The sequence below is a fragment of the Histomonas meleagridis genome (assembly GCF_020186115.1).
Source record: "Histomonas meleagridis strain 2922-C6/04-10x chromosome Unknown contig_11, whole genome shotgun sequence".
NCBI lineage: Eukaryota > Parabasalia > Tritrichomonadida > Dientamoebidae > Histomonas > Histomonas meleagridis.
In genome coordinates this window covers 330,580-443,349 of record NW_027150754.1, presented here as the reverse complement: position 1 = coordinate 443,349, position 112,770 = coordinate 330,580, and the positions used below count along the sequence as shown (strand labels likewise).

Here is a 112,770-nt window from a genome sequence, read left to right as displayed (position 1 = left end):
TCATTGAACTTATTGAGAGAACACGACTTAAACAAAGGGTTCTAGATTTATTTATAATTAATCAAGATCATAATATCGTTATTTATCCAAGAATTAAACAAAGAATTGCTACTCTGGTAGAAATATCATCACACTAATAACTAAGCCAACATTTAGAAGGTCATTGAAGATTCAATAGATTTAATGACATAAAATTTTTTCAAAAATTTAAGTAAACCCTAAAAACAAAACGCTACAGCCATAAATATAAATATTTAATTACATAGATTTATAGGTATTCAAGAAATCAAAGAGACGATTTTTGCGCGCATCACTAAGGCTATCTGCAGCCTTGTATACACTCTCTAATTTTGGTTCATGACCAAACACAAATTTGCAAAATTCCCAAAAACAATTTCTTGTTTCTTCATTAATCCAAGTACTTCTACATAACGTCGCAATTATTTCTATTGTTGATTCTACGTTTTCATCGTGCAAGAAAAACATCATATTTGATTTCAAAAGATCCGCAAAAACCTTATGAACCATTTTTCCATCACCATTATATACTGGTAAGTTCACCAACCATAAATGAAGCAAATCATTTTGTTGGTAATTTGGGTATTTAATAAACGAATAGGTTAAAGCAACTACAGCATTATCTGTCACTTTTTCATAAGACTCCTTCTTTGACCTATCGTCATTCAAATATCCCACAATATTTTGAATGACGATCTGAATAACGTTTTGAATTTCGTTCGTGTATTGAATTAATTTTGACAGCGATTTAAACGACTGCTTCATCACATAAATAAAAGAACTTTCGAGATTCTTCACGCAGAATAAAGCAACTTCATTAATGTTTTGTTGGAATACTATTGAAACGTTAGTCCAAAATATCATTAAAGCCGCTTTGTTAAAAACATCATTTTGATTTAATTGGAAAACGACCGAAAGTTTTTCCAACAAATTTAATTGCATGAATTCGTTTTTGAAGTTATTCATTACGAAAGAACAAAACTTCGCTAATTGTATTTCTATTTCGCATTCATCAATATAACTATCAAATATATTTTTAGTTTCTGAAATAATTTTTAAATTTTCTTTTCTTTCCTTCGAATTTTGAATTATATTTAGTGATACGTCAATGCAATTACTTAAGCATTGTATATTACCATTATTTCTTATTAACAAAAGTTTCAAACATTTGATTTCTAATGGTATAACTTTCGGATAATATATTTTTAATACAAAGATATTATCGAAGAAATATTGGAATGGAATTTGGATATTGTTACATACGATTAAACTTTCGATTATATCGAATGAAGACTTAACAATATTATAACTTATTGCTGAATTCTTTAAATGTTCCAAAACAATATTAAATATTACTTCGATTAACTCGCCATTTAATATGTTAATACATTTGGATAACAAATGAAGCGCTTCAGATATATTTAATTCTTTATCACAACTATATATTAAATAATGTTCATTATCGATTTTACCTTTACAAAATTTCTCGTTTGTAACAGATAAATCTAATTCATTTGCATTAATAATTGTTTTCTCTAATTGTTCTTTAGCGAAATTAAAAATTGGCTCTAAATTAATATGACTTAAGATTTCCGGATTTAAATATTTCGATAATTTTAATATACTTTTGAACATTTTAATTTGTTGTTTTTCTGTATAATTAATTAGTTCTGTTTGAAAAAAGATATTAATTCCAATCTCTGATAATTTCATTGCTATTTCCATTTTTAATGTTTTACATATAAATGGTAATGATTTAATTATAGCATAACGAATTTTATAGTTTTGGATTTGCATTGCTTGGAATAAAAACTGTGAAACTTCTTGATAATACATAAGAAAATGTTGTCTACTTGATTTAGCTATTGAAGAAATCAATTTTATTATTGTTTTAGTTAAGTCAATGATATTACCAAATGTAAAACATAATATTAATAATTGTTGTGAATATATTTCTAATACTTCAGAGCCACATAACTTACATATATTAGATAAAGTCTTAAAACCTTCTCTTTTGATTCCGATTTCTGTTTCATTTGTAATCGCATTTAATAAAAATGGAAATATTTGTTGATGTAAACATTCATTAATATATTTCTTTTTATGTATTGATCCAATTGTTTTATATGAATATAAACGACAGATATTAAATGGATCATTTAATGTATTTAATAAAAAATTTATTATAATTTGTATTTGTTCAAGATTTACTTTGTTTATTATCTGCTGATATAATAATAATGCCGTATAACGTTGTTTAGGGTTTTCATTTTGGATTAATGTACTTGAAACTTCAAATAAAAAATTAATTAATTCTTGTGTTTCAAGTTTATCAAGTATTAATATAAGTAAATAAATTGTTTCATTGATAAATTCAGTTAAGTCATTTGTCGTTAATATAGTTAATATACAATTAATAATAACTGTAACATAATTTTCTAATACTTGGTGCTTAGTTTCTATTATGTTTTCAAGTATTACTAAACTTAAAATTTTGGCGCATTCTGCTGATTCATTTGTCATGCAAATTTTTAAAAGTGTGCCAATATATTCAGCAAAACATTCGGAAAAATAATTATATGGGAAAAAGGATATTATTGTTAATAAATTAAACTCGTTTTCTTTAGGTATCGTTTGAATAAATTGACATATACGTAATGAATAGATTTTTAAGTCTTGGATTTCATATGTAATAAATAGCTCACGTAAAAGACGTATCGATGGAATGGTTTGTGGTACAATTTGTTCAAGTGATCGATCAAAAATAATTTTGAAAAAATTTAAAAGTGGATTAATATCAGGAAAGGCATGGATACTAACAAGACTAGATAAAATGTTGATTCCTGATGTGGAAATATTCGGGTTTTCTGATGTTGAAAATTGGATAATGCAATTCAAAATATTTTCATTTAAATTTTTTTGGGCAAAAATAAAATAAATATCTTCATTTAGAGATCTTGAAGTGTTATCTAATTGATCAGAAAGAAGAATATTTTGAATTGAATTAATTAGAAAATTGAACATTTCATTATTTAGTTGAGAATATATTGACTCTTCCCTGATGATTCGATAAAGGAGAGTTGAATTCCGACGAATTATATTTGGTGGTGAATTTAAAATATTTTGGGTGAGATATTGAAGTATTATAAATGGATTTGTGTTTAGGATTTCAGTAAATTTGGCTTCTGCAATTTCTCTTTCCTGTTTATCATTTAACATGCATATAATAATATTTTCCAATGATTCATCCATTATTTCTTGGCGTTTATACGTTGTATCGTTCTCGCAATAAGGAGACCGTTTATAGACGGTGTGCATTGGGATGGGCCAACGGCTAAAAGTGCTACACGTTGGGCCACTTTGTTTTAATGTCTGCTGAAAACACTGCTGTTATTGAAAGTGGTCTTCGTCAAATTAACCTTTCTGGAACAGTTGCGAAAGGATTCAACTGTACCGTCAAGGCAATTCTTAAAGGAAAGGCAAAGCTTGTTTTTCTTGCAGATGATACTGATAATAAAGATTATAAGGCTCTTATCACAGGCCTCGCAAAGAAGAACGAGGTTAAGTTGATCTCTGTCCCAGAAAAAGAACTTCTTGGTAGAGCACTTGGTCTTGCATCAATCCGTCACGATGGAACAGTTCGTCGCCAAATAAAGTGTGGTGCATGCGCTGTTGTCAGGTACGGAAATGTTATTACAAATGATGTTGAAGCTTTCAGAGAAGCTTTTGATCCAATTCCACAAGAACAACAACAAAATTGAAATAAATTATTCCCAGTGATGAATCAACAAAATTTGTTTGATGAACGGGAATTTATTTCAAAGAAGATGGTTGGAATATCAATTTGATATTTTACATTAGATCTTTCTTTGATGTGGATTCTCTATTTATTTGATTGAGTGCTTGATGACATGTGAATATATATTGTGTTTTTTATGGAAATTAAGAATTTTTTTGAAATAGGAATTATTAATTTATCAATTTGAAAATGACCAGAAGTTTAAAATATTTTAATTGGGTTTATGTGGGTTTTCTTCTGCTGTGGAAGTTAATTCTTTGTGAAAAAATTGGAATTTTTGTTTATTTACAACTCTATCTCCTGAATCGAATGAATGAAAAATCATCGGATTTATATTCAAAAACTGAAGTGTTCGGGGAAACCTTTCTGCAACCACTTTATATAATCCATGATTTTATTCTAAACGCTTTCATTGCCACCCAAAATTCTAAAAATATGTTAAACACGCATGCAATAAAACGGAAAGACATTTTTTAAAGAAGTCATCTTAAGGATACAGTATCCTTAATCACAAAAAGTTGTTTTTATATAAAAGTGACTTTTTGACTTTTTCTTAGCACATATTTATAAAAAGTGACTTTTTGGTAAGTACGTTTAAAATTAAAGATTAGAAAATGGTATCATTTTTTTATAACTAAAGGGGGGAACGCAAAGTGTCCAAAACAAAAAATTAATATTTCTCGGCCTTGACAATGCAGGTAAATCTTCCATTTTAAATGTCTTGATTGGTGCAAGTCCATATACAGTTTCACCAACACGTGGCTTTTGTGCAAAAACCATAATGTACAACAACAATGAACTTAATGTTGTGGATATTGGAGGTCAAAAATCCCTTCGAAATCAGTGGTCAAATTATTTAATCGGTGCGTCTGGCTTAATATGGGTAATTGACAGCGCTGATAGAAGAAGAATGTATGAAACAGGACTTGAACTTTCGGCCCTTCTCCAAGATTCCAATTTAAACGGGATTCCTATTTTGATATTTGCAAACAAGCAAGACTTGTCAACTGCTCTCAATGCATCAGAAGTATCTTTTTATTATAACTCCAGATAACTGAGGAACTTGAATTGCATTCAATTAGAACACATAATTGGCATATTCAAGATTGCTCTGCAATTGAGAAAACAGGCCTTGACGAAGGAATGAAATGGATTATCGATGAAATGAAAAAATAACAAAATGTTTATGTCACAGTAAATTTAAGTTTATATTTTCTTATACATATTTTCGTAGTGAGCATTTGTTTATTTGTTTACTACAAACCAATTTAGGGTGCATAAATATGCGAACAAAAAAAGTGTGAAAATAAATTTAAATATTTAAAACTATAAATACCTTTGGTTCGAACATTAATAAACATACACATTATGAAATTAAATTCTATTTTTCTACTGATTTCAATATACAATAACTCATATACAATCAATTAGAATTTCTTCAACAATGAGTAGACACAAAAAAAAAAACAAGAAATTTCATGAGCGATAGTATTTATCAAACATTTTCTTATACGAATGGACGATGATTTGGGATTTGTTGCAAAACATCTTCACCTACATCTGGAATTCCCAACATTTCATTGAGCCTTGGCGTTACAAATCTTTTCATTGGAGAATATTGTGGAATGTAATCAACTTTCTGGAAGAGAGAAAGTTTGGCTTCGATATCAGTTGGAATAATTCGATATACATGGATTGGAGGTCCCCAACTTGATGGCCCGAGGGCATTCCATGCATCCATTTGTAACTCAGTTTTACTTTTTGATTCATCAATAAATTTAACTTGGATTTCATCAGATGAATTTTTTTTGATATTTAAAGAATTCTTTTTAAGCCATTGAACAATTTGTTTGGAACTAAGTTTGCTTTGATGAACTTGAACTCGAATTTGTTTTTGCACACAAAAAATGATAAGTTGAGTGGCAAATGAAGAAATATATTCTGATGTTCGATAACCAACAGAAATTATACTTTCATTAGGAGTCCTGTGAATAATGACAAACCTGTAGTTTTGTTTTTTTGCCTCTAGAAAATCTATAAGATATTCTAAAGTAAATATTTTTGGAAGATAATTTGATTTAAGAAATACAACTGTGTTTCCAGCGAGTTGGGAGGAATCACATATTTGCGGTCCTATAAATTCCTCAAGGGAAAAACTCATGGAAGGATTTGGTATACGTTAACTGACTTCACCCAACCAGAAAAAATAGACAAACTTTGTTTAAATAATTAAACGGTCGAATATTTTGTGTCACTTTTGAATAAATGATAGCTTTTGGAGATTTGAGTTTATTTTTTTAAAATACTTAAATACTTTTTTGTATTTATGACTAATACACAAATTTGATCAATCAGTGTTTTATTTTTCGTGTGAATTATTAATTTTGATAATGAAATCATTTTACCTTAGAAAAAGCATTTATGCATATATTCATTATTCAAGAGAACATCATGTTAACATTGGTCGAAATGGAAATTGTGAATCATTTTATTTCGGCAATTATTTTCGATTTGGAAAAATTCTTTAATCTACTGGAAAAAGAAGTTCACTCAATAAATTTGAGTTCACATAAAAGTTTTTCAAAAAAAAAATTATTTGTTTCGTTTCGTAAACACAGCTTCTAAGTGCTAAAAAGGTTTTAAAATTTGTTTTGAGATAAATTGACAAAGCTTGTTTTTATTCAACACAAATATTCAATAGTTTACAATAAATAGTTGCTGGAGATGGAAGAGAAATCATGTTTCCAAAGTCCTGTTGAAACATGTGAATCAGAAGATCCACTTGAGCTAACAAAGCTCAATAAGTGCATAAATAGTGAAGCTGATATGGCAAAATGGGAATGTTCACCTGCTTATAATAATATTTTAAGTGTTCTCCAACTTTTGAATAATTCTGTGCAATCTAAACCTCGTAGTTCTCCACATCAAAAGCGACCAATCATTGATGCTTTATTAAATTCGTTAGGAAAGGTTAGAGAAATTTTAAATTCAGTTGAACCTCTTAAACAGCCAATGCGTTATGGAAATCGTGCTTTTAGGATATTTTTATCCATCGTTCACGAGAAACGCGCTGAAATTTTAAAGGACGTTACTGATAATTGGGAAGCACATGATTATTTTGTTCAGTCATTTGGAAGTTGGACCAGAATTGATTATGGTACAGGACATGAGTTTAACTTTCTTGCATTCATTACTTCTCTTGCAGTACTCAATTTGATAACACCTGAAGATGGGCCTGCAATTGTCTTTGATGTTTTCTGGGATTATTGGAATTTACATACTGAGATCAAAGCAAAGTATCACCAAGAGCCTGCAGGTTCCCATGGTGCATGGAGTATTGATGATTATGTTTATCTTCCATTCCTTTTTGGATCTTCTCAACTTATTAACAATCCAGATATCACGCCTGCAAATGTTATTGATCCAAACATTGCACATAATAACAGAAATGATTATGCATATTGCAGATGGATCGATTACATCAACCACGAAAAGTTTGGCAGCTTTGCAGAACATTCAAGGATGTTGTACTCGTTGAGAAATCTTCCGCATTTTGTAAAGTTGAATGGGGGAATGATCAAGATGTACCAAGGAGAAATTATGGATCGATTCTTAGTTGTACAACACTTTAGGTTTGGGACACTTCTTAAGTGGGAGTAAAATATTTTTCATTATTTACAGAATAAACTTTTTTCCCATCAACATATCGGTTATTGAAAAAGTCAATTCAAACGTGAACAAACCTTATCAAAATTTCAAAGGGGGATGTGGGGCACCCCAATGAATTGGTGATTCGATCGTTCCTCTTTGAAATTTGTTGGGATTCGACGGTTTGGTCTTCCTTTAATGTCTGGTAAAGCCGAAGCTGCCGCAAAAGCTGTTTCCAATGGACAACAAAAACAAATCAAGAAGACAAGGAACTTCAAGAAGTTCCAAAAACCAAAGCCCTCTGTTCCAGCTAAGAAGCCACAATACGAACATAAGGCTGTTCAACCTGTTTCCTTGAAACGAAATGACTACAAGATCATCAAGGGACCAGTGACATCAGATAAAGCTCCACGAAAACTCGAAGATGAAAACACAATGACATTCTATGTTGATATCCGCGCTAAGAAACCAGAAATCGCCGCTGCAATCAACCGTCTTTACCACGTCAAGCCAGTCAGTGTTAAGACACTAATCACACCAAAGTTCCTCAAGAAGGCATATGTTCGTCTTCCAGAAGAAGTTGAAGCAATGAACCTTGCAAACGAAATGGCATAAATCTAAAACTGCATCTGAAGTTACTTTTTTCTTGAATTTAATTTTTATATAAATAAATTTTTTAAATGCTATTGCACATGAAATTATTGAAACTAATAAAACACAATGAATTCAAGACTGTATTGTTCCTGGCCATGTGAAAATGTGTTGAGTTTAATGTAGTATTAAAAATAAAAAACCTTAATATCTTATTTATCCTTCAATTCCGTTAATTTTTTACATGGATATGGTGTAAAGAAAATCACGTCAATAAATCAAAAAAATTTGTCGACACAATGCAATTTAAAAAAAATATTTTAATTAATTGATTCCTTGCTGATTTCAACCACATTACTCAGGTCTATAGATTGCAGATATATATGTATATACACCAAAAATTATTCCAATCAAATATCTTGCAATCTCGGGAAAAAAATAAAATAATTCTTAGAAAAATGATGATTATTCAATTATAATGCAAGCACTGATTGTAGCACATTAACATATCCTTGAAATAAGGAAGGAGAGCGCATGGTAAAAAATATAATGTTTTCAGTTCGAAAAATACTTTGTCAAATATCAATTTTTTTTTGTCAACCATACACCACCAAAATTTGTAGTTTGCTGGATGTTCTTGTTAGGACGCTCATTCCAAAGCATTAGACCATTAATACATAATACTTAGCTCTAAATTTATAAAAAAAAATATAATAAATCAATGCTTTATTTTGACTTTTTAACGAGTTTAAGCATTCAATATTTAATTAGAAAATTGAGCATAAAAAGTCGTTAATCTTCAAAATCAATTTTTCTTTTTTATTCATTCCCAATCATTAATTAGTCGAAATGATGAATGGTGGGGTCATAGCTTTTTGCGCCAATATATCATGAAACGTTAAATTATTTTAATAGTTTTTTCTTAATAGTTTGAACGATATCAATTTTTTTTTTCTTTTGTTGCTATCATAAGTGCTGTCTTAAATAATTTAAATAATTTCCAAACATTATTTTGAAATCCAAAATTATTAAAATAAATTTTAAATAAAACAAATAAATATCCTTATCATTAATATTGATCTCTTTTTGTTCAAGAAGTAATTTAACTGTTTCTATGTGACCATTTTCAGATGCTCTAATAAGTGCTGTTTGAAATAATTAAAATAATTTCTAAATATTATTTTGAAATCCAAAATTATTAAAATAAATCCCAAATAAAACAAATAAATATCTTTAGCATTAATATCAATTCCTTCTTGCTCAAGAAGTAATTTAACGATTTCTGTATGACCATTTGAAGATGCTTTCATAAGTGCTGTATTAAATAATCTAAATGATTTCGATGTATTGTTTTAAAATATCAAATTATTATGATAAATTTTAAAATTGCCGAACTATTGGGCTTAAAGCTTGTTCTCGAATATTATGCATCAACACCATTAACATATGACCATATCGATATGTTTAAATTGTTTCTAAAAGAAAACTTCGGTGAACTATTGTCATATATAAATGTGGCTGTGTACACAGCGGATGATTTACGAAGGCTAATTTGCCGATTTTTTATTAATAAAAAGAATAACTGCTGAAAATTATGAAAAAATGTTTCTTAACCCTGAGCATGCAGTAGCAGCACGAAAAGGCTCATTGGTTTGTTTGAGGTATTGTATAGAACATTTAAATTTAAACATTGATGATTGTGCTATAAGTGATGGTTTGAATAGGAATTCTATTACATTTCCAGGTTAGGATGCAAAACGCCCTCCATTTTGCGGTTTTTGAACGATAGGAAATTTGAAAGGAAAAAAAAATGGCAATAAAAATATTCGACTTTTGATAAGGAGATCAAAGTCATTTCAAAAAGTGAATAATGGCAAAATATCTTATTGGGGGGGTCTGATACACTTCGAAATCATTTTTCTAATAAAGATATTTTAAATTATGATCAGTTTATTAAGAAATTTCACCAATTATTGCTTTCCAGCATTTTTCAAATGTATTTCCTATATTTCTTCGAAAGCACCATTCATGGATATATGATTCGAGATAATTTTCATCTCTAAATCCATTTTTTATGAGGTATCCTTTTATTAGATCCCATGTACCTTCTATTTTTTGATACCAAGTAAATTCTGAGCTATATCTTTTCGATATTCTTTTTTTGCAATAGATCGAAAAGTTTGAAACCATGTTATTACTGATCGTTCACATACACCTGTAATTTTAGATGTAGTTCTTATATCAAAACCTTCTACCCAACATGCTAGAATGTGAACAAATCCCCTTAATGAAAGTTTTGATTGTGATACCCATGAATCTAATCTGATTGATTTTGAATTTCTGCATTTACTTGAGCAGCATCTATATGCAGCACCATCAGGGTAACTTGGTGAGAAATAAACTTTCATTAACGATTGACATTTCGGACATATTTGAATTTGGTGGATATCAGGAATGATTCCCTGCTCAGAGGCCCATTTGATGAAGCTTTTGTCATTTAATTTTAACACTTTCTTAATGGTTTCGAATTGCAATTGCATCAATAAAAAAATGATCGACTTTTTGACTACTTTACAAACAAAAAATATGGATAAATTTTTATCGATAACCGTTATAATAAATCTTATATATTTTATTTAATAACTTAAATATTATCGTTATGTCAAATATTTTGTCTGTCAAAATATATATATTAATATGTATCAAATGCGAGCACCGAAGGTGCGAGTAGTTTCGATCGTTATCCATTGAAAAACTTCGTTTTTCAATGGATAACGATCGAAACCGGCCGTCAGGATGATGGATGGGGTGCCCTAATGTGGCATTTCTATTTTTCCTCAAATTTCCTATCGTTCAAAAACCGCAAAATGGAGGGCGTTTTGCATCAGAGCCCATTTCCAATATTACATACAGATTTAACAATGACAAAGTACCTTCTGGAAAAAGGTGAACATATTTACGTATGGTATGAAAGCTATGTACCTATATATGCTTATAAAGAAGCACTGAAATTCAGAGATAAAAAATTTGTTAAATTCTTGGTAAAAATATGTGGAAAAACATTCAAACAAAAGGGGTTAAAGATTTTGATGATGAAATCATTTTTATTAAATATTATATATATAATTTTATGAAATTTTCTTTTGTGATAAAACCTTTTTTGTAAAGTAAAATATTAAATCAATGTGCTTTTTTTCTTCAATTAAGCATATAAACAATTTTGTTTTAAATTTATTGTTTCATAAGCAATTTTAGCAATTATATACAATATTTTTCATTGATCTGTATTTAAATGATGTGTCGAATTTTTTGTAGTAATTAAACAAAGTGTAATTTTACTAATAAAAATAGTAAAATAAAATTTTTTTGTTGTTATGCAAAATATTGATATATGTTCCACAAATTTCCAAATATTTGATGAAAAAATAAATACAATTGAAATTAGCTTTTTTTATTTATAGTCATCGTATGTAATTTCAACGACTAGCTTAATTAATTCAGCTGGTTTATCCTTTATAAGCATCAAAGCATCTTCAACCTTTTCAATTTCATGAAAGCGATGAGTTATAAATTTTGTTGAAGTAATTTCTCCATTTCTAAAGCTATTCACAAAAGTTAAAGCACCATGAATGTGCTTATAGCTCATTCCAACGCCCCACTCAAGACGTGGAATCTTAACATTGTTCCCTTTGCCAAGGTAATTAACAGTTCCAATTACTCATCCAATTTTAACCATTTTAGCAGCTTCAGCAAATTGATCACAATTACTACCAGCAATGATAACCTTTACAATCTATTACCATTGGTGAGCTTAAGAACTTGGTCAACAATATTATCATTATTAGAATTAATAATATCAGAAGTGCAACAGTGCATATTGATATTAAAAAAATTGAATTTAAAAAAAAAATTTAAAGATATGAACATTATTTAATTCTGGAACAATAAAATATTCCTGATTGTATAAAGAGATAATTAAATTTTCTCAATAAAAAGATAATTTCATAAATTTTAAAAAAGATTTATGTAATTCCATTTATGTTATAGAAATGATATTGACTGCTGTTATTGTTATAAGAATTTAAAAACAAAAATGATATTTAAAACAAAAACAATATTAGCAAAGAAAAAATAAATAATTTTGTTGCAATACTAATTTCCATAATTGATAAATAGCTCGATCCTCATTAGCAAAAAATACGTCTGTCGAACTCACCATTGGCAAATTATAACAGTGATATTCAACCGAAACAGGGTATATAAAATTTATATCATTGATTTTTTTTCTTCTTAACCCACACAAAACTTATATTAATAATTTTTAAAAAGATTTAAGTAATACTTCCCTTTATTTATGTTTTAGATCTAAAAAATATTATTTATGTTTTAGTATATCTAAAAATATTATGAATGATTATTAAAATAAAATTAAGAATAATAAAGAAATAATACTTGCACCAAAAGCAAGTGTAACAGTTTTTGAAGTAGATCTTAATGGAAATGAATTTGATGTAATATTTGAATTCGTGATTGAATTAGAATATATATTAGAATTTGTATATGTTACAGAAGATGTATTTGCTGTTGTAAACACATTCGATTGTGTAAATGAATTTGATTGTGTAAATGTATTCGATTGTGTAAAAGAGTTTGATTGTGTAAATGTATGTGTTGGCCATGGATTACAATTTTCGATTGTTGTTCCTTTTGATACATTAAATTTACCAAATTTTGTTGAATTATATGAATCCAATGTCATCACACATTTGACAGGACAATTATCAAATGCATTATCACTAACTTTAGGTTCTGAGTGACCATAATAATAAACACAATTTAGAGATCCACATTGATAGAAACAAAGGTTTTTAATTGAAGAAAGTGAATTTGGTAATTTAATTCTTTCAAGCGAAATACAATAAGCAAATGAATGTTCCCAAATTTCGGTCAATTTTTCATTAAAAACAACCTCTGATAAATCATTGCAGAGAAAAAATGCATAATTTTTAATTATAGTTAAATTTTCTCCCAAAATAATGCGTGAAAGCCTATCACAATAAGAAAATGCAAACGGGCCAATAGTAGTTACAGAATTTGATAAATTAATACTTTTTAGTGCTGAACATTGATAAAATGAGTTCCGACTGATTTCAATTAAATTTTCATTAAAAATAACTTTGGATAATTTAGTACAACTATCAAATCCATTCTCTGAAATTGTGGTAACATTTTCACCAAAAGTAACATTTGATAAACTTGTACAATAACAAAATGCTTGCTTGCCAATCACAGTTACTGAGTTACCAATTTTAACAGATGCTAGATTACGCCAAGCTTTAAATGCATCATTTGGTATTGTAGTAATTCCACTTTCTATAATTAAAAATAAAGTTTCTTTTTCATATTTTTTTGCACTTTCAAAATCTCCTTGTGTTTTTAATGTAAGTGTTTTTGTTTTATTATCAAATATTTCAAATGCTTGAATTGTAAAAATATAAAACATGAAAGAAATCATTCTCATTAGTATGAAAATAAAATAACAATGGTCATTACTTGTATATGAAAAAAACGAGACACAAAACTAAATTAAATATTACAAGACATTGTCTAAATATTAGTTTTTGAAGGCCTTATTGCACATATGTGAACGAAAGCCACTTTTACACAACCCAATCGAAAAAAGTTATTATTATTTTATATATAATGTGTCCTATTCTCTAAACGGTCGTCTGAAATTAGATCAAACAAATTTTCTCTTAATCTTATTCTCATAATTCGATATAAGTATTTGACAGAGATTAAGAATAATAGCAAAGGATATTATTAAATCTTTATATAACAAAAACTCTTATATAGAGATTTGACACTTAAAATTAAAAAAAAATATATCTTCCTATAAAATTGGTTTATAAACAAATTTTTTGTGTTTTATATATTATTTATTTCCAATATATATTATTTAAATCAAATGTTTAGCAAAATTAACAATGTAATGGATTTGTAAAAAAGAATTTGTAAAAATAGATCAAAAAAAGTATAATGTTAATATAAATCGTTTGTTTGTAAATATTATTAATGGTTATTCACACACACACACACAGCGCTATGTGAGCTTCGTGCTACGCACTCGCTCCCACTCGCGCTACATAAACTAAAGGATGAACGGCTAAAATCGATTGAATTATCATAAATCGGTTGGTTTTGATTGAAAGTAATTAAATATATTTAAATTCATGATAACATTTATTTTTTAAATGTGTGAGGCATGAATCCGGCTGAGTTGTTGTTAATCCTATGTGGATTTTAGTGTTTTGTTGTTAATCCTATGTGGATTTTAGTGTTTGGAGCTTAATGACAAACTAACTAACTAACTAACCTAACAAAAAAAATTCGAGAAAGCCTTTTCGTAAAAGTCTATATATTTTTGAGGTTGAATTCTAACTTGATGATTTGACGTGAATTTTGCAAGTTTACGGGAGTTAATGACTATAAGCTAACGGAAAAGGCTTATTTCTATGTTGAATGTTGCATTTTATGCTGTTTATTAATGTTGTAGTTCAGGAAACGCTTGTTTGCTCAGAAAAAATAAAGTTAGTTTTATTTTAAATTTAATTTTTTTATTTGTATATAAATGAGTGATAAGTTAGTTTCACTTACTGCAACAACAACTCTTGAAAATTACGTTTACAATTACGGCAAAAGTTTAATGAAATGCTCGGTGAATGATTGTCCGATTGAAGTTTTTAAACCACAATCAAATTATTATAATTCTCTTTTATGGAACATAGAGCATTTCGAAAGCGTCATTAAACACAGTGAAGAGAAATTAAAACTCTTTGATAAAGAAGCAATTGATACTTACGTTAATGAAAATTTTGATGAACAGTACGATACTTTAGACCATAAAATCGAAAAGAAATTAAAACAGTACGAAGCTATTATCGGAAAATATGAATTGGATAAAGATGATTTAGAAGATATTGAAAATTTGAAGAACATGCAGAAGAACCTTCCAGAAATAATTGAAGATAGATTAATAAATAAATATTATCGCGAAAAATCACATTTACAAAGAAATGGAACAAGAACTTCAAGAACAAATTGTCGTTTACGACCGCTTAGTTCATGAACAAAAATTGACATTGGTTGAATGGAAAGAAAAATGTTTACAGAGAGAGCAAGAAGAAGAAAGAAAAAGATTGATTGAGTTTTTGTCGATTCCTCATTCAAATAAAGATGTTATAAGAAATCTTAATGAAATTGTACATGAATGTGTCAATAAGAATTATACGGAATTGTTGGACGAGTATTACGATATGTATAAAAATGCTTTTGATGAAATAAGTCGAAATAAATATGAAAAAACTATAAGAAACGTATTTGATACTAAGTCATCACAAAAAGTAATTAAAGCGTTTACCGAACACAATCAAACTTTGATTAATAGATTACAATTTCTGATCGCAAAAATACAATTTAATGAAACGGAAGAGTATCTAACAATTGAACACTATTTGAAGAAATCATTTGAAAAATTCATTTGCGATCATTTTATGACAATTTATAATTTCATGAAAAACTCCATCGGTTCAATAGCTAAAAGTTCAATAACATTTGAAAATTCAACTGCAATAAAAGTATATGCTCAGTCAATCGTAAGAGATATAAATCAAATTTTAATTAGAGATTTACCGGAAGTATTAGAAAGTAGATTTTCCGATTATATTCAAACGTTAATGGAGAAATTAGGAATTAATACAGAAGAGAAACAAGAAGTAAAAACAAAAGGTCAGAGTATTGAATTAAGTTTCGATTCATTTCTTAATTCAGTTCCTGACGGAGAATTAGAGATTGGTGAACTATGCGATATGTATAATAATTACGGTACTCTCCAACCTAATGGGAAAATTTGAATACCTTCCTCTCAAAAAGTGGAAATGCCTTTCAATTATGCGTGATTTTTTGAATAGCATTGAAAAATTCTTATTCAAAATGTTTTTGTGAGAAAATTTCTCACAAGGAATTCCTTATCAAATTCGATTTCTATGTTCCACATTTTTTGACATTCAAATTTCTGAGAATTTATAAATTGCCATCGTATTTTTTAAATAATTTTAAATTATTCGATATTTTCAATTTTAATATGACAAATATGCACTGACACGCAACATTCTCAGATATAATATATTTATTGAACTCAATATTTATAATAATATATATTAAATTCGTTTCCAAAATTCGGTCATAGGTATACTGGGAAGATATAAGAACTAGTCATTAAAAATACATAATATATGCACATAATTGAGAATATTAATTAATATAAATATGAAATAATATTCATGATAAGTCAAGATAAATTTTTTTTTCATTTTTAAAAGTGACATATATCACTTTTGTATGGTTTATTATCGTCGGTGCGCCGATGGTCAACGATATGACCAATTCATGCATAATAAATGAGCAATAAATAAACATATTTCTTGATCAATTCATTGCAAATAAAGTAAAAATTACCCAAAAATTTCATTAATCATTATTTGAAATAAAAATATATGGGGAGGGGGATGGGGGTAAAAAAAGAATGCTCCTTTTATCTCGACTTCTATTCAATAAAAATTTTTTTTAAATAATATCATATTTAAATATAATATGTGTGCACTAAGATAATATGAACAAAGTTCTTTAACTCCTTTCTGATGATGATAAAAGTTCGTTAGAAATTTTCGTAGTTCCCTAAATCACTTTAAAAAAGTCCGAAAAAATAATGGTCTAATTCGTCCAAAACTTCGTAATTAAATATCTCTTCATCATATATAAAAAAAAATAAAATCGTATATGAAATATCGAAGAATCTAATTAGAAAAAATAATGTATGTATAAGAATTTCAAAGATGATTTGTAAAAAATTCAAAAAAAGTGGATTTATCATGCCTATACAAATAAACTCATAAAATGCACTATAGTAACTTGATTTAGCTAGTTACAAAGATCTTTTCTAAATATTGATTATCTAATCCCAAAAATATATTAGGGTAATATAAGACGACACATTAAATAATTTTGGATATTTTTATGTATGCTGTGTATTAAATAAAATATGTTCGAAAGTAAACCCCATATAAAATAACGGTAGTTAGGTATAATGAAATGGTACATCATTCAAATGAATTTTGAGAAATACATATAAAGATTCATAAGAAGGTTTTTATTTATATAATAATGAATGGGAACCATCTGTTCTATTTAAGATATGAAAGTGATGATTATTACATTTATTAACTAATAAAGAACCTATTCATCGTTCAATGTCAATTCTATATAACAATTTACGCTGATAATGCTATTTGATAAAAAATCCTTTTTATATCATAATATATTCATTAAGGCACATATTTATAATGAACAATATTTCTTTGATAATATATCGCCAGAAATTTAATTTTTTATTAACAAAATAATAAGAAAACAGGAGTTAAAAAATATGATGGTTCATACCGATACACACACAATGCACACTAGTACCACACATATATTAATTATAATATACATTATACATTATTATAAGTTTATAATAGAAAAAAAGCAAATGAACAGGAAAACATATATATTTCATAAGAATATCAAATAACATATGAAAACACATTTGAACACCATAAATAACATAAGAATATGAATATTTACATTCGTAAACATATTGACTATGTAATTTACAATATATTATGAGGCTTGTTTTTATTGTAAGCTTTGCCGAATAATAACCCAATTTTTTTGGGCAAGAAAAATAAATTATATATAAATAAAACTATAATATGCTGATGCATTAAATGTTAATATACATATTCTACATAATCAGATAATATTTTAAAACTTTTTTCTTACTAACCAGAAATTAGGGTATTTAGATCAATTTATATTTACCCCCTATTCATATATCAATAATATATATTTCGATTTTATGAATATATAAATATCTTATTTTATCATAATATAATTGAATTTATATAAAACACCTTAAAGTTAATGTATCGATTTTTGTATAAGAAATTCTCTTAAATGATTATATTTTCTAATAATTTATGACTATTTACTCAAACAAGTGAAATAACTGCAGTTATAATGTGAAATAAAAGGGATATTTTCATCAAGTAGAGTTGCAAACATAAATTGTTATATAAAATTAACATTGAGTTACGGATGAGAACTTTATTAGTTGACAACATAATTTTATAACTTTCATCCTTTAAATATAACATTAGACTTTTATTTGGTATAATATAAATAAAAAACCTCTTTCTAACTTTCAGCAATATTTCTCAAAAATTCATTTGAATGTTGTATCATTTCATTTCTTCTAACAACAGTTAATTTATATGGGATCAGCTTTCGAACATATTCCATATAGTACAAAGCATACTTGAAAACTTTTAAATATATTTTATGTATTGCCTAATATTTAAATAATATGTTTTTTGTACTTACATATGAATATTTTGGGAAGATCTATGTAAATGACTCAATTAAGTTACTGTCGTCCATTTCATTAGTATACTGGAATAAGTATGATAAATCCACTTTTTTTGCATTTTTTACAAATCATTTTTAAATTTCTTATGCATATATAATTTTCTCTAACTAGATTATTTAATACTACATACATGATTTTATATTCTAAATAAATGAGGATAAGATATCTCATTATAAAATTGACATAAATTCAACCATGATTTTTTTCAAACTTTCTCAATGAAATTTTGGTCATCACCAAAATTTCAAACAAATTTTTTTTCATTATCAAATAAAAGTTTAAAAACTTTAATTCTAGTTTATTAATACACACATCTTATATAATAAAATAATATTATTCAAAATATTATTTATTCATTTGATGTAGAGATATGTGAGTCAATTAAAATTGACCCTCATATATTTTTTGATATATATTAAAATCCATTCATTCTATATTATGAAATTATATTATTAATTTTTTTATAAGCTAGATGTCTAGATATCAATAATCATAATTTATTCGATTACAAATATATTTAAACAAATTATTTTTATAAAATTTAATTGGATTTAAATAGAATATATTATATTTGATTTATTGAGCTATTTATGAAATATTATATGAATTAATTGATTTTGCTGATTATAATATTTGATTATTATCGACTTAAATCAATAAATTAATTTTCTTTTTATGTATACGCTTTTATTTATTATTCATATTAATAATAATTCAATATTTTATGCATTATGCGTTTAATATTTATTTGTTATTATGGATTACAATCAGCCTCAACAATTATCTTTCCCGTTTATCGATAATACTCTCTCTTATTTTTGGCTTTTTACGAATGAAGACGCAGCTATTCAATTTGCATTACAGAATGGAGTTATTTATAATCAAATGATGTGTGAAAAATGTAATTTCGATATGCAGATCTACAGAGATTCTTCAAAAGGATTTGGATACAAATGGATATGCCCAAGATGCCACAAATCAAAAAGTATTTTATATGGAAGTATTTTTTACTCGGCAAAAATACCACTTTCTAAGATTTTTTATTTATTATATTGTTGGGTATATAAATATTCATGTAAAGATACTGCAAGAGAAGTAGGAGTGAGCAGAAACACAGTGACTTATTATTTTACTTTATTTAGAAATGCATGTGATGCATATGTTTTATCTTTAGAAGGTCTTGTTGTTGGCGGTCCTGATAAAACTGTTCAAATTGATGAAACTTTAATGTGCCGAAGAAAATATAATGTTGGACGATGTTTAAATCAAGTGTGGATCTTTGGGGGAATTTGTGTGGAAGATAGACAATTCTTTTGTCTTGTTGTACCTGATCGAACAAGAGAAACATTAGAAGAAGAGATTCGTAATCATATATTACCTGAAACAAAAATAATTTCTGATTGCTGGAAAGCGTATGACTTTTCTTGAAGATGACAATGATTACGAGCAAGAAACTGTTAATCATTCATGTAATTTTGTTGATTATGAACCTAAAGCGCAAACTCAAATGATATAAAGACTTTGGAGGGAACTAAAAAAATTAATAAAAGATATGAAGGAATCCCAGAAAATAAAGTCAATGAACATATATCAGAGTTCATGTGGAGATGGAATGTTATTCACAATAAGGATCAAATGTTTAGGGCCGCCGTTCAATTAATTGCAGACACAAAGTTTACAAAAGTAATTGATTGCGATGGAGAAGAAGAAGAGTTGGAATAAGTAAAAATTCATATCTTCGATTGTTATGATCATTTTTTTATTTTTAGAAAATTGAGGAAAGAAATATAAATAATATTTTATTATGTTATTTAAATATCGATTCGTGAAAATTTATGTCACAAATTTCGAAATTTCGAAAATTTAATTTTTGAAAAATATGTATATATTATCTTTATTTGATAACATATCTTGTTATAATGTTTAGATTTGGTTTTGTTTAAATTTTTTGTTACAAATTTCGAAATTTTGAAAATTTAATTTTCGAAAAATATGTATATATTATCTTTATTTGATGACATATTTTATTATATTATTTAAATATTGATTTGTTTAAATTTTTTGTTACAAATTTTCGAAATTTCGAAAATTTAATTTTTGGAAAAAATCGTAATTAATCAATCCTATATTGTGGTAAACCTTAATGTATTATATACACTTTAGTCCTATTAATTTTTTTACATTAATTTGATTTCAAAAAAAATCATATCAATTTTTAAAAATCAAATAAATTCATTAATATAGCTCATTAATAAACTTGACATATGTTAAAAACTTCGATAAAATATTATTATATACATTAAAAATTGGATTTTTTAGGGATAATTAAATTTATAAATTTTTCTAATTTCGGATTTCAATCACATTTCTCATGTTTAGTAATGTATACATATTTCATCACTCGAATTTTGTACAACCAAATATATTGCAATCTTGAAAAAAAAATATAATAATTTTCGGTAAAATGATGTTCATTCAATTATTGAATGATAATTCAATATTCATACAGAAAATTCTGCGTAAAAAGCAGGTAATTCCAAACATTCATTCAAAAAGTGAACATTTTTTTTTTTTTTTTTACCATTACACACATTCAGATATGAGCGATAATATTATTATCTCGTAACTTTTTCATTTTTGTATGAAAAAAATAGTGAAATAATTCATTCTATTTTTAAAAAATGTTAGAATATTTTTTGAAATATAAATCTAATGAAATATATAATTTTTAATGACAAAAATTGATATAATTTTAATTCGATAATAATCTTTGTTCAAATATTACCAAAAACACGGGGATTCAACTTATTCAAAGTCTCATATGTACATGAATGTATATCTTATAATATTTTCAAAGTTACCAAGAAAATAAGTGTATAAAGTTATTGTCATTATGCTAATTGATTTTATGGGAAATATGAATTTATCGATCATTTTTTGATATGATCACAATTAGTTCATTTTTTAATCATAGTTATAATTAATAATCATTAATAAACTGTATATTAATCTTGAAATAGTTCAACATGAAAACATTTTCATTTTAGATCTTAAAAGTCTTATTTGTAATTATAAATCACTTATATATATATATCCATTGAAATATAACATTATTAAAGATTTTTATAGGTGATTTCACGAACCTTGATCCAAAAAATAATTGTAATTTACAATTTATATAATTGTAGCATAAATATAATTTTCCGAAAAAATCATTTTTAAATATTTTATAGTTTCCTCTCTATAATAATGAATGAAATCTACGCTCTCTTATATATTTTATATCAAATTCATTAAGTACAATTACTTTTATTACATTTCAAGTTACTACTATTTCTTATGCATAATATAAAGAATTTTTTTTTAAGTTAGGTATCATAATAATTCATATAATTATATTAAATTTATACATTTTGTTCATTGATAGATCAAGATAACTTAGAATATTTGAAAAAAATTTCATTATTTAAATCATAAGAGAGAGACTAAATTAAGGTAGAGAAGTCATAATTTATTATAATAAACAAATTAATATAATATACATATTTAAAAATCATATATACTCATATTTATTAATTTAATTCATGCTATGTTATATTTGTTAATGGACATGTATATTAAGTGTTTTTCAATGTTATCCTATGTTAACTTTTTTTTTCCCCCTATTACCAAAATTGTTTGTAAAAACTAGTCTTTTGCGATTATGGAATCGTAAATGGAGCTTTATAGATATTTATTAACATGTTAACATTATTATAAATGATTAAAGGAATAAAATACACTAATAAAATTATAATTTTATATACAAATGTTATTAAAAAATCTTGTTTTTTATGAACACAGCCATATAATAAATGTTGAAATACCTAATTCTCTTTATTACAATAGAATAACTTATTTTATAGAATATTATTACATGAAATTATAATTCCAAAATCAGCGATGTCAATTTCTCCAAAATATTTTATCTCATATTGTATTATGTTCATATATGTTAAAACCATGCGATTTTTCGTGTTGTATTTCATTCGAATAATAGTAAGGGATTCTAATTATTCTTTTTATTCACAATAAAGTAAGGACACTTAGTTTGAATAAACTTTATACAGTATTGAATCGAAAATTACTTTAAATGAATTCAAATAATATTGTTATTTCATTTGATTCATTATATCTTGTAGCTTATTCACTCATGATTCTCCATGTTTACTTATGTTAATTCAAATTCATTTGTGTTTGTATATATACCTACTCATGTTCATTAATGAATGCTATAGTTAATTCATGTTTATTTATTATTCTTTATGTTGTTTTTAAAAAAAAATCTTGAGAATTGATTTTAAAAATGAATAAATCTCAATATTAACTGAATATAAATCAAAATTAATGAAACTTTTAATATATCATATAATTTTAAAAAATGTGATAAAGATATTTTTCAACTATTTAATTTTAAGTGAAAATGATTATCTATCATAAAAAAAATTCGAATATTTTAATATTTAACAATAAGCATTAATTATTATAGATATTTTTTGGTTTACAAATCAAAATTATGAATGTGTACTGATTTATCAACAAAGCAATATTTTTTTGGTGGCGACCGTTTAAAGTAAAAATCTATTTGGTGACATTTTATAAATTTCCAGAAATTTATATGTCAAAAAATGTAGAACATAGAAATCAAATTTGAGAAGGAATATTTTCCCACAAAAATATTTTGGAAGGGAATTTTTCAATGCTATTCAAAAAATCACGCATAATTGAAAGGCATTTCCACTTTTTGAGAGGAAGGTATTCAAATTTTCCCATTAGGTTGGAGAGTACCAAGGGCGGAGACCAGAGAAGTAGATAAAGTGCAACAGGGGTGGGGGTTAGGCACTTTTTCTTTTTGTTGTTGACCGTTATTTAGGACGATTAAAAATAAAAATATTTAGAGCCTAGTCTTTTCCTGCGGAGGACGTTAGTTGGTACCTCCAAAGGATTATTACCTAGGCTCTAAATTATTTTTTGTACCAATTGAATACTTCAGTTCACTTTTAATTGAATACTTTACGTTGAAATTCAATTCATTTTGATCGTCTTTTTGGTGACCGTTAAACGATAGGATTTTTATTCCAATTGAATAGGCATTCAATTTAGGTACCTTCAATAACATTTAAGGTTAAATTGCAAAATGAATTAATTTTTTATTTAATTCATTAAAATAGACTTATCCAGTCTGGTACTTAGGAATACATCTTCTTCAGATTTTATTTCGACTTCAGTAAATCTTCTTCGTAAGGCATCCAGATCTACTTTATTTTCTATGCATTCTTCCATTGAGTAATTTGCAGTGATTACTATGAACCATTTACCCGGATTAATCACTGTTCTTGCTCCTTTTATTTCTTGTGTTTGATAGTAACGATCTGCCCAAGTCTTCAGGAATGACATCAATACTTTAATTTTATCAGGGTCTACATCTTCGAATAGTATGCACTTTGTTTCCAAGTCATCATAACCATCAAACCATTTATTTTTGCCACTTCGTACATATCTCATTTGGCTCGAATTGGTTCCTCACCCATCTACTCTTTCCGACTCCAGGTGGTCCCCATATCCACCAGTTCTTTAATTTCAGATTTCCATTCCATGCATTACATTTTTTGATATGATCACTCTTCCAATCCAATAATTTGTTCCTTTGGTGAAACGCCTCTAATGGATATTTATTAGTGAATTCCAACCATGGTATTGTAATTAAATCATCCAACAATTTCTTGGTCCGTTCTAATTTTTGAAATATACTTCTCAGTATCTTGAGTAAATTCTCCTAACTTTAAAATATTTCTTCCTGTTTTTGTGCAATATCTATAATTGTACAATTCTGACCCATTTGCAACTATAAAAATAACAACCTGGGAAAGCTGCACTTAATGTGTTTCTATAATAATTTTTTTCTACATGTAAATATCCCTGAATGTGTTTAGTTCCCGTCGAGGGAGCGAATTCCTCTTCTGCAATTAATCTTTTGATGTCATTGATAATATTATTTCTTAACATTGTATTTAAATCTTCCACTGCATCTTTTACTGATAATAATGTTTGCCAATTATCTGGTGGGTTGTTCCACGTAAAACACCACCTTTTGGCTCGTGGATTTACTTCCATCTGAATGAACTGATTTTATCCGACCAAATATATCCATTGAAATTTTATTTTATAATTTGTATCTCATACATTTCTTAACCGTTGGAATTTTTTCTATTCAATTTTCTTCTTTTTTAGTAAAGTATTCAATTGACATGTTGTAAAATTAAAGTTTTTCATGTAACATGTCATAAGCAAGTTCCTAACTTGACATTATGTGGGAAAAATCATTTTTATTTTTAGATCCATGGAATATGAAGAATCCTTTGATAATTTTGGTTTTAGCGACGACAATTTTGATTTTAATAATGTTTATCCTGAATCCTTACAATCGGAAGACGATGAAAAACCGTATCCAATACCTCCTCCAGTATTTACTCCCCCTGCTCCATGTCTTATGCCAGACAATGAAGGTCAAGTTAAATCCATATATTTCAGTAATGTTGGCCTACTTAAGGGCAATCGTATATTCATAATAAATAAACATACTTTGAATATATATATTTGAGAGAGTGTTATTAACATTAATATTTGAAATTATAAAACTATTCGAATATGTGAAATTTATGATCGAAATATAATATGTAAATGATAATGTATATGTTAATGTAAATGTATTAGCTAATGTTATATTCGAAATTGATACAGTGATGCTTTGATATTGAATAAACGTATTTGATTTAGTGAATGTATTTGATAATGAAAATGCGCTTGATTTATTATATGTATTTGAATTAGTAAATGTATTTGAATTAGAAAAAGTATTCGATAATGAAAATGAATTTGATTTAGTAAAGTTAAAAAAAAAAAAAAAAGTATTTGATAATGAAAATGAATTTGAATTCGAAAATGTATTTGAATTAGTAAATATATTTGATTGAGAAAATGTTTGTGTTGATGGAATGCATTCGTCAATTATTGTTCCTTTGGCAACAGAAAACTGCCAAATGTGTCACCATTATATGTCGAAGGCACCATAACAGATGTAACTGTGACACCATCAAATCCATTTCCAACTGTTGGTGATTCATTACCATTAAAATAAATACATTTAAGTGATGGACAATAAGAAAATGCATAATTTCCAATTGTTTTAACATTTTTCGCCAATAAAAAGTGTTTCTAAATTAGAACATGAATAAAATGCATAACTTTCAATAGTTTCAACATTTTCTTCAAGAATAATCGTTTTGATATTATAACATGTCATAAATGCTCTTTCACATATTGATATAACTGAATTTAGTATTGTATATGAATTTGTTACATTTCCTGGTGGATAAATAATTAATTTTTCAATATTTTTATCATATAAAATTCCATCATTTTCATAATTAGAATAATATAAATTTTCATTGGAAACATAAATAAATTGAAGTTTTTGAACAATATATAAATGGATTTGCTGATATTGATGTGACTGATTTTGGAATTGTAATGTTTTTGATATTAACACAGCTTTGAAATGCATAGTTTCCAATTGTTATTAAATCTTCTCCTAATTCAACAATTTCTAAGTTATTACAGCTTGAAAATGCATTTTTGACCAATTGTATAAACTAATTTACCAATTTCAACTGAAGATAATGAATTCCATTTTGCAAAAAGCTGAACTTGGTATTGTATCAATTCCTTCAATGATTAAATGTTGTGCTGAATTTTGATGATTTTCATAATCATTTGAAAAATCAGTTTCATTATTTAATATTAATGTTTGATTTTCATTAACATATACAAATTGAAATGAATTTTTGATAAATAAAATAAATATTAATGAAATAATTTGTATGTTACATTTTGTTTTGTTGATATTATATTTTTTAAATGAATTATTTGAAAATAACCTCAAGAAAATAAAATTAAAGACAAAAAACATAAATTATTAATGTTGAAATATTGAATAAAAATAAATATTTTAAATATTTTGTGCTTATATTTTGAAGGTTGATTAATTGGATGTTTGATTTGAAATATATTAATAAATACATTTTTTTCATTTGAAACATTTCTTTGTTCTTAAAGAAATTATTTTTATTTAACAAATGAAATGAAAAAAAATTGGAATTAAAAAGTAAACTTTTTTGAAATACAACATCAAGGTTTTTGTTTTTACTAAGCATATTACATGGTATATGTTTCATAATGCGAATATTTTTATAAATTTTGTTGATTTGTGATTTTAGAGTATAAATTTTTTTATCTCTTAAAAAACTTAGACTAACACATACAATTTGAGATAGAATCAAAGTTATATAGATGTACAAAAACATACACTGGATATAACTTGTTTTCTCTTCAACAATGAATTTGATTTCTTAACGGTTATCTATTGTTCGCATCGATGGGTATACCCAAAATTTTAATGACACGATCGTTTTGGCTTTGGTTCAAAACGCTCAAGCTAAAAATTTATAAATTAGGTCGTAAAAAACCAAAGTCAATCATTTTAATATTAAGTATCTACTCTCATATATTAATGAGAGATCTCGTTATTTACACCTTTAATATTAACTAAGCTATAATATCATCTTTCACTTTTTTGAGTTATCGCAAAATTTACAAAATTAGTAAGTTATACTTAAATAAATTATAATAACTCAAAATATTATAGTAAAAATTATCAGAAATTGTTTAGTGGGCATTGTATTTGGTGAAAGCTCATTAAAACTTTTACTTATGAATACATTTTTAATTTAATATCATACAACATTACACATTTCATGATTTTATATATATTACACCATTTTATTTATTATTCTTGTTCCTCCTCTTTTTCCTCGTTTTTTTCCATATTTTCCAATGGTTTCGGATCATCTTTTTCATCAATCAAAGCAATCGCTGGATTTAAAAGCTAATTCTGATATGCTTAATTCGAACCGCTACCATTTTTCATTTTCAATTTTAATTAACTCTTTAAGAGCTTTATCATGATTTGATCTGCTTCTTCAGGCGTGAAGCTGTCGACAGATGCTATCCCATAGACTTCGACAACATTAGCTACACTCTTGACGATCCCCTTAAGGGTAACTTGCTTTCCTCTGAATCTTGATAAAGTTCATCATCATAGTTTGTAACTTCATTAATGACATCAACAACCTTATTTGTGCCGTCAACGACTTTCTTAAACTACCAATTGAACTGGTAGGAAGATATATTGAAAGGAAAGAGATTTGAATTTGTTTAAAATGGTGATAAAATGAATTTTTAAACGGTTCGCTTTAACGTTCTTTTTCTTGGCATAATTATTTTCTAAGAAAATTTCCGGCATAAAAAACCGGAATCGATTCACTTCAGCATAAAACAAAAAATAATTATAAAAACAAAAAATTTATTCTTGATTAATATGCGAGTTAAGAATTTTGTATCTTTTAAGCTGTGCCTCATATTGGTCCTTGAAAGACGCATAAAATCTTTCTGCGTTAATTTTCCTAATTCGAAGCATTTTTTCTTCTGATTTCAGTTCATCGAACTTTTGATTTAAAGTTTCTTCTTCTGTTTCTATTTCATTTTCTTCTTTCATTAACTTACTTGCGTAATTATTAATTTCTCTTTCTAAGTTAATAATTCTTCGATATTCTTTTTGCATGTTTTCTTCCATTAATGGAACTTGTTCTTCGCCAAATATTTGATTTTTTATTTTTTCTATTTGCGCTTTTTTAATTGCGTTTTGATTCTTAATTACTTTATTTGATTTTTGTAGATTTATAATATTTTGATCATTTCTTCCAATTTCATTTATTTTATTCTGTAACAAATTATTATTTTGTTTTAGTTCATTAATTTTGTTTTGTAATGTTAATGTGTCTAATCGATTCTTTGTTTCGAATTTATTCTTTTCTTCTTTAAATTTATTTTCGGTATTTTCAAGTTGCATTTCGATTTCTTCAATTTTGTTCGAATATTCTTCTGTGAGATTTTTATATTCGTTCATTTTATTCTCATAATTTCGCTTGCGTTCAGATTGTATTTGTTCGCGTTTATCTTTCTTCGCTTTAAGTGATTTGGCTCTTTGTTCAAACTCATTCATTTGCTTCTCTAAGTTATCTTTCTTTTGTTTAAGTTCATCATTTAATTGAAAATATTTTTTTTGTTCTTCTTCGGCTTTAAGGATTGTTTCATTAAGTTCGTTTTGTGCATCAATAAATGCTTTGTTCATTTTTTCACCTTCATTAAATTTTGTTTGTATTTCTTCCTTTTTTGCTAATATTTTGCCTTTTTGAAACTCTAAAGAATTCTTTTTCTTGATTGTTTCATTAAGTTGGGTTTTATGTTCAAAAGATGACATTTCTGACTTTACAACTTCTTCTTCTTTAAGTGTTAAATTGTCAACAAGTTGTGAAAGTTTTTTTAATTCTTTGAGTTTATCTTCTAATAAATTAATTTGGTGTTTTTCCTTGTCAGGCGTTATACGCTTTAATTCTGATAGCTCGAATTCGGATTTTTCTACTTGAAATTTCAAATCTATAGAAAACTTTTGGAGAAATTTTGATTTTTCACCTGCTTCTGGTTGATCAATTTGAGCATGAACATACTTGTCAGGGTCTACATAGTAAGGTTCTGTTTCTGTTTGGCCGTTTTGTGCATTTTTGTACTCTTGATAATCCTGATCCAAAAGTTGCTTTGCTCTTTCTAACTTTGCTTTCTCTTCGGATAAGTTTTTCTCTCTTTGCATAAGCCTTTGATAAAAAAGTCCATTCTTATTTGAATAACTTATTTTGGGACTGCTTTGTTTCATCTGCTTTCGAAGAAAAGACGTTAAGGGAATTCTTTTTGCTGTCACTTTTTCAAGCCAAAACATATTTCAAATTATTACAACATATATAAAATTATTAAAATAAATCCAAAATTACTAAAACATATTCCGAATTATTAAAAAATATTTCAAATTATTAAAACATATTCCAAATTATTCAAATGAATATTTTTTGCATTAACATCAATTCCTTTATCTAAAAGTAATTTTACTATTTCTATATTATTATTTCTAACTGCTATATGAAGTGCTGTTTCAAATTATTAAAACATATTTCGAATTATTAAAATGAATATATTTTGCATTATCATCAATTTCTTATTTATCTAAGAGGTAACAATGGGTGCTCATGACCCAAGTCAAATCATTTTAAACAGATGTTATAATTGCGTATTTCCCATCAACACTTCTTGCAGAAACAGTACTGGATTAAGATCTTTCACTTCTTGAAAGATTACAATTTTTATCATATTCTTGGAGTATATTTTTTGTCTACAGATATTTTATCAAAATATCACCATGCCAAAAAACATAAATTTATGAGTCCATATGATCTTAATACATTGGATAAAGTTCTTTCCCTTATATATTCTTTATGTTGTGTTCTTCAAGATCCAAGATAAGTTCATATGGGGGCATTAGGCACAGATTAGTTTGAACACTTTTTCGGACATATTAGAAGACTCTGTTTAAGAAATGATTCTCCAACATCATTTATGAGATCTGTTTTATATTTAGTTTCAAGACATGTAATTTCCAATGAACCGATGAATGGATTTATTAAAAAAAAGATCGGATAGTACTAAAATGGGAAAAAATGAAACATTAAACTGCCAGCACATTGGAAAAAACCTATATGACGCAATAGAAATATTAAAAATACCAAAAATTAAATCAGATAAATTCAAGTTTAAAAATTTAATTCATAAAAAAATTTTCAATTTTTTTCAAATGCTGTAAGAGCTAGCATGTAATAATTCATTAGTAATGAAATTTGATTTGTTTTTAACCATCAGAGAAGCTTTATGTGCTTTGATATTGTTGTTTTAATAATTCAAACACAGTTTGTTAAAAAATATTAAATTAAAAATAATAATTTACTGAAATCTAGTGTTAAAAATATCTTGTTACAGAGCATTGAAATTAACTTTAATATTTGCATATTAGCACATAATATCCAAATAATTTATACAGCCAGTTATAAATAAAATAAAAAACATTATTTCAATGACGATACATGTAAAATATTCAATACCAGTTGTAAAATCTTTTATTTTATTTTTGTTATACAAAGATCGTTGAACGAATTTATTTTAATATATTAAAATGTCCAATATATCTTGTCGGCAAACGTATACGTTTGTTTTCTTTCTTCGTGAAATGTTAAGGTAATTAGTACTGTTAAAAAGTTGGAGGGGAGTCATTTTTTAGTCACTAACTTCCGAGTATTTCCTGGAAGTAACCCAAAATATGTGCGATCTAAAATCCACAATGTTTATCCCAACTTCAAACGTGTTATTCTCTTGCAGCAATGCCCAGTGATATTTCTTTTCTTGGTGGAAAGTAAAAATAAGAAATTGTTTGATATTTGGAAATATGGTTCTTATTGAAATGACAGGGATCAATGAATATGCTTGGGATCTTTCTGAGTTAAGTTTGAGAATAAAAAAAATGTTATTAAAGATATGTTTTAAAAAAGAATATTTATGATCAAGAACTGGCTATATTATTTTCAAATACAATTCATTCACCTGTACACGGCAGCTATTTTGGGTGTTTTTCAATGTATTCTTTCAACGTTTCGTTAATAAGTTGCTCTGCTAAATGTTCCGAAATTTCCTTTAAACTGTGTATTTTGTAAAAATACTTGAAAGAATCATTGAGTGTTTCTTCTACAATTGAATCAGCATACTCTTCAATGGTCAACTCTTTATCTTGAGAGTGAATTTGTTTAATGCAACTTTCGATTACTTCATCAATAAGCTTTTGTGTGAACTCTGAAGTGATGTGACGGGGGTGTTTCGTTTTTTGCTTAGGTTCATTGTTATCATTAGATGGTTTATGAGATGAATAGAATTCTGTATATGACACATTGATAACATCATCAACTACCTCGTCTGCAATTGTTTCAATGTCGTACTCTTTGTTATTTGAACCAGAATTTTTATTTGATTTATTATCTTTTGGAATATTGTTAAACTTTGATGGGTGAGTTGTATGATATTCTTTAATTGCGTCTTTCATTACATTCGTAATTATGGACTCTGCATAATTTAGCATTTGATTTGGCTTTTTTGTTGATTCCATTTCTCTTTAACGGTTTTCAGCTTTTACTAAAAAATGTAAAATTTCAATTGAATTTATTTGCCAAATCACATCTTCCTTCTAGCAAAATAACCACAAATTTAATTTAAGCAACTAATTTGAATGACACAAAATGATACATCCGAGATGATTTAGTTAAATTATTTAACATTAAAAATAGGAATATTTAATACTTATGCAAGAAGAGCAGCTGGCTGTTCTTCGGCTGGTTCTTCTTCTTCCTGTTCTGGTTCTTCTTGTTCTTCTGGTTTTTCTTCTTGTTTCTGTGGTTGACCTTCTTCTTTCATCAATTCGTTGAGCATTGATTCATATTCTTCCTCAGCATATTGTGAATCTGCTGAATTCATCTCATGCGCTAACATTTCGGTAACTTCGTTAATGCGATCTGTAAGTTCCTCATTTTCATCCATAAGTCTCTCAACTTCTTCAATTGGCATAAGCTTATTCATCTGATCAAGAACTTGATTGGTTTGTTTTATATTATTCATAAACTCCATTTGCATAGTTTTAGTTTCCATGTTATCAAGTGATGTTTGAATGTTGTTCAACATTTTTTCAGCATTAAGAATCATTGTTTCTTTTTGTTTCTTGAGACGTAGAACTAATTTAGCTCGTTCCACCTTTTTCTCCTTAAGTAATTGTCTAGCTGTTAATGTCATTTTTTCAGAATCTTCTTCGAGATGATTTTGATATTTTTTAAGCCGATCACGTGTAACCTTTAAATCAAGAACGGCTTTGTCAATTTCATCTTGCTTTACCTGCTGTGGTTGTGATTTTGATTTTGATCGGGAAAGCCACCCTCCCATCTTCCTTTGTTCTTGACTTTTTGATATAAACAATTGAAACCACTTTTTTGCCACCAAAAGAATTATGAACATTACACCATTCAATTACCTATCGATCTCAAAACCGAAATTACTTTTCAAAATCATTCTATCGTTTTTTCTTTTTTTTGTTCAACAAGGCAATTTGATCAAGTTTACACAAAAAAAAATTATGAATATTCATCAAACATAAAGTCCGAAGAAAAAAAACATTTGGAATATTAAGCAAACATCAATTCAAAATACAACAAATATTCACATTTATAAAGTCTATTAACAACACTTACTTTCAGTAGGAGCTTCTTCAGTATCTGATACTTGAAGAGAGCGTCCTGGTCTTCTCCCTCTTGCCTGTGGTTCTGGAATCTTTGATAACATTTCGGCTAATGCATTAAAGAGAATATCAATTCCTTTTCCTGTTTTAGCACTAACCTCGAAGTAAGGTGAATTGATGGATGCAGCAAAAGCTTTTCCTTGTTCTTCTGTTATGCATCTATCTTTCACAACATCAATTTTATTTGCGACAATTATTGTTTTAACATCATCGCCTTGAGAGGCTACAAGCTCCTTTCTCCATTGTATTGTTCTCTCGAAGCTTCTTTTATCAATCACTGAATAAACCAAAAGAGCTGCATTTGATCCTTTGTAATAAATTGGTGCAAGAGAGTGAAATTCTTCTTGTCCAGCTGTATCCCAAAGGTGAATTTTTATCAGCTTATTGTTTATGGATACTGTTTTTTCATAAAATGCAGCAGCAACTGTTGACTTTTGATGTGGATCAAAACTTCCTTCTGCCCACACCTTCCCTATTGATGTTTTCCCAACACGTCCTTCTCCAAGAAAAACAACTTTATATGCCATATTAATATTTTTATAACGAAACAACCGTTCTGATCGGAATTAAACTTTTTGTAAATCAGAAAACCGAAAAATTAATTTCCGAAAGAAAAAATTCTCTATTTACTCCTGTTTAAAATGCAAACAAAATAATTTACGCATGAACAATCGTTAAGTAAAAGGTATATTTAAAACTATTAAATTAATATTTCAAAATCCTTATGAAAATAATGAAAAAAAAAGTCCTTTTAAATTTACTCAATTCTGATAAACATAAAGGAATTAACTGAATCCTTTACAAATAAGAAAGCTCAGCACCATCTGCTTGTTGGATTTGAATGTACTCATTTTTCTTAGCATAAAATTCTTTGATTAAAACAACAATTAAAGCTATTGATATAACCATTATGATTGAAGAAATTGAGAAAAATATAGCAATTTCTACGGATGTCTTTTTGAGTAATTTTTGGATTGCTGCATGACAAGTAATTGTGTATTCACATGTATGGGATGGCTCATATACACTCTCCCAACCACAACATTCAAGTTGATTTTCTATTTCCATTGTTTTCATTTCATAATTTTGTTCATCTTCAAAAATATATTTGAACTCAAGAACAGTGTTTTCTAACTGTGAGTTTGATGATACAATAATATAGAGATAAACGCCAATAAAACATAAAGAGAGAAATAATGCAATGAATTTTGCAATCTTGTATGAGAGGCAAAGACAAACAACCAAGCCAGCAAAAGCGATAACAAACCCAAGACATGAATATCTTATGAAGTTATCAAATTTCATATTAATGCCACCAAGTTTTGAAGCTGAAACATCTTCATATGCTTGGAATAATCCGATTAATGATACTGCCAATGATGCAATTGCTGCAAATGTCGCAATTCCTGTGTTTTTAACAGTCCTTTTTGAAATCATATTGTTTCAAAATGTGACAAATCGTTCCCCGATGAAATGTGATGTGAAACAAGCAATGAATTTTTGACAGTCAATGACGAGTTCGTATTCAATCTTGCATCAAGGAAAATTCAAAACGCATAGAAAAATGAATTCATTTTTGTTAAATTACCTTATTTTTTCCAGTTACTGTTTGCTGATTGTTAGAAATTTATAATAGCATTTGATAATATGTTTTGATATTCTAGGCACGCAAAATCTTGTGACAAGCATAACATAGTTTTTTCATATTTTGGAAAGAGATTTTATTTCTTTTCATTAAAACTTCAATCATAACAAATTATAACTTTCAATCAATCTGTGAATCAAAACATATGAGTCTTAGCATTTTATAATAAATAGTATTTTGAAACAGATAAAATAGAAATATTTTATCTTATTTAGATCACTCGTAAATAAATAAATGTAGCACCAAAGAATACGAGCTCAGTAGTAGTACCCAATTAAATTTTTTCTGCAGTAATTTAGAGTCAATTTTTGAAAAATTTTAGCAATCATTCGAAAATTCAGAAGATGATTTGTTATCATTTTTGTTGTAATGAAAGCAATCTTCAATTGGCAAGTATTTTCAAATTATAAATCACAAATTTTTTTGTCAATTCCATATCTGTAGGGTTAAAGCATAAACTTATACTCAAAGATTTTAAATATATTGTTGTTTCAAAAAAAAAAAATCTTCGTGTGTTAAGTTATTCATCATTTTTTTCCTAATTTGTCACTTTTCATTCAATTACTCGAACTTCAACAAAAACGAAATTTGACAGAATTATTGGAATTATTTCCCCAACTTTTTGAGTATTTGGGACCGGTTTATAAATAAACGTCCTAATGTAAAATCAATTTTTCTGAGGGGTACATTCAATTTTCAATTCAGATTCGGAAATCCGAAAGTTCAAAAAGACCACATGACTTCCTTGCATTTCGACACCTCGACACCCTCATCTGAATTCGAGATCATAAAAGAAATCGGTAAGGGAGGATATGGTATTGTTGTAGAAGTCCTACATAAACCATCAGGAAAAAGATTTGCAGGAAAAATAATTGACCCTCAATTCGTAGAAAACGAAAATGACAAAGCTTTACAGTCAGAAATTTCTGTTCTAAAAGAGACATCGTCAGAGTACACAATTAATTATTATGGAACTATAAAGCTTAATGACAGATTATGTATTTTAATGGATCTTTGCGATCGTGGGTCACTTAGAGATATTATAGATTACAGAAATGAAGTTCTTACAGAAGAGCAAATTGCTTTTGTTATGCATGACCTTCTTATGGCTCTAAAAATATTACACAAAAAACAAATTATTCATAGAGATATCAAAGCTGCAAATATTTTAGTTACATCCAAAGGTGAAATTAAAGTCACAGACTTTGGTGTTTCACGACAATTTGATGCAACTGCCAAAACATTATCCACAATGTCAATCATTGGAACGCCATATTGGATGGCTCCAGAGGTTATTGAAGGCCGAAAGTATAGTTTTCCTGCTGATATTTGGAGTGTTGGTACCACAGCTGTTGAATTAGCTGAAGGTGGTCCACCATATTGTGAATTCCCACCTACGCGTGCAATGGTTGAGATTTCTACACGTGGTTTCCCAGGTTTTCGATACGGTAATGTCCTTTCTAGTGATTTTCAAGATTTTGTATGTCATTGTATGGTTGTAGATCCAAGTAAAAGAGCTACACCCGACCAACTCCTTCAGCATCCCTTTATAAAACAAATCGAGAAACTTGATCGTGAGCAAGTATTTCATGATTTAGTTAAAGATGAAATTGATTTCACAAAGCTCCTTAATAATGAGTACGAGTATGAAGAGGAAGAAGATGAATACTCTGATGAAATCGATCTAGGCCCAAGCGGAGGAAATACAGTCGAAGTTACAAAGCAAAAACCCGATCAAACCGGAAAAGTGACAAAGGTTCACACCAAAACAAAAGAAGTTAAGCGTGGCTACGAGACATTCATCTCTAAGTGTGCACCAGGCGCAGTTGTTGAGGATCTGTACCAAACAAAAGCTGTCGGTGGTGTCGATCTCCCACCTCCACCTGCAAATCAACCGCAAACCCCTCAAGAAGATGCTCCAGTAACTTATTACGCACCAAAGCCAATAAAGCCACCAGCACCAAGTGAGCAGGCGCCAAAACCACCACCACAAACAAATCAAAATAATGATGAACCTAAGTCAACTCCAAAGAACAAAGAAGAGAGTAGTGGTAGCTCGTCACAAGCAAAAGGAAGTTGTTGTACTATAGCTTGAAAGTCGAAATACAAAAATAATCAATTATTAAATATTGACTTTTCTGTATAAACATCAAAACGCTCTTTTTAGCTTGCTGTTTTTGAAAAAAAATTGTCATTTTTCATATTTTCAGGTTGAAAAAAATCAGTGAGACTGCTTCACTTTTTGAATGCAGTTCTATCAAAACCGATCGAAAAGTGCTAATGTTTTGTTGCTTTTGAGGATGATTAAATCAAAAAATTACAAATAAACATCCAATATGAAATCTCTTTCTGAACAATGGCATGGACAAGATTTAGAGGATGGTTTAAATGTTTTTGGAAGTATTAGAAGCAGCGGTCAATTTGCCATCAAATTGGTATTTCGATAGTTATTTGTCGTCTTTTTTGGGATTGGTACGACTCAGAAATACTTTTTGAAACATCAACTTGCCGAACTCTAAATTGCACATAAGATACTAACCAACCTGGAATGGGTTTCTCACCTCTGAAAAAATTCTCGGTTTTTTCAAAAGTTTATTCTCACAAAATATTAAAAGTGTCACTTGACACGATGTTTTGTAAACGTATTTGGGCATACCCAAAAGTGTAAAGTATTGAAGTTTTAATTCAAATTTACAAAAATTGTGAAGAATTGAAATGGCTCATTTTTCCTACGATTGAGAGGGAACAACCGATCATGGAAAAACGGTCTCTTATGAATTTATTAAATATGAATCCAAATGAACATTGCGACTGGGAAACACTTCTATCAATAAATCAAGCAATTTTTGGTTTGAATGAAGAAAATTTCTCGAGATCTTTAGGTTTAATAATCAACAAATTTGATGAAATCCATCCTTTATCTAATGATTTAATGATTATTCAAATGATATTTTATTCCTTTGCGATTAAAAACAATAGTGTAGATTTATTTTTGAATATTATAAAAGAAATAAGAACATTTGAAGAGAGTAATAAAATCAAATCCAATATACTTGATGTGTTTGGGAGATTTCTTAATAAAGAACATACGCATGAATCATCTTATCTACTCGAAGCTATGATTGAACATAATTTTCTTGAACCAAACATTGTAAAAACTCAGAGTCCTTATTTTGTACATTATATGTCTAAAGGTGAATTAGCAATCCATTTAAAGGAACATGCCTTACCAAATTATGAAGAGCTTTCAAAGAATGATTGGGAATTACATAAGAAATTAATTCGAGAAGGACATAATCCAAATGAAATTGCAAAAATAATTCGAAATGATGAAATAGAAAAACTTCAAGAAATATCATCACAAACAAATTTTGATTTTAATAAAACAATTGAACTATCACTTTATGAAAGATGTTCATTTGTTAATGATTATAATGTTACATTAATTGATTACGCAGCATTTTTTGGATCAGTTAAATGTTTTAAATATTTACTTATGAATGGTTCTAAAATAGATAACACAGGTAAATATGCAATTGCAAGTGGAAATGAAGAAATCATTCATTTATGTGAACAAAATCATTCATCATTTGATAAAGCATATGAAACAACAATTATGTTCCACAAAAATGATATCTTTAGATATTTTTATGATAATAAATTAAAAGAAATTAATAATTTAGAAGAATTAGGAAAGCTTTGTATTTTATATCATAATTATGAAATATTTTCATTTTTACTTAAAGAAGGAATGAAAATCAATGAAGATATTATTAATGAAGCAGCAAATATTGGAAATATTTATTTAGTTGAATATTTTCTGAATGATCATTCAATTCCGCATGATATATTGGTAATTTCAGCTGGATCAGGAAATATTGAACTTGTTGAATACGTTTTAAAACAAAAGGAAATTGATATTAATGCTAAAAATATTTAAATTCTTTATTAGGTATTTATTTTAATAATGTAAAATTTCAAAAATATATTTGGAAATTATTTAAATTATTTAAAACAGCACTTATTAAAGCATCTGAGAGAGATAATACCGAAATTGTTAAATTACTTCTTGAACAAGAAGGAATTGATATTAATGCTAAAGATATTTATTTGTTTTATTTAATATTTATTTTAATAATTTGATATTTCAAAATAATATTTGGAAATCATTTAAATTATTTCAAACATCACTTATGAAAGCATCTGAAAATGGTCATACAGAAATAGTTAAATTACTTCTTGAACAAGAAGGAATTGATATTAATGCTAAAAGTATTTATTTGTTTTATTTAATATTTATTTTAATAATTTTGGATTTTTAAATAATATTTGAAAATCATTTAAATTATTTCAAACAGCACTTATATTAGCATCTACAAATGGTCATACAGAAATAGTCAAATTACTTCTTGAACAAGAAGGAATTGATATTAATGCTAAAGATATTTATTTATTTTATTTGAAATTTATTATAATGATTTGATATTTCAAAATAATATTTGGAAATCATTTAAATTATTTCAAACAGCACTTATATTAGCATCTGAATATGGTCATACAGAAATAGTTAAATTACTTCTTGAACAAGAAGGAATTGACATTAATGCTAAAGATATTTATTTGTTTTATATGAAATTTATTTTAATAATTTTATATTTCAAGATAATATTTGGAAATTATTTAAAATATTCAATACAGCACTTATATTAGCATCTAGACATGGTCATACAGAAATAGTTAAATTACTTCTAGAACAAGAAGGAATTGATAATAATGCTAAAGATATTTTTTTGTTTTATTTAATATTTATTTTAATAATTTTATATTTCAAAATAATATTTGAAAATTATTCAAATTATTTTGGACAGCATTTATGGAAGCATCTAGAAATGGTCATACAGAAATAGTTAAATTACTTCTTGAACAAGAAGGAATTGATATTAATAATAAAGATATTTATTTGTATTATTTAGAATTTATTTTAATATTTTAATATTTCAAAATAATATTTGAAAATTATTCAAATTATTTTGGACAGCATTTATGGAAGCATCTAGAAATGGTCATACAGAAATAGTTAAATTACTTCTAGAACAAGAAGGAATTGATATTAATGCTAAAAATATTTAAATTCTTTATTAGGTATTTATTTTAATAATGTAAAATTTCAAAAATATATTTGGAAATTATTTAAATTATTTTATACAGCACTTATTTGGGCATCTACAAATGGTCATACAGAAATAGTTAAATTACTTCTAGAACAAGAAGGAATTGATATTAATACTAAAGATAATTTTTATTTTAATAATTTTTTATTTCAAGATAATATTTGGAAATTATTTAAATTATTTGAAACAGCACTAATGAAAGCATCTGAAAATGGTCATACAGAAATAGTCAAATTACTTCTTGAACAAGAAGGAATTGATATTAATGCTAAAGATATTTATTTATTTTATTTGAAATTTATTATAATGATTTGATATTTCAAAATAATATTTGGAAATCATTTAAATTATTTCAAACAGCACTTATATTAGCATCTGAATATGGTCATACAGAAATAGTTAAATTACTTCTTGAACAAGAAGGAATTGATATTAATGCTAAAGATATTTATTTATTTTATTTGAAATTTATTATAATGATTTGATATTTTAAAAGAATATTCAGTAATTATTTATAATAATTGAAACAGCACTTATGATTGCATCTAAAAATGATTAATGGATCAATTCCAATAATATTCAATCACCCATTGGGAGGTCTGGAAAAATCTTTTGTTCAAATTCGTGAAATAACCAGACATTTGAATAAAAATGCATGTCATATCTAAGGTTAAGTAAAAATTATACAATAATTTATATGTCCACTAGAATGATAAAAATTCATGAGAATTTGATCTGCATTTTATTGAGAAGTTAGAGGTTTTCGATCATTTCAGACACCAAATCTAACTTTTTCAATCAATTATGTTGATAAGGGTAAAAAAAAATCAATAAAAAAATATGAATTTTTCCTTCTGAGATATAATTTGTAAGATATCATTTCATATCCCCAAAACCTTCACTGGTTATGTATAATTTCATATTTTAAACAGTGATTAATCATCTACATTTTCAAATAAATATAATATTTTCATTTTTTGGAATAATTTTTTTAATACTCATACATAATAAGATGATTATGTTATATTGAGTAATGATTTTTTAAGAATATCAAGATTAAAAAATTGAAATTTAAAATTATTTTTTTTGTTGAATATATCTTAGTGCAAATAGCTGATTTCAATCTCCAGTAACGAAAGATGATGTTTTTCGATTTGATTTTAATATCTGATCTTAGTCAGAAACGATCGAATACTTCTTATTATAATGGTAGCTGAACTTTAAATTATCAATAATTTAATAAAAAATAATAATTTGGCAAACGATAAGAATTTCAGAATGACGATAGTTTGTTTCTGTGGAAAACAGTTTCTTGATCATTTAATTTGTCTATCGGCAAGTTAACACAAGACAGTAAATACAAATTTAAGAAAATCACACTTATTAAAAACACAAGAAAGAAAAACTTTATATTGCCGGTTTACACTTATCCCAAATATATTCTATTATATTCTTGTGTCTATTATACTGGTGCATATACACAATCGTATCCTTATCATCTGTTGTTGGGAACAATCCCGACGGCCCCAAACCCTTTCCTGATGGCCAACAGTAATGCATAGATATAAATCTTTCATTACATCCCATGAATTTATATGTTATATTTGTCTGATTTAACTTTGTGTAGATGACATAGTTAAAGTCTCCTTGATCAAAGCCATGCTTCCAACATTGCATCCATTCATCATGTGTAATTAAAAGCTCTGTCATTTGAAGAAATTGTTTTCTTCCGCCAATTAATGAGCCGCTGCATACAATTAAACTGTGTCGAAGTTCGCTACTTAGATTTATATGACAACTCGTAACCCAACGATTATTATAAGGACAGGAAGAAATAGGGCGATCTTCTCTTTGGAAATAAAGAACATTTTCATCTGTTGCAACTGAAAACGGATCACCGAAATAAAATGCATCAAACCCATCGGTATGCATTACTCGTCTGAATCTTTTGCCTTCATTCGAGAGATATTGGTGATACCATTCCCACCTCATTTTTTCAACACTTAATGATACACGATTTGTGGTATTGGGAATTCGAACTAATTCAACACCACAACTAAGTATCTCTGATGGGATTTCGACGTTTTCTGTTATAAAACATACAATAGTAGCACGACAACCCACTGAACGAATTGATCGAATTAAATATCCAACACTAGGTTTGTATAATGTAATAACTGTCATAATAGCATCTTCTGGTGTTGATGTTGGGGCAATAGCTGCTTTGATGTCGCATAAAGGACATTGTGAATTTAGTGTATGTTCATTAAATCCGATATCAAAAAAAACAATTGACTCTGTAAGCATTAAAGACCCAAAGACAAAGATTAGAATCCCAAAAGAAATTACTACTAAAAAAATATTTGCTTTCAACTTGTCTGGGTGAATAAAACTTTTTATTTGTGTTGATTATGATCGTTTATCTCAATTTTTTTTAACACTACGATAGATTATTTTTCAATTGAATTTTTGGTAGATTTACGTTGAGGTTGTCGAAATTTTCTTCAGGCCAAAAAAAGCAACAAAACAAAAGTCTTAAACATTATTTATAATTAATTTGATCTAATTTAAGAATTTTTTACACATTTCGAAGAGTGATTTATTTCCCGCAATTGCAGATTTAACTTGTATTCCACCTTTATAAACAGCCAATAACTCAAAGCATTTCACATTTGCATTTGTTTGGAATAAGTTATTAATCATCACTCTGTAATTAAACCCAATATCATCATGGAAAGGTGGTGGTTTAAACACATTTAATGGCTTCATTACATCATTGCCATCATCTTCAAACCTCAATTCGTAGCAATAATGGAAATCTTTTTCTCCCCACATCATTGTTGTAAAGCCATTTAACATTGCATTCATTGCATATGATGTCATGTCACTTGTGATTTTTTGGAATTCCTTTTTAGCCTCATCCTCATTTTCTATTTTTAAGTGATTCATAAGAGCTTTAAGAGACAAATCATTGGGCATTTCCCATGTGTTGCCTCGAGTTCTATCAACCACAACAAAATGAATGAGGTCATTCAAAAAGTCGCATTCAAAAACTGGTTTTGGAAATTCAATTTTAACGGTCGACAAATCATCAGCAATGATAAACATGAATTCTTGAATCATTTCTTTCATGTCTTGAACGAGACGAACGTTCTGTGTAACAACAAGAATAACAAAGGGAGAATTAGCTGAAATTCGGGCACTTGATATTATACAAGGAATAGGAGTGCCTTCAATTCGAATAAAAGCATTTTTGTGTACAACAGACGTGACCATGTCTGGAGTTTTGATGTAGAGTGGATTAAATCTTTCGTTAGAATCTGGAAGATCTTCATATTCAACTTGTTCATATATTGATAAAAGTAATAATGATTCTGGCCCAAGCTTAAGCGAACCAGGATTAGTTTGACATGATATTATTTCGTGGTTTTTGAACAATATTGTGGAAATTAAATTGATATTAAATTCATGTGAAATAGGTGAAATTTTCTTTATGAAGTTATCAGATAAATACCTCAAATGCGGTTCGGTTCTAATACTATTGATTTGGTATAAATAATCTTTTTGACAAAGATTAAGATAAGCATCAATAAATTGTGCAAAAATTACTTTCTTTTTGATTGAAATATCCTTTCTCATAGCAGCTTCAAATTTGGCTCCAAATAAAAAAAGTATTATTTCTCGGATTGTTTGAAGTTGCATTTTCATAATTTCATGATATTTTTCACTATTTGATTGAATAAAAAATATTAAGCCTCTCCAGTGTTGAAGGATGATGAAAAAATTGTCCGCTTTAAAATACTGAAAATCTTCTTTCATTTCCTCGAGCATAAAAAAGAGTGTTGCTTTAAGAGTTAAATCATCATTTGATCTTCGAGCATCAGATTCAACAGGATAAAAGGTTGTGTCTGTAATAATTCTAACCTTTGTTTCAATCATTGGGAATGAGTTGGAAGATTGTGGGGGCGCCATTCAAACTTAACGGTTTTTCAAAAGTGCGAACGTTTAAATTTGTGCAACATGTTATTAAATAAGGATATTTAATTGAACTTTAATATTTGCCAATTCCAGTGAATACATTGTAAATGTTGGATCAAAAAAATGAACTGTCGCATAAAAAGGATAAATATTCAAACACAATATCATTTCTGACATCTGATTTCAGATTTTCACACGTCACAACAACTCATTTAAGTACAATAACCTATTATAATTTAGGTCAAAAAACAGGCTTTTGTCGTCCACTCATTTATTTAAAAACAAATCAAATAATTATATCTATGCCATAGGTAACTTCACGATAGGTCTACTTAAATGCTTTTGGAAACGCTGTCCCAGTCTAAGTCCGATCATGTTTTTATTCTGTTCTGTATTATTTCTTGGTAATGCTCTTATCTGTGGCGTCCTATGTTTGTCCGGCGGCGTTGTTGGGGAATTCCTTCTTTTTGATACCGAGGTATTTTGGTTTAACATAGGAAGTGCTTCTGAGTTAGATCTTCTCAAATGTATTGGTGATGCTTCTCCTGCTGTTGTTCCTTCTACTTCGGCCTTTTTGATTGAAGGATGTAAGTAAATGAAATAAGCTGTTGTTTCGTCATTAATTTTTCCGTCATTTAACATTTCTTCAAGATCTTTAACATTATATCCCAAAGCTTCAACTTTAATAGCAATGTCAGGTATAGGCTTCATAGGCTTTCTTCTAAACTTTCTTATAGCTTCAATGTTACTAACTTTATAAAACATGATTGGTTGTGGTGTAATATTTAAGTTCATTTGTGGAAGGCCATGAAGCCAATGGTGTGATTGAAGATCAATTAAAGAAGGGCGAGAACTTGGGTTCACTGTAAACATTCGCCGTAACAAATCAACGGCTAAGGGTGAAATCACTCTTGGATACTTTAAGTTAACGGCCTCCTCGACGATAGTTCTGAATTTGTTCGTTTTTGTGGAAAACGGCATGTAACCAGAAAGAAGTGTGAATAAACAAACACCTAATGACCATACATCACACTTCTCGGTGTATTCATTACCTGCCATTACTTCTGGAGCATAATATCCGGGTGTACCAACGAAAGAATGAAGAATAGAATTATAACAAGAACCTGAAAAACCAAAATCTGTAATTAGAACATTATTATTTTCATCTAAAAGAATGTTTTCAAGTTTGATATCACGATGCGCACAAAAATGATAGACATGAAGATAACGAATAGCATCAAATACTTGAATAAAAATTTTGCGTGCTTCTTCATCATTTAGTTGTTTTTTCTTGTTGAGGTAAGATAATAATGTTCCATTGGCTGCATATTGAAGAAAAAATATTATATATGTGTCAAAAAAAGATAAACGATAAAGTGTGCATACATTTGGATGAACAACATTCATGTAAACGCTAATTTCACGTATTACTCCATTAAATTCTTCTGTTTTAAGTTTAGATACATCAACAATTTTTGCTGCTGCCATTAACTTTGTTTGAACATGTTGAGCTAAGTGGACCTTTGATGATGCCCCACTACCAATTTGTTCAAGAATTAAAAATCCATCAATATTTTTTCCCTCCATCCAAACTCAACCAATTCAAAATTTAAAACAAAAGTGACACCAAATAAATTGATACCGATCAATTTTAATAGAAAATCAAATAACAGTAAAGAAAAAGTTCAGTTTTGATATGTTTCAATGAAAACTTTTCATTTAGAAAATAATGAAAGTGTTTATATAATGGCACTTTTTGTTAGCAGCCGTTTGTTCCCAAAAATATAACCGCTGGCCGATAGGAACCTGATCAACCGCCAATTTTAAAAAGTGCTTGCTGTTGGTCAACAATAATTAACAGATGCTAAGCTACCCAAAATTCGAAAAAGCAGTTTGGTTGGGCAAAACAATCGGATTTGTAGTGTGGGCATATATTCCATTCACAATTTATACATTACTTGAATATTTCATTTTAATTCATTCAAGTTATTCCTATAATTTCAGTTTTTCCGCTTATATTATTTCGTACATTACGGCATTGCTTCCATTCTTTTTTTACAAAGAAGCATTATCCGTAGTTCCACGCCCACATTTAATCTTAACATTTCCAGAATGGACCAAACGATTTTTCTTTATAGCCAGTGAATTTGCCTGGATTTTTCTTCACTTGTCGTCAATTCTTCCTACTTTTTCTGTTGTTATCATCACATTTTTCGAAGTTGGAATAATTCTTTCTCATGTCTTATATATCCCAGTTATTCAATCATATGACTTCAATCAAACACGATACCAATATTTACTTCAATGTTATCCCAAATCCATTCTTAAAATCACTGGTATATCATTTTTGCTTTATGTCATCACATTTTTCAACAAATATTCACTTCACATTTTACTTTCATTTACAATGTTCAGTGTTTTTGAGTACTTTTTGATAATATTTTCCATCATAGTTGGCGAGAAAACAAGTTTCTCACTTAATAATGATGCGTCACGACTTTCGGAAGGCCTTAAGTCAAGATCACCGATCTTCCAATACTTAGCGTCGCAAGACTTCGCTGATGTTAGTAAAGATCCTAAAGCCCATCGCCGCGGTTTTATATACCGTGATGATGGTATTATGTTTTCGCAAATTGTAAAAACATTTACGCAAACCATTGATGATATCTGTCGCATTAACACAATTGAACCGAGCAAAGCGAATTCAATTGCGCAAACAGATCGATTAATACCATCGCTCATAAAGTTTTATAATGATGTCATCAAAGATCAAAAGTCATTTGGTAAGTCAAGTTTCCAATTGTTTATCGAGTTTCCATTTATAACACTTCCGAAAATATATCGAAGATATACTTCGTCACGTAACTCATTAATGATGAAGAAGAAATCGGAATATTCTGTTGTGAGTAAAAGTTATGTTGTGATGAACGAAATCGAAGCTTTAACAACTCTAATGTTTAAAGCTGCCGACGAAGATAAAGTCGGAATCATTCAGGTGCACGCTGAAACGATTCTGAAGTCGTTGCTGAAGTTGCATTGCGCATTGGGAAAAAATGCAAATCGACAATGGGTAACACCTCCGTTTGCTCCAATATCGAAAACTGTTTATAATATGAACGCATTCGATTATAAGGAACTGTTGAACTACGTACTGGAAATTACAGATTGGGCACTCAGAGAATTGTTGCTGACAGATCAAATGAATTTCGACTTCTCTTTGGTAGGAGAGGAATATAAAGAAACAATAGATGGAATCAAAAAGATTTACGCAGATATTAATTAATAAAATTTTTTATATAAAATTTATGTATTTTTTGTTCTAAATTTTGTGGTGCAAATGTTTATGTGTAACATTAAGTTTAAAATGCCTTTCATTGCGAGCTTTGCTTGAATGAAGAAGCATTAAAATTTCAATTCATTATTACATGATAGACACGATTTGGTTATGTTGAAGGGAGTACAGAGTATTGAAACCGTATGAATGAGAATTCTCTTGTGTTACAAAACTTTATGTCCAAATGATTTTTATATGCTATGTGGAAATCATGAGTGTTCACATATCATTAGTTTTTATTACTTCTAAAATGAATGCAGTAAACATTACAAAACTTCAATCTGGAAGAAGTTTGTGATGTTTTAAATTGGCTGCCAATAGCTGTTATTGATAACACAGTATTTTGTATCCAAAGAGGCATTTCACTAAGCTTACACACACTTGATGACATTAGACTCTTAGAAGTTCCAGAAGAGGAATTTTTATGTGATTTGTTATAATCATAACCATCTGGATCCAGATGGTAAAATTGAAATATGGGAAGAAATCAACGTTATACATGCGGTGCTTTACTATTGCTACGTAGCATTTTATATATATAAAAACATTGTACAATGATAACAGTTGACGAGAAATTGTTTTGTACTTTCCAAATTTCGGAACCTGTTATTGAATATAATGTTGGTATTATTGATCGACCAGAATTTTATCTGAATTAAAAATGAAAAATTATCATTATACAAGAATAAAAACATATCAGAAACTTAAAAAATAAAGCATTTATTATTATATACAAGAAATAAATTACTTATTTCTGTATTATTACTTATATCTGCATAATTAAGTGCTGACATAAATAATGTGAATAATTTCCAAATATTATTTTGAAATTGCGATTTATTTAAATAAATATTAAATTAAATTAACAAATATTCTTATATTTAACATTAATCCCTTTTTGTTTAAGAAGTAATTTTATTATTTCTGTGTGATGCATGTAAGTTGCCCATGTGAGTGCCGTCATATATAGAGTAGATAATTTCCAAATATTATTTTGAAATATCAAATTATTATAATAAATATTATACAAAACAAATAAAAACCTTTAACATTAACATTAATTTTTTCTTGTTCAAGAAGTATTTTAACTATTTCCATGTGGCCATATCTAGATGCTAATATAAGTGCTGTATTAAATAATTTGAATAATTTCCAAATATTATTTTGAAATTTGATAAAATTATTAAAAAAAATTTTAAATAAAACAAATAAATGTCTTGAGCATTAACATCAATTCCTTCTTGTTCAAGAAGTATTTTTACTATTTCTGTATGACCATTTTCAGATGCTTTCATTAGTGCTGTTTTAAATATTCTAAATAAATTCCATATATTTTAAATAAATTTCAAGTATTATTTTTAAATTTTAAATTGCAAAAATATATTTTAAGTCAAACAATTAAATATATTTGGCATTAATATCAATTCCTTTTTGTTCAAGAAGAATTTTTACTATTTCTGTATGACCATTTAATGATGCATACATGAGTGCTGTTTTAAATAAATTTAATAATTTCCAGATAATATTTTGAAATTTTAAATTATGAAAACAAATATTTTTCACATTTACCTCAAATTCATTATGTTTCAAAATATATGTAACAAGTTCAATGTTACACGATCTTGATGAATAAATTAAAATATTCTTTGGAATATGTTTATTTTTAATGAAATATTTCACAATAAAAGTATTTCCAATTTTTGCAGATTTATTAACAATATCATCATCAATTTTCATTCCATTTTCTAGTAAAAATTTAAAAATTTCAAAATTATTATGTAAAATACATTTTTTCCCTAATTCTTCTAAACTATAAATTTCTTTTAATTTATTCTCATAAAAATATTTAAAGATATTATTTTGATGGAATTGAATTGCTATTTCATATGCACTTTCAAAAGATGAGTGATTCTGTTCGCATAAATGAATGATTTCTTCGTTTCCACTTACAATTGCATATTTTCCTGTATTAGTTGCTTTTGCTCCATTCATTAATAAAAATTTAAAACATTTAACTGAAGAAAAAAATGCTGCATAATCAATTAATGTAACATCTTCTTTGTTAATAAATGAACATCTTTCATAAATTGATGGTTCAATTGTCTGATTAAAATCAAATGTATTTTGTGATGATATTTCTTGAAGCTTTTCTATATCTTCATTTCGAATGATTTTAGCAGTTTCATTTGGATTAACACCTTCTTTAATTAATTGCTTGTGAAGTTCCCAATCATTCTTTGAAAGATCTTCATAATTAACATTTTCGAGACAAAACCAATTTTTAAATTCACTTAATTCTTCTTGGTTTAAATGCACAAAAAATGGAATGTTTGTTGGAATGATTTTTGGTTCAATTAAATTATGTTCAATCATGTAATTAAGAAAATAATATGATTCTTGTGTTTTTTCTTCAAGAAGGTAATGAGAAAATACGTCTATTATTTTTGAAGTGGAATTATAATTTATTTCATTTTTTTCAATTTCTTGTAATAATCTCAAATATATATTCATATCAAGATTTTTATTTTTAATAAAAAATGACGTGTATATCATACTACTTACAAATAAGTTATAAGATATTGGATAATTTTTGCAAAATTTGTTGTTTATAAAATATACTGACTGAAGAAAATTGTTCATATTTAAACCAAAGATTATATTTTTGAATGTGATAAATGTTTCTAATTCGTTTTGAGATTTTTGATTTGCTTCATCAATTTGATCTTCTTTGTTCATCTTGGTTGCATTTATTTAAATTGGCGATTTCAGTTTTTAACATAGAAAAAGTTGATAATGATATTACAAAAAAAATATTTTCTCTTGTATATATTTTATTTTTACAGATAATCGATAAAAAGTGTTTTATGTTATAAGAATTGTTTTCCCTGAAATAAAATAGAAGAAATATAATTTTTTTTACTTTGAGCAAGAAATTACCATATCAGTTCTCGAAAAAAGTTGATACCAATTTTCAGAAATGCGCATTTCGGCCGCGAAAGAGTCTTGGTGCTCGGACCTATGCTAAAGATTATATATAAATTCGATCCAAACTCACCAATTTTAGCTAAAACGTGTACACGCCAGGAGCTGATTGCAAAAGTCATGCTAAGGGTCTTGTTTTGTAATTACACTGATTTGAGTTTTTGCAATCAAAACTGAATAAACATATTGCAATATGCTTTTTATGCAAATGAAAAACATTATTTTTGATCAAAATTATTCTATTAATAGATCATGATTTTACGAATATTATTGCTCATGAAAGTATCTTTCATGGAAAAATAATATTATTTTTATTTTAAAAGTCATAACTTTTATTAAACATGTTTTCATTGTTTATCACAACAAGGTTTATATTTAAACGTTCTCTAAAAAATCAAAGACACTTTTTAACGGAAATAACCGTCATACATTTTGATGGAAATATTTACAAGTTTGGAAATATAAAAAGTTTCAAATTAAAACAATTAAGTAATGGAAATAAATGGTTTATTGACCTTCAAGAGCTTCCTTGCGTTGTTGACGGCGGACCTTATGACGTTGAGCACGAACACCAGATCCCCAAACCTTAACCTTTTGCTTACGAGTATTTTTACGCATACGACGTGTTACCTTGCTCTTTTCAGCAAGACCAGCCTTGATAAGACGATGCTTTGGTTCGATAGTTTTGAGTGCATCAAGATTGTCGTATATGAGGCCAAAACCGGTTGTGCGGCCACCTCCGAACTTTGTTTCGAGTGAGAAAATAACGATGAGATCTTTGTTAGCCTTTAATTGCTTGGCGACCAAATCCTTGATTTCATCACGTGTTGGTGCTCTGTTACCTGGGTGTTTGAGGTCAACAACAAATTGCTTACGATCAAGAAGCTTGTTGACAATGTACTTCCTGATCCTCATTGTAACCTTAGACATTGGGAAAAAGGAGAGCCAAAACCGAAATTTTTCAATTGAACCAAAATTTAATTTATTGCCAAATAAAATTGTGAGAAAATATTACTGACATAAAAATACCAATCAAACTGATCTTATTTTTAATCAAGAATCCATATGCTTTTTGGCAGTTGCGATATTAACCCATATTTAAAACTACAGAATGAAGCACAGTAAATAATCATTACGTTGTAAAAATGATTCCATTTTCAAACTGTTTATCATGCCTAAATTTGTTACTTAAGAAGCTTTATTTCGTTTGAGCTTGCTTTTATATCGAAATACCATTTAAAATCTTAAAGATAGTTGAATTAAGCAAGTTTCCCTCAAAATCTAGTTTGCGTCAACTAGTGAAGATAAGCACCAAATGTTTACTCGTTTTTCTAGGCTTCAAAGGGAATAACATCAATTTACTTTATTTTCAATTTTATTATGTGTTTCATCCTTGTTTGACATTCCCACATGAAATTCAAAAATGGTATCGTACGATAAAACTTTTTGTAAGACAATTCAATTGAAACCGATCGTTTTTTCTTTCTACTTTTGATTATGAGTTTATCGTTGGAGTTTTTTCATTTGATGGAATATTCAATATAACGGTATGTTATTTTCAATTGCAAAATTGGTTTTTTCAACACAATTTTTCAAAGAAAAGGAATGATTTTGTTAACTCCAAAAAAATTGGTTTCAACTATCCATAAGTACGCCGCACTCGAAGTGACTCCTTTTTCTAAGTAATTCACTAATTTGGTATGGCCTCTCGAGGTATTAAGACAGACTCGTCCGCGATTTCATATTCGTGCTCAAAAATTTTATATGATGGCTCTGATGGAATCGAAAAGTATCAACTAGATGACAAAGGAAATCTAATTAAAAAGGATAGTTCCACTCAAGATTCAAAAAATGACACTTCCCAAAGTAAACTTGATGAAATTTTTCTTCCTTCTGATGATGTTTTTGATCCAGCGCCAGTAAATGGAATGGAACTTAAGTCTACTTTTGATTTTCGTGAAAATGATATCTTCAAAGATATTAATTATGAATTATTTGACATCAATTTTGATGACTTTTGCAAAAGTGGTGACATTCGCAGCGAGAATGACCAATTCCTGTATGGCGCATGGTCATTTTAAGTTGGTAGAAAGAGAGGAATTGAAAATTTTTATTAAAAAAATTATTTTTGGGAAAAGAATGTGGAAAACAACTTGAAGTTATCTGAAAATGATTTGTTAAGTTTTATATATATAATAATTTATGAGTTATTTGGATTTGGTTAAAACAATCATTTACAACGATAAATGGCTGATGTTTTACATATGTACATAAGTTAATAAACTGTTTTATATATTTTTGTACTTGACTCAGTCAGTTTAATATAATGAATGAAGCAAGTTTAGTTACAAGAGATTGATTATAAGTCAAAAAAATTAAAATGATATAATTTTTTATACAAGTGCTATGTTCATATAAGTGCGCTTAATCATCTGAAAATAAATTTGAATCATCAGTGGATTCAGAAGAAGAATTTTGAGCATACTTAACGAGGTCTTCAACCCTAGTTTTTTGGTTTTTATTTCTTTGAACACATGATTCTTCAAGAATTGTAGAAAGAGTATATGTTAAATTATGTTCAGCTAAAAAGTTGAATACACAATTCAAAGCTTCTAGTTCGCGTGGGCTAGCATTCTTAAATTTTTTGCGTTCAAGTTTACTTTCTTTGTTTGGATCTTCTCGTAATTCCTCAATAGATATCAACATTCCCAGTTTAATTTTTCGCTCAATAGAACTAAGAGCTCCTTTCTTTTGAAGGCGTTTCGCTATTTTCTTTTTAATTTCGATTGGTGCATCAATTGGCACTTCGACTTGCATTCCCTAAAAAACAAACGTCTTTTTTAAAAATCCTTTCGAAACAGCATTTCTACCTTTAAGGTTAGGTGTAAATCACTATACAGATTCACAACAAAGAACAAAGTATGAATTTTTCAGATAAGATAAAACTTTTTTAAATCGAATTTATAATCAGTGAATATAAAAGTAAAAGCAAAAAAAAAAGAAATGTATTATTATTAGTTCGTTTATTTCTTATTGGAAAAATATGCATGCACGTGTTATGCCTTAGCAAACAAAAAGCAGACGCAATGCAATCCTTGAGGATTCGTGTTATTCAAGCTTTTGAATAAGAGTACGATGATTTTAAATTCATTCGACTCTATCGTCGAGGGATCAACCGTTTTGCCAACAAGATTGAGATATGTTGTATACAAAAAGTTTAAGGAAACCGATTCTCGACGGTTATTGATTCAAAACGGGAGAAATTTTTCATTGAATTTTACAGAGAAGAAAGAAAATTTGAGCTTTTGGTTCATTTTCATGAAACCATCATTTCTCAAAGAGTGTCAAATCTATGAAAATTATTGGAAGATGCTTTCCGAAGATGAGAAAGAAGAATATGTAAGAATTTGCGAGAACTTCAAAAATGAAGAAAAGAAAACGTCAAAAGATAAAAGAATTGTATCATTTCCAAATGAGCTTAGTATACTAGTTCATTTTATTGAACAGTCTGAATTTAACAAAGAAGCAAGATGTGTTTTAGTAGGAATCTGTTTTTGTGGCCCAATATTATGTTTAAATAATCGCCAACTAAAGAATCTCACATGCCGATGTAAGTCATCAATCAATGGAAGTTTCCAAAAACTTGGCTATGTATCAATTTCATGTAAATCTAAATCACGAGATTGTGTAATCACAGCATTGCCATCTCTTAAGTGTTATCCTATCTTATTAAGGCAATGGAGTTCGCGTTATGTATCAAGTAATACATTAATTTGCTTTGTTCCATCGATAACTAATGTTCAAATGCCTGAAATATATGAAGAAGATGTTCATGAAGACAAACGAAAACAAAGAACAAAGAGAGAAACAGTGTTTAATCCAGTTTTATATGCAAATTATGTTAATGCTAATGCAAACGTAGTACCAGAACAATTGGTAAATGCTGATGATATCAAATGGAAAACAGAACAAATTACGAATTATCTATCGCCAATGTATTATTTCGAGTATGGAGACATTAGTGCATTCAATGGTCAGCAAGAAGATGAAAATTGTTGTGAAGATTTGTTCGATTGTTATCCAGGTGATGATACGTTTAAAGAGGAAATTACAATTACTGAGTGGAATCCGATTGTTGACTGAAAGTTTATGATAGAGGATAATGAATCCGATTATACCGACGAAAATAATCGAAAATCAAATTAAAATTTATCAACGATAGAGATTTTGAAAGGAAAATAATCGTTATCCATTAATGAAGAAATTCCAAATGCATTCAGACACTAACTTAAGTTGGAAACGTAATTTGTTACGACAAATGATTTGGGCCAATGAAATTTACATTTTGTAAAAATTTGGAAATATTTTGAAATTTAAATATTTTGTTGAGTTAACTCTTTAAGACAATTTCAAATTTCCAAATACAAAAATACAAACATTAATCGTTTAAAAGAAGTAAATTTTTTAAAAAATTGGTGTGATTTGGAAAATGAACGTTATCCATTAATGAAGAAATTCCAAATGCATTCAGACACTAACTTAAGTTGGAAACGTAATTTGTTACGACAAATGATTTGGGTCAATGAAATTTACATTTTGTAAAAATTTGGAAATATTTTAAATTTAAATATTTTGTTGAGTTAACTCTTTAAGACAATTTCGAATTTCCAAATACAAAAATACAAACATTAGTTGTTGAAAAGAAGTAAATTTTTTTAAAAAATCGATGTGATTTGGAAAACGGTTTTTCATCCGTTATTTGATGTGATTGATGCACACGTTGAGCCCAATTGTCAATGGTCACAAGACAGGTGCATTGACAAAGAAGCTCCCGAACATCAGCCACGCACCGCCGGCGCTTGGCCCATTACAAGAGCCACCGCAAGAAACATTTGATCAAATAATCAAAGAATTGAAATCACATCCTCTCAGCGTATCCATAGAGAGTGTTCTTATCAAATCGTTTTCAGCTCAGTTTTGTTCGTTTTGGCTTTATCTTCCAAAACGAAACGAATTTTATTCCCCGACATATCAAATATTTTCACCATGTGACAAAGGGATTCTTAGCTCCGTATACCGCTCAGCTACGTCACTTTGCGTCACGCCACAAAGCAGTCATCCCGACTTTGATGAGAATATTGATACTCGAGTTGTCACATCAGATGCGTCAGTTCTCTTATTCCCCATTACGTCGCGTGACAACAGTGTTCAATGTATCATAGAACTTGCACGTGATGTCAGTTTTACACCATTTGGACCAAAGGAAATAAATTCCGTCCGAATTCTATACCAAAAATTCCACATCTACAGTGCGTTCCTTATCTCCCCAAAGTCAGATCTTATGTTAGCGCTTCGATTAGTTGAACTCACCACATTTCCAACCGTTGTCAAATCGTTAACCAATATATTGCAAAATCACTTCCGATGCCGAAAAGCGGAAATATGGATGTACAGCCCCAGCAAAGGCCAATTCTTTCGATTTGAGACTGACAGCGACACCCCTTTGCAACTTGATTATCAAAAATCTGGTGTCGCCGGCTATAGTCTTCGTCAATGTTCACTTGTGTTAGAGCGCAGTGTTCGGGACCACGAGTCATATCATGAAGCGAGTGATGGATTCCATGATGAGCCAATATTATCTCAGCCATATGTCGATGACTCCCATCGATTTTGGACAGTTGTCTTAAGAGGAAGAGCCAATCCCGGATACTTCAGGACTGAGGATGCCATTGAGCTACGTTCTGTTTTACCATTTGTATTCAAGTCGATGACATGTTCAATGACCCAACCACAGTTTGAAGCGCAATTAGATGACTATGAGCAACGGCTTTCTGCGTTATTAGAAGTTGCCGAGATCATAAGTGGAGTATTAGATATCGATACATTAGTACCGTTAATTATGGAGAAGGCATGCACACTATTAAATGCGGAGCGATGTTCATTGTTCTTAGTTGACCAAGCGAAGCAGGAGTTAGTTTCGAGATTCCAAGGAGGATTAGATAAAGCGATTCGAATGCCAATTGGAAGAGGTATTGTCGGACATACAGCGACAACAGCGGAGACTATTAACATATTGGATGCATATCAAGACGACCGCTTTGATAAGAGCATTGATATCAAAACAGGGTATCGAACTAAGTCCATATTATGTGTTCCGATCTATAATAACAGAGGAGAGATTGCGGGCGTCACAGAAATGATTAACAAAATAGGGCCCAATGGCTTTGATGAAGATGACATCAAAATGTTAATGGCGTTTAATGTCTTTTGTGGGATATCATTAGATAATGCTAAGTTATATGAAGCGTCATTAAGTTTAACAAAACAAGTTCGGACATTTGTAGGGTTATCAGCTGTTTTAGGGCATACAGATAATATTAAGAATTTGTTATATCAAATATTAGAAAATATTCGTAGTACTGTTAGTGCAGTTCGAGCAACATTATTTTTATATGATAACTCTGATCGATCTTTTACACAATTAATTAATATTGGAAAGCCAGTGATTCATGGAGATGTATTTGCACAAGAAGCTATTGTCGGTAAAGGGATTCGAATGTTTGTAGGTAACCAAATTAAAGAAACTTCAGATAAGGCATCGTTAAATGAATTAACTGAAGAATATGAAGAGATTATGGGTAATGATATAACAAATGATAATAATGTCAATGATAATGATATGGATAAACATATCAATATAAATGGGAGAATATCAACGTTCTTAGGTAGGAACACAATAATTGGGAAAAAAGAGAAATCAAAGAAATCAGAAAACGTAATTTGTTGTATCCCTTTGTATGGTAGTGATCAAAACCCTTTAGGCATTATCGAGATACAAAGTAATCGTCAATTCCCTAATGAAGATATCCAAATATTGGATTGTTTTGCTGTATTTGCGGCCGTTTCTATTGAGAGATCTCAACTTATAGACTTAGCGAAATTAGGGAAAAGTGAAACAGAGTTAAAACAATATATAAAACCTGAAGAAAGATCGAAATATACAAATTGTCCAACAAAACTATTCATTGATGATGATATCATTTGGAGAGTTGATTTCGATCCTTATCAATTCCCTGGTATTGGTCATATTAAGGTCCTTTTTGCAATATTATATAAGTTCAATTTGCCGCAAGAATTTAAAATCACTAATGAAAAACTTTTCAAGTTTTTCACTGAATTACATGACTCATATAATGATGTACCTTATCATAATTGGCATCATGCACTTGATGTAACTCAGTTCGTCACTTTTGAGGTAATACAATCAAAACTGGATGAGAAGTTAACGAAACTTGAATTACTTGCTCTATTGGTATCTTCAATATGTCATGATGTAGGTCATGATGGGTTTACGAATATGTATAATGTACAAGCTGAAACTCCATTAGGTATATTGTTCAAGAATCAAAGTGTTATGGAAACACATCATTGTCAAACATCAATTGATATTATATCAAAAGAAGAATGTAACATCTTCATCAACTTAAGCCCGAATGAATATAGCCAGATCTGGTCCGAGATCATCCGGATGATATTGGCCACTGACATGGCGCGTCATTTTGACATTTTGAAGTCCTTTGATGCGATGCTTGATGCCAAAATTTTTGACATGGAAAATCTCGAGCACAGAATTTTGTTAATGCAAATGCTATTGAAATGTGGCGATATATCAAACGTGTCGAGACCGTTTAATCTGGCAGACAAATGGTGCGACGTCTTATGCGAAGAATTCTTTAGACAAGGGGACTTGGAATTGGCAAACGGAATGGAGTATTCTTCGCCTTTGAATGATAGAGCACATTTGGATAAGCCAAAAAGTCAAATAGGGTTCTATCGATCGGTCTGCTTGCCTTTGTTTGAATCAACTGCAAAATTGTTGCCGGAATTGCAATGTAATGTGGAACAAATAGAATCGAATTTGGAAAAGTGGAAACTGAAAGAAAGTTTCAAAGTACAGAAATCATAAAAATAATTTTTGTGTAAATGTATTTGAAGTTTTAGTAAGGAATTAAATTTTATGTTTTGGAATATTCCAATGTTTAAATTGCAATGGAGTAACTAAAGAATGGAATTCGAGAAAAAATTATAATATAATTTTTATTTCAACATCTCTACAATGATTTAACAATTTTATTAGCATCGAGAATGATATCTTGAGATAGAGCTCTAGAGGTCTATTTGTTGGAGATAGCGGGGTTGGTAAGGCAAGTTTCCTCTGCTCATGTTTTGAAGACATTTCTAATTTTTCAAATTACATTCCTTCACATTTTGGTGGATATGCTCAAGACTTTGAATATGAAAATTTATGTATAAATTTTGATATATGGTACGGATCCATGCAACCAGAGGAACTACGTCGTTGCGTCCTGCGGGACATACATACTGATATTGTAATACTTTGCTTTGCACTCGTTTCATCAAAATCACTTAAAACATTCGTTACATTTATTATCCTGAATTACAACAATGTTGTCCATCCACATCGTATAATCTAAGTTGGCATGAAAAGTGATCAAATATGTTCTAACATTTTCTGAAAACTCTATCCCTATTTCAACAGCCCAAGGGAAAGAAATGAAAAATAAAATCAATGCATATGACTACATCGAAAGCTCAGCATTGGAAAAAAAGTTGATGGGTGTTTTCTATTTTGCAATTCGTTTTATTTGTGATAGATATAACTAGATAATAAGTCAAAGCAATGACGAATATAGATTTCAGCATAAAAAGAACTCGTGCAGTATTTTTTAAAGTAAAACAATTATAAATCAATTTAATAAATAATTTAATAATAATTTTTATTCAATGCAATCTTATCCTATGGTTCAATCAATTGTTTTGGATGAATTATTTATATAAGATACTACAAATATTGTTTGTTTATAATCTGTCATTTTTAAAATTATTTATAAAAACACATTTCTTAAAATGGAGCGTATCAACACCCGAACAATATTAAAGCTAAAGTCAATAAAGTGCTACTGTAATCCTCTAAAAAATGTATGAAATAGATATTTGTCAAATAGGTTTCATCTTTTTCATTATATATAAAATTCATTTTGTTTTAAAATGATAAATACCCTAAATATCAGAAGCTTTTTATTTAATTATTTCGATTTCTTCACCTTTATCAATGCGAAAGTCACTCTGAATGAGTGCTTATCTATAATTCCTATTACCAAATAAGGAGTTCCATTACCAATGAACAACGCCTTTTACACTGTTTCGAATTCCCAATCCTTATTCAAGTACACTTCCAATGTATTCAACTCGGTACCGTATCCTCTTTTATGATGACCTTCTTTTCTCTTCCATTTATGCATATAAATTTCCTGATTAAATCCTCCAATAGATAAATCAGATAGATCAAATATTACATCTAACACAGTGTTTTTTTCTTCTTTATTGTTTGTCCAATTATAATAATCATAATATTTATAAACAATTTTCGATTCAGGAAGTATAAGTTTATCATTTTTAACAATAACTTCATAATCATAGTTTTGATGATATAAAATAATTCTTTGATCATTGAACAATACTTGTATTTCATTCAATTACATTCTCTTATTCAATGCTTCCAAGAGTATAAAGAGCTTATGGGTGTATAGAAGAGATGCGTAAACGAAATGCTTATGAATAACTTTTCTGATTTTAGCTTAAACCATTATCAATTGATGAAATTGTATCGAATGATCGTCAAGCAGGGCCACCCCCGCATAAAATTTTTTTGACCAAGTGCGATTGAGGGGAAAATGTTAATCTTTTTCTTGTTATTGTGGAAACCAAAATTTAAAACGAAACTTAAAAATCTCAATCCTCTATCGGTAAAAATCTATTTAATTATTTATTGTAGCACAATTTTTGATATTTGATTCAGAACAAAAATTTTGTGATTCGTTTTTAGGCTATTTGAACAGTTTCAATCTCTATCGTATGACATTTTTTTTGGTATTGACAATTTTATTTTCTCACAAATATTTCGAACGAATAGGTTTTGAACACTTTTATTGATGGAACTTTCGAAATCATTAGAATCAATTGTCTTTAATCTCAACGAAAAAAATTTCGATCAATCAGTTCAAGCAACAATTAATTTGTTTGTAGATAGGCTGCCATATACATTTAACTATCTTGTTTCTAGACTTATTTATTCAGCTTTTGTTTCTCAATCAAATAATGAAAATATATATATTAAATATTTATTAACTTTAAAAGAAAAAGAAGATGATAAAGATAAAAACAAAAGTGAAACTGATTCTAATCTTACTCAAATCTTTTGTAAATATTTACTGAGAACAGAAAAGCAAGAATCTTATTTCCTTCTTGAAAAGATGATCGAAGAAGAAATAATTGAACCATCTTCAGTAAAGAACATGAACACATTATATTTTTCTCAATATAAAACAAAAGAAGAAATAAATGAATTAAAGAACAAACATCCAGAACCACAATTCTTTGAAAAATTCACCTCAGCACTTGATGAATTATCAAAAGATAATTGGAAGCTTCATAAGCAATATGTAAAAGAAGGAGTTAATCCATTAGAAATTGCGAAAGTACTTCGAAATGATGATTTAGAAAAGCTTCAAGAAATATCATCACATAATGAATTTGAATTTAATCAAATAATTAAGCCATCACTTTATGAAAGATGTTCATTTATTAATACTGAAAATGTTTAATTAATTGATTATTGTGCATTTTTTGGTTCGATTAAATGTTTTAAATATTTGTTATTAAATAATTCGAATATCAAAAATACATCTAAATATGCAATTGCAGGTGGAAACTTAGAAATTATTCATTTATGTGAACAAAACAATTCATCATTTACAGAAGCATATGAAACAGCGATAGAATTTCATAGAAATGAAATTTTTCATTATCTTTATGAAAATAAAATTGGAAAAATTTCTAATGACAGAAAAAATTTATCTTCGATGTTTTCTTTTACAAAACAGAATTCCAATATCGAAAATCAAGATAATTGTAATTTAAGTGAAGAAAATTTAATATATCTTGGGAAAAAATGTATAGAATTTAATAATTATGAAATCTTCATGTTTTTAGAAAAAGAAGGAATGAAAATAAATAATGAAATTATAGAAGAAATAGCATCAAAAGGAAATACATTCATAATAGAAAGCGAAATAGAAAGTCAACAAATTCCAAAAACAATTTTACCATACTCAGTTAAATCAGGAAATATAGAAATAGTAAAATTGCTTTTAGATAAAGGAATTGATGTTAATGCAAAAACTATTTATTTGAATAATTTAGAATATGTTTTAATAATTTGGAATATGTTTTAATAATTTTATATATGTTTTAATAATTTGAAACAGCACTTCATATAGCAGTTAAAAATAATAATATAGAAATAGTAAAATTACTTTTAGATAAAGGAATTGATGTTAATACAAAAGCTATTCATTTGAATAATTTGTAATATGTTTTAATAATTTTATATATGCTTTAATAATTTGAAACAGCAATTCATATAGCAGTTAAAAATAATAATATAGAAATAGTAAAATTACTTTTAGATAAAGGAATTGATGTTAATACAAAAACTATTCATTTGAATAATTTAGAATATGTTTTAATAATTTGGAATATGTTTTAATAATTTGATTTTTCATTTAAATACTTGGCGTTTCTTTAAATAATTTCATACAGCTATTCGTCAAGCAAATAACAACAAAATTGTTAATTTACTAAAACAAAGAATCAAAAAATGAATTAATTTGATTTTGTGTCAACACTTGCGATGAAAAAATGCATTCTTTTTGTAAAAATTCATGTTTTAACACAAAATATGAATAGTTGAATGCAAATGCAATTTTGCTTTAATAAAAATAGAAAAAAATATTTATCAACTATTTATGTGTGAAATCCACAATTATCAAAGAAAACTAATCCAATGGAGCTAATTACCACATAATTTTGAAATAATGTTATAATTTTGTTTCAGTATATTAAGCATAAATACATCAAGTAACTATTTTAGTATAATAACAAAATGATAAATAGTTAATTTTTTTGGAATAAAAGGGGTTCCCTCCCACCCTGTTTGGGATACCCCTTGGACCGTTTATACAAAATTCCGCGCCATGAGCTTTTTTAAGTGGCTTTTCGAAGAAAGGCCAGCACAAACTGATGAGGAATACGCAGAAACAATATTAGAGCAGCTTTCAAAGAAGACAAACATTGAATTTTGCATTGGACAATTAAGAGATTTATCAGCAAATTACAATCAAAAAATTGCAATCAAAGGAATCCCAATTTTAATTAACTTGATACCAGATGCTTTAAAAAATGAAGATTCTATTTTAAACATTTTTTTCATTTTAAACCAATATGTTCGTGACGATTGTTCTGATAGATACAGTAATTCAAGGATAATATTGGAGCAACCTAATCTCCTGGATTATTTCGTTAAATTTCTTGATCATAAAAATACCAAAATTCGTGTCCAGTCAATGCATTTATTAATGCAATTTGCATATCTACAACCAGATAAATTTCAACAAAAACTTTCCGAAAATGTACCTCAAATGTCTCGGCTTTTTGGGTCAATTTCAGATCAAAACGAACAAATTTCCAAGAAATTTGTATCTACGATTCCTGCCATAATCAATGGAAACACCACTTTCCAAACGCAAATAGGCAGGAATTCTATTGATGCACTAGCCAAACGTATAGATATTGAGCATCCTGAATATTTAGCTGCAATTTTTTCGATACTTCAAAATAATGATGAAAACCAAAACATATTTATTGACTCTGGTTATCTTTCAAATATTGAACCCTTAATTAAGTCAGCCGATGCAGAATCATTTGGATTTCTTGAAAGTCTTTTATTTTCGAAGAACAATAAGAAATGCAGAGATTCATTATCTGAAACCACAATTATTGAAAGCCTTTTAAATAACATCAAAATTGGAAGAAAACAAAATGATTGTATTCAATTATTATCACTTTGCATTGAAGGTTCACAAGTTTTAAGTGATAAAATTACACCAATGATAAAAGATTTAATATATTTATATATTAATAAAGGAGTTAACATATATGAATTACTTAAAAATTATATCAATAATTCATATGAAAATGCAATTGAACTTATTAATGCAATAAAAGTGATTGAAATTAAGTCAACTGAAGTTTTTAGTTTATGTATATTTTGTATAATAAATTCACCAAATACAAAAGAATTGTTTCATGATTATTTCGAACAACTTTTAAGTAATTTAAATAATTATCTTCAAATTCAATCATTATATGAATTCATAATATGTATGTGTTGGGAATCAAATGAATATTGTGATATGTTACTTAAAAGCAATGGAATTTCTCAAATAATAATTTCGAATATTAATAATTCAAATGTAATTCCTTCGGAAATTAATTTTATTTATGGTGAATTATTATTAATAAATCCTAAAAATAAAATTTGTTTGAATTCTTTTGATATAACTTTACCTGTTACAAATTTGGAACAAAAATTTAATGAAATTACATTTTCTAAAAACCAAAAAATTAAAGAAATCGAAGAAAATATTATACAGAAAATAAGTCAAAATAAAAAAGTTATTGAATTACAACAAAATAGTTCAATGGAATCAAATCAAGAAGAATTAATTCAAGCGATTAAAGAAGAAAATGAAAAAATTAAAAAGAATTTCGATAAATATAAAGAAGAAAAAGAAAATGAATTTAATGAAATTAAAAACGAAAACGAAATAAATAAAAATAAAATTATCGAATTACAAAAAGCAAATGAAGTTATAAAAGAGAAATATAAAGAAATAGGTAAAAATTATGAAACAGAAAATAATGAACTTAGAAATAAAAAAGATGAACTTGAAAAACAAATAACAGAACTAACTTCAAAACAAGATGAATTTAGTAATGAGATTAATAAGTTAAAAACAGAAAACGAAAATCTAAAGAATGAAATTAATAATTTAATGGAAAATTCTGATGATTCTAATAATAAATATCAAAAAATATTCAACAAATTAAAATCAGAAAATGAAAATCTAAATGAAGAAAATGTAAAACTTAAATCAGAGCAAAAAGAAATGGAAAAACTCAAAAATGAAAACGAAAATCTTAAAAATGAATTATATAAACTTAACTATGATTTGGAAGAAACAAAACAAAACAATTCAAACGAAGCCAAATCACTTAAAAGTGAGAATGAAAGCCTCAAAGTAGAAATAGCTAAACTTAAATCAAATCAAAATGAATTGCAAAATGTTTCAGATGAAACAGAAATACTTAAACACGAAAATGAAAATCTCAAAAATGAATTATTAAAACTTAAAACTGATCGAAATGAATCACAAAATGAATCAAACGAAATCGAAAAACTTAAAAATGAAAACGAAAATCTTAAAGAAGAAATATCAAAACTTAAATCCGATTTAGATGTAAAAAGTAAACAAACTCAGTCAAATGATGAAAGTAATCTTCAAAAAGAGTTAAACAAACTTAAAAAAGAAAATGAAAATCTTCAAAATGAAATAAACAAACTTAAATCGAACGAAGAAAAACAGATCCAAACAGAAGAATATGAAAATAGTGATCAAAAGATATCTGCACTTAAAGCGAAACTCCAAAAAGTAAAACAACAAAAAAGTTCTGCACAAAATGAATCAATTGAACTTCGAACAGAAAATTTAACACTTAAAAACGAACTTAATAATCTTAAAACTAATCAAATGACAAATGAAACACAAAAAAGCGAAAAACTTAAAAACGAAATATTAAAACTTAAAACAGAAAATGAAAATCTTCGAAATGATATAAGTAAAAGCAAAACATTAACTGATGATCAAAATAAACTTGTAAAAGAAAACGCAAAATATAAATCATTAATAAAAGAAATAATTAAAAACGCAAAACAACAAAACGAAAAACTTCGAATATCAAAGGCTTCAAATGATTCATTAAGGAAGGAAATAGAAACACTTAAAGAAGAATGTTTGAAAGCAAACGAAACAAAACATTTATCTGACGCTATCATCGCAAAACTTAAAGAAGAAAATGCAAAATTGGTCGAAACGAATGAAAATCAATTTAAGTTAATTTCGGATTTACAAAATAATAGTTTCGAAGATCATTTGCTCGCAGAATTACATAATACCAATATAGAAAATGAACGATTAAATAATTTAGTGCTTGAAATGAAAGAAGAAATAAACTTTCTTAAAATGACTTTCTCGTCAGATGAAAATAACACCAAAAAATGGAAATAAAAATAAGGATATCTATGAATTGAACAAATTTTTAATTAAAAAATATTAAATTTAATTTTTATTGATAATGAGTTCTATTTTAAAATTCTTTGTTTAGAATTAAGATTTTTTCCTTCAAGACCGTTTATTTGATCATTTGAACACAGTTTGTGATTTTTTGAAAAAATGGAAAAGTTCAGCAAAGGATTCGAAAAAGCAAAAAATGCATTGAACACAAGGAAGGGAATGAAAACAGTAATGACCGCAGCTGCCGTTGCCTCAAATCCAAAGAAAATATGTTTTTCAACATTTCTCCAACAAATTTTTGATACACTCCCTCCGAAAGAGCCTGTTGAACCAACACAAATTACAGACCATCAGGAACTCAAAATGATTCATCTTTGTGGAGAATTATCAAGTGCTGTTTATCGTGTTATTGAAAAAAGAAAGCTCATACCTGAAGCTGGTACTGTAGTTTTTGATTCAGGGGAAATTGTTGTTTCAGGCGTTCCATATTTTATTACAAATAGTGACGAGATGAATACAATATTTGTTGTTTGTCGTGGATCAATTTCTTTTTCTGATTATATAATCGACATTACAGCCAATGCTGCTGACGTCTTCGGAGGCCTTATTCATATGGGCATATATCAAGCATCTCTTGCAGTTTGCACGCAAATTCAAGATTTACTCCAACAACTTTCTCATGAAAATAACCATCGCCAAATTATGTTCACAGGTCATAGTCTTGGTGCTGGTGTTGCAGGTGTTTGTAATCTTATGTTTAGAGAAAAATTCCCAGATCTTCCAACAAGATCAATTATCTTTGCTCCACCTGCAGTCGTTAGCAAAAATCTTTGGTCTAAAACAGTTTCATACTGTACTAGCTTCTTCAACTTTGGTGATCCGATTCCTTTCCTTTCGTTTCATAACTTTGCGCTTGTTTCTTCTGATTGTTTGCCAGATTTCATCGCAAAGCAAATTCAATCGGCCTATCGTAAAACCGCCAGTGCACCCACGGCCTTTCAAAAAGTCGATATGACGGTTAATCCGTTTGAGGCGCCCCCGCCTCCACTTGAGTCGATTTTAGAGAATAACGATGAAGCAGCTGGTCATACAACATCAGCCTTATATCCACCTGGGAAACAATATATATTTAATATAATCGGTGAGATGTTTTGTAAATTGGAAATTCAAATAACAAAAGATTGCGAATATTTCGGACATTTCATCAAAGAACTTGATGAAAAAAGACATGGGATGGGACATTATAGGGAATGCATTAAAGAGGCATGCAGATTACAAAATGTTTCATTTCAAGATCAAAATAACAATGAGCAGTAAATTGTTTTTATTTCATTTTTGATGCTTTAGCAAATAGCTTTAATTTTTTCTATGTAGTTTAAAAATATTTTGCAATATGTTGTAAGAAATAACGAATTATTCTTCATAAATTAAGATAAATTTATTCATGAAATTATTCTAACAAAAACCAAAACGTACTATATTATTGGTTATCTTACATTTTCTTTGTGAGTGAATGATTTAATGTTTGCTTTTTCATTTTGGTATAAACATATTATTAAGAACGTTTATTTTAACGGCTCCTTTGCTAAGCAAAATGACATACAAGCTATTTGGCAAAGTGAGAATTTTTCAAACATGTTTTGGAAAGTTCATTTCTGCACGGACCAATGGGGCAGTAGTTGCTAATGTTCAAGAAGCAAGAGGATTCGAAAAATTTGAAGTTCTGGAAACAACAAATGGATTTATTTTTAAAACATACCACGGCACATATATCTCTGTTGACAAAAATGGAAATGTTTCTTGTAAAGCTGTCGATGCCAAGAGCAATGAAGTATTTGCAATTATTGTTAATAATGATGGAACTTTTTCGTTCAAATCGTGTTATGGAACCTACCTATCAGTGCACAAAGATCACTCTTGTGACTGGAAAGGAAAAGAAATCACACAATTGCAAAAGTTCACAATATTAAATTTAAAAAAGAAAAAACTCAAACTTCACACAGATCCAATTGCCGGTAAGAATAAAGACATTATGTCTTGCTTCGGTAAGTATCTTTCTACCCAACAAAATGGGTCGCTACAATGGAATAGAGATAAATCTGAAGCCTGGGAAAAGTTCAAAATTATAAAACATGGGAACGGATATGCGATACTTTCATTCCATAGAAAGTATATGACCTTAAATCCTAAAGGAGTTTTGGAATGTACTGCTTCATCGATTGGTCCAAACGAAATCTTCAAAATTGAGCCATTCGGCGAAGGATTTACTATAAAGACAAATCAAGGAAAGTACATATCTGCGTTCACTTACGAAGAAATTACTGCCGATGCTGAAATAGCAGCACAATCAGAGACAGTGTACATACAATAACCTATCTAAATGTTGAATAAAGAATTTTTTGTTGAACACAAAGTGTTGTTCCCTATTACTTGAGAATTTATTTCGAATCTTTTCAATAATCGAATAAAATTTGCGCCGTAAAATTCATTGCAAATAACACTTTATTCCTCCAAAGTAATATTTATATCAAATTTATTATTCAGATAATTTTAAATGGAATAGTTTTTGCTTTTCTCTTGGTGATATATTTTTTCAATGAGATTTGATGATGGATGAGATAATTTAAAATATCTTGCACACCATTTATCTGGTCATGTGAAAAACACTATTCAAAAATAGCTAATTTAATTGATTAAGAAAATAAATTACTTTGATTTACTTTAAGTGAAAGTCCTGATGCCAGTTGGAGAAGAATATTCTGTTGTTGAGCCTTTTATTGTATTTAATAAACCAAATTTGCGATGTAATTCTTCTAAAACTGAAAATCTCGCGGGGCACCCCATTTGAGCAACCAAAATGCTGAAAATCAGGAAAGCTGTTCCTGAGGATTTAGATAAATTAATGAACATTTTTGAGCAATCAAGAAGTATAATGCGTAAATCTGGAAATATGAATCAATGGACTGGTGGATATCCAACAACTGATATAGTATTAAAAGATATCGATAATGGGAACTGTTACGTATGTTTGAATGAATGTGGAGAATTAGTTGGCACATTTGCTTTAATTATAGGCAAAGATCCCACATATACAACCATATATGAAGGGAAATGGCTTGATGATACCCAACCATATGGCACTATTCACAGACTTGGAAGTACACCTGATAGTCATGGAGTAGCATCTGCATGTTTTGAATGGTGTTTTAAACAAATACCAAATTTACGCATTGATACTCATCGTGATAATCATATATTACAACATATTTTAGAAAAGCAAGGCTTTACATATTGTGGTATAATCTACTTGCTTAGTGGTGATGAGCGACTAGCATATCAAAAGATTATCAAAACATAATATTCAACAATGGAAATTATTTATTGGAATAAATATAAAATAAATAGAATAAAAATTTTATTAAATTAATAAAAATTATAATCACAGATATTTAAAAATCTTTTATCAAAATTGTGAGTTTAAAAATGTATTACCGCTCATTATTTCAAGAAAAGGTACATAATTATATCTTAACGACATTTGTAAAATTTGATTTCATTTTAAAACATTGTAATTTACTTTTTTTGATTTTTTATATGCTAAAAAATATTTAAAAGAATTGCTTTCATATATATTTTATTTATAAACATATTATAGAAATGCGCTTTTATATTCTATCGAAAATAATAATTTGCTCAAAACATTAAATATTTTCAATAATATTATCCTCATTAAAATCTTTAGCAAACGGATCTTCTTCAATATGCGAAAGTTTATAACAGGATGAAATGTAATTTGTGTTTTCTATCTCTTCAATATTCGAACTTTTGCTTTCGGAGCATTTGGAGATTTCTTTAGATTTTCGATGTCGAATTAAAAATACTATAAGTAAAGAAATAATTACTAAAATTACTACAACACAAACGATTATTATGATATTATTCATTTTATTGTTATTATTTTCGATGTTGTCATTAATGATATCATTTATTTCAATATTAAAATAATATAGTGAATAATATGAATAAGAAAATGTGTATTGAACAATTGTATATTCATAATAAATATAATTAATGTTTGTATATACATTTGTCGAATTTAATAAAGTTAAAGAATATGTGTTCGTTACAAATGAATTATGAATGATATATGTTTCGGTAATAATAAAATTATATGTTAATGCATAAGAATATGTTAAATTTACATAAAATGTATTCGCAATAGAAAATGTATTTGTTTGGATAAATTTATTACTTTGTATCAATGTATTTGAAATAGAAAATGTATTTGATCGAGTAAATTCATTACTTTGTATCAATGTGTTGGAATTAGAGAATGTGTTTGATTGTGTAAATGTATCACTTTTTGTAAATTTATTACTTTGTGTAAATTCATTTGATTGTGTGAATGTATTACTTTTTGTAAAAATATTACTTTGTGTAAATTCATTTGATTGTGTGAATGTATTACTTTGTGTAAATGTTGCTGTACTAATATTAACATATAATTCGCAAGAATATGAATATCCTGATTTGAGTTCTTCCTGTTGAATTGTTTCGTTATATATAAATTCATCATTAAAAATTGATATTTCAATATCGTTATTAAGCATTTGTGGAAATAATATCATTTTACATTGAATTGTTTCAGAGTTACTCATATTGCAAAGATTTGTAATATTCCAATTATTAAGTGGTTGCGCGTCATCATCGATGAATACCGTACCATTTAATGTGCTAAATGTTCCGTTATGTTTTAACCCATTGATAAACAATGAAATGTTTGATTGATTCCTTTCAGTGTTTAGATGTATAGTCATATAGAAATATGACATTTTATGTATGAAATAGAGTTCATATACAGGATCTGCACCAACACGTGGAATCGTAACATTTTCGCTGCTTGCAAACATGAAATCCATTTCTTTCTGAGTTGTTAAATTTTGCTTGCTTGTGTCTTTCTTTAAAACAGTATAAGAATAATCGAAAGGATAATAAGATATTAAATTGACGATCGGAAAATCCGTGTACATCGTCGTATCTGGGTAAAACGAACCGTTGGTCTGAGTATAAGGAATATTCTGATATATGTGAGTGCCATTATGAATTACTGACACTCCAATTATGTCATTAAGCTCCCATGATTCGATAGATGAAAGTAATAAATTATATCGTAAATGGCTTATCATTATAAGCTCCCCATCTGATGCTTTTGATATTTCTTCTCGTATATCGGTCCAGCCTTCCGAATCGCCTGTGCTTGGGCCTGCGGGTTCTGGGGGTATTGTGATGTAATATGATAGTCTCATTATACCCAAGTGAATATCTGCCAATAATTTCGATAATGGGTCTATTTCTAGACTATGGGCGGACATGATATTCGTTAATAAGACCAGAAACATACACTCCAAATCGATTTTGTGGTAGTTTCATCAAGTTTAGAAAATTGAATGAATGCACATTTTTCTGATAAATTTTATCAATTTTTTGTAGTCCGCTCAATTTGCAAATTCTTTAAGAATTTTCGATAAAAAATGTATAAAACAATCGGATTTTATATATGTTAGAACAATGTACAGTCAGAGAACATACAGTGGCTGGAACCAGATTATTTTTTGTTAGAATCATTATTAATTTATTAAAAAATAATTTTATTTAGTTATTTTTCTTTTGATGAACTATGTACAATTTACTTTAGATAATGCGAAAAAGGATTTGGTACGATTGATGAATAAATTTCGGATGAAACTTGGGCATAAGACTCATAGGTCGAAAGCGCTGTTAAACCTTATGCTTCAAAAGAAGAATTAACAAATGGAATTAGTACTTTATCAAATTCTATTAGTCAAAATTATGTTGATACTGAGGACTTTAAATCAGCATTAAATACAACAACAATAATTACAAGTAATATTACAAATATTAAGAATTTCGAATGTGAAACAATTAATGGTATTGATCCAGATAACACAGCATTAAAAGATCATAATCATGATAATACTTATTCAAATATTGATCATAATCATGATCATAATTATGCTACAAAAGAAAATTTAGAAAAAAAGTATTAAAGAAAGTATTAAATTATATAGAGGTAATGACATTGTTATATTCGGACAATGTAAAGTTAACCCTAACAATACAAATCAAATAGCCTTACAAATGATTTATTTTTCAGCTAATAATGACCGGAGGTAGGTAGGTATATAATGCGGTCGGGACTGATCCCGAGGACCCAAAAGGGGCTTTGACACAAGTGATGTATTTGCTAAAAGAAGAGACACACAATTCATGCTGAGGGTTAATACGACTTTCAATTACGGATCTCAGCCAATGTCAGAGATATGCATCATAAAGACATTGCCTCCATTCGAATAGATGAAGAAATATATTTTATTTATGCATTTGATAATATTTGATCGAAAATGTTGAAACATATCAATGCGAGTTATCTCTATGGTTACAAATGCTTTTTGATACTCATTATTTTATACAAATATTTCTTAAATCTTCAGCCTGTAAATTTCATTTTCAGAATTATTTTAACAGTTATATTTAATAATTTATATTTATTCATAACCAAAATATTTTTCGCAAAGGACTGATGCTCTTTCTTTTATCTCATTATCAATTTCATCTTCAATTGTTTCCATTGTCGCAATTTCTCTAATTTGCTCATCAATTCCCGACTTATTTATAGTCTCCAGGAAGTCTTCGATTGCGTTTCTGCTCTCCATTACATTTATTAAAGAATCCAATGCAATTAGCATCAAATTAGAAATATCAGATTGACTTAAATTAAAAACTTCGGAAATCGCTTGGAAACCATTCTTCACATAGTCCAAACAATTTTCGTAATCCTCAGCTTTGATTTGGAAATATTCATAAAATATTTGGGGTGAATAACTTAAAGAAATAGTGAAAATATATGACGTAATTTGTTTGACTTTGAAAGGAGCATTAAATAAATGATATGTTAAATTGCATATGATATTTACACCTTCAAAATCATCAGAAAAAAATAATTGAATGCATTTAACTATATCGAATTGTAAAAAACGATAGACAAATCTCAACGCAAAAGTGACAATTTCGGGGTACCCCTGACGAGAAAGAGCATCAGAAATGCAACCAATTGTGTCGTATGTAATATAGAAAGGAAGATATTCCTCATGCATTTTATACAATGCCCTGAAAAGCTGTACGCGAATTGGGTCTTCGTTGAACTGAAGAAGTGAAAAAAAAGACATTTGCATCCATTCTTCACTACATGCTTCAGGATATTTTGTGCTTATTTCATAAAAGCTGATTGAAAGTTGAGGTGCTGTTTTAAATGTTATGTTGTTTCTGAAAAAATCTTTTATAAAAATTGAGAATTGATTATTTATGGGGATTTTCATAATAAATTCATATAAAACAAAACCAATGATATAGTCAACTTCGCTGTCATTACCAAAGAGAGTGTTGTTAATGAAATCAAAAAAGTCTTCATCAAAATATTCTGAAAAAGAAATATCAAAATAAAACTGTATACTGGTCAAGCATTCAATGGTAATTTGTTGTATTACTTTCTCTTTGAGAAATTCAGGTTCGATTGAGTATAAAATCCCCAAAAAACGTGGTAAATTTTCAGGAACTGGGTTATATTTTGTTCTTTTGTAGAACTCATTAAATGACTTCAAAATTTCATATGTTAAATTAGCTATTTTTAAGTTAAATAAACAATTCATTAAGAATTCGTTAATACATATTTGATTTTCATAAATTACATTGGAAATTTTTAAATCGCATATTTGCATTTTACTACAAATAAACGAAACAGCATCAGATATTGATGATTCGTCTGTAAAACTGGTTGAAATATAATTAACGAAATTTTTAATTTCTATAATAACTTGATCAACATCTTCACATTCGTCAGCGCTGCATATCTTTCCAAGAGAAAAATGAGTTTTTTTCCCTGGTTGCTTGTAAGAAGAAAACAAAATAAATTATAAACTTTATATCAAAAGTGACAAGAGAATAAGACGTTAAATCGTTTTTCATAAATTTTTTATTCTATTGTATCATTCCAAACAATCAAATTTGTTCTCATTACCTGAAGAATTTCCAAGGACCCACAACGGTCAATTTGATCCAATTGCCCCATATCTATTTCAGCTTCTTTACTTGCTTTTTGGAGCATTTCAGATGCATCTGCAATATTGTTTAAGTACTCGAATGTAAAAATAGCGTAATTGAGAATCAAACCCAATCTTAATGGTTCGCTATGTAACAGGTGTTTTGAATTCGAGCAAGCTTCAAGGTATGATTTATGCTTCCTCTATCGTATATTGAAGGTCTTTTATAATTGCAAATTCTGCAAGGTATCTATAATAATCACCTCGCATTTTTTGGCAATATACTTTTTCTTTTGATGTTATCGCCTTTGGCAAAAACTTTTCTGTAATCATATCAATTACGAAGTGGCAATACTCTGATAATTGTTGATGTGTTGTTTCTTTGAACTGTTGAATTATATTCGCATTCAAGACATGAACCATATCAACTTCATTGTTATAGTATAATGTTAATGATCGAAGCGATTCGCGAATTGGATCAACAGAAGCTTTGCATATTATCGTAATTGTGTTAAAATCGGAATTAGTAGTTGGCTTGGATTCATCTAAATAAAGGCTTAAATATTGCAATGCTTCTTTGAAGTGTGAAATCTTGCACAATGTTTCTGCATAAAACAAGTTGTCATTAGCTGAAGACAACATGAAACTAGGTGAAACAATATTAACATGCGCCTCAATATAGTGAGATAAAGATTTTAATTGATTTTTTTCTTCTTTCTGTCTTCAATTCATTATATTTTTAATTATATAATTTTTTTTTGAATGAGGACAATGTACAAACATGTAATACTTATTTGAAGCAAAGACTGATTGCCTTCAATTAACCAATTTAAAAAACCATTTCCAGAGTAAAACAAATGAAGTTGATGGGAATGATCATTATATTGAACAACTGGAGTCGATTTTTAAACAATTTTTACAATAAAAACCAAAAACATTTTTATCTTTTCCTATAAAATTTAATCAATTATCTTTGCGTACACAATTTGTTCGAATATTTCTTATTGCAACAGCAGCAGCCATTTGTAGATCCTGATCTCTACTTTCAACCATTATCAACAAATAATCAACAACGCCTGCATGCCTTAGCTTGTTACTGTTTTCTGGATCTTCGCTTAAAGCCTTTAAAGCCTTTGCTGTTGCTGCATGAACCTCTTTATTATTTGATGGAGGCCTTAAATATGAGACTAATGGATCAACAGCGCCTTCTTCGCCAAACCTTCTTCTGTTGTTTCCCCATGTGGCCGATACGCCGATAGCGTCGGCTAACGGTTTTCGTACTGAATCAAGTTTTGTTGAAAGGAGTCTGCTCAGGAGCTCAACCAAGCCCAAGTCAGTCATGACAGCAAGATTTTCCTGGTCCCTTGCGACTTCCGTGATTGCCATGCATGCAGAAGCTTGAACATCTGGGTCATTCGATCTTAGTAAATCAACAAGTAAATCAAGCCCATCAACAAAAGTACGAACTACATCTGGAGATGACTCGTCTTTCAAGAATGGAACTAAAGCTCGAGTTGCTGCAGCTTGTACACCACTGTGTGGAGATTTCATTAAACTCCATAAAATTCTTATTCCATTTAATTCGATCAATTGCTTTAAGTTCTGTTTTTCAGAACAACAACTACCAATTGCTTTTGCAGAATAAATGACAAATTCAGGGTCAGTTGAATTTAAATAATTGATCAAATCTGGCATTAAATTTTGTCGAACAGTCCATTTTGCACACTTTGGATGTTGATTTAAGACGCCAAGTGCCTTTAAAGTTCCTTTTCTAATATCAGTATTTTCACTTGCCCATAAATTTTGTAATTTTGGTAAAATATTTCCCTCAAGTATTGCTGTTCTTATTTTATCTATTTGACCAACAACTGCTATTGACTCTAGACCTGCTAACACTACCGTATCACTTGGATTGTCAAGAGTTTTTATAAGTTTCGCAGGTCCATCACACGATTGAGAGATAAACGGTTTTGTCAGTTCATCGGAGACGTTAAATATTTTGAATGCTTTAGCCGACCAAGAAACTAATTCAGGATTTGGCGATGCTAGCCCTTGGCAAAAGAACACAACTTGTTCTCTGGTTAGTTGGTTCCTAGTTTCTTTATCATAATACGCAATTGAATAAAGTAATCTTGTAATGTTCAACATTAATTCATCATCCATTTTCTCACTTTGTTGACATTTTTGTAATTCATGATCAAGATGTTTTGATAACATAACTTGAGTAGATTGCTCACTTCTATTAAGTGCGTAAAGGACAAAACATACTTGTGATGCATATGCTGGATTCTTAATTTGATAAATTAGAGGTTCTACGCCCTCATGTTTAATAATCAACTGTCTAAAAGTTTTGTTTTTACAACAGTTGGCTATAATAGTAAAAAGATTGCTCATCAGCGGTTTTTCCTCCTTTTTCAGAATTTCTAAAAGAATTGAGACCGTATCGTCGTTAGCGATATGGCGGCGAACGTTTGGCGAAACAGTGATTTGTGCAAGGATTTTAACAACAGCTTCGGCTTGTTGTCCTTGTCGTACATCAACTGCGTGTTGTGCTTGTTTGATTCTTAAAACATCTAACATTGCAGGAAGTGCATTTGCATCTAAAACTGCACGTTGTCCAACAGGATCTTTGAGATTTGCACTTGAGGCTACTTCTTGAAGTTCTTTCCCTGCAGGATCAGCAGGATTTCCAGCAAACGTTCGCATTTTAGAAAATGTGCTCCAATATTCGTTATCACTGTTTTGTGGTGGTTGTCTAGAATATGCTATAAGAGGCTCATCATCTTCTGCTTCGTTTTCTTCATCTTTTTCGGTATCATTTGAAGGTGGTTTTAAAACGAGAACAGGTTGTGGCAAAGAAACAAGTGTATTTTCTGTTTGCTCTTCTGTGGATGATTCATTTTCGCTGTCTTGGATAGAAGATGATTTGATACGTTCTTTGAATATTTCAGATGCCTCGGAAAGTGCATCAGTTAAGGTTTTTTGAGGACTACCAACAGCATCGTAACAAAGCTCTTCCTCGCCAGATGGGAGAACGACGTATCCTTTAATGACATAGCATGTTTTATTGTTTTTGCATAATAGTACTAAAATTCCTTTGTCATGAGTTGATGCAATAACATATCCTAAGTCTCCCTCTGGTTCACGCCATGTTGGTGCACGTGTACCATTTGGAGATTTATATTGTGTTTCCCATTTAATCCACCTAAGGGGATTTTTTTCGGGATTTACACCACAAACTTGATGGAGTTCTTCTACTTCATCTTCAAAAGCTTTCATAATTTCTTTAGAATCTAGTGTATCTTGTTGTTTTGAATCACTCATTAATGGAACTTTTAAATACGTTATTGAATAATATACGTTAACAATAGAGTGATGAGAAATGTGAGATGAAATTGAAAGTGATGTCTTATGACCCTTCGTTTTGATGCAGATAAAATATCACCAAAAAGTTCTTCTATTTACTGCCTTCAGGTTTCAAACGAGCCAACATCCTATGTTGCCACTAATGAACAACTTAAATATTGTAAAAATTGCAAATTTCCATTATTCTTTCTGAATGATAATATTCATATAGATTGCCCTCTTTGTCACCCTGGTAATGATTACTCTGAAAACTCTTACCGAATTTCTGTTTCAACTCCAGCTCATAATCATTATGTATTTATATTTGATATTTTAATACCATACTTTTCCATAATTGGTATCATCAATGAACTCAATGAAGTTTTAACAGATTCAGACACATTTTCAATGCTTTTCATAACAGATCACATAATCATTTTATCAATAACCGATTCACTTCTTTATTTCGACGTAATTAGCGACACCAAAAAGATGCCTCAAATAAGTAATCACATTTTTACAAAGAAAGATCTGAAAAATACCATATTTCCATCCATCTCTTCCATATTCGTATTTTGTCCTCCAGAGATTTCACCTATTTGCGACCCATTTACAGCTCTTAATGTTTCACTTTCTCTTACCAAAGAACCTGCAAAAATTATTATGTTTCTAAATCGGTCAATTTGCAAATCGCCAATTTCTCTCATCGACGAAATTGGAACAAAAATTAAAGAAACAAATTCCGTTATCAGTATTGGTGCTACAAAAGATTTTATTAAACTCACGGCAATTGCACAACATAGTATGGGAACAGTATTTGGCGCATCGCATATCTATAGTGGCGAAATTCGAAAGATTTTAAAGATTTGCAAGAGGCCAAATTCATTAAAATTATATGTTCCTAACTATATTGAGTTTTCTAAAGTCAGTGGATGTATTGGCAAAATCCACAAGACTACAAATCATTCTGCACTTGAACTTCAAATGATTGCTGGTGGTGCGGTACAAATGAGTTGCGAATTCTCAAACAAGCAAAAATTAATTCGAATGGTCGAAATAACCGAAACCGCCACATCAAAGTACGTTAAACTTCATACGATAGACGCAGACATTGCAAATTCTGTTTGCAATTACAATGAAAACATTCGAAACATGATAAAATTGAAGTTTTTTGCATCAGATTTCCTAAGGAATAAATGGAAAGGAATGAGAATTGATTGGAAAATCACAGAAAGTACTAATAAAGAAATAAAGAAAATAATGGAGAAAACTTGCTTGGCTTCATTTGGCGATGATGAACAAATGGATGTACTCAGCCTCTACTTCATTTTACATATGTATGGAGACATGAAAGATATCAGTTACATTCTCCAAAATGAAGGAAAAGACATGATACTGATAATGCCACCGTTCGCATTTTGCAGCCCAAAGTGCAGTTTTGATGTGCTAGCAAGATTTGAGTATCCTTTGGAGCTTTGGAATTGCAATGGTGAAAAATTTCACCAAATGTTATCAAAGCTTGGAGTCAAAATACCGAATGGTTAGGAAATAAAACTGTTTTTAGATCATTTTCTTCTTCAATAACAGATGTAATATAAATTGAATTCAAATTTTTCTTTTTAATAGCCTAATTTTTGGCCTTTCTTTGCATATCAACAACGCAGGTCCCGCAGCTAAACTTCAATGAGAACATGGAAGGCTTCGCTGATTATGCACTTAAATTTGGTCCATTTCCATCGGCCGCCGTTTAGAATTACTCTGAAAATAAAACCGGTGCCATTCAAAAAGTGGAATAAAATTTTGGAGGATGAGAGCTATAGACATGGACGAAGAATTCAACATTATCACTAAAATCGGTGAGGGCGGCTTCGGAACTGCCTACAAAGCCATACACAAGCCTACAGGTACGATCGTTACTTTGAAATCAATTGATTCAAAAAATTCAAAAGATTTTGAAAGACTAAAGTCAATCCAGTCACCGAATGTTATTACCGTATTCGACTCGTTCATAAATAACAAGACAAAAACGCAGTACATTGCTTATCCTTATATCGAATTTGAGCTAGGAAAGTTTCTAAAAAACGTAGACCAAAGTTTCTTTTCCATACCTGTTATTGCTTACCTTTCAGAAGAAATTCTTCAAGGAATAAAAATAATTCATTCGAACAATATTGCACATCTTGATCTTAAACCTGGAAATATTTTCCTTACCAACAAGTGGGAAGTAAAGATTGGGGACTTAGGATCTTCTCAGCCATTTTCAAAGCAAAGTGATAAGCCAATAGCATATACGTGTCAATATGCTGCTCCAGAAATCCTTTCAGGGAGCAAAGAGATCACTCCTAAGATAGACATCTTTTGTTTTGGCTTAATTCTTTATGAGATGCTTACTCATGAGAATTTGATTTTGGCATCGACTCCAAAAAATGCTCTTCGTTCACTTAGAACAACACTTGGGAAAAACGCTGATGTGTTTTTGTATCAAAAGATAACTACGGAAAGTGTTTTTGGTTCGACCCAAGAAAATTGTAAAATTGCAATTGACTTCCTAAAAAATCTTTTGAAACTTAATCCTGGAGAAAGGCCATCGGCAGAAGAAGCATTGGAACATCCTTTCATTGCACTTGCAGCCAAAAAAGAAGATTTGGAAATGATTCCAATATCTGAGAATTACGAAAACAGCTGCCAAGTCAAGCTGCTAACAGAGGAAATTGATAAAATCAGACCAAAACCATTGCACCCAAAATCAATCGTTGTTCGGACTCCTTCTTGGTGACTTGATATTGTAGATAAATATATAGAGTAAATATGTTGTATGTTTAAAGAAATGAGTGATGCTGCGGTAAGGAAAAGAAAATAAAATTATGTAAAACATCCATCAAAAAACCGTATATAACCTTTTCAAAAGTACTTTTGTGTGAGGTATTTGGAAATTGAACATGTTCAAAAAGTTTATATTTTTCTGAATTTATTTGGTTGCGAATGGTTTATAAAATCGAAAAATCCGATACGTTCAATTTACTTCAAATTTCGGAGACTCTCCATTTGCAATGACATAACTCATTTTTTTGAAAATGATTCAATTGAACTTGTCATTCTTACTGTAGTCGTCACTTTCTGTGTTTCTGGGATCTCTTAATTCAAATAACAGGGCAGAATGAAACTCTATGTCCAATATTTGCTGTCTACAGTAGAAAATGGAGTTAAAAAAAAGAAATTTTATCAGAATGCTATTCTAGACAAATTCATATATTTTGTTCATCATCGTATTATTTCAAATTCATTGGTTGTTTATTTCTTTTTTTCGTTCAAACCAACTATCAATATATGTTTTACATATGGGTCAAATTTCAAAGTTTCTATTGCAATTGACCTCAATGAATGCCTATTAACTCCTTGAAAGATTTTTAATTTTCAAATAATTTCAGCATTTCTTTTATTCGGAGCGAATCTTTCCTAACATATAAGCAAGATGAATATAATGTAACCTATACTACGTTTCCAGACAATGGTTATCTTGCACTTCAAAGTTCAATATATTTATTGGAAATGCCCGATTATGTTCTTTATGTTAACAGTTCCAATGTTAATTACATCCCAACCAATTCGTGGGTTGAGTCCTCAATAAATAAAATGATATTCCAGAAGTCAGATGTTCTTTTTGGTGGTAGCACCACATTTTATAACAAAACTGTTGGCATTGGAGTTGCTATACTTAAGGCATCACTTGTTCTCGAACTCCATAAACAAAAAGTATATGATACGAACACTCAAGAAAATATTTATTATAAAAATTTGATATTTAAAAATAATATAATGAAATTATTCAAGATATGAAAATCATAAATATATCGACTAAGAAATAAACAAAGGGGCAAATTTAAAAAAATCCAACATATATTTTGTCTTTAAAATAAGAAAGTTCAAAATTGCTAAATAAATGGTACATATTTCAAAAAATAATAGAGTGTGGCGTAAAAACTTGGTGTCATGCACGTTTCTTAAGGCAAATTTTCAATCAACTTTCTTTTCCTTTATCTCCTTGGTTCAAAACAGCTTTACTTTCGAGAGCCAGTCTTTTTTTTTTCTTTTGGTGCAGAACATTTCATAATGTTTATGATGTAGCAAGAATGTCTTCTATTTATAACAATACATAAAAGAATATAAATAAAATGCTTTTAGAATTGAAGAGTGAAGAACTAGTTATGTGTATATCAGATTCATGAAAGATTATTATTAATGACAAGTCAATTTGGTCAAATATTTATATATGTGTTTTCATTCATGGGCTCTCATGAAAATACATATAATATTAACGAAAAAATCAGTAATATATCTATTCGATCGAAAGATGGTTGTACACTTTCATTTTTTCATTCAAACGTTTGAACAAAAAGTCACATAAATCATACAAAAATCCAGCCATAACGTGCTACGCCTATCGCCATATCCGAAATTCGTACCGCATGCCGATCGCAGTAAACCTGCGAATAAGCCCATTAAACGATTAATTTCAATTTAAATTTGCATGTGTTTTTGAGCGTTGTAATCTGACATTTGACAATCGGTTTTTTTCAAATTACAAAATTTAAAATGTTCTTTTTGTTGACTGCCTTAGCAGCTTCCCTTAAGTTCCAACAACAATCATGCGCTCAATGCATTCAAAGGATGGACAAACTTATTGAAATCGTTCAAAAAATTGAAGATAAAGAAGCTTTGATCCAAAAATTACAAAAAATTTGCCAATATATCGGAAAGAAAGAAAAATGCCAACAAGTAATTGAAAACAAAATTGAAAAAATCGTCGAATTCCTTCAAAAGTACAATGCTGGCCAAATTTGCTTGAAGATTGGTTCTTGCCAACGTGCCCGTTCATTCTAAGTAAACACATTCTTTTTTGAACTTGGCAACATAAAAATCGATTTAACTTATATAAGTTTTTTTTTTTTTTTTTGAGCATAATATTTCGATTTTTTTTACATTCATGAAAGAAATGTGATGTTTTTTATAAAAAAACAAATAAGGAAAAACACTTTCACTATTTATTTAGCTTTTTAGATGTTAAGCTTCCTTCTTCTCCAATGGCGGCGCATTGGGTTTTGAACATGGCGAACACCAGTCATTGCACGGATGAATTGTGGCATTGGACGATTCTGCTTGATCTTCTTTGCGAGGATGCGCTTCATTCTGAGAGTCTTGTGTGCAGTCATTATAAAAGAGGGATGACCAAAACCGTTTTATCAAAAAACCCAATAAAACCGTTAATGAAGGAGAACTTTGTCTTTAAAAATATATCAAAAAAATACACTGTTTGGTATAATTTCCCTATTTTTTACGCGCACACAAGAAATCTTTTTGGTTTTTAATGCTAATCATTGACAAATTATTCCTATGAATTTTGGTCATAATAAAAAGCTAAATATTTAAATCCATTCAGGCCAAAATCTTAAAAAACATTAATTATTTTATTGAGGATAAAAAATACTGTGGGAAATGAAAAAGATTCCATTTTCTAAAAATGAAGAACGTTAAGCGATCAGTTCTGAACTGAAAGAAATTATAAATTTTTAATGTTAATCTTCATTCCCTTTGTATTGGCAAGAATCAATGACGACATCAAAAAAATTATTCCGGGTGATTGGTTTGTTGAAGCAAGGCATCCACATAAAACTGATTTAATTTCTCAATACAAATGTTATGTTGATTGTTTAAATGAATCTCATTTTTCTGGGGAAATAATTGGAGGAAGCGATTACACGTCTTTTAAATTTCAAATACATTTTGGAAAATATGGCGAGATATATTTTAATGAAGCTTTTGATCTCAATGAAATAAAAGTTTTCCTAAGAAAACAATTCAGATTCCAGGTATCAGCATCTGGAAGTTACAACTATTTTTCATATGTTCTAAATGTATATGAAAGTAAAAGATTTGAATTACATTTAATTGACAATAGAACAAATGAATGGACTGTTTACCATTTTGTTAAAAATGTCAAAGAGCAACCATGGATAATCCGTAATCTTAGCTTTATATGTCTTGGCGCTTCGATTATTTTCTCACAGCTTGTAACTCAATGGGTTCGTAACTATTATGTACCCCGAAAATTGTTATCAGAAAAAAGAAAGCTCCGAACCCAAAGGCTCAAAAACAAGCAAGATTAATTGTACTTTTTTTTTCATATAAATCATTATATAAATTAAGATATTTTTTTGTGAATCTCATTCCGAAAATAAAAGAAAATAATTTTTGTTTGTTTTGTTCTAGGCAAATGCATTATCATTTGTTGGATTTATGCTTTTTGAAAAGTTTAGACATTTCTTTTTATTGTACGTTAAGGCTCCAAGAATGAAAAGTAATCCGCAATCGCCAATATCCAATAGAGAAATTGCTGGGGAAACAAAGGCTCAGAAAATAATTCAAATAACAGAGCTAAATGCACAGCTTCAAAATGAAAATGAATCTTTAAAATCTCAATTAAATCGAGCACTTGGTTTAACAACAGAATTGGAATTATTACATAAAGAAAAACGAAGTTTAAATACAAAAATCTTTGAATATGATCAAAAAATTACAAATTATCAAAACCGATTACAAATTTTAAGTGAAAAGAACCAAGAACTTCAAATACAAATTGACAACTTCGATCTTGTAAAAGAAGGAATTCAGCATGAAAAGGAAATGCTTGTTTTAGAGCTCGAAAAAGTAAAATCAGAAAATACTCAATTACATCAAGCAAATGAAGAGTACAAACAATCATTTTCACTTGCTAAACAGTCCGAGTCAGCATTCTTTCGTAACATATCAAATCTTTCTGATCAAGATATCTCAAATTATATTGAAATAACAGAACTTTTTCGACAAATGAAATCAGAAATAGATAATAATGTCAATGGGAAAAACAATCAAAAAATAATTCAAAGCCTACAAAAGAAAAATGCTAAGTTCAAAAAATCAATTGAATCTCTTAAGCAACAAAATGAAGAACTAATGCATCAAAACAAAGCTAATGAATCATTTAATACTACTCAATCATTGACCAAAGAACTTAATGATATGAAAAGAGCTCAAGCGCAACTTATTCAAGATTACGATGAAGAAATTCTTAAATATAAAGAACAAATAGAAATAAAGGAACAGAGAATAAATAACTTAAGGGAACAAATCGCAAGACCAGTTATTGCTCAAACAGAAGAAATGCAAAAATTAATTCAACAACTTAATTTTCTTAGTAATGAAAACAAAAATTTAAGTAATACTATCAAAGAAATTCAATCTCATAATGACGATTTAAAAAATAAATTATCAAAAGCAAATATAAAAATTACACAATATAAGAAATATAAAAAGCAAATTGGAAATGTAAACAAAATGTTTACAGAGAAGCAAAAAGAAAATCAAATACAAATTCAACAATTACAACTAAAAAATGAAGAATTAGCACGAAATTTAAATGATTCAAAATTAGAAATCGAATCTTTACAAATCCAAATTCAAGCTGCTCATGCCTCTTTTAAACAGAGTGAAGTTGCATGGTGTTCTAAAAACAACGAATTACAAGAAGCACGAAATTCATTTTCATTAATTGAATCTCAAACAAAATCGCAAATGAAAGAAATTGATTCACTTAATAATATAAAATCGTCAGCAATTTTAATAATTCAAAAAATGAATTCAATTCTTTTGGAGCAAGAAAAGCGTTTAGAAAGCGAACATATAAAAAATCAAAAACTTAAAAAACGAAATAAATTGTTAAAATCAAGAATGGATAATTATATTCCAAACACTTTATTTGATTTCCTTCAAAATTTATTTACTAAAGAATTAGATAAAAAGAATTGTGATAAACTTTTATTAATTATTAATGAATCATCGAAATCACATGTAGAAAAAATTCAAAAACTTTTCAGCAAACTCTTAGAAATTGTTAAAAATCCAAATATTAATAATGGAAATAATGAAACAGAAAATAATAAAAATCTTAATGAAGTTTTACTATCATTAAATTATGGATTTAGTAATTTAATAAAATGCATTGGTGATGATCAATCACTTTTTGATTTTCTTTCATTACAAACGCGAAAAATTGAAAACTCACTTAAAAATGAAGAAATTATAAATCAAATTGACTTAAAAGATAAAAATCTTTTTAGTTGTAGTTATGAACAAAGAAAAGAGGCAATTCAAAACATATCTAAACAAGGATTTAGTAATGATACAACATTTAATTTATTTTGTTTGCAATCATTTATTAATATTATATTATATCAACAAAATGAAAAACAAAGAAATTTTATTGATGAATATAAAAATCAAATATCTCAAATCAAAAAAATTTTTGGAACTGTCGAATCGCAAAAATTATCAAAGAAAATCAAAAAGTTAGAAATAATTGATAAAAATTATGGAGAAATGAAGCGAAATAAAGAATTTGTTCAAAACTTAAAAAAGAAAAATAAGGAAAAAGAAGAAAACATTAAAAACTTAAGACAAAATCTTGGCTCTGTTGTTACTGAAATATCAATACTTCAAAATGAACTTGAAACTAAAACACAACAATTACAATCATTACAGAAATCTCATTCTCAACTTACAGAAGAAACAAAAGAACTTCAAAAGAAAAGTTTTGATGAAGTTAGTCAATGCGAAAATATAATTGAAGAAAAAAATAAAGAGATTCGAGAATTAACAATTCAAATGCAAATTACGAAATCTGATTTTGAGCATCAAATTTCGAGATTAAAGAAAGATAATGAATCAATGAAAAATTTATATAAGACAAAAGAAATAAAATTTAAACAAATAATTGCTATGATTCGTCAAAAACAAAAGAAACAAGAAAATAAATTTAAAGAATTACTTCAAATAACTGAAAATCAATTAAATGAAGTAACACAAAAAGCAAATGATTCAGAACTTTTATTAAAAACTCATTATGAAAATACAATAAACAAAATGAAATCACAAATAGAAGAAAATCATTTGTTAAATGAAAATTTATCTAATTCTCTTCAAACAAATGAGGATAAAATTCAACAACTTTCTCAAACTTTATCAAAAACTATAATGGAAAAGAATTCTGCTGAAGCACAAATTCAAACATTAAATGAACAAATGATAAGAGAATCACAAATATTAAAACAACAATTCACGTGTAAATCAATATCAGATGAAACATTACATCAAAAAGAAATTTTAGCTTTGATATCTGAAAACAACAAAAATAAACATAACATATTTACGACAATATTAAATGAATTTGATGAACTTGATCAACTTGATGGTATAGAAATAGAAGACGGAATCTTTATGAAAGTCATGAAAAATATAGCTAAAAAATATTTGAAATTGCAAGGGAAATAAATATTGTTTTGCATCACTTTTTAATATTTTTATTAAGTATTTTTTCTAGGGAATATATTTAAATATAAAACATCTTTTTTTTTGTGAGTTAAATGTTTTTCTTTTCATTTCATATTAACGGTTAAATAATGTTTTCAAATGTTATTACGTTTATTAATATCTTGACAGTTTTATATGAAACACAGAAAGACCCAATCAAGAAGAGCAATATCTGAATCCACAATTCCTACAACAACCACATTTTTGGATATTTCTGATTCACAATGTGATTCCCTCCAGTTAATAAAGAATTATCCAAAACTTACATCAGTTGACGCAAGGAATACTCTTATATCCGATCTTAGAGGTGTTCAGTTTCACTCAAGTATTACTAGTATTTCTCTTGGTCAATCTCCATTAACATATTTTACCTACTATCGAATTATGCTTCTTATTACAATTGGAACCAATATCAAAATTATAGATGATAAAGCAGTTACCCAAAAAGAAGTTGAGCAATCCAAGAAATTATTACTCACGGTTAATCCATATCTTCTAGATGGTTATTTACTCACAAAAATCAATCCAGTCACTTTAACTCGCGGGTCTGAAACAATATCACTTGATTCAAGTGATCTAATAAAATTCACCACATCAGGATTTGTCAAATTACGAGCTCAACAAACATTAGTAATGATCAAATCTCTAGCTCAAGAATTAAACAATGCCTCCATAAAATTGAAGAAGCCACTTCCAAAGGTTCCTGTTCAAGAAGCCATTGATAAACCTGAACTAGATCTCTTTAATTATTATCCAAATTCCGAAAGTAAACAAAAGGCGAAACATAGCAGTCCAACATCATCTCCATTCAAGAAGGCATTTGATACTAATCTCCGCGACGAAGAGAAATTCCTCTCCAAGACACAATCACAAATTGATGAAGAAATTTCCAAACTTCCACTGAACTTTGACAGCTCGAGTACGTCCTCTGACTTCGAAACAAGTGCTATTTCCTTTACATCACAAGATGACCGATCATCAATTTCAGGCGATATCCAAAATCTTCAATCTTATAGAGAAGAAATCGATAACGCGCGTGATTCAATTGATAGACGACATGTAACTGTTAAAGAGTTATTTGCTACTGCAGGTGCTGTTGTACAATCGCCTTTAAAGAGGACATCGCCGAAACGCGAATCAAAGATACCTATAAATGTTGAATCGCCAACGAGAAAACAAAAGCCAAAGAAAAGATTAAACGTGAAAAGAAGATCAGAGCCAAACAAATTCGGATTTTGTACAAAAATTGAATTTGATGATGAAAATAGCGATTCTGTAAATGAAGGAGGAGGAAGAGAAAGAATGAAAGTGAGCTGGGGTAATGTGGGCGCAGAGAAAGAGAAAGAAGAAAAGAATAGAAGTGGAACATCAAGCGACGAAGAGAAAGAATCAAATTCAAGTGACGATGAAGTTGAAATGAAGATAAACGAAGAAAAGCAATCAGATTCAAGTAGCGAAAAGGAGAAAGAAGAAGTGGAACAAAATGAAGAAGAAGCTGAAGTAAAGATAAATGATAAAGAGCAAACAAGTGATGAAGAAGTTGAATTGAAGATAAACGAAGATAAACATTCAGATTCAAGTCGCGAAAAGGAGAAAGAAACAGAAGAAATAAAGATAAATGATAAAGAGACATCGAGTGATGACGAATTAGAAATAAAGATAAACGATAAAGAACAAGAATTAAGTGATGAAGATAATGAAATAAAGATAAACGAAGATAAACATTCAGATTCAAGTAGCGAAAAGGAGAAAGAAACAGAAGAAATAAAGATAAATGATAAAGAACAAGAATTAAGTGATGATGAAGTAGAAATAAAGATAAACGACAAAGAACAAGAATTAAGTGATGAAGATAATGAAATAAAGATAAACGAAGACAAACATTCAGATTCAAGTGACGAAAAAGAGAAAGAAACAGAAGAAATCAAAATAAATGATAAGGAAACATCGAGTGATGACGAAGTAGAAATAAAGATAAACGAAGATAAACATTCAGATTCAAGTAGTGAAAAAGAGAAAGAAACAGAAGAAATCAATAAAGAAGAAGAAAAAAAGATAAACGATAAGGAAACATCGAGTGATGTGGAAGGAGAAATCAAGATAAACGAAGATAAACATTCAGAGTCAAGTGACGAAAAAGAGAAAGAAACAGAAGAAATCAAGATAAACGAAGACAAGCATTCAGAATCAAGTGACGAAAAAGAGAAAGAGACATCAAATGATGATAATGAAATAAAGATGAATGAATATAATGAAGAAAAAACTGATGAAAACATTCAAAACGAAAATATTAATGAAGAAAGTAAAGAAGAATTTGTGCAAAATGAAGAAAATGCAGAAAATGCTAATGAAAAGGATAGAGAAGTCATAATACAAAATGAAGAAACTGAAATAAAGTCAAATGAAGAAAACTCAAATAACGAAGAAAGTAAAGAAGAAATTATGCAAAATGAAGATACGAAGAATGAGAATGAAAATGAAGAAAAATCAGAAGAAACAATACAAAAAGAAGAAAATAAAGAAGAAGTGATTCCAAATGAAGGAAATCATGAAGAAAACAAAGAGGAAAACATGCAAAATGATAATACAAATGAAGAAAAGTCTGAAGAAATAAATCAAAATAAAGAAAAGGAAATTGCCAATGAAGAAAGGAAAGATGAAAACATAAAAGATGAAGAAAACAAAAATGAAAATGTAGAAAATGAAGAAATTGTTCAAAACGAAAATGTTAATGAAGAAAACATACAAAATAAGCAAATTAAGGAAGAAAACAAAGAGGAAAATATACAAAATGAGAATACAAATGAAGAAAAAGCAGAAGAAAACATAGAAAATGAAAATGTCAATGAAGAAAATAATAATAATACAAACGAAGAAAAGACAGAAGAAATAATACAAAATGAAGAAAATAACAATAATACAAACGAAGAAAATAAAGAAGAAAATATGCAAAATGAAAATGAAGAAAATAATAATAATACAAACGAAGCCAAAACTGAAGAAAATATAGAAAATGAAGAAAAAACAGAAGAAAACAAAGAAAATGTTAATGCAAACGAAGAAAAGACAGAAGAAATAATACAAAATGAAGAAAATAAAGAAGAAAATATGCAAAATGAAAATGAAGAAAATAATAATAATACAAACGAAGAAAAAACTGAAGAAAATAATAATACAAACGAAGAAAATGAAGAAAATAATAATAATACAAATGAAGAAAAGACAGAAGAAATAATACAAAATGAAGAAAATAATAATAATACAAATGAAGAAAAGACAGAAGAAATAATACAAAATGAAGAAAATAAAGAAGAAAATATGCAAAATGAAAATGTCAATGAAGAAAAAACAGAAGAAATAATCGAAAATGAAAATATCAATGAAGAAAATCATCAAGAAAACAAAGAAGAAATAATTCAAAATGAAGAAATCAAAGAAAATGAAGAAAAAACAGAAGAAAATAAAGAAAATGAAAATACAAACGAAGAAAATCAAGAAAATGAAAACACAAAGGAAGAAAAAACAGAAGAAAACAAAGAAAATGAAAATCCCAATGAAGAAAATAATAATACAAAGGAAGAAAAAACTGAAGAAAATATAGAAGAAACAGAAGAAAAGACAGAAGAAATAATTCAAAATGAAGAAAACGAAAATGAAAATGCCAATGAAGAAAAGACAGAAGAAATAATTCAAAATGAAGAAAACGAAAATGAAAATGCCAATGAAGAAAAGACAGAAGAAATAATTCAAAATGAAGAAAACGAAAATGAAAATCCAAATGAAGAAAAGACAGAAGAAAACATGCAAAGCAAGGAAAATACAGAGGAAATAATTCAAAATGAAGAAAACGAAAATGAAAATGCCAATGAAGAAAAGACAGAAGAAAACAAAGAGGAAATGATTCAAAATGAAGAAAACGAAAATGAAAATCCAAATGAAGAAAAGACAGAAGAAAACATGCAAAGCAAGGAAAATACAGAGGAAATAATTCAAAATGAAGAAAACGAAAATGAAAATGCCAATGAAGAAAAGACAGAAGAAAACAAAGAGGAAATGATTCAAAATGAAGAAAACGAAAATGAAAATCCAAATGAAGAAAAGACAGAAGAAAACATGCAAAGCAAGGAAAATACAGAAGAAATAATTCAAAATGAAGAAAACGAAAATGAAAATCCAAATGAAGAAAAGACAGAAGAAAATACTGAATTATAAATTTGCAAATCTTTTTCAGATTCAAAAGCGGCCTTTTGTATACTGTTAGCAGAAAGGTACAAACACATTGTTTCCCTATAAATAAATAAAACATTTTTTTTTCTTTATATGTTATTTCACTATCTCTGTCTGTCAAATTTTCACATGACCACAATAACCGCCGCAACCGCTGATTTTAGGTTCGGTCGAACAAAAGCAAACAAAGTATGGAACACGCATACCTCAAAACAGAGCTCAGCCGCACCTTAGGCATGAACACAACGCGCGCTAAGAGCATCCAAGCGTTCAAAGGAGGATCTTTAATATTAACCGCACAAGCAGATAATGTTGGCGCTTTTAATTCTACACTTTCTCAAGTTGTGCAAACATTTAAACCACCACACGAATTTTTTGAAGATGATGAAACAATTAGTGTTACAGATATTGCAACTTCACCAAATGGAACATTTATTGCTGTTGGTTATTCAAATGGTGAAATTGTTGTGTTCACCGAAGATGGGGAAATACAAAATAGATTTGTTGGACATCGCAGAGCTATTACATGCGTTAAATTTAATTACGATTCAAACATACTTGCAAGTGGTTCGCAAGATAATGATGTTATATTATGGGATTGTTCAGGTGATTCCGGTATTTGTCGTCTTGTTGGCCATCAAAATGCAATTACTGACATATGTTTTATTCCAGATACAAATTGGATGATATCATCATCAAAAGATACTCATATCAGAGTTTGGGACATTGAACTACAGACGTGCATTCAAACTGTCACAACAGCTGCCTCTGAAGTTTGGAGTCTTTGTTATATCAAAATTCATAATGAAATAATTTGTGCCGGAAAATCGAAAGACTTTTTTGTTTTTAACATCTCCAAACCTGAAGATGTTGATATGTCCAATCCTTCCATCCTAACTCTGCGCTCTAACTATGGCAGAGGATGTGTTCACAGATGTCAAACAATTGTCACGAACGAAGACAATAGTCTTCTTGCGTTTGGTTCCAGCGGCAAAACTATCGAAATATGGACAGTTCATGACATTGCCACGATTGAGAAGAAGCAAAAGAAGAAACGTAGGAAATCAAAATCAAAGAACCAAGAAGAGGCCACAACCATTACAAATGTTGTTGAGTTCGAACCTAAGACAACATTTGCTGTTGAATCAAAGTTATGTGCTCTTACGTTTGTTGGTGATTCCATTATTGCATCTTTATCTAATAACACAATCCAAAAGATCTCTAAGTCGGCCGATTCTGATGCCTATGAAATAACTCTAAGTACAAGAGGTCATAAGACTGATATTCGTTGTGTTTCAATGAGTGAAGACCAAATCATTACTGCTGGTAATGGTGAAATTCGTGTTTGGGACTTCGAAAGTGGTGCTTGCGTTAGCCATATTGAGTGTGGCTATGCAATGTGCCTTTCTGTGCTTGCTGGAGGACGTTTTGTCATCATCGGGACAAAAGACGGTTTAATTCAATTTGTCGATCTATCGTCTGCCGAAGTCTACTATTCAGTCCGTGCTCACAGTGGTATCATTTGGTCTATAGCTGTTTCATCAGACTTCTCAGAAGTTGCTACAGGGTCAGAAGATCATGAAGTTCGATTTTGGAGTTTCCGTTTTGAAGATGATCGCCCAATCCTTGTCCATAAGCGAACACTTAAACTCAATGATGAAGTAACCTCCATTGCATACAACAAAGATTCCACACTTATAGCTGCTGGTCTTTTAGATACCACAGTACGAATTTTCCATACAGATACACTTAATTTCCATCTTCCTTTATACGGCTCACAACTCCCAGTCACATCCATTGACTTCTCTACTGATGGTGCACTTATAATCACAGGTTCTGCAGATAAGAACATCCGCATCTGGGGAAGTGAATTTGGCGATTGTCATCGTTCATTATGGGCACATGATTCCCCAGTCTCCAACGTCAAGTTTGTACCCAACACACACCTTGCCTGGTCGACAGGACGCGATGGCGTTCTCAAGTTATGGGATTGCGATCGCTTTTTATGTGTCCAAAAGTTACGTAGTCACATCTCAGAGATCTGGGGCTTAAGTGTCTCCACGCATGGCCAATATGTAATCACAGGGGGACGTGATAAAGCAGTCCGGATTTGGGGTCGCACTCAAGAGCAATTATTTGTCTCACAAGAGCGCGAAAACGAACTTGCGCGACAAATGGAACGCGATGGCGCCGACCGAATCGATCGAACAGTAGCTGCGTTACGTGGCTCTATATACGGGGGCGCAGTTGAGGATTTAGCAGTTCGCCAATCAGTTGAATCCATCACACACGGCGACTTATTGTGCGATGCGATTGTTGCCGCTGATAAACAACGCGACGGAATCGAGGACAGTCCACTAATGAGAGACATTACGCCGTCGGAATATTTGCTGCGAAGTCTGCAAAGGATTAATAGGGCGAACTTGGACATAGTAATGACATCGCTGCCATTGCACGCGGCGATATCATTGATTAATTGGATGGTCGGATGGCTCAATGAGAACAAAGAGACAGAGCTGATCGTGAGGTGCATGTGCTGCTTGATTAAGCACCACAGAGTGCAGCTGGAGGCGTCCGCTGACGTGAGAGAAATGTTCGCAGAGGCAAAGGATATCGTGCACGTGAAAATTAAGGAAATGAGAAACAGGTGCGGAATGAACTTGGCGGCACTGAAGCTGATATCGCATGAAATGAAAAACAATTAAATATTTTAAATAAATAAAGTGAATAATATTTTAATTAAATGATATGTGATTCGATGAAACTTCTTCGCATTTATGCTTTTATTATATAATGGAGTCGAATAGGCAGTGATTCTGTTCGGGCATGAGCTAAACGATTAATTGTATTTATGTTACATGTGGGATTGGTGGGAGGAATTTGTGAGTGTTACTTGTGTATATGGGGGTGACCCTGGGTGGTGCTTCGGTGGGTGTTACATGTGGGATTATTATATTTCATTTCCGAAAACAGAAGAATTTCCGAAAAGAATTTTAATTTTCGGAAAATTTCCTTTACATATTGGGGAACATTGGTCTTTTTCCAAAAGGTATTCATGAGTTGGTGGTAAATTAGCAAAAAACCCTCATATACAACTCAATTTTTTTAAAGTTTAGGTGATAAAAATTCCAATATTTGATGAATATTTTCATCAAAAATACAAAATAATGAATTTGATGAATAAAGGAATTTATAATATTTACATATATCATTTAAAAGAAGTTGGAAGATTATTTCAATTATATTTTTTTAAAAAAATTAATTCATATTTTTAACATTATTATACTATATTATATAAATTACTTGAAGAAGTTTCATAAATAATCAAAGAATTAAATCAATCAATAACGTTTTTTTGGTGATTAAAATTTATAAGCCACACAAAAAACTTCACTAAAATAACAAAATCCAAAACAAAATATTATTTTTATTTAACTACAAAAATTATATCTGAACATCAAATTTTTCTTCTTTGAAATCAATTGCAAAAGGGTCTTCTGCAATATTTTTGGTAGAAAATCCTGTTAGGAATGTATTCATTGTTTCAGTTTCATTTGGCTCTGTATTACTTGTTTCTTCTTTTTTGTTTTGCTTCTTTTTGGAAATTTTAATAAAAACAATAACAAGTAAAACCACAATTATAATAACTATAATTATAACACAAATTATGATGATAATCGTTTTGTCATTATTTGGCTGTGATTCATTTAGAAAATAAATTGAGAAATAATTATAATAATAACTTTGATAAAATGAATAAATAACAATTGTATAATCATAATAAATAATCATAGTTTGAATATATGTATTTGTTGTGCCAATATTTGAAATTATAAAACTTTTTGAATATATTAAATTTATTATCGAAGGAAAATATGAAAATAATAATGAACAAGTTAACGTATACGTATTAATTAATATTGCATTCGAAAGCAATTGAGTATTGACATTGTATTGCGAATATGTACTTGATTTAGTACATGTGTTTGATTTAGTAAATTCGTTTGATTTGGCAAATGTATTTGAATTTGTAAATGCATTTGATATAGTGAGTGTATTTGTTTTATCAAATGTATTTGAATTAGTAAATGATTTTGATTTAATAAATGTATTTGAATTAGTGAATGTATAAGATTGAAAAAATATATATGTTGGTAAAATGCATTCTTCGATTGTTGTTCCCTTTATAACAGGAAAATCACCAAATTTTTCTTCATTATATGTTAAAGGCACCATTACATATAAGTTATTAATATCAGAAAATACATTTTCGAAAATTATTGGTTCATTATTACCATTAAAGTATATACATTCAAGTGAATTACAATAAGAAAAAGCAAAATCAAAAATTGATACAACATTTTGTCCAATAATAATTGTACTTAAATTGCCACATGAATAAAATGCAAATGCTCCAATTGTTTTAACATTTTCTCCAATGATAACTGTTATTAAATTGTTACATATTTGAACTGCTCTTTGTTCGATTGATATAACTGTTTTTGATATTGTAAGCAAATTTGTTAAATTAGCTGGAGGATAACTAATTAATTTTGTTATATTTTTATCATATAAAATTCCATCATTTTCATAATTGGAATAATATAAATTTTCATTGGAAACTTCAATAAATTGAAGTCCTGAACAATTCAAAAAAGGGTTTAATGATATTGATTCAACTGATTTTGGAATTGTTATATTAATTAAATTAATACAATTTTGAAATACATAATTACCAATTGTTTTAAGATCTTCTTCAAATATAACAATTTCTAATTTAGAACACCTTGCAAACGCATTTTGTTCAACTGTATAAACCACATTGCCAACTTTAACAGAATATAACATAATCCAATCAGCAAAAGCACCATCTGGTATCGTGGTGATTCCTTCAATGATTAAATTTTGTGCAAAATTTTGATAATCTTTGTAAATACTTGAAAAATCAAGAGCATTATTTAATATTAATGTATTACTTGGTTCAACATAAGAAAGTTGAAATGAATTTATCATAAATAAAATAAACATTAACGAAATATATTTAAAATCATCTTTCCTTTTATTTGGTATATATTTGGTAAGAAAATTATAAATAAGAATTAGAAATAATAATCCAAATTTTTTTGGGAAACTTATAAAATTAGAAACAAACAAAAATCTCGAATAAAAATATTTAGTATATATATTTTTAAAATATGATATTTGGCTTTTTATATTTGGTATCAATAAAATACCATAAGTTAATGGTTTTGTAGTAGTTTGAAATGTTTCTCTACATAAATCGTTTCCTAAAACATTATTAAACAAACGAAAATTGGAATTTAAATATAATAATTGTTGTAACATGATATCAAAATTTTTACTTTTTCAAGCACAACCTCGGAAGATGGATGACATTTTGCACAGTTAATGAATGTGTGGAGTGATAGATATAATTAACACATTTTGACCTAAATCTAGTCCCTGAAAAATATCATAAAAAAACCCTCAAATATAATGATGTAATATAATAATTGTAAGAATTTGTCAGCATCGCTGGTCTAATGGTAGAATTTCAGCTTGCCAAGCTGGGGGTCCGGGTCCGATTCCCGGGCGATGCATTTTTTAATTAATTAATTCGGGTTTATCTAATATTTCGTAGTTCATGTGACAATTGTGTAATTGTTTGGTCTGAAATTTATAAGAATAATGACTTAAATTATCACATTTAACTTGGCTAAATTGACACACAAATGTAAGTATGAAAATAGACATAAGCCCTTTAGCTATCGAATAATTTTTTTGTTACTACAGTTGCGATTATCATCAAACGGCCACCTTTGAATTATCGTGTGAAAATTCTTAACCGTTTTTTGTGGTTATTTTTACACCAATTTGCACAATTTATACGTTTTTACTACATAATTTATTCTTTACTAATAAAAAAAAATTAGTGTTCCATTGATTTATCTATTTATAAGTATAAAAATGACCTGAGTTACATATTAATCCATTGAAACGCACCCAATAAAAATAAAGAAATGAACAAACAAAATTTCATATTGCACACAATCAAATTCGTTACATTGTTAGGAAATCTTTTACCAAAACTTAAGTCTGTTTGCCCAACTCTTCTTGAACTTACTTTCCAGACTCGGGTATTCCAAGTAGTCTCCGATGAGGTCGAATATCATTCCCTTCGGCGTGATTGTCCTTGGCTTCGGCGGCATTTCGACGAGCTGCTTGCATGGCGCGAAGCTTTCGGTGTCCTCGACAAACAGTTTCTCTTCCACGCCGTCATTCTTCTTATCATTTGTCATTGCAACGATCGCTTCGATCTTCGCCTTCCTTATTTTCATCAGTAAATCGTTTGCGTACTTTCTTAAGTACGGAGGATCGGTTACGTTTTCGGATGTAATTGTCGAAACTGCATTTCCGCAATATGAACTCGCGCGATCAAGAAGACATGCTGACTCGGGCCCGATTTTGGTCAACGCAATATTCATTACTTTGAGCGCGCGCCATATCATTTCAAGGCTCATGACTGCGGGGTCATTATCGAATTGGTTCTTAACTTCTTGGATACGTGAATATGTACGAGATGCAAATTCAGCACGTTCTGATGGCTTAGTAAGTGAATCAAGTAATAGCTGTGATCGTGCTATCGTGGCAATAAATGAATTCCACATTAAGTAATAGTCTATCGTTCGAAGATCTTCGCTGTCACTTTTTTGTGATATCGATTTGACAAGTTGACGAACGCCGTGCGATTCGGCAATGAGGCGGTCAAAGATAGTCATACGGAAATCATAATCAATGTCCTCCCTGTTGGAGTCTTCAACGAGATCGGCAACTGTGGCTAGCTTGTGACATAATCCATCATGAACAATTGATACTGTTTTACCATGCCATTTGAGCTCTGTAATACGCCTAACACTTGCGGTTTTCTCCGTGTCTATGGAAAACATACCACGAACTTTTTCTCGTAATTCAGCATTGATATGTGTGCTGGCAGATTGTCCAAGATTGAAACGACAGAACTCAAGAAGAGGTTCAATGTCATTAACAATGTCATTGCAGTAGGATTTAAGCGTTGTATCTGTGGATGAATTCATAATTTCAGTAAAGACTTCGGATACTTGTGTAAATGTGTCAAGTGCATTAGCCCATTCACCTTTTTCAAGTTGGAGAGTAGCTTTAGCATTGTTTTGGAATGCATCAATTTCAAGTTGTGTTCTTTGCGTGCAAAATGCAACAGCACAATCATGTGCTTGTTGCCAAAGTTTTTGACATTTGATAAGACGGCGAAGTGCATGAGCATTACGGCGTGCGTTACCTTCAGCTGTGTTCTTTAAATATCTATATCTTGCATAGGCACGTTCTGCATTGTAAATAACAATTTCCATATGTTCCAAATTTTGATTTTTTTCTGGAGATAAATCAAATTTAGGTCCTTTCATGCCTTCAACTTCGGGATTCTTTCGAAGAAGTTTGGTAAGACGTGCAATACGACGAGTACAATACTGTGCATAGCGAAGGAACTCTCCATTTGGTACGCCATAAAGACGTTGCTTTTTTCTGATTAAAATGGTCACATCGATATGAACTTTGGATTCGGACATTTAATAAGTTGACTATGTTTGGTCGGTTTTACACCAAAATAAACGTTTTTCTTTTTTGGTATTTTTTAATATCACATGTCTGATACCGTTTATTAATTCGAGATGTTTGTAGAAAGCTTGACCATCAATGGTTTTAAGACATACAGAGATTGTACAATCATCGATGGTTTTGACAGATACTTCAATGCTATTACAGGACCTAATGGAAGTGGAAAATCAAACATTCTTGATGCAATTTGTTTTGTTCTTGGAATTAGTAATTTAACACATCTTCGAGCTTCAACATTACAAGAACTTATTTTTGGCTATGGTCAATCTGGTGTTACAAAAGCATCTGTAGAAATTGTATTTAATAATGAAAACAAAGCAATGAGTCCGGTTGGGTATGAACAATTTGATCGTATTCAAGTATCAAGAACTATTACGTCAGGTTCTGTTTCAAAATATGCAATTAATGGACATAATGCAAATCAACAAAGAGTTCAAAATTTGTTTCATTCAGTTCAGCTGAATGTAAATAATCCTCATTTCTTGATTATGCAAGGTAGAATTACAGAAGTTCTTAATATGAAGCCCAATGAAATTCTTGGCTTAATTGAAGAAGCCGCAGGAATTCGTATGTTCGAAGACAAAAAAGAAGATTCACTCAAGACTTTAGAAAGAAAACAACGACAGCTTGATGAAATTGACAAAATAATTAATGAAAATCTCATACCTAATCTTGAAAAATTACAACATGAAAGAGATGAATATAATCGATGGGCATCAATGAGGAGTGAAAGTGAAAGACTTAAAAGATGGGTTATTGCATATGATTATAAAGAATGTGAAAAAACCATCAAAAATGGAGTTCAAATGCTCAAAAAAGCTACAGAAAAAGAAGCCAAAGCAAATGAATCAGAGGAAGAAGCCAAAAAACGGATGGAAACATTGAAAGTTGAAATCAAAGAATTAACTGAAGTCAAAGAAGGGAATGAAAAAGGTAAATTTGCAGAACTTGACAAAGAAATCAACCAATATGAAACCCAAATTGCCAAAGCTAAAGCGCTTGCTACTCAAGCAAGTTATGAAGTTGAACGTTATCAAGAAAAGCATTCAAAAGTTCAAGAACAAATCGAAACATCAGAAGAAACATTATCGAAAGCTATTAATCAACGCGATACAGTTGTTTCAGAAGTTAAAGATATATCTAGTAACCTTAGTAGCATTAAAGAAAAAATGAAACAAATCGAAAATCGAATTTCATCAGTTAATGTTGGCATAGCAAATGAAAACGATGGCTCTTCACTTACTGATCAAATTGAAGAAGAGAAACGAATTATTTCAGATTGCGAAGTTAAAATTCGTAGTTCACAAAATTCACTAATTCATAATAGTCGGAAACATACTGAACTTCAAAATCAACTTGTAAAATCACAAAGAGAAAATGAAGAAAATGAACAACAACGTAATCAAGCATTATTACGACTTAATGAGATCGAGAATTCAATGAATCTATTAAACTTTAATGAGAATTATGAAATAAGTATTACAGAAGAACGTAATTCATTAATGCAACAACTTACAAATGTACGTAATCAAATTGAACAAAAAGAACGTCAATTAGTAGGAATTGATTTCGAATATACACCACCACCAGGTTTTGATAATCGTAAAGTTTATGGAGTATTAGTACGACTTATTGAAGTTAAAGATAATGAATATAATGTAGCACTTGAGAATGTAGCAGGAGGAAAGTTATATAATGTAATTGTTGACAATGCAGAAACAGCAAAAGAACTATTAAAAAATGGGAAATTACCAAAACATTATACATTAATTCCATTAAAAGAAATCATTTCAAATAAAGTACCAAGAGAAGCTGTCGAACGAGCACGAAATATTGCAAAGTCATCACGATTAGCTATTGATTTAGTACGATATCCAAAAGAAATTGAACCTGCAATTCGATTTGCATTTGAACAAGCATTTATTTGTGATACATCAGCAGATGCACGAGCTATTATGCAAGATAATTTAATTAAAACTAAAGCAGTTACTAAAGATGGTAATGTTTATGATCCACAAGGTACACTTAGAGGTGGATATCGAAGGAATCAAGGAACTATAATGTTATTGTTGTCTGAATATAGAGATTTAAAGAATCAAGAAACAGAAATTGTTACAAGACTTAGAGAAATAGATCAAGAATTACAAGACATGTATGAAACATCACGAAGATTCCATGAATTAAAGCAACAAAGAGAATTAGTTAATCATGAAGCAGAACTTGCACATGACGCATTAAATCATTCGACTTATTATGACGTGAAAAGACAATTAGAAGAATTAGAACAATTCCTACAAAAATGTAATGATACAATTGAAGAATGTTCAAGAAATAGAGAAGAATCAATACAAAAATTGGGTAAATTAGAAGAAGAATTAAAGTTATGGAAAGAAAATAAAGATTCAACAGTAAATGAATTGGAGAAACAACAAAAAGAAATAAAGAAAGAATATGATAAAATTAAAAAGAATAAAACGAAGAAAACAAATTTACTAGAAACAATTAAAGCAGAAATTGGTGAAACTGAAAAAGAAATTCAAACATTAAAGAAAGAACTTGAAAATGTAGAAAATGAAATTGATAAAAATGAAAAAATTAGAGATGATGAAACTGAAAAACAAAATGAACTTGAAAAAGAAAAAGAAATTAAAGAAACAGCTTTAAATGAATTAAGAAATGAAATGAGTAAAACGAATGAAACACTTTCTAAAAAAATCGAAGAAGAAGAAGAAATTCAAAAGCAATTAAATAATTTAAAAATACAAAAAAAGAAAATAAGTCAAAAAATCGAACGTTTAAAGGAAAATAAGAAAAATGCCAAGAATACGTTAAAGCAAATGAAAAAAGATTTTGAATGGATTGAACAGGAAGAGCGGTTTTTCGGGGTGCCTCATACCGACTTTGATTTCAAAATTTATGATCCAAAAGAAGCCAAAGAAAAACTTGCAAATCTTACTGATGAACAAAAAGAACTTGAAGGAAGAGTTAACAAGCGTGTTATTTCAATGTATGAACTTGCGGAAAATGAATTAAATTCACTTATTCAAAAGAAAGAAACAGTTGAAAAAGAAAAAAGTGGAATTGTGTCAGTCATTAAAGAATTGGAAATCAAAAAGAATGAAGCAATCGAAAAGACACATAAAAGTGTTAACAAGGATTTGAACGATATTGTATCACAAATTATCCCTGGTACATCAGCAGCTCTTGCACCACCTGATGGAATGACAATATATGAAGGTCTCGAAGTAATTGTTGCGTTTTCAAATTTACAAAAATCATTACAAGAATTAAGTGGCGGCCAAAGGTCAATGGTTGCTCTGGCCCTAATTCTTGCATTACTTAAGTTCAAGCCAGCTCCATTATACATTTTGGATGAAGTCGATGCACAACTTGATTTGGGGCAAACTCAAAGCATTGGAAAAATGCTGAAAAGATCGTTCCAAAAGTCACAGTTTATAATTGTGAGCTTGAAAGAAGGCATGTGGAGTAATGCAAATGTAATATTTAGGACGTCTTTGAATCAATCAGCATCGCATGTTGAAAGAACAGTCACAAATGTTACCGATTAAATATATAAATGAAATTATTTTTACGAATTTGATTTTTTTTTTAAAGAAATTTAAATTCATCACTTTGTTTGACAAAATTTTTACTTAATGAAACAAAATCATAAATTCGCATCAAAACAATTTAAAAGATAAAAATGAATTTTATATTTTGTCTTTTAATTATTAACATCTTCTTGAGTTTCTTCTTCTTCCTCTTCTTCATGAAAGCTAACTTGAAACGTTTCATTTTGCTTTGGCTCTTCCTCCTGCTTTTCAGGAAATTTCACAATACACGATATATAAAGTATGAACAATGTGAACCAGACAGTAAATATTGATTCTGTTGGTAATTTCGCATCAATTGTTCTTTTTTGTACATATTGATATACTGCATATATATTGGTTTGTGTAAGATTATAAAATTCTGCAGCTTGAGTGTCTGTCATTTGTGTTTGATTTGAATATTGAATAAGATCGTTAAAATAACGAAATGATGAAATGGGTGAAAATGATGGTATTGCTATTGCACATGTAATTAATGCGACTGTATTTGTGCAAATATATACAATTTTAATGATATTTTGGAATCGACTTAAAATTGAAAATTGAAAAAGAATATGCATACCAAGAGAAATAAATGCAAAAATCATAGAAATGATAACTGATGCAAGAGTACCTGCTCCAATTACCTTTTTCCAAAAACTATCAGCAAGAATTGTTATTAAATAAATAGAAAAACATATATAACTTAATAAAACAACATTTTGAGCCCATCTGTTCCAGTAATGAAAAACTCCAATAATTCCATTGCTAGAAAATTTTGGGTCAATGCCCATAAAATGGATGAAAAATTTCTAAACGTTCGTTAAAATGGTTTTCAGTGAATTATTTAACAATAACTGTTAATTACATAAACATTATGCCTTTATCTGAAACTCTTCTAATACCATTCAAGAAGTTTTTCAAGGCACCAGTTGTAGAGACACCAATTTCTACAATCAAGATGCCATCAACAGCTGTCACAACTACCCTTGTATTTATATCATTTTTCGTGATTGTTGGTGGATTTATCTTTTGCTATGTTAATAATATGCCTTTATTCGGTTATGCAAGAAACCAAAATGGTCAGATATATCAAACATGGATTGATACTCAAGGAGGTCTTAGTTCTCAATTATTAGCCGAAGGAATTTTATGTTCATTTGTTTATACTCTTGGAGCAGCATCAGTTATTGCAGCTTTCTATGCCATGTCACATGAACATGATAAGGATAAAGGAGAGTTTGTAAAATTCATGGGATTGTTTGGTTGTTCAACTCCAATATGGATGTTTCTTGCATTCCAACTCTTCAGAATGAAGATACCATCTTATTTCCCTAAGTTCCGAGCCTAAACTAGATATTTTGAAATCATCATTTTTTTAAAAAAAAAAAATATTTAATTATTTATAATATAAAGTGTTTTAGTTTTCTTGTGTAAGTCATAAATATGAATTAAATGTTTAATTCCCAAAATCAAAATAAATAAAATTATTATGATTTTTTTTCCTTTAACTCAAAACAGAAACATTGTTGTTTTAGATGATATTATAGTAAGAAAAATAGTGTGAATAAGGATTTTTTAATTTTAAATTTTGAAAATATGACAAGTAAAATGACAGGCTTTTAAACGGTCGTTTCAAATGGAAAATCGGAAAGAAAACTTTGAGAATTGGCTTTCAACATTATATACATCACTTAACAGTGCGAAGCAATTCAAGGCATGTATTCCAAAAATTGAAGAACTTGTTTGTTCAATAATTGATACTGGTTCTCTTCCAAATGATTTAGTATCATTTCAAGATCTTTTTATTAAAAAACTACGAAAGGAAATAATCTTTAGGATCTTGAACTTGACTAATGTAGATGAAGAATCAAAAGATAAAATCCATGATTTTTTCAAACTTATTTTCAAGCTTGGTAATTACGGAATTTCCATATTAGATGAAAAGATTATTATGTGTGCTTACTCAATTATTGGCACATCAACATTTCCAATCTATAAATTTATTCCTTACAAAAGTATTATTCAGCTATGTGTTGATTGTGATTTATATGATTCATCATATGATGCGATCAAAAAAGGTGTAAATTCTCTTAAGCTTCTCGATGTTCTATTTAATATTTGTTCCGACATTAGTATTTACATACAAGATTTTAATAAAGATGAATTTGCGGAAATCACATCAAACAATGTCCTTGATATTGTTAAACAACAACCTCGATCACCTACGTCTACTATCCTTGACATTTATAATTCTTTATCACTTAATTTTGATTTTGAAATTCCACAATCATTTTGTTTCACATGGCTTAGCATATGGGTTTTATTTGCACAGTCCGATATTTTTGAGAAGCAACAAACAGGATTCAAAGAGATTATTGGCATGTTAGGGAATGAGGAGACGTTAGATTCTACCGTCAACTTTTTCAGAGAAACCGACGGTTTGAAAATCTTTTCTTTACAAACCATTCATCCTGATTTATCACCACAAATCTCAAAGAGCTTATCAATCTTAGCAAGACATGATCTTATTTCGAATGAATTATTATTAAATTTATGGAATCTTCATTCATTTCAACATTCTGATGATTTACGAAACTTTTTTAAAATATTTTCATCAGTTGCATTTACATTACCATCCGATAAAATTAATGATTTTGTAGATATGTGTTTAAATCCGACTGATAAAACGGAGCAATGGTTTTCATTTTTAGGTGATTTATGTGAATCACTTGGAAAACGTGAAGATGCGAAAGAATCATTTTATAAGGTTCGAGATTGTTTATTTAATTTTTGTTTTGAGAATAATAATGATAAGAAATTACAAGAGATAGTTGAAGGGATATTACCGAAAATTATTAACTTACATTTAGATGATGAAAAATTCGAAGAAATTCTGAATAACTTAGCGAATTCGAAATCGATTTTTTTAATTAAATTAATTACACCAACATTTAAAGATCATAAGATACCAATTGATAAAGTTAATTTCTATTTAATCGAAGCTATTGATTTATTAACTAATACATTAAATGATGATAATAATGTAAAAATAATTTTATCATTTATTACACATTTATGTTATTATAATCATTTTGAAATCCCTAATGAACAAGTCAAGAAATTATTTTATTCATTTAAATCAAATCCAAACTTTGTACCATCATTAACACCATTAATATCTAAATCATTAATATCAATTGATTATTTAGAAGAGTTATTAATTAATTTACAAAAAGAAGAAGTTGATCAAAATGTATTTCGTTTATGTAAAATCATTGTATACTTTGAAAATAAAATGGAAGTTGAAAAAGTATTAAAAAGTTTACCATTTAAACGAGAAAATTTATTATGGCATATGATAGAATTAGATACCAATTACACAAATGAATTTTCACAATTTTTATCAAGTGTTTACTCATTAAATGATGGAATTGTATTAACAGATTATACAATGATGACAACATTTATACAGAAATGTATACAAAAATTACAAATATCGAAAAATAAGAAATCAATAATACTTTTATTAAAATCATTTATTAATGAAATCGAAAGATTAATTGATATTGATTCATTTAATATTAAAAGACATTCATCTAAAAAACATGAGAATATTCATGTAGATATTCTTGGTAGGAATTTACCATCAGAATTATCATTTGATTTACCTGAAAATATGACAATTAGTGCATTAATGAATCGAATTTCTACTATTTCGATGATACCATTAAATTCATTTGTATTATATAAGAATAAAGTTTTATTAGATATTAAGAAAACAATTAAAGAAGTTGCTAATAAAACTAAAGCAATTAAATTAACATTAATGAGTTCTAATATTAATAATAAATATAATCATATTAGAGAATGTATTCCATCTATTTTAATATCACGATCTCCTTTAATGGATCAATTAATTGATTTATTAAAAGAAGGTTATGAAGAAGTTAAAGAACTTTTAGATTATTTACCAACAATATCTAAAACATTAATACAATTAAATCAAATCAACTTTAGGAAAACTTATGATTATAATTTATTATTACCACGTGAATATCCAGAAGTATTTTTATATAACTTCGAAGCAATTTATACACATTTTACTGAAGAATTTAGATTAAACTTTGATAAAACTGGAGGATTTACTTATTTAATTGAATCATCAAATATAATACAATTAGAACCAAAAATAATACAATTTATAGATAAAGGAATGACGGAAGAAATGAAATTAAAATATTCGAAATTAATATTTATAAATATAATACCAATTTTAACAAAATTATCTGATTTAAATGAAGAAAATGATTTTATTTCAACAATTTTATTTTTAACTTCATTATCCAAATTATTTAATGAACCAGAATTACCAAATAATATGATAAATATATTAGAACAATTATTATTCCATCAAAATAAAAATATTCGAAAACTTTCATCTAAATTCTTTTCAACTATTAAAATTCCATTTGATTACTTTTTAGAATTATTACCAAAATATGAACAAAACAAAGAAATATCAAAATATTATTTCATTTCAATGATTCCACATATCGATAAATATTCGGAAGAATTATTACAAATTATTAAACAAGAATCATCAATCGAGAACTCTGCATTATTAGAAATCTTATCTAAAATGCTTGAATTAAATATGATAACTAAAGAAGATCAAATTTATTTTACAAATTCATTAATTGATCGATATTTAAATATTGATTCACGTGAGAAAAAGAAAAATTGTTTTGATTCAGCTATTAAATGTTTAACATATTTACAAAATAAAATACTTTTAATTCATTTAAGTAAAATACATAATAATCGAATGCCATATGATGAATGGAATATTGATGGAGATTCAATCATTATATCACCTACAGGTAAATCAGGATTAGAAAACTTAGGCGCAACATGTTTTTTAAATTCTACTTTACAACAATTTTATGCAATACCAATTTTACGTAATACTATTTTAGAATATGATGGAGATAGTGAAGAAATTCTTGAATTACAAAATTTATTTGCTCATATGTATTTAAAGAATGGACAAGTAGCATCACCAGAATTATTAGTTGAGAAATTTGTTGGTTGGGATGGAGAACCGATTAATCCTTATGAACAACAAGATGCATGTGAATTTTTAGAAGTCATTTTAGATAAATTTGAGAATTCTTTACAAAAAGGATTTATTCAATCATTATTTAGAGGAACAATGATAAATCATATTGAAGGAATAACAGAAAAGTTCTCGACAGAAAATACACAACCATTTTATACATTTACATTACCTATTCAAGGAATTAATTATTATAAAGAAGCGTTTGATAAAATACAAAAACCGGACTTTTTAACTGGTAAAAATCAATATCATTCAGAAGAATTAAAGAAGAATATTGATGCTAAAAAGTTCATATCATTAGGTAATTTACCACCTTATTTAATTATCCAATTATCACGATTTAATTATAATTATGAAACATTTAGAAAAGTTAAAGTTAATTCGATATTTGAATTTCCAATTGATTTAGATTTAATTGATTATACAAGTAATAAAAATCAAGAAACGAAATATAAATTATCTGGAATTATAATGCATATTGGAAATGCAGATTTTGGACATTATACATCATTTATTAAAGATAGAGAATCGAAAACAGAAAAATGGTATTTATATAATGATAATGATGTAACAGAAGTGAAATTAAATGATATATTTAATATGATATATGGTAAGAAATCAAAATCTGCTTCTGCTTATATATTATTTTATGATCGAATTGATACATTAAATAATAACTTAAATATTAAAAAGCCTAAAATTCCGGATAATTTAATTGATGAAATTAATGAAGAATCAAATATGAAAGATGAATATCGACTATTTTGTTCAAGTTCATATTCTAAGTTTATGAATAATTTAGCCGAATCTAAAAACAATTTATTTGTATGTATATCATTAAGTTATTATTTTGATACATATCCATTTACTAATTATGTTAAAAAAGCAAAAGAATTTTCGAATAAATTAATCAATAAAATTGTAGAAAACCCACAAATATTACAATTCTTAATTAAATATTTAACAAATGGATCATTTGAATATTCATTAATATATTCACCTGAATTAGATTTAAGAAATGGATCATTACAAATCATTGAATTAATTGATTGTAATTTATTACCAATTGAATTCATTAAACGATTATTTAATTCGATAAAAACTATTATAAGTTATTATCAAGTATTTGATCAAACATTTACATTAATTTCATATATATTAAAGAATTCAACAAAATATTTACAATATGCAAATCAATATAATCTTTCATATATAATATCGAAATTAATATGTATTGATATACCTAATTACATTGAAAGTAAAAACTCTGATAAATTCGAAGAAAAGTTTTATAATCGAATAACATTTAATGGATTATTTGATTTACTTTATGTAATTAAAATACCACAAAAGTTCCAACAATATTTTATTGATAATGAATTCATTTTACATTATCTAAAATCACGTACAACAATATTTTCATATATCAATTTAATAAAAACATTTGAAAATCAATCAGAAGTTAGTTTAAAGTTACTTGAATATTCACAAAATTATGGAATATTTTCGCCGCCATTTAAACTAATTTCAGTTTTGTTTAATTATTTCCGAGAAAATGCATTTGATATTATACCAAATATTAATTTAATGATTGGAGAACGAAGTTTTAATGATTTTGATTTATGTTGTGCAATTTGTGTAATGATTAAACATACACCTTTAAGACAATTAATATTAGAGAATTATTCGAAATGGTTATTTAATATGTTAACTAATGATATATTAAATTGTCGAATTGCTGCTGAATATGCAATAGCATTTTTAGTCCAAAATGAAATATTTTCCAATTTACCAAAGTTCCCTGAACATGAATTAATAAAAACATTTGGTTCATTAGAATTAGAATATAAAGAAGTTGATGAAATGATTAAATCGATTTCATCCGTCATTTTAATATATTTGATTGATAAGATACCTAATTTGATAGAGAAAATCACAAAAATTAAAGAGGTTAATGATTATAATCATGCGATAGGAGTACAAATGATTGAAGTCATTGATAAATTAAATGTAATTGTTAAGATACCAAACATTAATGAAATTTATATCAATTTTATGAATGAATTAATTAAAATTGCAAATGATTTCGATTATCATGTTATGCAATTAATTATATCAATGTTTAGAATTCAAATGAACTTATCAAACGAATTAATTGTAAAAATATTCCCAAAGGAATTAAAGCCTTTAGGTAATGTCGTTTCAAGATCAATTCGATTCTTCGAAATATTAGAACCTTTGTTAATAACATTTAATCCTTCTGATGAATTCATTTTAAGTTTTTTGGATTATTATATATTCACATCGAATCAAATTATTATTTTACAGTATAATATCTTTGCCAAATATTTATGGAATTTCACAAGTAAAAAGCCGGATTTAATATATAATTATGTGAAAGATAATTTATACGATTGCGCAAATACATTTTTATCGGCGGTCTTAATAATCCTTGAATGCGTTAATAAGAAATTACCAATTTTGGATTACTTATGGACAGCTGTTAACAAGAAACAATATTTCTCATTAGGAACATTAATAGAAAAAACATTTTTATATAATGAAAACACTTCAAACGTGAAAAATATTTCGCAAATTATATCCCTTTTGAATTCACCAGGTATTACTAAAACTGGTAGAGAGAATATTTGGAATTTAGTTTATGAATATAAGCCGAAATTCGATGAGTTCAAAAAAGTTTATAATTATAAAGGAGACTGGTTGTATCTGACAAAATATTTGCTGATTGAGAAGACGATGGACTCAATTGAATTACTTATTGAATCGGCTCAGAATGATTTGAACGCATTTGAACTGAGCTTTGAATTTTTGTGCGAAAATTGTCAAAATATGTTGTTCTCACAGAATTTCGCATACTCAATAATTAATCAAGAAATTAATGGGAAATATAATATAGTTATAAAATACTTAAATAAATATATGGAAGTAGTCAAAGATAATAAAGAAATAATCGAAATCGTTCAAAGAAAAGTATTAACAAATATTAATATTATGAAGGATATAATGTTGGAGTTCGAAGGAAATTCGGAATTTGATAAATATTGTAATGAAATTATTGACGTGTTGGAAGTGGTGAAAAGTTGCAATATACCAAAGAAACCGTTTGAAGATGAATTGAAAGGTTTATGCGAAATGTGCGAAAATGAACTGAAAAGTGAAGTCAAAAACGATAGAATGAATGGATTGTTTTTGTTGATCAAAGAGGTACTTACAAAATAAAAAAAGGAATTTTGAATTTGTTTTTATAATGACATATGAAAAATATTTATTGAAAAATACTTAAAAATTTTTTTGTATAATGAAAATTATTTTTTATTCACATCGAATTCTGCATTTATTCTTTCTAAAGTAAATTACTTTTTAATGAAAAAAAAATTTTTAACAAGAGAATTTGAATTATGAAATAAAACAATTTTTATTAACAAATTTCATTTCATTCCAATCTCTTCTATCAGTTCATCCATTTCTTTTTGGTTTTTCTGGCTCTCTTCGATCAGTTCCTCAATTTTTAACTCGTTTTCTTTTTCAGCTTCTTTCGACGGCATTAGTGTATTCAGCAGCTTCATCCTGTCTTTGCTTTCTTGGATCTTCTGCATCTCCAAAATTCTGTTTCGTTCTTGAATTTCATCCAAAACATATTTTCTCTTTTGTACGAATTCTTTATATTTCTTTGAACTTTCCAATGAATTATCCAATGCTTGTTTTAGTTGTACAAAGTCCGGAATTTTCATTAGTAATGTTTGTAATTTTTGTTCCGATTGTGTTAATTGATTATTTAATAAGTCAATTCGATGATTTAATTTATTAATTTCTTCTTCTAATTCTTTCTGATAATTAATTTGCATTTTCATTTTGTCTTCAAATTCATCTTTCTCAATATTAATTACCGATTTTAATCTTTGATTATCAATTTCAGTATTATAAAGTTCTTGAGTTTTAAGATTGTTTCGATATGATTCAATTGTTCGCTTTAATGAAAAAAGTTCTTCTTTAGATTGATCTAATAATGATCGCGTAATATTATGTTGATGACTTTCTTTTTGATATTCATTGCGAAGACGTGTCACTTTTTTCAGAGAGTCTTGATGCGATTGTTGGCGCTGTGAATAAAGAGTGTTCCGTTCCGAAATCTGAGCATTCTTGGAATGGATTTCGACTTCTTCACTGACAAGTAATGATTCTGATCGATTTTGATTTTGAATTGCATTATTTAGTTGATCATTGATAAGAGAAATATCGCGGGAACTGGACGCTTTGCGTCGATTAAGTGATGATTGCTTTAGTTGAATAGTTTGTTCAATTATCTTCTTTTCATTTATTATTGTATCAATGATCTTTTGCTTATGAACAGATTCTTGTTGCGCTTCTAATAAAAGAGATTCTTCAGCTGCTAATTCGAACCTTTTGGCATCAAGCTTCTGATTTAATTCAAACAAATTTCGTGAAAATTCAAGCTCATAACTCGATTTAAGTTTCTCGTGATAATTAAGAAATTTGCTCAACCCATTCCGAATGATCGATATGGCCTTTTTGGGTTCAAGATCTTGGTTTCTTTCAAAATCATCAAATTTTAAATCTCCTTCACTTTGAAAGTCACATATCAACTGTCTTAGAAGTGATGAAAGTTCAGATAGTCGCTGGGTTTGAGATTCATGTATTTCAAATATATTCTTTTTTTCTGTTAATTTACTTTGTAAATAATCATTTTCTATTTTTAATGTTTTTGGCTTTTCTGGAGATCTTTCTGATATCAAAATGGGTTTTCCTGGGGAAGCGCTCATTCCTCCATTTCAAAATTGACCGTTTGAAAATAACGTACCTAAACGATCATATTGAATTTATAGTTTGAATACTTTACATCAAAAAAAATCATTGCTTAACATGTTAATTATTGAAGAAGAGTACTTGAAACCAAATTGCTTAGGACTATGAGGTTGTGAATAAAACATGTTATTTTTAAAAAAAATTATGAATATATTATTAATGTTCAATTGTTTCCTCTACATTTTTATTCACAAAAAACATTACAACTCTTCTTGAGCCTGTGGAAAGTATTTGATAAGTAAAGTTTGAAGATCTGAAAATGTCAAATTATAAATAGCAAAGTCAGGTACAAACTGTTGAATACCTTTTTTGGATATCAGAAGTTGCGGTGTTGAATTAACTCCAAAAATATCAAATATTTCTTCTGAAGATGCAAATCCAAATTTTATGTTTGTCCCAATGTATTGTGACGAAAGTGCAATGAAACAAGGAGGGGCCACAAATGTTTTGTGGAACAAAGCAATGTAATTATCTTTGGAAATCGACCATTTTTCATCAATAGGAAAAATGTTTTTCTCCATATTGGAAACAATAAAGCGCAAAATCGAATTTACTCTTACTTCTCCCTTATAAACTGTTGGGCCTTTTTTTGTAAAAAGTATTATTGATGGAAAAGTATTAATTCCATAATATTTTGTAATCTTTAAATTATAATCAACATCAACATATCCAAATTTGGTGTACATGTTAGCCTCATCGCAAACCATGTTTAAAATTTCAATCAATTTGCGATGCTTTTTTAAATCAGAATTTCCAAAATATAAAAATAGTGATTTTTTCTCTTCTTTATTCCTCATGTATTTTGATATATCTTCGTCTGTGTAGTTCAAAAATTCTGTGTTCCACTTTAAACATAAAATTGTGCAGAACAGCAGCATACTTAAACGGTTTTTAATAAAGAGAGAACGTTAATACTAATGTATTTTGACCTTATCAAAGAAAGCTAGCTTGATAGCCATGAGATTCAAGCAGTCATATTGACAGTACTGAATTAACTTCTTCGCTTGAACATATTATTTTTAAACTAATTAATACAAATCTTGAATTATCTACAGCTGCTGTAAGAGCAATAAAATTATATGATTCAATATTTCCATATTCATATGATTTAACTTATTAGTAGTTTGTTTTATTA

At 28.6% G+C, this 112,770-nt stretch overlaps 28 protein-coding genes across 28 annotated transcripts; 18 read left to right on the top strand and 10 right to left on the bottom strand.

Moving 5' to 3' along the window:
* Nucleotides 1-3,386: 3,386 nt before the first annotated feature.
* On the top strand, nucleotides 3,387-3,779 carry GO595_000729 (40S ribosomal protein S12; the record flags this gene model as incomplete). Its single annotated transcript, XM_067920739.1, has 1 exon — nucleotides 3,387-3,779. One exon carries the CDS (start codon nucleotides 3,387-3,389, stop codon nucleotides 3,777-3,779), a length of 393 nt encoding a protein of 130 aa, XP_067779198.1.
* Nucleotides 3,780-5,324: 1,545 nt separating this feature from the next.
* GO595_000728 (uncharacterized protein) lies at nucleotides 5,325-5,558 on the bottom strand (the record flags this gene model as incomplete). The annotated part of the gene is made up of 1 exon (XM_067920727.1): nucleotides 5,325-5,558. One exon carries the CDS (start codon nucleotides 5,556-5,558, stop codon nucleotides 5,325-5,327), a length of 234 nt encoding a protein of 77 aa, XP_067779197.1.
* A 983-nt stretch (nucleotides 5,559-6,541) lies between these two features.
* Nucleotides 6,542-7,477, top strand: GO595_000727 (serine/threonine-protein phosphatase 2A activator-like; the record flags this gene model as incomplete). Its single annotated transcript, XM_067920716.1, has 1 exon — nucleotides 6,542-7,477. One exon carries the CDS (start codon nucleotides 6,542-6,544, stop codon nucleotides 7,475-7,477), a length of 936 nt encoding a protein of 311 aa, XP_067779196.1.
* Nucleotides 7,478-7,663: 186 nt separating this feature from the next.
* On the top strand, nucleotides 7,664-8,080 carry GO595_000726 (ribosomal protein L23; the record flags this gene model as incomplete). The annotated part of the gene is made up of 1 exon (XM_067920705.1): nucleotides 7,664-8,080. The coding sequence occupies one exon, from the start codon at nucleotides 7,664-7,666 to the stop codon at nucleotides 8,078-8,080; it is 417 nt and encodes a 138-aa protein (XP_067779195.1).
* A 19,964-nt stretch (nucleotides 8,081-28,044) lies between these two features.
* GO595_000725 (uncharacterized protein) lies at nucleotides 28,045-29,451 on the bottom strand (the record flags this gene model as incomplete). The annotated part of the gene is made up of 1 exon (XM_067920694.1): nucleotides 28,045-29,451. The coding sequence occupies one exon, from the start codon at nucleotides 29,449-29,451 to the stop codon at nucleotides 28,045-28,047; it is 1,407 nt and encodes a 468-aa protein (XP_067779194.1).
* A 2,516-nt stretch (nucleotides 29,452-31,967) lies between these two features.
* On the bottom strand, nucleotides 31,968-32,600 carry GO595_000724 (charged multivesicular body protein 6-A; the record flags this gene model as incomplete). Its single annotated transcript, XM_067920683.1, has 1 exon — nucleotides 31,968-32,600. One exon carries the CDS (start codon nucleotides 32,598-32,600, stop codon nucleotides 31,968-31,970), a length of 633 nt encoding a protein of 210 aa, XP_067779193.1.
* A 291-nt stretch (nucleotides 32,601-32,891) lies between these two features.
* GO595_000723 (Ras-related protein Rab-21) lies at nucleotides 32,892-33,479 on the bottom strand (the record flags this gene model as incomplete). The annotated part of the gene is made up of 1 exon (XM_067920672.1): nucleotides 32,892-33,479. One exon carries the CDS (start codon nucleotides 33,477-33,479, stop codon nucleotides 32,892-32,894), a length of 588 nt encoding a protein of 195 aa, XP_067779192.1.
* Nucleotides 33,480-33,750: 271 nt separating this feature from the next.
* GO595_000722 (uncharacterized protein) lies at nucleotides 33,751-34,389 on the bottom strand (the record flags this gene model as incomplete). Its single annotated transcript, XM_067920661.1, has 1 exon — nucleotides 33,751-34,389. The coding sequence occupies one exon, from the start codon at nucleotides 34,387-34,389 to the stop codon at nucleotides 33,751-33,753; it is 639 nt and encodes a 212-aa protein (XP_067779191.1).
* A 944-nt stretch (nucleotides 34,390-35,333) lies between these two features.
* Nucleotides 35,334-36,692, top strand: GO595_000721 (STE family protein kinase; the record flags this gene model as incomplete). Its single annotated transcript, XM_067920650.1, has 1 exon — nucleotides 35,334-36,692. The coding sequence occupies one exon, from the start codon at nucleotides 35,334-35,336 to the stop codon at nucleotides 36,690-36,692; it is 1,359 nt and encodes a 452-aa protein (XP_067779190.1).
* Nucleotides 36,693-41,175: 4,483 nt separating this feature from the next.
* Nucleotides 41,176-43,740, bottom strand: GO595_000720 (uncharacterized protein; the record flags this gene model as incomplete). The annotated part of the gene is made up of 2 exons (XM_067920639.1): nucleotides 41,176-42,063; nucleotides 42,475-43,740. 2 exons carry the CDS (start codon nucleotides 43,738-43,740, stop codon nucleotides 41,176-41,178), a joined length of 2,154 nt encoding a protein of 717 aa, XP_067779189.1.
* Nucleotides 43,741-44,046: 306 nt separating this feature from the next.
* On the bottom strand, nucleotides 44,047-45,333 carry GO595_000719 (CAMK family protein kinase; the record flags this gene model as incomplete). The annotated part of the gene is made up of 1 exon (XM_067920628.1): nucleotides 44,047-45,333. The coding sequence occupies one exon, from the start codon at nucleotides 45,331-45,333 to the stop codon at nucleotides 44,047-44,049; it is 1,287 nt and encodes a 428-aa protein (XP_067779188.1).
* An 820-nt stretch (nucleotides 45,334-46,153) lies between these two features.
* On the top strand, nucleotides 46,154-47,029 carry GO595_000718 (uncharacterized protein; the record flags this gene model as incomplete). The annotated part of the gene is made up of 1 exon (XM_067920616.1): nucleotides 46,154-47,029. One exon carries the CDS (start codon nucleotides 46,154-46,156, stop codon nucleotides 47,027-47,029), a length of 876 nt encoding a protein of 291 aa, XP_067779187.1.
* A 3,540-nt stretch (nucleotides 47,030-50,569) lies between these two features.
* On the bottom strand, nucleotides 50,570-50,992 carry GO595_000717 (ribosomal protein S24e; the record flags this gene model as incomplete). The annotated part of the gene is made up of 1 exon (XM_067920605.1): nucleotides 50,570-50,992. The coding sequence occupies one exon, from the start codon at nucleotides 50,990-50,992 to the stop codon at nucleotides 50,570-50,572; it is 423 nt and encodes a 140-aa protein (XP_067779186.1).
* Nucleotides 50,993-51,762: 770 nt separating this feature from the next.
* Nucleotides 51,763-52,143, top strand: GO595_000716 (uncharacterized protein; the record flags this gene model as incomplete). Its single annotated transcript, XM_067920594.1, has 1 exon — nucleotides 51,763-52,143. One exon carries the CDS (start codon nucleotides 51,763-51,765, stop codon nucleotides 52,141-52,143), a length of 381 nt encoding a protein of 126 aa, XP_067779185.1.
* A 1,237-nt stretch (nucleotides 52,144-53,380) lies between these two features.
* GO595_000715 (uncharacterized protein) lies at nucleotides 53,381-54,205 on the top strand (the record flags this gene model as incomplete). The annotated part of the gene is made up of 1 exon (XM_067920583.1): nucleotides 53,381-54,205. One exon carries the CDS (start codon nucleotides 53,381-53,383, stop codon nucleotides 54,203-54,205), a length of 825 nt encoding a protein of 274 aa, XP_067779184.1.
* A 628-nt stretch (nucleotides 54,206-54,833) lies between these two features.
* GO595_000714 (3'5'-cyclic nucleotide phosphodiesterase family protein) lies at nucleotides 54,834-58,028 on the top strand (the record flags this gene model as incomplete). The annotated part of the gene is made up of 1 exon (XM_067920572.1): nucleotides 54,834-58,028. One exon carries the CDS (start codon nucleotides 54,834-54,836, stop codon nucleotides 58,026-58,028), a length of 3,195 nt encoding a protein of 1,064 aa, XP_067779183.1.
* Nucleotides 58,029-65,496: 7,468 nt separating this feature from the next.
* On the top strand, nucleotides 65,497-66,654 carry GO595_000713 (Lipase family protein; the record flags this gene model as incomplete). The annotated part of the gene is made up of 1 exon (XM_067920561.1): nucleotides 65,497-66,654. One exon carries the CDS (start codon nucleotides 65,497-65,499, stop codon nucleotides 66,652-66,654), a length of 1,158 nt encoding a protein of 385 aa, XP_067779182.1.
* A 277-nt stretch (nucleotides 66,655-66,931) lies between these two features.
* GO595_000712 (carbohydrate binding module) lies at nucleotides 66,932-67,708 on the top strand (the record flags this gene model as incomplete). Its single annotated transcript, XM_067920550.1, has 1 exon — nucleotides 66,932-67,708. The coding sequence occupies one exon, from the start codon at nucleotides 66,932-66,934 to the stop codon at nucleotides 67,706-67,708; it is 777 nt and encodes a 258-aa protein (XP_067779181.1).
* Nucleotides 67,709-68,194: 486 nt separating this feature from the next.
* GO595_000711 (GNAT family N-acetyltransferase) lies at nucleotides 68,195-68,695 on the top strand (the record flags this gene model as incomplete). Its single annotated transcript, XM_067920539.1, has 1 exon — nucleotides 68,195-68,695. One exon carries the CDS (start codon nucleotides 68,195-68,197, stop codon nucleotides 68,693-68,695), a length of 501 nt encoding a protein of 166 aa, XP_067779180.1.
* Nucleotides 68,696-74,417: 5,722 nt separating this feature from the next.
* On the bottom strand, nucleotides 74,418-76,778 carry GO595_000710 (Armadillo/beta-catenin-like repeat family protein; the record flags this gene model as incomplete). Its single annotated transcript, XM_067920528.1, has 1 exon — nucleotides 74,418-76,778. The coding sequence occupies one exon, from the start codon at nucleotides 76,776-76,778 to the stop codon at nucleotides 74,418-74,420; it is 2,361 nt and encodes a 786-aa protein (XP_067779179.1).
* Nucleotides 76,779-77,603: 825 nt separating this feature from the next.
* GO595_000709 (uncharacterized protein) lies at nucleotides 77,604-78,344 on the top strand (the record flags this gene model as incomplete). The annotated part of the gene is made up of 1 exon (XM_067920517.1): nucleotides 77,604-78,344. The coding sequence occupies one exon, from the start codon at nucleotides 77,604-77,606 to the stop codon at nucleotides 78,342-78,344; it is 741 nt and encodes a 246-aa protein (XP_067779178.1).
* A 277-nt stretch (nucleotides 78,345-78,621) lies between these two features.
* GO595_000708 (protein serine/threonine kinase) lies at nucleotides 78,622-79,575 on the top strand (the record flags this gene model as incomplete). Its single annotated transcript, XM_067920505.1, has 1 exon — nucleotides 78,622-79,575. One exon carries the CDS (start codon nucleotides 78,622-78,624, stop codon nucleotides 79,573-79,575), a length of 954 nt encoding a protein of 317 aa, XP_067779177.1.
* Nucleotides 79,576-81,392: 1,817 nt separating this feature from the next.
* Nucleotides 81,393-81,680, top strand: GO595_000707 (uncharacterized protein; the record flags this gene model as incomplete). Its single annotated transcript, XM_067920494.1, has 1 exon — nucleotides 81,393-81,680. One exon carries the CDS (start codon nucleotides 81,393-81,395, stop codon nucleotides 81,678-81,680), a length of 288 nt encoding a protein of 95 aa, XP_067779176.1.
* Nucleotides 81,681-86,336: 4,656 nt separating this feature from the next.
* Nucleotides 86,337-90,413, top strand: GO595_000706 (uncharacterized protein; the record flags this gene model as incomplete). Its single annotated transcript, XM_067920483.1, has 1 exon — nucleotides 86,337-90,413. One exon carries the CDS (start codon nucleotides 86,337-86,339, stop codon nucleotides 90,411-90,413), a length of 4,077 nt encoding a protein of 1,358 aa, XP_067779175.1.
* Nucleotides 90,414-90,619: 206 nt separating this feature from the next.
* On the top strand, nucleotides 90,620-93,133 carry GO595_000705 (WD repeat-containing protein 3; the record flags this gene model as incomplete). Its single annotated transcript, XM_067920472.1, has 1 exon — nucleotides 90,620-93,133. The coding sequence occupies one exon, from the start codon at nucleotides 90,620-90,622 to the stop codon at nucleotides 93,131-93,133; it is 2,514 nt and encodes an 837-aa protein (XP_067779174.1).
* A 3,375-nt stretch (nucleotides 93,134-96,508) lies between these two features.
* On the bottom strand, nucleotides 96,509-98,029 carry GO595_000704 (signal recognition particle subunit SRP68-like; the record flags this gene model as incomplete). Its single annotated transcript, XM_067920461.1, has 1 exon — nucleotides 96,509-98,029. The coding sequence occupies one exon, from the start codon at nucleotides 98,027-98,029 to the stop codon at nucleotides 96,509-96,511; it is 1,521 nt and encodes a 506-aa protein (XP_067779173.1).
* Nucleotides 98,030-98,131: 102 nt separating this feature from the next.
* Nucleotides 98,132-101,647, top strand: GO595_000703 (structural maintenance of chromosomes protein 2-1-like; the record flags this gene model as incomplete). The annotated part of the gene is made up of 1 exon (XM_067920450.1): nucleotides 98,132-101,647. One exon carries the CDS (start codon nucleotides 98,132-98,134, stop codon nucleotides 101,645-101,647), a length of 3,516 nt encoding a protein of 1,171 aa, XP_067779172.1.
* An 898-nt stretch (nucleotides 101,648-102,545) lies between these two features.
* On the top strand, nucleotides 102,546-103,019 carry GO595_000702 (oligosaccharyltransferase complex subunit OSTC-like; the record flags this gene model as incomplete). The annotated part of the gene is made up of 1 exon (XM_067920439.1): nucleotides 102,546-103,019. One exon carries the CDS (start codon nucleotides 102,546-102,548, stop codon nucleotides 103,017-103,019), a length of 474 nt encoding a protein of 157 aa, XP_067779171.1.
* Between the last annotated feature and the right edge of the window lie 9,751 nt (nucleotides 103,020-112,770).